The 128,192-nt window shown below is 40.1% G+C and overlaps 1 protein-coding gene across 1 annotated transcript; it reads right to left on the bottom strand.

Annotated features, from left to right (window-relative positions):
• Positions 1 to 20,844: 20,844 nt before the first annotated feature.
• On the bottom strand, positions 20,845 to 101,960 carry LOC102104242 (potassium voltage-gated channel subfamily KQT member 1-like). The gene is given in 12 exon segments (XM_014262499.2): positions 20,845 to 20,963; positions 50,614 to 50,776; positions 53,265 to 53,393; positions 54,193 to 54,288; positions 54,590 to 54,697; positions 58,062 to 58,202; positions 64,379 to 64,475; positions 66,289 to 66,367; positions 69,882 to 69,932; positions 69,935 to 70,004; positions 82,302 to 82,394; positions 101,216 to 101,960. Coding segments are annotated over 12 exon segments (1,527 nt in total). The 5' UTR covers positions 101,597 to 101,960.
• Between the last annotated feature and the right edge of the window lie 26,232 nt (positions 101,961 to 128,192).

The following is a 128,192-nucleotide window of genomic DNA, read 5'->3' as shown; positions in this document are numbered from 1 at the left end:
GCATAGGTTCTGACAGGCTGGAGTATCTGCATTTAAAAATATTTTTTTCCTACTTTGAAAGATTTTAACTGTCTAAAATAGTCATTAAATTTAGAGTGTCATCACAACCAATAATGACACTCAGAGTGAAAAGAGCATTTGGTCTGGGCTTGTAGGAACATTTATTTCTGTGACCTCCTGGTGTTTTCCTCCAGTATTTGTCAGATTCTGCCCCATCTTATGGGAACTTGGTGGTTAAAGTGAAAATAACAAATGAGTTTACAATATCAACAATTCCTGTAAAAGGGAAAGAAAGCATCATCATGACAGGGGTTTTTTTTAAGTGTTGATTTTTAAGTATATTTGGCAAATGCTCTAGAAAGATATAACATTAAGGTAATGGTGGTCCACTTAAAATGACAGTCTAATTTTCTTTTTTAAAGCTTAACAACATTGCTGATTTTGACATACATGGTCACTTGTCAGGAGAAAACAGTTAAACTCTATGGAGTCCACCAAGAAAGACAGATTGCCTCTCACCAAAATGGTACAGAAATAAGAGATACATTTTAGGAGTCAGTGAAAGGTGGCATTTATAAAAAGGAATGCCGTGTTGAAGATTATACCACAATTATGATACTACTGAAAATTGTCCGATTTCTTTTCCCTCTATTTTCAGATCTTTAAAAAAATCCAGGCAGAAAACCACAGGCAATGGAGGGCAGCAAATCAAGAATACCAAGTGAGACCTCAGGAAAATGTCCCAGGGTGGGAGGACTTGGAGTTCTTCAAATGAAATCCCCAGAGCTCTCTGAAAACATCTAAAGGGTATGTCATGATGTGTGAAGGGATTTCTGCAAACAAGATTCACCAAACAGAAAGTTACTTCTGTTAGTCACTTGGCAGAACTGCCCATATTATTACCACATTCCAGGCTCCTTAGGCTGACCGAGCTGGAAGCATTTGAGTTCATGAACTCCCATCTCCCAGAGCCACTCCCAGCACACTTATCCGGATGGCGCCATGTTGAGCTTTTCCAAGTGTTCCAAACCTCATCTAGAAGTGCTTGTGGGCTTCTCCCTGTTCTTCCTGCTGCCCCAGGCACCAGACTGCTCTGACCTATCTGTTACAAAATAGGAAGCAGTAGCTTTTCCAGAGTTTAATTAAACGTGGATACAGTGGATATGCAGTGACTGCAGCTTCACCAAGGTGTGACTGACCAGCTGCAAGCCACTGTGTATTACCAGGTGAAAATTAATAGCAGAAGAGGAGGAAGAGGAAAGTGTTACTTTGGAGGGGCAACGGTAGCAAAATGTTGATGGAATGTATAATTTTATGAATGTGTCCAGGTCACTTTTACTGAGATTTAAAGTGTACTTGTTTAGCAGAGGGGTGGAAAAAAAAAGTAAATATGCAGTTTTCCATACCATTTCTTCAGACATGTTTGTTTTAGGTGAAGAAAATAATTTGCTGTTGCATCACTGAATAGAACGAGGCAAAAACACTAATTTTGACTACCAAAGGCCTAGATAAATTATAAAGGCTGGTACTCAGAAGTTTTCTTTCCAAATAATCATACCCATTCTGCAAGTTCTTTGTGTTTAGTGTGGTGCTATTTTCCTGCCATTTTTCAGCATGCACCATATTTTAGCTGGAAACTTGCACAGAAGGTCTGTGGAGGAGTTGTAGAGCAACCCATCCAGAGCTTGGAACAAACACACCAAGTTCTGCCACAGTCATCACATCAGAAGCACAACTGTCCCATACAAACACTGCATTCAGTTTTCAAAATTAAAAAAAACTTCTTCATGCCAACAACTCTGCAGATCTGGGAAGTGCACAACGAAATCAGTAAATACAGGATTTTCCCCTGCAGAATTGTCCTCTTTTTTACTGGTCCTAGTCAGTGCAACATGATGTCATTAAAAAATCCCAAATTTCCTTTTTCATCCATGAAGATGAAAAGATAGGACTGGAGCATTAACTGTTGCTGGGGTATAGTAGGAAGTACAGGAGGAAAATAAGAGTTTTTATTTCTATCTGACCCCTAAAAATACCTATTTACTGTAATGGGTTCTTCTTCCACTCCTGAAGTCACCATCATACCAAAAATTAGTGCTTTTCATCCCGCAGCCTCTGTCCTGGTGGGAAAAGCTGGCACAAAGAAAGCAGTAACAGGGCCAGGTGGCAAGTCCAAGTGGGCTGTGAAAGAGTGGGGAGTTGCCCAGACCTTTTAAGATCCAGAAAAAATGTGGCAGTGCAAAACTCCATCTTAAAGCTGTGTAGACAATCAAAAGGAATTCAAGAAGAAAGTTAATACTTTCTGAGGCAGGACTGAAGTCACCGTGGAAGAAACATCTCTGCCTCTACTGCTTGAAAGGAGATGTGTGGGGAAAGAGGAATATTTTAAGTCTAATAATTATGTGGATTACTTCTTGTCACTCAGTGGATTGGTGACAGATGTCCTCCCTAACACCTGCCCCTCCTACTGCACAAATTCTGCTCCTTAGCTTGGCTCCTTGTCCAGTCAATCCTGGCACATCCCTGTTTCTTCACTCTGCCTTTGAAGTGTATTTCCATTTTGGCCAAATGTCTGATTTAACACTGTGCAACGGGACTTTATAATTCTGATTCTTTCTCTTTGAAAGAGCCCGGCTGGTGAATTTTTAAAATGGTCTTGTTCTCTGGTAGAGATAAATCTGACACAGGACACTGTAGCTGAAGGTATTATTTTGCTCCTTCTCTTCCTGCCACTCCCTAGGTTGATATAAAGGTATTTTCCTTGAATTCTGTGCTGTACATAAGCATCTTCTGATGCTGGAGTGAAAACACATCAAGATGCTTTGGGATACATGCTTCAAAGACAACTTCTTATTTTCACACTACTATCCTGAAACAGAACTTTATAAATAAGGAATAGGAGAATCACTCAGACTGAAGTTTACCTTAGTGTGCCATCTCAGTAGCATCCCTTAATCAGTGTATTGTGACGCAGCTATGAAAAAAATGAAATTAACAGACTCCTTTTGATTGTTCATTCTCAGGGGAGTTCTGCAAGAAACCTGTGTTAGCTCATATAAACCCAACAAACATCCCCCACCAAAAGAAAATAGCCACATCTCTGGCTTTTTATTATTCTTTTTCCAAAAAGGCCTAACTTTTGATTGTCTTTATTATAATTCACCAGTAATTGCATTCTCTACTCCTTTTGTTTATTGAGACTCAATAGAATTTTCCAAAAATCCTCTTTTGTTACCACTATTAACTAGCAGATTTTTAATAGCTCGTTTTTCTCCCTTCTCTATTCCCATTTTAGTCCTTATACATCACGTTTCTTAATTCAATTATAAAAAAAAAAAAAAATAAAACAAAGCAGTAATATTAAGAAGTATTTGGAAGTTACATTGTCCTGTTTTATTTCAATGGTTATCATTGTTAAATAAAAATTCCATATGAAGAGGAAGCTTCTGCTCCAAAGGCAGTGTGTTATTGTTGTACTTCTGAAAGCCTTTGACGTGACCATAGAATGAGCACAGTAAGTTTGGGCATAGGTAGAGAAGAAACATCAACCCCTTGTCACCCTAAGTGACAGACTTGTAAGAATTGACATTCTCCCTTTAGCATGTTCATAGTAAAGCTAAAAATGTCACTAATTAGCTCAGTTTTTTCTTTCTTTGAGGAACTTAAAGAACTAAGCAAAGATACAGAAGATAAAAAAGATGAAAAAACATTAAAAATATAAAAATAAATATAAAAAAGTCCATGAAGGCAGGGAGAAATTTGAGGAACTCTATGACTTTGAACATTAGGCCAGCTCATTCTCCAAGTGCAGTGGATTAACTTTCTCCATGGGCTCTCTGAACCCAGATTATTAAATGGGCTGCAAAAAGATAAAAAGATAAAAGATAAAAAAGAAGATAAAAAAAAATACAGAATGCCTACAAGAGCATTTCTTGGTATAGGAAAAGGAAAACAGCACAACCCCTGCCCAGAGTCAAATTTTAAGTCAGGTGGCCATATGCTCCTTTAGTTCACAGAGTTCGCATCTCATTTTTACTGGGATATCAAGAACAAACTTCTGCCCTTCTATGGCCATTCACTTGAATTTTTGCCAGTGAGTCAAAGCATTTTTCCCCCAGAAGAAAACACCTCACTGACATAATTTACTACTCTCCCTAAAAATACTTCTAGTACAACTTCTATCACAGGCATACTTTTGAGAACAGTGCTTTTGGAAAGCAGTATTCTCTGGAGAAGTCAGACAATAAAAGGTTTACTGTTCTAAAGACATGGCTACTGACTAAGAATAGACAGGCATCAACAAGAACTTGAAGATAAATGTTCATTTATTGTCTTTATAATCATAAAACGTTTTACTGTCTATAGGTACAGAGTCATTTAGCCTTGTAACTCCCAGCACCACAATGTTTTTTAATACATCAGCATTTCAAAGTTCTCTTGACTTTGACCTACAAAGTGAAAACCAGAAAAATTTTGTAACATTTTTTCATGCTAGACTTCTTGTCTTCTTGCCTCAAACTAAAAATTCCTTTAGAAAGCACAGTTAAATTCTGCCTACATCAAACATTCTTGCAGATGATTTACATCAACAAGAAATAAGAGCCATGTTATTGTTAAAAAATAAAATTATAACAGCCCTATAGCTATGGTTAATACCAGAATAATTTTTACCATCCTTTGCTGTTAAAAACACTTTGTTGCACAGATACTTGGCAAAATGGCATGTGCAAAACAGGAATGAAGATATGATTTTGTAGAAAATGCAGTTTGTCAGAACATTACAACTGTTCCCAGTCCCACATGAACCTCAGATCCTGCCAAGCAGTGACTGCTACGAGACAGCTCCTGGGCTGCAGCTCAGCCCCTCAGCACAAGCTCGTGAGTAAACACCAGGGTTTACAGCTCATTTAATAATTTGGGTTCAGAAGTCCATGGAAAAAGTTAATCCACTGCACTTGGAGAATGAGCTGGCCTAATGTCCCATGTCACAGAGTTCCTCAGATTTCTCCCTGCCTCCATGAACTTCCACTGCTTGCTTCAGCAGCACAACTGCAGATTTTACCTGCCAGAACACAGCTGGGTGTTAGCCCAAGACAGGCCAGCTGTGTTTAAACAAAAGAACTCAAATGAGAGCTAACAGTGTAAACCAAAAGACCCTGGACTTAAATTGCTTCCTTCACTTTCCTATCCCCCCAATAAACTAAGCCAGTTTTAAACAGGTTGATAAGGAAGCCATGGCCACAAGTGGGAATAATATTTCTTTAATAAAGATGGGGGTCACCCACCTGAATTGTCAGACAATTCTACACTCTCTCTTTGCTGCCCAAACAAGAATACTGAAACCAAATAACAGGCTGAAACCCATTGCCCAGGAGAAGTACATCTGTTGTCACACTTTGATACTGATATTTGCCTTGCTCAGACAGAAGAAAAAAGACACATAGAGGAGAAACAGTGAGGGGAATGGTGATGTCATGAATAACAAATTCTATAATGAGCTCATGCCCCTTCTATTTGTGAAAGAGATAAGCATTTTCTGAACAAGGAATGGGCAAAGGTAAGATTAAATAACCTCTAGCCCTTCAATAGCTCATGCATTAAAGCATCACAATGCTGCAACTGATATTTTGGAAATGTGCATTATTAGTGCCCAGCTGATACAACTGAAAAGAGAGGATGACTTTGTAATACTATGAGGTTTTGGGGCTTTTTTCTCAGTTGCTATAATTTTCTTGTATAATATTTTTCTGAGATAAATACTGAGTGGATAAAGTAAGGGCATATATTTAGGGTTTGTATTTCAAATTTAGTTGCAGAGGCCTGAGATATGGGCTGTGGCAAAGTCTTTAATCCAAACATCTGAATTAAGGGTCATGTTTTGAGCACTAGAGGACTCCAAAAGCTTTACAATATTTTTGAAAATACCAAAATAATTTTTAAAAAGTTCTACATTCATCTGTGAGATATTTGTTTCTTGCATCAATTAAACCAGCTGGTAAGGTCTACTAAACTGTGGCTAGGTGTTTATCTGTTGAAGGGGAAGAAATCTGCCCTTGCGATCAAACACTGAAATTTTATTTTACCCTAGGCCACCCACAGTATGTTTACTCATCACACACAGAGATTTGCTGTAAAATAAGCAGGAGGATAATTCTAACTTAATTTTCAGAGTTTAATACTATGCATTATTATAGATGTAGAAAACACGCTCACGGTAAGAGACTTCTCCAGGGTCAGGCTGTTCAGGTATAAGCAGTTTATTATTTAGGCAGAGGGAGGAAGGGATCCATTTACCCTGCCAGTCACAGCATAAACGCGATCAGAGAGGGAGAGAGAGAGTCAGGGAGCATGAGGGAAGAAGGTAAGAGCAAGAATAAGAGTAAGAGTAAGAGTAAGAGTAAGAGAGCATGAAAGTAAGAGCCAGTAAGTTAAGAGAGGGTAAGGAGTTAGAGAGTAAGAGTAAGAGAGGGGAAGAGAACTAAGCAAAGAGATTAAGAGAGTAAGAGGTTAAGACAGGTGCAGAAGAGAGGGTAAAAGTAAGAGCGGAGCTTAAGAGAAGGTATGAAGTTAAGAGAGCATGAGTTAAGAGCAAGTGAGGGCAGGTAAGAGAGTGAAGTTCTTGTTGCAGTACATTACATCTTTTTCTATAGTCAATATTCTAATTTCCAGTAACCAACCACTACATGACACACATTCTATAGAATACATATAGCCTATAAGAACTACTACATTACCATACAGTGTTACATTTTAAACTCTAAAAGCTACCTTTCAAATTCTTCTCTTGCTGCTTGACCTTTGGATTCTCTATCAGCAGAAGGGTATTGTTCAATCAACAGGGATTCTCCTTCATCTGGCTAGATGTTATTGTTCTTTGGTTATATAGTAACTAGAACTCAGTTTCCTATAGCTCAAAGCTAGTTTTCATTTCTATTTCAATTCTAGGTTTCATATTTTCAGAATCTTTTGCTAAACAATCATATTCATAAGGTTTCCCTGTTTCATCTTCCCCAACAATGCATGAGTAATAAAATTAAATTTAGACTCTGAGTAAATATGCAGGGGTTCAACCACACCAGTTGGTTTGCTCTCACAACCAGGGAAATGAACAACAAAAGAAATCTAACAAGGTGTAATACAACATCACAGGAAAGAGAGACCTCTGTAAGCCAGAGTACAGACACATTTCACAGAAATCCAATAGCTACCTATGTGGTTATGGCTCTAAACCCATATGGTTCTATCTCTAAACCTCTGTTTAATCAAGTACATATAGGGCTGACTGTAAATTGGAAGTGAATGGGATACCCCCTTTATCCTGTTTATTTATTACATCCAGCAGGGAGCTGCTGTTGGGTCACTGGGCAAATGTACTGATAACAAAATATAAAGATTTCTCTCTAGGTGCTGCAGATGTTAGACATTCTTCCTGGGAAAATTCTAAGGCCATCTGAGGACACAAACTCAGATTTTTGACCAGTTAGAGGCAAAACTCAGATGCTTGAGCATTGAACTAGAAGTCAGAGCTCCGTCAAAGCTCCTCAGTATAGTGAGCAAAGTCAAATTTTGTTGTCCAGGACTTTTGTCAGACACACACACACACACACACATGCTTCTCCCACGCCATAAAGAGAAGGAGAAACTGCAGAGATTGATGGCAGGATGAGGTGGTTATGGACGATGAAAGGAGCTGAGAGGAGTGCAGGTTAGCTCTGAAGTCACCAGCAAGATGTTTGAGGGAGCTCTGAGTGAGAGGCCCTCAAATTTCCCTGCTTACATTCCCCCATCTTTTCAGCCAGAAGCTCCCCAGCCCCTATCCACTTCTCTACCACATGCAACAGACCCTGCCCTCCCCCCTTCACACTGCACTAGTCAATCCCCCATCCTAAGGAATCGACTTTATTCCTGTGCCTCACGAGCTGCAGGGGGAAAAGGGACAAGCAGGAGAAGACAGAACAGGCCCAAACCATTTGTGCTGCTGAGACAAAGTTTGGCACAAAACAGTTCTCCCTCACTGACAGAGCAGTGCTGTATAGAATGAGCAGAGGTAATCAGCATAACAAATTGTACCTTATTTTACTTAGAGCTGACCTTGGGTTTCCCTGCAAGATGGGGCAGACAAAGGTTTTGCAGTCAAAACCCTCAAGGTACCACAACCTCTCCTTGGCTAGCAAGTTCTCCTCGCCCAGTGCTTGTTAAACACCAATGGGCTTGTTTTCTAAATTAAAATTTAATCGGAGCTTGGCAGGAGGATAACGTGAGACTAACAGAAGCCTTTCACTCAAGGTTACACAGAAATTATTATGTGTAGAAATCAAACCACAGTCTTGACGGAATAAGAAAAGAACTAAACACAGAAAGAGCCATGCTTTGTTTATCTGAAATGCCTGGTAAATGCTGCAAGTTCCACACATTTCAGATTAGAAGCAATTCTTATTTTTTTTTAATAACAAAGTACCTAAGTAAGCACAGGAACATGTGGTAACTAGTTTACATTGTATTATTGGATTTGGATTACAGCAGGGACAATCACAGAACCCACTGGAGGGGATCCTTCAGTGGCAACTGCTGGAGTAAGAGAAATCAGCATAAGAACAGCTTCAACAGCTCTTGGAGCTTTGTTTTCAAGCATATTTTTATACTAATGAGCACCACACATATTGTAGACAGCTGACTAAATAAAAAAAGAAAGACCATCAAGATTATCTATTCTTGCCAGTGCCTGGGTGTGGGCAGCCTGACTGACTAAAGCAGGGAGATAAGTATCAGTGAGTTATGAAAAATGCCATTACAGCAGGCCTGGAGCAAACAGGCAGAGCACTGGGAGGAACAGAGCTCAATACAGCGTGCAATGACTGTAAGCTTCAGTGCCCACATACTAAGCTTTCTGTACTGTAATGGTCTGATAAATTAATTTTGACCCAGAGACCAGAGATAAATTGTCTTAGCAATACAAACAAACAGCTAAGCAATTAGGGCAAAGTTTTTCGAGAATGTGGTGATAACATCTAGAAGCATTGTTGGGCAAGGGGGAAAAGCAGCCCTGGAGATAGAGGGTTTAATCTGGAGGAAAAGAGAGAGTATAATGGCTTCTCCAAATCGCAGAGCACTGAAAGAAAAAGCAGACAAGCAACTGCCACTGGTATTTGTCTGGCATGTATTTCAGTGTATCCAACCTGAAAAGCAACTTTCATTGTCCCATTTGGAGTTCATCAAGTTTGGCCTATAAAAGGATTTTACATGTGCAGCTGGGAAAGTGTCGGAGCTGAGAAATCCATGAGGAACCATCAGGTTTTATAGAATTGCCATCATTTAAATTACCTGAAAGTAACTTACTAAAATCAATTTTTCAAGCACATAGATTAATGCAGTGGTCAAATGACCAAAGAAGCAATTATATCTATCAGTTTTCACATATCAGCCCTATTTTTCAGAGACATGTTAGTTGCAAAACAAAACATTAGCTGCAATAATTCCATTACCTCCCATACAGAAAAATAGGAGTAATTAATATTTAACCTAAACTGTGTTGATTTTTCAATGAGTATTTCACCACTACTTTAAATTTACACAGATATGGTATTATATATTTATATGTATATATAAATGAGTGAAATTTCAGGTCTAGAATAAATTCCTTCAGTTTTGGTTGGGCTACCCAAGAAAATAGCCATGAGAAGATATAAGATGATATCTCAAATTAATACTAACTTCTGTTGTGAACATACTATACACAGTAAGAGATTTTTAATAGACTATCTGCTCATTGCAAAGCACCTACATTTTATTTAAGGCAAAAAGAAATATGGAGGAGATACATTCACAGTGTACTTTTACTGCAGCTGAGTTGTCATGGTTTAGATTCTTCAACTTGAGTTTTCCAGCCAATGCATCAAATAATGTGGTGGGTTTTAGCACTGGATAAAATCACCAGGGCACTTACTCATTTTTTGCTGTGAGATATGGATTAGGACAAGGGTAAAACAGGCTTAAAACTTAAAAGGTATAAAGAAACTTTATTAACAGGAATAAGAATACATCAGAAATAAAACAAGAATAAGAAACATCAGAATAAAACAAGAATACCCTTCCTCCCCCTACCCAACTCTTATCCCAGCTGACAACATGAAGACAAAACCTGGGATGTTAAAGCAGTACCAACTATACAATAGTCTTTCACCAATTCTTATAGGGAGAGTAATTTTCTCTTGCCATGTCTTGGACACTCCACAAGAAACAGTTTTCTCATGGCTTTTCATTTCCACGAATAGCCACTGCCTGGGCAAAAAGTTCTGCATTGTGACATTCCTCCCATTTTCACAGCCCTCTTAGGGGTGCATCCATGGACCATGAACTCATGGGGTATTATTTTGAGGATAAGTTGTGCAAAGGTAAAGATTCTCTTCATCTGTCTCTGTGATCATCTCTGGGAACAGAGGTTTTCTTCTCTCTCTGGTGCAAAGGGTCTTCATCACCCTCATCTCCCTCTCTGTTCAAGCTTCTCATGGGACCACAGCTACTCCAACATCTGCTTGGCTTCATCAATGGATGTCTCTGCTCACATCTACAGTTTGAATATTTCATCTCCCCATACTCTCTCACGAATTAAAGGAGATATTTTAGTATATCACTGTCCATCTCCATGGCCCTACCAAAAGAATACTTCAGCCCCATTCAGCATCTCCCCATCCTTCTTCCACCTGAGGCTTGACTCCTTCTTAACTGACCTTGGTGTCTTCACGTTGTCTTCCTACGTGTTGTCACTCCTTTTCTCTCCCTGGAGAGAGGAACAAGGCCTGCAGGTCTCATCTGTGTAGTGAAAGGGTTAGCATCTCGCCCAGTGGCTGCAGCAGTCACGGTGTTGGATTTCAGCCCGCGCTGGTGCCTCCCTCGGCCCGGCAGCCGCTGGAGGGGCGGGTAGTTCTGGCGGGGCCTGGAGCAGTCTGTGCGGGCCGGGGGCAGGGGTTTGGTGTCGGTGAGATGTCAGCAGCCGCGGCCTGGAGCAGGGGTTTGGTGTCGGTGAGATGTCAGCAGCCGCCAGGAGCCGTGGCCTGGAGCAAGGGTTTGATGTCGGTGAAATGTCAGCAGCCGTGGCCCGGCCCAGCCTGGGGCCAGGGCCCCACAGCCTTCATCCCTGTGATGAACGGGCCAGGAGACCAGCTCCTTTCTAAAACGGCCTTTATTGAACGGGACAGCTCTGGGGTGGGAGCCCAAGGGGTCGCGCACACCGCCACTGCTCCCACTTGGACACTGCAGCAGAAAAAGATCCGTGGAGCTTTTCCAGTTGGGCAGAGCTGGGCCTTCCTTCCTCACGGGAGCCCCCGGGAAGACTCGCTCTCTTGGCCTCGTAGTCTAGGGTGTCATCCCAGTCGAGTCCCCTCGAGGTTATGTCGGCCTCTGGAGGGAAGTCAGGGGACTCCTCTGGGTCTTCCTTGTTCGACGGTGCTGCTTTTATTCCTTTCCTTTTGTGTGGCTCGTTGTTTCGGGGTTTTTTCCAGTCTGGGTGCGTCCCATGAGTCTCTGGTCTCTCTCGTTTGCATAAAAGTCTTTATGTCATCCTCCTCCTCAGGGCCCAACTGAACAAGGTACAGCAACTTGGGGCAGGGATACAATGTTGCCATGTGGGAGTCTAGGAGCAGTGGGGGTAGGGCCTGGCTGAACACGAACGAGAAGCACAGGGTACAGCAACTCGGGAGAGGGGGCAGGGCCTGGCTGAACAAGGAACAAGAAACACGGGGTACAGTAATTTGGGACAGGGGTACAAGGTAAGTAAACCTGGGACAGGGGTACAAGGTAAGGGGTTTACAAACAGTAACAGTAACATGTTATTCTTAACAATCCCCACCCGGGAGCCGCTGGAGTCCGGCCCGGCCTCCCCCAGGACGCACAGGGGGAGCAGGGCCGGCCCCACCAGAGCTCCGTTCCCTTCTGAGGCCGGAAGCCAAGAGAAAAAAGTTCCCGGGTTTGTGGTTTTTAAAATGTGGAATTCACAGAAGTGGACCTAATTTTTAAATGGTTCAAAATGTTGTCAGTTCTCAGAACCAGGCAGCCATTGGCCTGTCCTAGGCACAGAGGAAGCTCCCAGCAGCTTCCCTCAAAGAAATCACTTCCATGGGTGTTTCTTACTTCTTTCCCCAAATATCAATCAATGTCAAACCACCATACCAGTGGTCTCAGTGTTCACTGAAAAATGAGAATTGGTATTGTTCTTAAACACACAATGAAGATGCAAATGGAATTTGCTTTACTAAAGAACTTCTTTTTCCTTTGTAAGATTTTTCTTTAAAGTGCACTTTAGGAAAGAAAATTTTAAAAAAATCAGTAAGACATAAATATTCATGAGAGTATTTTTGGAGCTGCAATAAACAATCTATAGCCTTAAGTCCATCCCATAGAACAGAAGCAGCTCCAGTAATTCAGCCATGTCATGTGAATTCCAATATGCTTTAATGCACTGAAGGCAAGCATATCTTGCGTCATGGGGTACTGTGTTGCACTATACAAGTCTATAAAAGTCACCTGAATGAAATGAACAATTATTTATATTTTATTAAGGAAAGGCACTTGACCAGAAAATACAGAATAAGACTGTATAGAGATTGGCAACTCTATACTGCAGGCAAGACTGCAGCACCCCTTGATAAATACCAAATTGACACTTAAAAATGCTTTAAAAAGTCTTCCTTCTTTTATCTTAGGCTAGGTGGATAGTTTACCTGCTTCCTGGGTAGAAATATAGTAATAACTCCAAATTGTTTGTTTAAACTCCACTGTGAAACATCATAACCAAATGATGCCATTTCAATTTATGATCAATGTATTGTTCAGGTTATTTTGAAAATTTCAAAGAAGATTTTCATAATATTGGTAATGATGAAATACTGAAGAAATCACCCATAAATTGCATTTTTTAACTACAGAACTGTTGCTGACATCTGTAATTGAATTTTATTTCCTATCATCTTTGTCCTATAATCACCCATCACAACTTGTGACTTAACCACACTGAGCCTTCTTAACTTTCACTTACAGTTTTTGTTCCTTTTTTTCATGGTTGATGCTGGCTCAGAAATTAATGTCTGTAGGAGCAGCATGTTAGGCATGTCACCTCTTCAGAAAGTAGGCTGTAAGGATTAAAAGTGAGTCTCCCAAGTGGAAGGCAGGATTCTGGCTTGCAGGGCTGCTGTCCATGCTCAGAAGGACAGCAGAATAACACTCAGCTATTATTAAGGTAAAATTAAAGCTTCCTGCCTTAGAAAGAATGATAGGATTTTATCTCAGCTATCTCTTCCAAAAGTTCTAACCAAAAAAATGGTGTCTTCATGCCTTCAAGCTTTTCTCCATCCTTTTTTGACCCTAATTGCTTCTACAGACCCTGTTATGCAGGGAGGGGCTTTTGGTTGGTATGAGAGGGGCTGCCTCGGTCACAGGAGCAGCCACAGAAGGAAAAAGGAAGGACAACTGGTGTAAAAAATCTCTAAAGTACTTTTTGTGTTGAATGCTGCCAATATGAAACACACCCTGTGGTTTATGGATGGAGCTTGCCACCTCACCAATGACCTGAATGTTTAAGCGGCAAACACCATGTATTCCTATCCCTGCTTCTCCTTTACATTAGTACATTTTACACAAAAACAATGAACACAACCAAGTGCCTATGACCAGAACAGGCACAGGCTGAGTTCAGCCACATCCAGTTTAATCTCACAGAAATGCTAAAACACAAAGTACTGCAAAACCACCAGATCAGGGGTAACAGCAAATACATGCTTGCTTATTTCTATGTAAGGGATAGAGTCACACTTCTCTGTGCAGTGCAACCACCATGCTTTCCCCAGCAAGGTTTTTTATCTTCCCCTCCCCAAAACACAAGTGCTGCATGTGGAACACTTTTCTTTGGCCTGGTGTTGACAGGCTGGAGTGGTCTGATAGAAGGGTTGCACTGTCACCTTCAGCAAACAACACCCTTTCATGTAATGTTTTTCCAAACTTCCATCACAGCTTCACATAGAGGCTCTTATGACATTGTCACCTGTCAAGGAGCTTGGAAATTACAGTTGAGTTATAATAATATTTAACTAAAACCTTGACAAATTCTGACATCCAAATAGAGCCTTGCTGATGTGATTCCCCTTTTCCTGGCTTTCTCCTCACACTACAGACAAGAGGTGCCAGTACTGGAGACCAGGAATCCAATCCAGCTCCTTGCAATAACAAATGTTAAAGTTGCCTTTTTTTCTGTTTTCTGACTACTGAGATAAATAATTTCTGTGTAAAGCAAAGCCATGCATGTGAGTCTTTAATTTTATCTGGAAACAGATGGATTTTTGTAAACTATTTCTTACCCAAGACAGATATTCACAGCCATATATCACAGGCTCACTTCACACCCCTGCCATGAAAAAGTCTATTCACATTTTAAAATTCTGTGAAATTATTAGAAAACTTATTAAGAAAAAAAAAATCAATTATAGAAAATGTTTTGTAGAAGCTTCTGTTTCCAAAGCAACTTTTTATGTCACACTTTTCCATCAGATCTGGAAATTTTGTTGCATGGACGTTTACATGATAATACGTATTCAGTTATATTTTGACAGCCTTCAGTGGGCTGTTACAATAGTTTTTTTTCCAGAAAAGAAAGTCTAACGACCACATCAAGCTGAGCCTTTGGGGGTTGGTTAAATTTCTCATTAAACTGATGTTTTAGTATAGTAGGGACTTTTCTTAGTGTGGCAACTTGCCAATTAAACATTGGGGAAATTCAGATGCAGATAAATTAAGTTTATAAGTAAGCTTGCTGAAATGACAAATGGGATTTGCAAAGTTGAAACGGGAGTTTTTGTTTCTCCTGTGTTATAGGGCAGTGCCCTCCACTGGCCAAATGTTCTCATTTTTTGAATGAAAGAGCAAAAAATTACCATGACTCAAGAATAAAACCTCAAAAACACCTCCAAACCCCCTCAGAACCAGTGTCAAATTCTTATAAAAGGTTATTACATAATGGCACCAATTTATACTAATGCCAGCCTTGCTTTCATTTTACATGGTAATAAAAATAATTTGGGTGCTGGAAAAAATCCCAAGGCAGCCCTTTTAAAGAGTTCCAAATTAGAAGTGAGAAGACAAAAATGGGTAGTGCTAAAAAGTGTAATTTAACATGAGACCATATAGTAAAAAAAGCATAGAACCAGATTAGCAATTACTACTGTCTGTTAAATTTTCACTATTTTCATTCATTTTTTTCTGTTCAGAAATGACAAATACTTGTGAAAATCCCTCTTTGAAGCAACTGATAAATGTTTTTGAGTGCCATGCTGAGGACAGAACTAGTTGCATCAGCAATACCTGTGTTCAATGTACTTTAGAATGGGAATCAATAATTGTCAAAAGCCAACAGACAATGAGAAACCTGGAAACAAGATGGATATAGATGTATGCCATCCACTCATAGTACTGTGGGTTACCCCAGGGACACTATTTTAGTAATAAAATTGTTATTAATGAGTTTATAGTTGATTCAATTATCCTACACAAGATCACTATCCAATTACTAGATTATATATTCTATATTCTATCGAATATAAAATATAGAATATAGAATATATTATACAGAATATATTATATAGAATATAGAAAATATTTATTGTATACTTATTATATATTATATTCAGTGGGATAGAATTGCTGGTGAGAAGGTGACCTGTTTCTTTAATAAAATTAAAAACAATAAGCTATAGGAGGAAGTTATGATAAAAATACAAAGATAAATGGAGCTGGCAGAGATAGACCAAAACCACAGAAAGACTGAAAATATGCTTGGTGTTACAAATTGCACACTTAGATCTTCAAGCAGAGATAAAGGACAAAAAATATTAAGATCTGGATAAAACCTTGACTACCAGCTACAGATAGTGGGAGGCTGAAAGTCAGAAGATGAGTTTAACATCCCCTTTTTCAAGGGCTTAACAATGATCATTTTCTTTGATAACACCTAATGCAAGTTTTAAGGCCTAGAGTAAGTTTTACCATTTGTCCCATTCACTTTGTATAAAATTCCTGTGTTAGTGGGCAATGAAGAAAATTAGTAATATTTCATATCTGCCAATCATATAACCTATTTCTTCTAGGAAAAAAAAAAAAAACTAAAAAAAAACCCACCACCAAAAAACCCTAAACCAACACTGTTCCTAAACTTGTTTTTAAAGAGAAAAACCTGATTCCAAGACTAACCAGGAAGCATCCTCCTTTGAATACAAATTTGATTTTCCACCCCAGTACACAGCAATCAGGGTATCCCCCAATCTCTGCAGAACCCAGCTCTGGTGACATGGGGAACAGCTTTGGTCTGTTCTTCCAGGCAGCCTGAAACAAGCACAAGCACCAAGAGACAAAGATAACCAAACCCTCTGGCCTCATTAAGCCTCAATCCTCACAAAAGGTCCTGCTCACCACTGGAGACTAATTTGGGATGCTCTTTTTCTATCAAGATTCACCAGTGACACAGAGCAAGGCATTCAGTCACCTTCACCCTCGGCGTCTCAGTTTCCCCTCTTAAAAGTGGTTTGTTTTTCATCCATTGCCTCACCTCAGATCTGTCTTTCCCCCCTTCATCAGGGTTCCCTTGATTGTTTAATAATCACATTTAAATCCTGGGTTTTTCTGCTAATCATTTTGTAGGTGAAAATTCCCTTGAACAATCTAAGAGCCAGTTTTGTACTATGAGCTTGAAATAAAAAAAACTGGAGGAGGTGGGAACAGTGGATATCAGGTTGCTTCCACATTCAGGTCTGTGCTTCTGTTACATTACTTAAAGACCTTAAACAGAAGCAGTGAGCCATTTTCACAGCCACAGCACCCACACTCCTACACAAGCACCTTCAAGCTTTCTAAACCTCTGCACAGAACTGTTTTAGCCGGATTGGATCAAACCCATGTCTCCTAAGCACAGCTTGACTCTGCTGTGGACACAGCCTCAGAAAGAAGAGCACCTGCTGGTCTCGCTCTCAGCCCATGAAAAGTACTTAAGCCCCACTTTCCCTGTGGGGAACAGGTGGAGTTCTCAGCTCCCTGGCAGCCTGTTCCAGTTGAGGAGTCACTGCTCAGCTGTCCCCTGAGGGCAGCCAGCGCTGACCATGGGCACTGGGTGTGCATCTCACCTGCCAGAGGCTGAGCTGCAGCACTGCCCTGCTCCCTGCCAGCTGGCATTCACCTTCATGTGACCTCAGGGAGCCACAAAATGTATGCCCAACCACAGCTGCTTAACCATGCTGACATATAGAATTTCTAACTTTTGCTTTTCCTTACAGTTGAAAGTGCTTTAGACACCACAGCTTTAAACCACAGAGCTCTGAAAAACAAAAACAGGATGTCTGCCTCTGAAGCTGCTGCTCTGTGTATTTTTCCTGAGACTGTGCTATCTGGGACCAGGTTGGTGTAGTCTTTCAGTGCAGTCTATTGGCCAAATTCTCTCCTGATGGAAGATGAAGTGTGGTGTGTACAACAGAAAATGTTGTCATGGCCAAGGGTTCATGTCATCACAAAAATAGAACCAGCTGAAGATAAAAAAATAAATAAAATAGTAAGTCTTAAAGTTATTGGGTTCTCTTTTACTCTTGCAAAACTCCAGTGATGAACTGATGGAGTCCCCTTCTGACTGTTCATCAGAGAATTTGAAATATTAGGTGAGTAATTACATCAGGCAGTGAGGCAGTCCAAATTTTTCTTGCTACAAATAGAACTACTCATCAACTGATTGAAACTAATATATTTATTTAATCTGTCAGAACTGATTAGTCTTTAACAACATCATTTTTATTCAGCTTTGGACACCTCAGAAGCAGCCATTATAAACCAACAGAGCTCTATTCAGGTCAGAAGCACATGGGATTTTTGGCCCCTGAGGAAATGGGCAAGAGATACCCAACAAGAATGTTAGGCAGTCACAGAGTTATAAACTGAAGGTGATGCTTTTGTCCCCTGGCTCAGGAGTTGTTCACATTTGTGCAGAGATCACCAGAAACAAACATCATCCCAGCTGTTGAAGAGATCCAAAGCAGCTGTGCTTCTACAGAATGGTCTCTCAAGCTCCATTTTCCAGCTTGCTGCTGGAGTTTACTGACACCTTCTACTAGGGCAGCTTAGCTTCTCCAGGCTTGCCTGGACCACTCACATCAGAATTCCAATGGTGGATGCATCCGCCACTGAGACCTGGGCAGTGCTGCAACACATTGAACTGGTTTGCTATCAGTCAAATATCACCTTAAACAATAATATCAGCAGTTTTCAAGCAACCTGATTGTCATGGGGTGGCTTTACCTTTAAGGTGGTTTTGAGAGCTAATGAAGCTGAAGCTGCTGGTGGCTGATGGGAGTCCTTCCTCCTGACCAATTATCAGTCATTTCTAAGAACTGACAGCAGTTTTGACCATTAAAAAGTGGATTCAACTTGTGAAGACCCCCTTAAGATGTACAGTCAAAGCTCTCTTGTCCTTTCTGGTTTTCAGCTTCTGAGAAGGTAACAAGGCTCTGTCTTGGCCTCCTCTCCCCCCCCTCCAGGCCAGACAAGGCCACAGAGGACGAAAGGTGGGGGGAGGGGGGGGGGGGGGAGGGAGGAGGAGGAAAGGAAACTGAGTCAGCCAGCTTAGCTTGGTTTGTAGTTTCTGCTGCTGGACTGAAACCTGACACCATGAACTCTTGCAGCTTTTCTAAGACTTTAATTCTTTCACTGCCTGGATAAAATATACAGATTACTCCTTTTTCCCAGAGAGACAGAGAGAGAAAGGGACAATCAACATAAAGAAGACATCATAAAACCACCAAAAACAGTGAAAAAAGAGTTAAGTTTTAGATGGGGAGAGAATAAGGAGATGCTTTATAAGCTGAAAATATCTTTCTGTTAAAGCTATGGAGATGGACAATTGTGGTTTAAAAAGACTCCTTTAATTTATGACAGAGTATATTGGGAGGAATGGAGTGTTCAAAGTGTGGATTTTGAGCAAAAGAGAGAATAATTTGATACAGTGAGTTGCTGGAACAGAGTGAAGCGAAGATTTGAAGCCTTGGAGGCAATGAGAAAACTTTCCAGGGAATCTCACAGAGACAGATGAAAAAAAGACTTTTGCCTTTGAATAACTCATCCTTAAAATAACATCCCTAGACTCATGGCCCATACACACCTCAGAGTGATGTGAAATGGGAGGAGTGAAATCTGATGACAGGATTTCCGGGCAGCTGACATCAGAAAAATAGAAAACTATAACAGAAATAGTTTTCTCATGAGAAACTCCATAGATTATCAGAAGAAGACTTCTGTTTCTCTACAAAGACTGATGAAAAGACGGTAGCAGAAATTGAGACTGTTTTAACCATTATCTTTCTGCTACTTCTTATTTTCCCCACAAGGGATAAGTGCATTTAAACACCAATAGGAGCTAAAAATTCAGGTACAGTTCACACAAGTCACTTAAGTTGCAATACCACCATGTTTCATGCACTAAACAGTAGAAATAAGATTAGAACTGAGGGGTTTTTTATCTCAAATGCAAAACTCTTTGCTTGCACTGTGCTGAATAAACAGAAGAAAAAAGACCAATTTGATAGAACAATTTAGAATTCTGTCATTTGAAAGCAAGGCCAATATTACATGTGGGGAAATACAAGGACCAGGATATCTGGTATGAAAACACAGTACAGTTTCTTTAGATGCTGCAGACACATCATCTATATGAGTTCCCTGGACAGAAAGCAAATATAGGATGTGAAAGAAAACCTCTTAAAGTCAGTCACACCATAGAATGCAATCACGTGGCTTTCAAATTCATCCTGAACACCGCACAGTGGATATTTTTCCCTACCTGAAGGCAAGCAATTTTTTTTTCTTTTTTATTTTTTTTTAATCTCAGATATTTATTAAAGTGTTTTTTCCAGTGACAAGCCTGTATTTCCTCTTGCAAGGGTATCTCAGTTGATTTTTTACCAACATTACCATAACATCCAAACATCAGCTAGACCTTCATGAGCCTGCTAACTCAGAGGATCTCCTCACCAGCATTATTTGTATCAGTTTCTGATGGGAGATAAAGCATTGCTATAGCACCTGGATGCTCTTGTCCATCCAGGCCTTCCTCTGTGTTTTAATGCTTCGCTATACATTTAAAGTTTCCTCCAGAGTACCCATGCCCAAAACTGGACATGTATATTACAGGACAAAAGCATGAAGGTTACTAAAGCACAATATAGAGTTGTCCTATATAATTATTTTGTTTATTTCTAGAAATATTTGCTAAGCCAAGTAAAAGCAAAAATTCAACAATGGCAGTGAACTCCCTGATGGGGGTTTTCTGTCCTGGATAGTAATTTCACTTTCATATTTGTGTTTCATCATTTTCTTAAAATTGTGCCTGCTTTATAAAAATATTACATGAGATAGCCTTTCTATTTTCAGGCTGTATTTATAAATTACTATTTCATTTAAATGTCCAATCAATTCATATTAAGACTTCTTTAGAGCTTAATCTGATGGAGATATCTACTAGTTTAAAACTGTCTGTAAAGCTCACAGCTCTCAGGAACTGTGTCAGCTGCATTTAAAAGTGGGTAAACAAAGACACCAATACTGTTATCCACCCACAACAGAGCAGTGCTGCTTTTCCAAGCATCTGGCTACTTCCACCAAACTTAGGGCTAAACTTGCATTTGGTAGGAAATGTTCACATTTAGTTAAACAAGATCAAACTCACAATCACTTCATGTGAAGCTAGACAGCAAAATAATAACTCTTACTAGGTGATAGGTGTCCCTCATAGTTAATGAGCATTAATGTGATCAGTTGAGAGCTGCTGCTCCCTCACTGTGCCATGTCGGATGCCGCTGGCAGCGGGGACTCCTTGGGTATCAGATCGATGTCATCAGTAAAGCTGTTGGCCCGTGACATGTCTGGGGTGTGCCCTTCCAAGTGTCTCCCCACTGCACAAATGATTCAAAGAGATCATAATATGTAAGAGACACAAATCTGAAAGCTCTTGCCATAGCACATACAAAGTTCAAACATAAGGAACTTCTCTCAAGAAAGGTTTGTCTTCTTGAGGGCTGTCTCCTGTGAACAGAAATTCACCATATCTGCAATATAAATGCGGGTATGACAATACAAACGATCAGATTTCCATTTCCTCACTCAACACGATTTGATATGTATGCTTTAATACCTTCAAAACTATTATTTAAAATTCTGTTATCATACAGACAGCATACTTGAAACCAAAGTACTATCTGCACACTATAACCACCAGTGTTCCAAGTTTCTCCAGGAAGCCTCAGGAGCAGCACTGATGTGGCTGCATCCTCTGCAGAATAACCTTGGTGGATACAAGCTGTGTTGGAGTTTAGCTCATGTTCCAAGTGTTACAATGGTACAAATTTCAGTACAGGTTTTGAAAACATATAATAGCCAACTAATGAAGGAGTTCACTAAGACACTACAAAAATCAGAGAAGTGCAGCTGGCCCTGTAAGTGCTAAAATCCAATGTTTTCTAAAGATCTACCCTCAAAACTCATTTACATCAAGAATAGGGCTGACTTCATCATAAATGTGCAGTGTACATGTACCTGTCTAAGTTCAGATACATGAATATTCAAAAGCTATTTCTGCTGCAAGTTCTCTTCAATATATTTTCCTACATTAACTTGGTTCAAAAGATATAAAGTATCTCTAGCTTAAGTTGCTGTGATCTAAAAGCAATTTAATTCATGATTCCTGGTGATCCTAACAGTTTCTAAGGAAGCTACCTATAAATTTTAATTCTGATAATCCTTGAAAGCACATGAGCTGACAGTCTAGCTTAGAAAATGGATAGGATGACACATATAAATTCAAGGGAGGAAAAAAAAGTGTGTAGGTGTATCATTAAAATTAAGCTGATGCTTATTTTGATGCTATGATAAACTAGTAAAGACTAAAAAATGTCACTGGCATATACTGTGGTAACAACCCAGGTGACAGAAATAAGAAACCTTGCCTTCTAGAAAATAAAATTATTGAAATCTCCAGTTAATTCCAGAACAACACTTTAGCTGGATTGCATTCAAGTTCAAGGTAAATACTAAAAAGCCAACAACACCAGAGCTTACTGTTGGAAGAGCCACAACCCAAACGGCAAGGAGTGAAAATGATGTCTATGGAATTGAATTATCAAATTATGTAACTGAACACTGACAAATGGCATAAAATAATGTCTTGATTTTGGAAGACAGGTGTCTGCTAGGGAGAGCAGAAGCCTCCCTCGGAATGAAAAATGTAAACCCCCTCCCTCCGAATTACGATAATTCTGAAATCAAGGGGCTCTCAGGCAGAGCTCTGGGGATAGGAATAACAGGTCTTTACTAGTATGTATAACAAGGCACACAAACAACAATAACTACAGCGTTAGCAACAAAACAGAACCAGGGGTCCCGTGACAGCTTTCTCGGCCGAGACGGGAAGGGATGGAGGAGAGGCTTTGTTTCACAAACCCCTCGGGCAGTCAGTCCCGGTGCTCCTGCAGGGCTCTGAGGAACAGTCGGCTGGAACAGCAGGAATGAGAAGAGATCCTGGGCCGGTAGTTGAGGTGTATCAGCAGCTCCGCGGCGGTGCCTAGCACTGCCACACGTCCCGGCAGGACAGGGGGTGCGAAGCCACCAACGAAGAGGGAAGAAGAAGCAGCAGCTCCGTCTGGGTGATGGCGAAATTCCCTTCTCCCCACAGCAACAGCTCTGTGCCCAAAGTGTCCTTCTCCAAAGCTGAAGAAGCCCGCAAAACTGTCCTCACCCTCCCCTTTTCCTGCCCCCTTCCCCCCTGGGCCTGGCCGAACTCTGTGTTCTTCAAGTATCCACCAAGTACCCGCAGTTAGGTTTTCCCTGCAACTAATGGGTAAAAATTCCACAGGCAAATAAAAGAAGGACACCTAACCCCCAACAAACAACAAAGCTATTTTATTTACCTCTGCTGCATTTAATCACAAATAAACTGTGTGTTTCCAGGGGAAACCCAAATCATCCTGGCACTGGGAGCATGAACTTCTGTCCTCTCCCAACACTACTGAAACACTTTGGCTCTTCTAGGGGAGCTTTATTTTGTAAGACCTGACAGTTCTGCATTTGTTCTGATAAGACATTTTTCCTGTGAGAGAACTATGTGACCTCATACTTTGCCAGACAAAGTCTTGAAACACACAGATTCAACATTTGAAGTATGGCTTTGGGAAGCACCAATCTCTGAACAAGTAAAATGGCACATGATCACATCTGCAAAATTCAGCTGGGGGAGTTTTGGCCTCAGCTACAGTAAGGTTTTCCCTGTAGGAACATAGCAAAACCTGGGAGTGGGCTAAGGCAGAGTTAAATCACTATGCCCATATTAGGCACATGAGATTAACGGGAAAACTCTGCATTGCTATCAGTTCCTACTTCCCAATGAACTGCTGAAAGGGTCAGAGCATAGCCTAGTTAACTAATGGCCGTTTGCCTCCTTCAGAGCACTGCATAGATACTAAAGTTACTGCAATGCATTTGCCACGAGAAGTCATAAGATTATACTTTAGTCCTGTCGTTTTAGGGGTTTGGTCTATTATTGCTTTATCAAACTCCTCTCTGACTCATCACACCGCTGCTTGCAATCTGCATCCAGGCACACCTAAAAACCCCATAACCCCCTAATTGTTTACTTTGGCTTGCTAACACCTTTTCTGAGAAGTGTTCCCTACTGCAATGTGCTCATCAGCACGGTGGTTTGAGCAAGGGTGAATGACAGCAGGACCCAGTCCCGAAACTTTCGCTTCCTCACAATTCACATGTGCTGAGCTGAGCAGCTCTGCTGCTTCTGCAGAATGCACCTGGAGCCTGCTCTCTGACCAGGGACCTTCTGCTGGGATGTGGGGAGCCTCATCCTGGGAATAAACAGCCTCTGCTTGGTTACCAACACAAGCAGGACAAGCTTCTGTTGTGTCTTTACATAAGGCAAAAGCACTCACATTTTCCCTTTGGTGAGGACTGCTGTGAGTATCTGTGGCACTCATTCCACAAGGAGGGCACATTTAATTCCTGCAAGCATTTGGAGAAAGGCAATGATGTGATTATGTATTCTACAGAAACAGGAATTGTGTAACACATACATAGTAAATTTTATCAGCTGAATGGAACTTGTGTACTTAACTTCATAAAATTAAGTATTTGGGTCACATCTCAGAGATTTCCTCTGAGACTGCTCTCCCATGCTTCCATGGTCAGATCCATGGACAGAACAATTTTAGCCGTTTTGATTGCAGACTAGATTTATCTCAAAAGTATTAAGAGAAAAAAGAGCTGCTCACAGAAGTGCTGCTCTAATATATCAAGTTAAAGCAAAAATTACATCTCTGAGGCTCATTATATTTGCATGGTGATATTATGAGACTCTGTACTACTCTCTGAGCCACTTAACTCAATTAAAGGTATTAGTTTTTGGAAGTATTAAAGCTATCACCAGAGAATACTTGTTTTATCCATGCAACCCTAATAAGTTGTTTAATATTGATTTCCCTCTATGCTTTTAAAACTCATTAATTCTACGTGTTTCTGCTTTAAAAGATTAACACATGAATAATGTGTTCTGGTCTGAAAATGAATGCTAATGGTAAATGCATGTAATACATGGTATTTTCTAAGTATTTTCTGTCCTTTAAGTGACTGTCAGAATTATGAGCTGTTATCTTCTTATTCAAAACACTCTTTCTGGGACAAACTCAGTTTTTTGAAGTTGACTCACTTTCCTTGAAATTCCAAAACTTATTTAGACAGCAATATTCAGTCATAAATCAAAATTCCCAAAAATCACACTAAAAGGGACAATTTCTGTTTTAATGTCAAGCTCCTGAGCAATAAAGTAATTAATAATAATCATTCATGATAGTGCTTTCACTTTGAGGAAATGTGGAGCATTATAATACATTCAACACATGGCAATGATGTTTTCCAGAAATAAAACTCAAAGTTGTAAGGCCCGGCTACTACAGATGGTAGTTTGTAGCAGCTGCAGCTCAAGACAGAACAAATCTGTCTTCCCTCTCTATACTTATTTTCACAAGATTTCTTTGTCCAAACTGACTTTATGGGAATTAATGCCCTACATTTGATGTTGCAGAGTACTAAGCAGGGGAGGCAAGGAGATATGAAAAGGGAAAAGAAGAGGAACCATCCCTCCCTTCCATGTGTAACTACTCAGAGTATGAAGAAGTTGTACTGGTTTCATCAAAAAATATCCAATACTTCATGAGCATGAAAAGATGGAAGCAGCAAATTGAAAATACAGAATAGTATCAACCACAGTATAACAAATTCCAGCAAATGCCACAGACCCAGGGACCCCAAAACAGAGCAACTGATTAAACAGTAAAAAGAAAGTTAAGTTTCATGTACCTTTACTTTAATTTCTAAAATGGTGAAGTCATAAAATAAACACATCAAAACATAATCCAGAGACATTTTTTTGTAATGCTGTTTGGCTTTATCTGACCTTAGAGTCCTTATCTATTTTACACTAACTGCTGTCTTTGCATTATGGGGAAAGGGTAAATTCCCAAATTACAAATGTGACAGGAAACTTGACTGCACTGTTGTGGCCATTTCCAAACAGCCAATGCCTATCAACAGCAGGACAAAATAACAAGGAAGATGTTGCACTATCATCTTCTCAGATAAAGATGGAAAAAAAAGAAAAAGCAGTTCTCTGCTCCTTCAGTGCCACCATCTCCTCATCACTTTCAGATCAGAAGCTGTTAAAACCCTCTCTCCCATCATAATGCCAGACTGCCTTACTCAATATCATCGATACATAGGACAAAAATATATGATTTAATTTCATATGTAAGGCTGCATTTCGACAGAAAATCCCTGGGATAATTATGCTTCCTTTATCTGCAGGGATGAACTGCCTGTGAGATCACACTACTGTCTTGTCTACTTTCCTGTGTCAGGAACTTGTATCACCTCACTTAAAAATACTGGATTTGTAAAGCTGCATAGGCAAACTGATTTGGGGCTGAGACTGGGACATCCAAAGCCTTACTTTTCTCAGATTAATAAAGTCAGCAGCTTATGAAAGCCCAGAGGCCTGAAGTGTCTGACATCTCAACACAAGTCTGCTTTTAAAAATCTCTTCAACTTGCTTTTAGTATCATTTAGTATCATTCAATACTATGCAAGTGAATGGCATTTGAGCTCCTCTGAGGAGTCATGTTAGAATAATAAGGTGAAACATAATTAGCATGGACTGAGTAATTTCTTTACCAAAATTATAAGACCTTTTCTTCATTACTGTGTGAAGCTAGAGTAGTGTCTGGAGTGTACCCAGTACTATTCCAAATAAGGTAAATATATTTTTACTTTAGTTTTATGTAAAACTGTTACAAATCTGAGTATCTGAAGCTGTGATTTTACATCCTAACTACACACTCAAATGTAAGCCATCTGCAAATGCCACATACATTGTCTCATACACAACTCTTAAACCTACAAGTACAGTTAAAAAAGCTCAGGCTACTTTCTGTACCTAATTTTAGGCAGCTAAATTTATCACCATATTCAAGATGTGTCTGATTTAAATTCGGGGCAATGTAAAAGAACTGCATTTTGCTCCCAAAATACCTGCAGAATTATGCCAAAATTAATTAAGCAGTGGTTTGCAAGCAGAACAGAAATAAAAGATCATCTGAAAAGATGAATTGGGGAATAAGAATAAGTTTGTATTTGCTACAGACACTTTGTGAACTCCATGCAAAAAGTACTGAGCACTCTTCCTACTGTAGTTACAGATTGAGCTGCAAGTGTTTTAGATAAACTTCAACATCTGGTTTCCTGTGTATCTGATTTGAAATAATCAGCACTCAAAATGCACTAATGCTGCCTTAATTTGTTGTACGTTATTTTGTTTAGATAAGCCTGCAGGCCAAATTACAGATGGTCTTACAGTCCCTAGAACTCAATCACTCATTACAGGCCTGATGGGACAGCATGGGGATGTAAATTAATACCAACACATTACTGAAAATCACAAGGGCATGTAACACTGGAAAACAGCACGTAGTGCTGAAAAATATGCAGAGAAACAATTAAACATACTATTGAATGCACATGCTCAGCTGTCTGAACATACATTTCAGACCTAGCAAAGAAGGATGTAACACTCATCAAAAGAAACCCAAACAAACAGACAAACAAACACAAAAAACCCAAACAAAACAAAAAAACCCCAGAAAAACCCCACAAACTACAAACCAAACAGCAACAAAAAAAAAAAACAAACACCCAAAAAAACCCTCCAAACATTTTTTACAGCATCATAAATACATCTATTTTACAAGACATATTTCAAAATTAACTTCTTTAAATGCAGCATATTGGCCTCAAACATTTAGCAGAATATTTTGCATGAATTATATTTTAGGGTGAGCAAGTGTCCATTCTTCTGAACCTGTGCAATGCTAGGCACTCTCTGACAAGCAGATTTGTTGACAGACTCAGAAAGCGGTCAGGGACCAACTGCACAGATTGCTGCAAGGATCTCCTCATGCATAGATTGGACCTGTCAGAAGGAAACTGGAGATTAGTGGAGTCCAGGAGAGAAGTCCTGTAGTGCTGGTGCCCTTCACTATCTGTTCAGATATCGAGCAGTGATCACTGAGTGTGCCCCAGCCCCTTTCAGACCCAGCAAGCACAGATTTTCCTTGCCAATTTAATCTAAAAAACATTTCCAAATGTCTATTGACTGTGCTGTGATAAAAGCATTCATAAAAACACGGAACAAAAGCTACCAATTTAGATACTTTAACTTTTATATTTCTGCTTGTATTATATCCATGATTGGTTTCCAGTTTTCTGCATGGGAATGGCTCAATAAAAGGGATGGGGCCTGGAGCACCCTGGGCTAGTCAAAGGTGTCCCAGGAAAAACACAGAAATTAGCTGCTTTTCATGATCATCTGAGGCTCAAATGCTGCCACAGCTCGTCCAGGAGGAATGTGGCCAGGACACCTTTGGGAATGCATCTAAAAAGACAATTTGTATTCAAATGATGCCAAGAGAGCAAAGCTTTTCAATATGCTACAGTGAACTATTTTGACAAGCATTTCTTTATTCTCTTAAGACTTAGTCCATTTCTATTTCTTATCTAACATGATCACTGTGCCCACAAGTGTTTTTAACATGTTTTTGAGCTGGAGATACCATCTACACCTTGTCAATATGTTCAGAGATCAGCTCTCCAAGACCCAATTCAAGTCGCCAATATTGATGCATTTAACTTTTTAAGGCCGGAAATACTTGACTGTTCATTCAGTTATTCTGAGGAACCAAATATACAGCAATAACAGTGAAGTAAAATAAGACAAAAATAGCTTTGAAAGTGATCCTTCTTCACTGATTACCTTATTTATCTTTTTTAAAAGGACAAGAAGAACTTGACCTTAAACTGAAACAATTAATAGTCAGTGAAATGTAATTTTGCAGCTTGTTAGCTCTGCAGGGAGAGCTCTTAACACATACAAACTCTTAGAATTACACATAGGGAATATATCATGTAATATAAATATATAGAGTTACATTCCATTATGGGATTCAGAACTGCCATTATAGTAAAAGGGTTTATTTTCACAAGGAAGTACAGTTTTAGTGTGGCTATTAAAGAAAATAAACCAGTCTGAAAACTTTTTTATTCTTCATGACTGTTAATAGTCTAAGCATACAAACTGCAGTGAAAATAAAAACAGAAACATCTTCTGAATTGTTGTCAATGTTTTGACTCACAAGAACACAAAACCCAATTACTGTAATTACAGTGAAATATGCCACAATTATTTGCTGGGCTTATGCAGCTCTTGCCCTCCCACAATTGAATACTTGTAGAACAATTTCCCTTATTCATGATTAACACTAGATTTACTAGTGTTAATCATGAATTCAATACTGACAATATTGTTACCAATATGCCAGTTCCACACTGAAAAAAAAATCTGTAAATTAAAGTAAATCTTAGTAGTAGAGGAAATAATTTCCATGTTTGTCCTTAAGCTCAAAACAACTTCAGCAAAATAATCTGTAGCTGTTGACTGCGCTAAATTAAAACTATACCTAACTAAAGCTTTAGCTGTTATTTCATACATTCCAGACATAAAGAAACAACATTTTGTGGGAGTATTCCCTACTTCAAATATATTTTCTCCGAATACTTATTTTTTAAATCCTGAATGTGTGGATATTTAGGTAGGGCAGTAATTTGAGTACGAATCCAAGTTACAATTGTTAAAAAGAGAATTCAAAGTAGCCATTATTATGTGTACCCAATGCTATAAAAATTTTGTCTTACAGATCTTCAGATCCTAGAATTCAAACTGAAACATTTTATAAGCACAAAACCCCCACATAATAAGTTATCATCCTAGAAATGCTGGAAATTACCTGATCACATTTTATTTAAAATTAAATTCATGGAGTCTTCAATTCTATACTTCAGGGCTCAATTGCAATTTGCATTCTTTATTATTGCCACATTCCAACTTCCTCATGCTGCTTATTCAGAACTTCCATTAGAAAATATTTATAATTAAAGTGCTTAAAAAATATTTTAAAGAAATTTTTAAGCTTTTCTTGCTACCACTAAAATTCAAAAGTCTTGAAATTCAGATTCTGAGAAGACCCAGGATAATTACATCTTCTACACTCCCAATAGTAACCAAGAGATTTATATGACAAGGGAGTGGTGATATTTAAAACTGAGACACAACCCTGAGGTGGAACACACCCTCAGTTAGAGACCTAATGTGGAAATACATTTGAATGTGCCCTGAAATTCTTGGGAATGAGGGTGACCTCTGGCAGCAGGCCCTGGCTTTTTCTGTGACAGTGAGAACCACAGAGATGTCATGAGACAAAGCTCTTCTCTCCGTCCACCAAGGGACCTGCATGAATAGGATGGAAACACTCACTCCCAAACACACCCTCCACTTGTCAGTGTGAGTGACCCTCTGTCCCCATCAAGTGCAGCTGCAGGGGACACAGAATGTTTCTCCTGAGGAGATGGGTAAGGAAGCCCTGAGAAGCAGAAAAGTGCTGCTACTGATGAGACTGCTGAATACAAGAGTCAGTGCAGCACAGACTGTAGATTCTGACAGTCCCAGGGAGAAATCTGGATGAATGCTGAATTTCAGGAGTGACTTGACTGAGATCATCATCTTCAGGGAAAGGAGGTATTGTAGAAATTACAACAGATGTGTGTTTTATCTCCCCATCAGCCCCATAACAAGGCTTTGGTTCCATCCATGTTTCTTTAAACCACATTACTGAGGACTGAGACACAAATTCATCTTTGCTATGTGTGAAAGTAACACAGCCCAATTCTCATTCTTAGTGCTATTAATCTTATTATTTATCACACTCATCATTCTTATTTTTATATAAATACACCATTACAGATGCTGAAGCCTAATAGAGCCATCAGGGGAAACTCCTACTTCATGATACCATCTTGATTTCCAACCAAACATTTTCATTTTCACAACAACAACAAAAAAGTTTCATTTGGTTTCTAATGCATCCATCCATCCTTTTGATTTCTAACCAATATCCAACAGCAATGTGTCTGAAACAATTAATAAGATGACAGAAACTGCAAATGCTTTTATGACACTCTGCCTTCTGTCACTGACCAACCAAAGATGCTCTATTTGTTGGCAAGCAAACCCTTGCAGAATATTCCCTTCCATTTTCTGTGGCATTAAAGATTCAGATACCACTCAGTGTCTTAATTCGGGTGGAGAATCCAAACAGTGATTTCCAAGCTCCATCTCGTCTGTACTACAATCATATGATAACTGGAATAAAAGTTTCTCTAGAATAACTTCATTAGAGCACTTGGATATTTTTCTTTTTAGATTGTAAAAACTCACAGAAAATTGTTGATTGTTTTAAGTAGAGCAACAAATCCATTTATATCTGAAATAAGAGATCATTCAAGATTGAGCTTCTTTTTGTCCAGCAAAATGAATATTTAAGACTTCTCAAGTGTTCATTCAGTAGTGGTTTGAAATAACCATTTCACTTCATCTATTAAATGTGAACAAAATTATAATTCATTACATATGCACATCTATATTTTTGGTAGGTATATTTATGGGATAGTAGGATTCCATGGCCACCCAGATGCAGAGTACAAGCCATCCCAGGATGGCATGTACCACTGCTGAGACAGAAAGAAAACCGGCTGGGTTGGCCTAATATCAGATAACAACATTCCTGTTGCTATATTTTATATATTAGTAAAGGCCTGTCTGCACAAACCAGTCTTTGAAATAAGTCGTGATATTAAAGGCTAAAGTCCTTGAAACCTTCCTGCAGAAGAGAGAGTAAAGCAAAACAATATCCTTGTGTGTAGGAGAAAAAATGTAAACTGTGTGTGTTAGCCAATAGTAACTTGCTCTGCCCGCAGACCCTGTAGAACCCTATAAAAGGTGTGCTAAAGATAGAAATAAACGGCGTTCACTTTTACTTCTGTGAAGACTGGTGAATAGCTGGCCGTCTCTCAATATTTGGCGCTTCGAACATGACACCCTGTGTGCAGGGGGGCTACAACAGGTCCACACACGGTGGGACGGAGCCTTGGACTGAGGTTGATGGAGCAGATCTGAGTGCAGATAGATGCTGCCTTGGATCGGTACCGGATAGGCAACCTGAGCGGGGTGAGACGTGGTGCGGTTAGACGTGGAAATTCAGATTGCTGGGGGAGACTGAGGTGCAGAGGCGTAGTAGAGGGGCTGCGACCTTCCCCCCTGCCGTTTGTCGCTAGCATGGAAGCAGAATGTGTGGCGGCGAAAAAACTGCTTCTTTGTATTCTCGTTAAACGAGGCGAAGCAGCCCGGGAAAAGGACCTGGATATGCTCATTATATGGGCTAATTATCACAGGCATTTGGCAGTGCCCTCACTGCTCTTTGCAGTGAAAGAACGGACTGATATAACGGCTCTGATATGGGAAACGGCAATTACGGAAAAGAGCAAGGACACTGTGTCTCTCGGTCAAACTTGGCAGATTGTAATTAATACCTTAGAAAACAGAAAAGCAAGATGTGCTGAGGCTGTGAGCCCCATAATTCTACCTGCATAACAGCAGCAGACGCCTTTACCTCCCACTGCTGGGCAAGCTATCTCCTATCTATGCTGCCCATGGAAAGAGGGAGGGAGAGTCAGAGAGAAGAAAATAATGAGAAAGAAATTCCACAGCAAATGCTGAAACAACAAACAGAATCTGTTCAGTTACAGCAGGATGTGATACATCCGGAACTATTTGCTTCACTTTTGGAGTCACTTTTAACACTACAATCTTACTTAAGTTCCAGCTTTACCACCCTGGAAGAAAAGAAGCCAAATTTAGATTGGTTTCCACCCAAACCAGGGGGACATGGGGGAGCACTGAGGTGTGCGCAGAGAGCGGGGGCACCCTTGGGGTAGAAGCAGTGCAAGAAAAGTTCCAAGGCCATGCTGAACAATTACAGAAGCAGTTGAGCAGAAACAGGTGGCTCAGACAGTTTCAAAGAGAGACAAAATAGCCAAAAAATTGCGAACTATATGGTATCTAGTTCAAAATTCATCACTGTAATTCGAAGTTGATAAGTTGCAATGGTCACCGTTGTTAGCACCTGGCCGTGAGAGACTTTTCGTGCAACATCACCTGCTTTTGTAAAATCGTGCCCTTTTTCCTCTATCTGCAAACAACGAGACAGAAATTGAGAGAAACAACTGCATTTGTCAAAGTTAACTTTGTCAGGTTTTTTTTCTTTCTCTCCGTTTTTCCTCTCCGCGAGAGTATGTGGAGAATGTGAAGAAAGATAACAGCAGATCTGCAGTAGCAGCAGAGTGGGCAGTCAACCCCCCCCCACTCCCTCGCTAAGAAAAAGCACCGGGATAATAGGATAATACCCAGTTTGTTAAAAAGTCATGATTTATTGGGTTTTCAAAATGTTTTTATATACCCTTTTAGAGTTAATTTTGTGTTTTAAGTAATTATGAGCTTATGCAGTTGCAGTTTTTAGAGTTTTACTAGAGAAATTATTGTGATTCTTTGAAAGTTTAAAAAAAAAAAGTGTTTAAGGTGAATATTAACAGACGTTGCCTTGCAATAATTGGTTTTAGAACCTAAGGTTAAAATATGGTGTGATTTACAGCTACTAGGAAAACATTCCAATTAGTGTTATCTACAGAAGAGATTTGTGGTTTAAAAAATAATTAGTTAAGAGAATTATACTGTACAAGACAAAGTTAAGTTAGTGCATGTATTATCCATTTGCTTGTTTTTTCCATAATTTTAATAAGGTAATTTCAATGTGAGTCCTTTTGTTATATAACACACATAAAACTGCACATATACCAATTTGGATTTTGGATTTTAGTTTAAGAATTGGACTTTATGTTTCTGAAAAGTGCTACAAAAGCTGAATGGCAACTTGCCAAATCCTGTGTTGTTGGGGTTTTTCTCTAGAAAAACTGCACTTTAAAATCCTAACCAATTTGAGCATATACTAGGCAAATTTCTATTATAAGTATTTTTAGTAACATTTGCAGTTATTGTTAGTTATTCTTAAAGCTAGATGACATAGAATTGTGATGTATTTGTTACATTTTTATACTCTTTATAGTGAATCCCTGTTATTGTTATATGGTGTTTAAAAGTTATGTTTTTATTTAATATAGATTGTTAATAGAATTAAGAATAGTCAAGTGTTATTATGTTTAGGCTTGAATGTTTTTAAGTTGTTTTATAACTTAGATATTCTTTTAAGTTTTGTTATTTCCTTTTGTCATAATTAATTTTTATTAGGTTTAAATATTGTTTAATTTAAATTGTTTTATGTTTTATTGGAGACACTTGTCTAAACTGCAAAGTATAGTTATTTTCCTAGAGAAATGAAGATAGCTACAACTGAAACAGCAGTGACAGAATGCTGATGAACACCTGTTTGTGGATAGAAGTGGATGCAGTCTTTGACACCCTTGACTTCATCGGGAGTTCTATTGTTTGTTGCAATTTCTGCAGTTTTGTTTGTTATAGGTTTCTTGTTTTTCAGTGTTTCCAGAATTTTAAGAAGATGTACCATTGCTGAGGGTCAGCTGCCATGGGAGAGGCTTCAGATTAAACCAACTGCTGCATGGTTTAATTGGTCTGGTACCTAAGGCTTCTGATCATTTGATTTGTACAAATGCATTTTAACAGTTTGCTGTGCTGTAAGCATCTCATAGCTGCTGCTATTGAGAACCTTGTTTTAGAAATATGTCAAAAGGCATCTTTCCAGTTTAAAGCCTAGGCCCTGGCCAAGCCTTGACTTTACCTGGATGGAATGTTTGCCAACAGATCCAGATGTTTTCTGTACCAAATCAGTATTTGAGTCAGTTTTTGACTCAGCAATTTGACCTTATTAATATGACAGCTGAATCAGTTTTGAAGTGGGCTTGGAGAATCATTTCCGGAGGTGATTATCCAATCCTTCACTGATGATTTTTTGTTTCTGTTTGTTTGCTAACTATGGGATGCTGGTGCAGTGTTTTAGTAATTAATAGTAGTTTTATATTACATACGTTATTAATAATGTTTATGATTTAATTGATTTTTAACTGCTATAGATTTTTATTCATTGTGTATATGGTTTTGTGTTAATGTTGATGTGTATAACAGAAGTACATCTCATTTTTATTTTTTTTTTAAGAAAATGGGGAAAATTGATGCTCTAAAAGCATTTGATTAGTGTAATTCATTAACTTCAAGGAGAGAAGTGCCTGTGTTTTGTTGGCAGGTTCAAAAAGGTCACCTGTCCATCTGACCAGACTGTCTGCCTCTGAACACACAAGATCCAGTGAACAGAGAAGTCATCACACAGCCTTGGTACTCCAGACATGAATCAGAAATGGACCTGTCAGGACACAGTTGTGTCTGAACACTATACAGACAGTTTACCAACAGAACTTTTATGTTGTTATTATGATGTTGTGTCTCTACCAATTTTTCAGTTATCCTTTGTTTTAAGATTTAGAAGGATGTGAAGAACAACTTGAATATCAAAGCCCTCAGTCACCAATCAGCCGCCAGCTGACATCACGGGAGCAGTGAACGTTCCAATCGTGTTAAATCATAGTCTGTTTGTGAGGGAAATTCTGTAGAAGATCTAAGAAAGGTGTAGAGACTCCATTTAACTGTATATAAAGCAAATTGTAGTTGTGTGTTTACCCTTTCAGCAAATTGCTTTCACGCTTAGACTACATATATACCAGAGCACGTGTGTTAAAAGTGGTTAGATAATAGTTTAAGACAAAGAGTTTAGCCTGTGTAGTAATTGTTATGTTAGTATAAAGTATAAGTATTCCCCCTTCAAGAAGTAGCGTAAGCATCTTTGAAAGTTCATTTAACGTTAAAGTTTTAGCTGTGAGTTTGCAAGTATGGTGTCATTTACATGGAACCAACTGCTTATGGTAATTGTGATGTGTATAGTCCTGACCAACTGTCTGCTAACCAACATCCAAAGGCGACAGAACATATGGGTCACTCTGGCACATTGAATTGGCCAAAGGTCAATGTGTCTAAGCCTAGCCACACCTGGAGATCCTTTCTCACCTGTCTCATAGGAGTCCCTGAATGGGATCCTCCAGCATTTAAAGGTTTAATTAGTAATGAGACTCGACTGAATCGATTGGCAATGTTGCAAGAGTGCAGTCGCACTGTTGGCTTCACATTAAGACAACTTGAAGCCTGTTGGCAAGCAAAAATTACCAAAGTTCTCAATGTTACCATACAGCCCTCAGAAGAATTAGATTTGTTAAGTTCCACCAATACCTCAGTGGATGGATAATGTTTGAACCCCCAACAAAAAGCCATTCCAACAAAGTAATGCAGCACTGGGCTGCAGTCAACCCTATAGTTGATCTCGTTACTACCATTGAAAGTAAAGCCTGTATTCGCGGTGCAGTCTCACAGGACAATTACCAAAGTGATTACCTAGTTCCATATTCCTAATCTGTGGAGATAGAGCATGGAATGAGATTCCTGCTAGTCCTCATAGAAGACCCTGTTATCTTGGGAAATTTACTTTGTTCCATCCAAGCTTACACCAATTGCTGAATGTAGCTAGCAAAGTGAAAAACATCAAACAGTCAAAGCGAAGCCTGAATGAATTAAAACTTAGCAACTCTAAAAAGGCTTGCTTGTTAGACTAAGAAAGAATTGAACTTAACATCAACAATGTTAAGTGAACTTCCAGCTGATGTGAGTAGTGTACGTCATGCAGTATTACAAAATTGAGCTGCAATTGATTTCTTGATCTTAGCACAAGGACGTGGTTGTGAGGAGTTTGAAGGCATGTGCTGTCTGAATCTTACTGATCATTCAGCTGCCATCCATGAGCAACTACAACAGCTACAGGATGGGTTACATGCCCTGAAAGAAGATAGTGACCCCATTGGAAGTTGGTTCGCCAGCTGGGGCATCACCGGATGGTTGAGGTCTCTTGTGCTAGAAGGGGCATGGACTATACTTATAGCATTAATTGGGATGACAGTCTAAGTTGTATGTTATCTTGTCTTCATAAAAGTATAGAATGAGTCACATCCAAAGCCTGGTTTGTGCAAAAAGAGAAAGGGGGAATTGTTGCTATATTTTATATATTAATAAAGGCCTGTCTGCACAAACCAGTCTTTGAAATAAGTCGTGATATTAAAGGCTAAAGTCCTTGAAACCTTCCTGCAGAAGAGAGAGTAAAGCAAAACAATATCCTTGTGTGTAGGAGAAAAAATGTAAACCTGTGTGTGTGTTAGCCAACAGTAACTTGCTCTGCCCGCGGACCCTGTAGAACCCTATAAAAGATAGAAATAAACAGCGTTCACTTTTACTTCTGTGAAGACTGGTGAATAGCTGGTGGTCTCTCAATACATTCCAGGACAAAGAACTGTTTTAATGCACTGCCTTGTCTCCAGCTGAGGTGAAGAGCAGATGCTCATGGACAGGACAAATATACAGGGCTGGCTTCAGACAGAACTTCCTACAGTCTACAGCTGGGGCACTTTCCAAGACTGAGGTGGTATCCAAGGATTCTTGATGTGGCTTCTGACACAACAAATTTGTTCACATGGCATTGAGAAAACGTCACATTTTGTTTACAATGATTTAGTGCAGATCTAAATATGCCCTTGCCCAGTGAATGGAATATTCATGCAATGGCCTCCAAAATTGTTAATATTGCTGCTGGGAGAAAAAATGCAACACCAGTGAAGCAGCATGTCACAGCCCTAGAAAGGTTAAAAGCAAAAATTAATTAAAAATTAAAAAGTTTACAAGCAAAATTAATTTCATTCAAATAAACTCTCAGAGAAAGGTGTTATCTAGAAATAGCAAAGACACAGTCCAAGAGGTAAATTACTGCTCTGGAGAGGATAAATGCAAATACTCCTATTAAAATCCCTAAGCATTGAGACCCAAAACTGCCATTTAGACCCTTGGTAGAACAAATGTTTTACCCAAGGATTTGAGAGATCTGGTTTCAGATCAATAGGGAGAAATTAATGTCTTGTTCCCCACCTCCCCCTTCCATTGATGCTCATGCGCAGTTATTTCCTTATTCTGAGCACTACGTTTTGCTATTGGAGACACTTCCCAAATGTCCCCCAAACTGGTGCCTTATGAGCTGCCGTTGCTGTAAAAGCTTTAGTGTTATCCACATTTGAATATGGCCCTTTCCCCCTCTGAGAGCCAGATTTAAATGGGTTGAAAGTTTCAAGGGAATGGAACACTAGGTGTGTGTAAAGCACTGACTGTTCCTGGTTTTGCAAAGGTTATGATGATGGGGTTTGCTTACATGGCACAGAATCTCCTCCTTGATGCCCAGCACAGTTTATTCCAACACCTGGCAGAGAAGTTAAGATAAACATTGGAAGAATCTCTGACAATTCCATCTCGTGTAGAGAAAAACTGCCTGGCCCAGGCACAGCAGCAGCTAAATGCAAGGAGGAAAAGGGAAGACTGTGGATGTGTAACTGCACCCTAGGAAATGGCAATACACTAAAACCCCATTGAATGAGGAGAGGGGAGATGTGGAAATCAAAGAGGCAGCGGAAGAGAGCAGCAGAAGCCTCCTTAAGAAGCCTTATTCTGAATTCAATTATTTCATATAGTAAGCAATAAACTTGTTCAAATTAACTTTTTATTAGAAATTATTACTGGAACAGCCTTTACTGACTCCAACTTAAATTACCTCATTCTCCAATTATAAGAGAAGTCCAGGAAGTATTTCAGCCCACACTATTTCCACTTCAGTCATTTCACATCCAAGACTGGCATACACTATGTAATGCAATAATTTATCTAGCAGAGAACATCCTTACCCCTTCAAGGAGACTTCAGAAGATGACAGAAAATAATATAAGTTGAAGGTATTTACCAGGCAGAAACCCCACAATAGCCAGAATGACCTTACCCAATGTCTAGCAGCTAAAAGTGACTTAGCTCATCAGACCTGTGAACAGACCTAACTATTATCACAAATTATTGTGATTTTTACTGCACTAGAAACAGTGCAATCACAGAACTTTCAGAGATCCCATTTTTCCAGGAGAAAAAAAAAAGCAAAACCAAAAAAGCAACAAAACCTTTTTTAACACACTTTATCATGGTCAGGCAGGCTTGAGCGTATTTTTTTGCATGCTTTCTGCTCAGGATTATTAAATTCACCCCTTTAAAGCCTTCAGCTGTTGGACCCCTGCATACACCAAAATCCAGTGCACACTATCTGTTCTCTCTCCTTTACAAGGTTATAGGAACAGGAGCCAACATGAGTCTTTCACATAAGCAGCAAGAGAAAGTTGTAGGCTTTATCTAGGGCTGCCCTTAGTCCAGGATAGCTCATTCAGCACTAGTTAATCTTGTATAGATCTGGGTCACCCTGACCGGATCTTAATTGGGTTAGTACAATCAGCTCTAGATATCCCGCTGGCATGGTCTGATTCACCCTATTATAAACACTATCCAAAAGCCACCAGTCATCAATGCAAGTGAACGCAATTTATATTTGAAAAAAAAAATATATATATTTGAGTTTTGCCAAATTCCCTGTTAAAGAGGGAATGCATTGTTGACACAAAACATTGTTTAAATGCATGTTTTTTTCTGTGTGTCTCCCTCTGAGTGGCTTTTTAACAATGGTTTCCATTTTATCCAAGTCAATCTTGAGTTTTATTTAACAGAAAATTCAGCCAAAAGCAGGTATCAGTAGCTATCTATAAAAGTCCAACACCCTAATTCTGCAGGAAAGAGTAAGACTTTTAACCAAAACCACTCCTAGGTAATCAGCAGAAACTTTTTACAGCTTAAAAATTTACCAATAATTTAACAGTGCATTCTGTTAAAAAGTAACAAGATCAAATTGCTTCATCAGTTGTAGCCAAGCAATGCTAAACGGCTCAGAATTTAGCCCAATTTTAATCAATACAAATAAACAGTATTACTCACTTGGAAATTTATTAACTCTGATCAATAGATTTCATACAACAGCTGCAGAAAATCAGCCAGCAATGCAACCTATACAGAAGACTGCAAATATTTGTTCATTGGGAAATTAGTGTTGTTTCCTCTTCTCTTTCCAAAAGATAAGGATATTGCAAAACATGGTTTAGCCAAGTATTCTAATGCTAAAAGTGTGCCAGTCGTATGTACACAGAAGATTACTGGACACTCCAAAATTGAAGGACAATCAGTTCCAAATGTTTTCTACTGATTAAATTCAGCCCATGCAAGGTTAAGCAAATGATGAGCAGCTGCTTTTCCTTTTAGCTATAGGGATGAAAAATCCCCTTAGAGTTCTGACTGACTCTAACTGGCAGACACTGGGTGCAGCATCTTTTTTCCCGAGTTTTCGTGATTAACAGAGACTGTGAACAGCCTCCATAGCAACTAAATCTTTCCACCTCCAGTCTGTCAGGTTTTATGCAGATAAAAGTTAAAAGGAAGAAGCTCAAAAATAAAAGCAAACAAATAAATATTCTTTTGAAATACTATCAATTTATGATTTACATCAGTGATGCAAATCCTAGACCACAGCCCCTCTCACTGCACATTTTGCTGTCTCCTGAAGTAAGTCAAAATGGAACAAAAGAAATTTTCAGGCGTCACTAAACCAGGCCATGACTCAGTGCAACACCAGCATCACCTTTATGACCCATCACTTCAAACAGGGCAGAAACACTTTTTATCATGTATAGAGGTTGACACAAAGCTTTACTTCTTAGGCTTGTATTAAACTGAAATAAAGAGATTGTGTGTGTTTTCCACCCCTGCTGAGAGGGAAAAGGAAGCATTTCCAAAGCACAGAACTTCCAAATTCTTTCCAAGGCAAATATTCCCATGGGAAGAACAGCACACGGGCCTGTATATCAAAATTATTTCCCAAGCACTGTCTGTGACTGCAGAGCTTGCTGTCTCAAGAGACACATCAAGCAAAGTAAATTGTTTCAAAGTGGCTATACCTGGCTACTTCAACGGGAAGCAAAACCAAAATAAAGGAAACACTCTTCTTCCCTATTTTTCAGCTGAGAGTTATTGTATATGGACTCAGTCCCCTCCAAAGAACCAGTGTTTCTTTTGCTTCTAATTACAGAATCGTTTCAGTATTCCCAGCTGACATACAACATAAATAAGCAAATTACATGCTTTTCAAGACATTAATTCACTTTGATGAAAACTATATTTTAAGGAGTAGTAAAACTGTATATACTACTCCACCATCCAAGTAAAACTAGTTTAAAAGGCCGTAATGTTTTAGAAATTATGCCCTCATCTCCCTCAATAATGTTTTGTTATTTCCATCAGAAAAAAAAACAAATTTTTGTGGCTAAAAAATTTTTAAATTTTTGTCACTGCCTTAGATTCTCACTTTTAACCTGTTTCTTTTGTGGAAAAAGGTTTGAGACAAAAGTTGATAATTCTGGGCTTTTTTACAAAATCAGCACAAACACACACACAAAGGAAAAAAAAAAAAGAGGAAATGCAGTAAGTTATCCTTATTCCCATTTATAACTACCTACTTCTCACCTTCAGTAAAAAAGCTCCATGTTAGCTCAAAAATTCACTTCCATGCAGCCCTCAGGGAGCTGCAATGAGCCTCACAGCCTACAGCACCATAGTTGTATGTGTGTCACCACTGGTGTAAATGCTGGTTGGGATTCCCCTCACTCCTTGTTTCCCTTTTCCACTGCATTGCATGGATATGTGCCTTGCAGTTTGAAATTAAATTACTGCAGTTTGAAGTTTGGGTTTTGGCACTTTAGGCCACAATGTTCCATTTTCTCACTAGAGTGAGACTGTTGCTACCTACCTGAAAAAGATGGAATTCTTAAGTGGCCATAGTGAGAAAAATCCAAACTGTGTAGGACATCCTTATCTGTGCTTTTAAGAACACATTCCAGAGACTGTTTTCCCAGACAACCTTAATTTATATATTAATTTCCCATTCCCTGCTGCATAAGCTGCAGGAAAATTTTTTATATTAAAGTTGACTAATTAAAAAAATCAAAGTCTTATCCAGGGTTCACACGCTTCATAAGAAGTGAAACCTCAAATCTCAATTTCCCTCTTTTCCTACTCTCTCCAAGATGCCCTTGCTTCCCCAGAATGGTTTGGGTCACCTGACCCCAGCCAGGGCAAGTGCAGCAAAGCTGTCCTGGCTCCCTGGAGCCCAACACATTCCTCAGGACCATGCAGGGAGTTATTTTTTCCATAACATGGGATCACATCCCGTAAGCAGCTGGTTAATAGACCGGAGATCAGGTCAAGCTGCTGGATATCAAAAGTGTGGGGACAGATCACTTCATGGAATTCAGGATCTAGGATTAAGGGGTAAACACAGCAGGAACATCACTGCCCTGGGGAAGGCTCCCAGGCTGCCTTCCAGAGTGCTCTCAGCCACTTGTAGGTCAGTCCCAACTGCATATCAAATAAAAATTCCACTCCAATCCACAGCCTGGACCACTGATGAGTTTATTTAATAGCACCCAAGGCAGAAATCTCTCTCAATGTATTTGTCATTTCAACAGCAAACCTCTGGTAAATGTTTTGTGAAGTATCATATTCCAGCAAGTTTTCATCCACTGTACAGAAGCCTTAACCAGCTTTCTAGGCTATAATCCAGGTCCTGTGTTTATGAACACACATGGATGATACAGGAAACGGTGACTAAAATCAGTATTAAAATTGTCTTCTGCTTATCTCCTATTTAAAATGTACATTGCCACATCAGAGAAAAAACAAAACCCACTTGATCTGACATGATTGCTCGTGACTAATTCATGTTCCCTGTTACTTATTTCCTCCTGCTAACTGGTTTGATTTGGGGTGGTGTTTCATGGGGTTTTTTCTTTGGCTGGTTTTTTAGATTTTATTTTTCCTTCTTAAACTCCTACTTCCCTTGGAGCCAAGTTCCACAATTGAATATATCTGGGACTGTTCTTACACAAACGGTGAAGGGAGAGGAAGCTGTTGATGGACAGGGGCTCAATGCTTTCTTCACAAGGGAAGGTACTACCATCCTCTCTCAGAGCCCACTCTTGAAATCCAGATTCAAAACTGAAAACACCTCGTGGCTGCTCCTGACAGAGGGAAGATTGTACCTCTACTTGTCCCAAGCACTTTTAGTGCTTATATCCCAGTTTACTTACTGCTTTACACATTCATATTCATTCATAGTCACCTCCTCCAGCGCCCTTCTCCCCTCTCCTGCCCGGCTCTTTGGCACTCTCTCTTCCTTCAGATATGCTGAAACCCCACATTCAGGTGCACACTAGCTGCTCCCCCAAGCTCCTGGGAGACAAGCTCCTGGGGAGACACCCTGGGACTGCCTCTGGCTCCCCTTCACCAGCTTCCTCCAGCAGCAGGGCCAGGAGCTCCCCAGTTGCCAAACCCTCTTCCCACAGCAGGACCTACCTCATCCTCACTGACTACACACACCTGGGGCTGGTCCATTCCCATCATCCTCATCTTCACTGGCCACACCTGGGGCTGCCCCAGCCCCAGCTCACCAGGAATGGGGTCAAAGCAATCACATTCCTCCTCCCCTACCCAAAGCCCCTGCCCTGCACCCGGGGTAAAGGGGAGGGACACAAAAGATGTATTTTGAGGGTGGTCCTTTCTAAAAACATCCTTTTCTCTTTTTTTTAACACCCTTGTTTAGCAAAGACACATTTTTACACACACAGCTACTTACACATAGGGAAGAGCCATATTTCATGTGTCTCACCTATTTTCACTTAGATCTATTTTCTCTTAAATCTATTTAGACACAGACACATTTACATATCCATGAATTTACAACTGCATCTCATATGTATTCAGCCTTATCTCAATTTACACTTCTGTGTTTACACTTGTGTATCTGAGTGTGTCAGCTTACACTTCTATTTGGATTATATATCAAAACTTATTGCACAGAAAATCGATTTAGACCAGATATCTCTTTAGAGTAAATATTTGCACTCCCATGTAATTACACATCAGCCTGTTTAGATTTAGGTATCTATACACCCTTATATATAACCTCTATTGCAATTACATACATCATCTACTTTTACATTGCAATGCAAAGCAAATGTAGGTGGTTCCAGCTGGACAGAGATTTTGTATTCTAAATCATCATCCTGCATCTCAGTAGCCTCTTGTCAGTGCTGTCAGTGGCTCTCAGGTTCCTTCTGATCACCCCCTGACTCCTCAGCTGTTTGCTTTACAAGCCCAGAGAGATACACTCACCTGACTAGTGCATATTTTCCAGTCCTTTCTTATGTTCTAACTTTGTTTGCTCCTCACTGAATCATTTTCCAAGTAATAGCAAGTGACAAAATTTGTAGTGTCAATTTTATCACATTCAGTGTTAATTTTCAGGGGACAGAAAAATTATTAACTGTTTCCTGACACCATTACTGTGCTTACTCTTCACAGTTGGTAACTGGGCCAAACTTCCATTCTGAAAAGGTTTTCATCTCATGTTTAGGTTGTTAAGGAGAAACTCACAATTTACTCAGATCATTCTTGTCCTTCCTAGTTTTGGAGAAGTTGTAGACTGGGATATTCATGTGTGAATTCACTAAACAGCTCCTATGTCTCCCCAGTTATTCTGTGCTGGATTAGCACAGTTGGTAAATTTTCAGGAGGGATGAAGCTTCTCTGCCTGCTCTGTCCAGACCTTGCCTGACCTGACCCTGATTTAGCTGTGACAGCAATTTCTCTAATTGAGCAGGTGTCCATATCTCATTTTACTTCTGTTTATCTTTGTGTTGCACAACCATGCCCTCATATCTGCAGCAGTTATTTCAGTAGGATGAGATATTTACAACCAAATAATGTCAGAGTTTACAGAAATACAGACTGGGCAGAATATCAGAGACCTTGAGAAGTGGAAACAAAGGATGCAGTGTGTGAGTACAGGCAGGAGATAAGAGATGGGCCACAGGCTCAACACTGGAGACCCCACAGCTATAAACAATTCACTAATGGTCGGTTAAAATAAAAAGCAGTCCTGAAGCAGGAAAAGACTGGTTGTAAGGGTAAGAGAGAACAAAGAAATTCTATTTCACACACATAAAAGGGAACATAATTCTGGTCAATTCTGATGAAACCTGGAGCTGCACAGCAATGAATAAATATGTCAAAGGGTGTTAGGAAACATTTTTAAGTGACCCCGAGTAGATCCCAGAAGAAAAAGGAGAAACTGTCACCACAAACATCATATTTCTCCCTGTTAAGGACATGACATTTCAACAAGTCATTGTGTTCTTCCCCTCTTCCTCCTGCAGCAAATTATACCCAGGAACTGAATGGGCATAAATACCAGCTGAACAGGCAGAATTTTGAGAACGAGTTTTACAGTTTTAATTTAATTTTTACTATATTTGCAGCTTTTTAATTATTAAAAAACAAACAAACAAACAAAAAAATCAAACCCACATTGCATTTGAGTCTCTTTTGTAACAATTAGATCTGGACTAATTAGGTCAAGATTTCAGTTATTCTAGCACAAAATTCTACTTCTTACTTTTATAATTAAAGTAAGGTGCTAACCCTTTTTGATACAGAACATTAAGTATAATACTTCTTAATCTACTTTCTACCATACCTTGTCTATTAACTCTGACTTTCCATTCTTGAAAGACCTTATTTCATTTCTCTCTTTTTCCCAAGGCTGGCTGACAATAGGTTCTTCCAATACAGATGTAAAGAAAACCCCACAAGGGTCTACATTCAGTGAGAAGATTCTGCTGATTCTTCAAACATATCAGAAGAGAAACCCAATTACTGACTTTGTCATCAAAAGTAGATTTATATGACAGGGTCTCAGATTTTCTTCCTCCTCTTGCCCTGAGCCTCACACAGCAAGACTTTGTATATTCTGGATCCCAGAGCAAAAATTATGAGGGCTGCATAATTTTTTTACCAAAAACTTTACCATTTATCAGGTCAATTTATAATCTCACTTCAAAAAGCTGCCTCTGTGTCATTATTAGTCAATATGCTGACTCAAATACAATTTATTTGCTTCTCTAATTTTCTACATTTTTGATATTTGAGCTGTTATCTAAAATACTCATTTTGGCAACAAAACATCTATGCTGAGGTATGCCCTCCTTTTCAACTCATAATTATGACTTTTTTCTCCCCCACTGCTGTACTGACAGGCAGAAAAAGCCTGAGCGAGCTGCAAGCACCTTCCCTTACTCTGCACTGCTGTGGTCTCTGGGAACATCTGGTCCAAAGTCCCTGCTCAAGTCTGGCATGACCAGTGATCCAAACCCTGGTCTTAAATCAGGCACAACAGGGAGTTGAATAAATACAGAACAAAAATTTTTAAACCTCCAAAGCTGCCAGATTTAATCAGGAGTGGCTTTGGTAGAGTTAGTTGTAATCTTCCTGCACCTCCCCTTGCCCCATCCCCATCCCCATCCCCATCCCCAGCCCTGTCATCCACTTTCACCATGAGAGATAAACCACAGAATTCACTTGAAGTTCTCCCTCAGGGCAGCCAGGGCTGAACCAGTAAAAACTAAAAACTTTCTGGTAAAGAGGTATTACCATAATTCTTACACATGGGCACATCCCATCAGTACAAGTCCTGAACTGACAGACAAATGGAGACGTTAAACAGCTTCACACTGACCACAAATTCTCACTGCAAAGCCACCACCATCTGCTAAACCCACATTCTTAAGAGCATGACATTTGTCAGAAGCCTGATATCTGGACACTTTCGCATGCTAATTTGGTACATACCTTTATATTTATGATTATCAGACTTAACTGACAGTTATGCAGACCCTCAAAAGCTTTGGTGTTTGCTTTATTATGTTAATTTTAGCCACATGTTTGTTCTCACCTTTCTCTCGGCTTGTCAGCACTGGAATCTCTGAATCCACTCCACTTAAAATGTCTGCTTCTTTATATGTACTGCAGACTGTAATCCATCTACACCAGTAAGGGAAAGCAGCCCTTTTTCCCAATGGGAAATGCAACCAGTCTCTGGCAAAAACCAGAGCATTTCCAGACAAGTGAATGCTGGAATGTCAGCATCCAAACTGGCATTACAGACAGAATAAATCAACATTAACACTACTGTTCACTTTATATGAGAGGGATGACAAAGGTAAGGATGTCAGAGAAAACTGCAGTACTCTTCCCTCTCCTGGTAAAAAGTTGCTCTTGTGCAGTTTTGCTTTAAATTGTGCCCACATCAGCATACAAGAAACTCCAAAAATCAAACAGTAAAGCACAGTGATAGGCAGGGAATTTTATTTTTAGCTCAGCAGAGATTTATCACTATGAGAGTCTTGTGACTTTGACAAATCTAACAATAATGAGTTGTGTATACGATGTACAACAGCTGACAGAGAGTAATATATTCCATCTGCTGGAGCTGTCCCAGGAGACTGACCTTCAAGGTCTAAAAACTTTCAAATTTCTATGATTTTTTCTCCTCTCTAATAAAATACCACTATGAAACAGCTATTTGGTTTATTTTGTGAAGGATGCATTGTGGTGAATAGCTGATATTTGAAGAGAAAACTCAAAATCCATCTAGAAAATTCCAGTTATGCCAAAATGCTGTTTCCTATCTGTATAGATCACTCTCTGTGACCTGCCACTCACTCTTGTTCTTCTAATGAACTACAATCTTCATACTTAAGTGCCTTCTTTAAACCTGACAGGAACATTAAAGATGTCAGAAGGCTTGCACATATGTGTCATCCTGAAAACAGTCCTGGCTGCAGAGGAGTAGGTGCAAGGACAAGCAAAAGTACAGGTAAAGATTAATTTCAGGAATACAGAGAATACTTATGGATATAATCTCAGGTAAGGATGAAGTGACTGAGGACTTTAAATCACTACATGCAAATATTAAATCAGATGACATAGTTCCTTAGTTGAAGCAACAGACACCCATGAAGAAAAAAAAAACCAAATGCACTTGGAAGGTCACAAAGATGCTCCAAAGGCTGGAGCACCTCTCACGTACAGACAGGCTGAGAGAGATGGGGTTGTTCAGCCTGGAGAAGAGAAGGTTGTGAAGAGATCTCATTACAGCCTTCCATCATCTAAATGGACTTTGTAAAAACATTGCAGAGGGACTTTTTACATGGGCAAACAGTGATAGGACAAAGGGACTGGCTTTAAACTAAAAGAGGAGTTATCTAGATTAGATATCCAGAAGAAATTCTTCCCTGTGAGGGTGGTGAGGCCCTGGCACAGAGTGTCCAGGGAAGCTGTGGCTGCCCCATCCCTGGAAGTGTCCAAGGCCAGGTTGGATAGGGCTCAAGGCAACCTGTAATAGTGAGAAGTGTCCCTGCCCATGCCAGGGGGTAGTACTGGATGATCTTCAAGATTCTTTCCAACCCAAATAATTCCAGGATTCTTTGATTCTTAAGGTACTTCCAACCCAACCTATTCTATGCAATGCCATTCTATGATTCGGCACCACAGTTATTTTCTAGAACTGTCTAAATCTCTAAAACAATCTTCAAAACAATTCTAAATATTCTAAAATAATCAATGATTGCTTTAGTTTTTTCTTATTAATTTCTTTCTAAATAGCTTCATTTTGGGAGGTTTGAGTTCCACGAAGGAAATTATTATTGTGGAAGACTTGGCCTTTCCCTTTCTGTAAGGATGGACATGTTCTGAGTGCTACAGATCACTTTTCATCAGTCACACTCAGAATCCATACACAGTGCAGAGGAGTAATTTTTCTTTTAGGTTATCAAGTCTTTGTTTCAAAACTCTACCATTTTTGGTGAATAGAAGTCTTGTTTCTATATTATGCACTATCCAATACATGGGGTTTTTATTCCACATACAAAGAAACCTCTCAGAAACCTTAATGTTGATCATCTCTGTTTTGTAAGGTTTCCCTTTTCTCCAACCTTCCTCACAGAAATAAAGGAAAGCACTTTTGCCCAGCTTGGGAAGATCTGCTTCCTAAGCAAGGTTTGAGCAAGAATAAGATGGGTGCATGTGGATACATGAATAAGATGTCATTAGAAAAATGCTATTTGCATGAGGAAAGGTTTGTTCACATAATGTCATTGCTGAATTAAGGCAAATGTCTCCTTTTCCCAGGATACTTGAACAACATTTCTATCTATTTCTGCCCAGAACAAGGAATTTTATCAGTGGGAATGTTACTGTGTTGCCTGTTCTTGACAAGCATTTATTTCAGGACTTCCTACAATCCCCATGTTACACCAGACCAGAGCAGCAAAGAGCTGGTTTAAAGCAGCAGCTCTGCTCACCTAAGTCAGGCCTAGAAAAGTGATCTGATTCAACCTTGCAGTTTGCCATCACCTGCAAAACATCCAGCCCCCACCAGCAATGAATAAAATACTCCACTACAGCAACACTCAAATAGAAGCTGGCATGGCTCCTTTCAATTACCTTTTTTGAATTATGATCCTCTTTGCCTTTTCTACTTTCAGCTTTTTTGACAGGAAAAAAATGCCCCCATTTAGAGGCTTGAAGCCTAGTACTTCCAATTCCCAGGAATAGAAGGCTATTAATTCTGGCAAGGAGAATTTCACTGAGAGAAATTAGGTTTAAACTTCTGAGAGGTGTCAAGTATGTTCAGTCAATTGAACAATTGAGTTTGCCAGCTACATTCCTGGAAGCTTTGCAACAGAAGGAATGAATCAGGAAAATCAAACTGAGTGTGGTTTAACCCTGACAGTGGCTAAGGCAAAATATGAAAGAAAATTAAAAATAGATCAAATTTAATTGGTGAGGGAATAATATGCATGGCTGTCCTTCAGAAGAAGAATAAATTTGACCAGCTATAATGAAAGTACAAGAAGAAAACATTTTCAGAAAAAGTGGGAAAAGTTCTTTCATTTTATTGTCAGGCAGAAGAAAAAGATACAGGCTTTCTTCATCACTCTCTTTCCTATGACAGAGGAAAGAGTTGCTCAGTGTAATTATGATCATTGAAATAACACAGCTTTAGTGAGCCAACATACACTGGCAGAGTCCTGAGTACAGCCAGCAGAGTCCCCAACATCGTAGTGGCCTCCAGGATTGTTACCAGTTGCTCAACACATTGCTTCTTCTATCCATCACATCACAATACCAAAATACACTCAGCAAAATCTGCTGTCACATGGTCAGCAAGGGAAGCTGCTCCAGCCCAATAAATATGCTGAGAATGAAGACAATATTTTGTTACGAGATGTGTAGCTAAAGCAGAAACTTTGTTTATAGATTGCCTTCTTGCCCTCTCCCAGAACCCCAAAAGCACTGGAAATGCCTCTGAGTATGGAACAGAACTCAGACTATGAGCTCAGGATATAGCAGATTCAGAACAAAGCCCTAACCCTATCAGACAAAGAAACTCAATGCAAAAGGGGAAAAATAAGCATTTCAGAAAACCATTATTAAACAATACCATTTTATATGGACATTTCTATTACAAACTTAAGTAAAATAAAAAAAGGACTTTACAAACAAAGCAAGTATGTTAACACAGCAGTGAAATTTAGACAGTTTCCATGTTGAAATACAACTATCACTTATATAATTACACAAATATTTTAAATGAAGCAAGAGAAAAAACCCACTCATCAAAACCTCTTAGTTGATATGGGCATAAAAACAGTCGGTTTTTCTTATCACAATTTAATTGCATGATGTTTAAGAGGGTTCTGTAAAAAAGTAGAAATATTTTTCCTGGTTTACTTTTCTTTCCTTCAGAGGTAAAAGGAGGTAAAGTTAAAAAGTGGGGTAGACCTGAGAAAGCTTTCCATTTCCAAAATTAAAAAAAGAAGAATGAACAGTATATCCAACATCTTACTTTATGGTGAACAAAGAAAGCTCTTTTGATAATCACACCATATGAATTAAAGTCTTCCTTTAATTTGTGTCCCCTTATTTTTGTTATCTAACCATCCTTGGTTGGAGACATCTTGATTTACTGATTAGCTTAGAATTGTTTCTTCATAGAACTTTTCATCACGTAAGCTCTTTGTAAGTTTGTCTCTTGAAAAATGATAAACTGAGCAGAAGTAAATTACCTTTGGGTTCATCTATGTAGAAAGACACATCTTTTTTGTCCTCTTGTTCATCAGTGTGATCATAAGTGATCTGGGGAACAGACAAGGAATTTTCTCCTGGTTTTATTACAGGTGCAGAACCATTCCCACAGCCCAGCTTTCCTTTTCTTCTGTATCTTCTGGCCTGTGAGAGTAGGAACAGAATGATCTCAGAAGATGTTGTCAAACATAGACAAGTGCACATGTGAGCTTCACTGTACAGGGAATTCACTTGAGGTCATATGTTTTTATTTAAAGAATGAAACTGAAATTCAGTGAAAGGGCTGCAGCCTTTGTTTATGGTTTTAAAGTGTCTGATTCTGAATTATCAACTAAAATCTGTTAAGAATTTGATTCTCAGAAAGCAACTAGGACATTCTGAAAAATCAGGTCGTTAGTAAAATTTCTCAAATTGGGACCAAAACTCTAGGCACTCAAAATTCTAATGACTTCAGCATATATCACGTTGTCTGGAATATTTTTCTAAAGCTTTAATTAACATAACCATAGACTTTCAACTATGAACTAGGCCCTAGTGCGGCTTCATCAACTGAAGAAAATTTCACCTTTTACCAAAAAGGCTAAATTAGGCACAACAGGAGAAGAGAAATCCTTCCTCCTGCCTCCAAACAGTTCTCCTGATTTTAGAAGCCTAAAGACAGTCCAATAAACACAATATAATTGGTACTTAAAAATTAAAAATGAAGGTTTGGAGTCACACAAAGAGCTGCAGGGCCAATATATTCACATATGGAACAAGGCTATTTGATCTAAAGTTAAGCCCATTCTTACTGATGTTGCAGTGTTATGTGATGTGTGATGTGCAGTCTTGTTAATGGTATGTTCTGTTATTATCTAAGTTGATGGTTTGGTCCAAATGAGACCCTCTCACCCCTCGTTGTCAATCTACCCTGAGTCTCCTGTCCATGTCTTAGGCCCATCGCATGCTTGGAATTCCTCTTTGGAAATCCCCTGAACTTCAATGCTTGATTAGTCCATGTGACCCAACTTATCCCCCCCTACCTCCCTCATTGGATGATGATTTTGTGAACCTGTCTTTTACCCTCCCCAGGATATATCTGATTAGCTGATGCTTTCTACCCTCCCTTTGAACTGGCTCCCTATTTCAGCTGTTGCACGCTCGCATTTTCTGTCTTTTGCCCCCAAGATTCCCCAGAGCAATAAATCCTCTATTACCCCATGCAAAAGACCTCCCTCTCATCCTTGTCTCCTCAGAGCGCAGACTGACAGCCAAAAAGCCATAGAGCAAGTGCTCTAGTTGCACCTCGAGTCACCCTGCTCCTGGGATGTGACCCTCTCCTGTCACAGGTTGAAGTGATAGAGCTAGATAAGCTCTGGCAAGATGCGATATACTTTATTATGGTCTACATTCAGATTTTGAAATTCCTTCTTCTGTTCAGCTCAGCAGCAGTTCAACAAATGCATGTTCAGAATTAAATGGGGGTGAAATGGTAGAAATAGATATTTATTGTGGACAGTGGATGCACTGACATGCATCAAAATACTTCTAAGAGCAAAGACTACAGGCTCTTATAGCAGGAAAAGAAAATAGGAGTCCTCTGGAGAAAAAAAATCCTACAACATGCACAAAATGATCAATATATATCTGAGACCTTAAAATAAGAAGTTACAGACAAAGAAAGAACAAGAGAAGAGGATCCTTTGGTAAGATGTGAAAGAACCATTACTATGTTCTTAAATGAGGGTTCCCAGGGCACAAGGAGGTTCAGACAAATAATACATTATGGAAGTCCCCCTCACTAAAGAAGACAGAGTGAAAATACTTTTTTTCCCCATCTCTCCAACCATGGATTGCTTGCTGTTCAGCAACATGCATACAGAAGCCTTACTTCAGCTTTACCCCTTTCCTCCCATGTTTTCTGTCTCCAGCTGTGACAAATCATGGTCACACTAGCACCAAAACACAGGCTGTTTCATGTGGCACGGGGAATTTTACAGCCCTTTTCCCCTAGGAAACAGGCTCCAGTGGGATGTCACTGCCTAAAGGCAGGCCTTGACCATCATTTGGGGAAAAGCAGGGTGCCTGAGCTCGACTTGCTGCAGACCTCTGCCCTTCTGGCAAGCTTGGCAATGACACCACAGAACAGTGTTTGGGCAATTCCACCTTTGTAGACAAACACTGTTCCAGTTTCCTGCACCCATGGCCCAGGAATTTGCCCTAATTTCTGAAGAGATGAAAACAGCATGGAGTACTTCAGATAAAAGTATCTGCTGTCAACCACATGTTAAATGTGAACATAAATTTTTAAACTGGCTTTTTCCTTCTTCCTGTATGAACTACACTAAAAAATCAATGCAGAATGGGAAAGTGGCACCATTGCCCTGTGCTTTGAGAAAGTAGGAGATTCCAAAGGAGGTAAAACAATGAAGAGTTGGTACCTGTCTGACCAACAAGGCAAATTTAGCTAGAAGATGTTTTTCCCTAAGACTATTTTAAGGAAAACAAAACTAATTGGGCTGTGGCAGGAGGAAAATGAACATATTTAATTTCAGGTGCCCAAACTTCTCAGGCACTTCACGAGGCTTTTGGCAAGTTAATTATAATTTAAAGTGAAAAGCAAGCAGAGAGCCAGCCCTGCCAGTTCTGTCACCTGTTTTCTCAGACCGGGACTAGACGGCGCTGGAGACTTTTTGGGATTTTGCACGGGAGCTGTCACATAGATCTTCCAGGTGGCTGTGGAGGTGCAGGATTTCTCTGCTGCATAGCAGCGCCACAGGGTCTGTAAAGAAACCCAAAGAGCCTCAGTGCAGGAGCCGTCACTAGGTTCCTGCACGGCAAATTTTGCAGCAAATCCAACTGACAACAAACCCCTCAGTCCAGGTAAACACCATTCCTAGTAAAATACAGCCATGGTGGATGCAATTTGCACCAGGAGATGCACATGCATCACACAGAGATATTCAGTGTGCTCTTGGAGTGCTCCCCCCATGAACTGGAATCACACTCTGCCCACAGCAAAAGAAAAAAAGCCCCAAATAAATCAAACTCAACCATCATAAAAGTGAATCCCCCACTGAATGCTGTGTTTTCTTTTTTCTGCACTGTGACACATTGAATGTTTGTGCACTGTGCTATTTAATTCTTTATATCATCACATGGAATGTTATGCTAGGAGATTTTTCTAAAAACAGGTGTGTGTTTTTATTTATTTGTACACACATCCATCTCAGGATTTGGCAGATGTGCAGGACCTATAGAATATGAAAAGGAAGTTATGAATTAAATATTATAAGGAAGATTTTTATTTCATTGGGTATTTCACTACATATACTCACTGCATCCAGTTAGTGTCATTATGCCTGTGAATATCAGGTATAGTGCAGCTTCCAGAAAGGGAGAGGCAATTATCTCATTTTCTCTGCTTACTGATGTGGATCAAAATGACAAAGTGGTTAAGCACAAGTTATAGATCTATAATAAATTTAAGAACGGTGATTCTCAATACTTGAACTTCCTGGCCACACTCCCTCTCCCAATAAACTCTGAGGTATTTTAGTATTCTACTGTTATGGCCTTACCTGAATTAGGGAAGCTGCAGCTGGAATTTGTCTATTGAAATGCTTCTGATGTTGTTTCTGCTGTACTTTCAGGGCAAAACCAGACCCCAGAATGCCCTAAACATAACAAAATTACTAGTCAGACGTGTATGTAGCTTCACATACCTAAATAAAATACTTCACACCTGGAATAAACAGACATTTAATAAAAGACTTTATAAAATAAATTTTCAAATGTCTAAACTGTTAGAGTTCTACTTATTCCAACAGATAAATCTGAAATTGAGCAGATCAACAGAAGAATTGTGTAACTTCAATAAACAACATGTGTTTCTTGCTGTGATCCACAGGTTACAGGAGCCAGAGGCATTCACAGAGGTGGACACGCCTTTAATGAAGATATTCAAGTTCTACTTACAGCTGGCAGGGCAAAGGAGATGGCAAATACTGAGAAGCAGGAAGCTATTGTCTTCCCAATCCATGTCTGGGGGACTTTGTCTCCATAGCCAATTGTTGTGACTGTTACCTACACCAGGAACAAACACCTAATTTAGTGCTTTTTTCTCCAAAAAAGCATGAGAAAAAAGAATAAAAGGGAAAAGTAATTAGTGAAGTATCAGGAGACAGGCATGAATCAACAGTATGGATTTAGGGATAAGGAAACCTGTGCTGACAGGAGTAAAAAGAGACAGAACTAACCCATCCCAGATGAATCCTCATGGCAAGAAGAGGAAACACAGAACCATTCCAGGATGCATTATCTCCCAAAGTCAACCTGCCAGTAGAGGTAGACCTGTGCTTAGCTTTCTTCCTCCCCTCCAAACACAGGATCTGGCCACTCAGAATTGTGTTTAAGCCATAAGTTGCTTAAACTTGGATCTGATCATTGCTTATCAGGGCCAGGTACTCCCTCAGGGAGAAGGGGCCCACAGTTAAGGGAGACAACAGAGCCAGCAGGGCAGCATCTCTTCAGTCAGGACTCAATACCTTTCAAGCAAAACAGAAGCAGAAAGTGCAGACAGGTACACCTGAGAGTCTGGATTACAGTGCAGCAGCACAGGGCAGGATCAGGATCAAATGGTCAGCATGTAAGTCCACAGGGAGGAGACAACAGCAGGGCATCATCCCATGGCTAGAAATCAGGATTAAGGGAGTCAATAACTAGACACAGCTGCAGCTGAGCTACAGACAATCTCTCCTGTGCTGAAATGTTGGCCCTTGGTGTGTCTGGAGCATCACCAGTGGGGTCATGCTGGTTGGAGTCATTAGGCCAATTACTGTCCTCAGGTCTGGGATCTGTAGGGACTTGGCTCTACACAGACTTGCTGTGGAGGTGGCAGGCCAGCCCTGAAAAGCCCAGAGGCAGGAGGACCTGAGTGAGGTGCAGCAGGATGAAAGAGATATCATTATGACCCAGAGGTCAGGATGGACCTGGTGCAGGGGGAAAGAGGGTCCAGGTGAAGGCTGGTCCATCAGAAAGCTTTGTGATGTAATAAGAAGCCCTTGCTGCTCAATGGAAGGGGATAATTAGCTGATTCCAAAGCAGGAAACCACATCAAGCCACAGGAATCACACCTGACAGGGGCCTCAGCACCATGGTCACAGCAGGATAAGACTCAGACCATGGGCTAAAACAGAGACCCTGGGCCATGGGGATGTTGGGTTTTTGGCATCCTCAGAGCTCTGATGCTCCCATAAAATGGTGTGGGAAACATGGCTTGGAGCACTGAGAAGTGAAAAGGTTCTGGTGAGGAACAGAAGAGCTCTGTCATCAATACTAACCACTGGGGAGAACTTTAAATAGAAAAAATGCACTTTTATTTGGATGTACTAGCCCCAAACCTAGTCCCCCTCCCTTCCCTTTGCCTTGAATGGTAGCAGAAACACAGCCAAAACAGACTTAAAAGAATATGTAAATTTACACTGACTACAAAGAGGCTGCCTTTTATGGAAAAATTTGCTGACAAATGCTTAGATGTTATGCAAAAACAGTCTTCTCAGAAGAAACTATCAAGCAATAAGGGCATGGGAAAAATATGTTTCCTGCTACTGTCAGAGCTGGAAGAAAGATTTGCAGGGAAAAATTACCAACTACTACCAAACTTAGTTTTTCCAAGTTCCAAAAATATAGTTATATTTGTTGTATTTATTCATCATGAATTTTCCACTTGATGAAGACCGCTTTGTAGTAGCTGTATCCTGGAACGAATATCGTTCCTTTGAACTGCAAACTTCTCTCAGCAGGACCTCTGCCTTGCCAGGTGTTTGTCCAGATTTAATGTGGCTGGTCAAGTGACTCAGGTGCTGTGTACTACCAGCAGGACAAACACGTGTTTGCCAGTCCCCAAAATTAAATCAGACCACCCAAAAATCAACTTTGAAATGCAGTATGTGTGTCTGGGCAGTGGAGGAAGATAAAGCTCTGTTTCTTTAACAGCACTTCAGCTCCTCAGTGTACCCAGATGACCCTTCAAAGTCTGATTTTTCCTTCCTTTTCCTCTTTTTTCTTATGAAATGCTTCTTGGTTTTTTGGGTGTGGTTTGGTGTTTTTCCCCAAGTTCTCTAGCACCCAGGACTTAAAACCAAACTGCAGTAATGCTGAGCTGCCTTAGTGTTACTATGGAAGGCAGCATGAGAGCTGTTAACACAGAAGAGATGAATATTCCATCTCCACAGCAGGCACTTCGGTAGACTCCTGCAGGTGCCTGAACATGTCTCAGAAAGTTTTTTGTTGGCTACTTTAAGAGGGTTCCTTGTTGGTGATCTAATTAGCACATTGAATATATGGAAAGGATTATAAATAAAGTAATTCTCTGGCGTTCTTAATCACAGCAGAATTTTTTTTTCTACTTGTATTTCCCTAAGTTATCAGTATTTCTGAGCAGAGAATGTTGGAAAATGTTAGTTGTATCTATATCATTGATATTGATATTGAAATTGATAGTTGTATCAATTATACCCTGATTTTCTTTTAAAATGCAGCACAATCTGTACTTCCAAGACACTCATTATTTTCTTCCACTAGCTACAGGTTACTTCACATCTATAACCATGAGGTTTCATATTCCTAAAATTTTATCCCATGCCCAATGAGGACTTTAACAAGTTGTAGCTCTATGGGTTGGTTTCATTGCTTCCCAGCACCTTAGATCATCAGGTCCACCTGGCCATTGAGTGGATTTTTCTTTTTTCACTAGATTCTTCTGGGTTTGTACTGTTTGGCACAGTCATAGGTGATACTCTGCATATTAAATGACTACTTGACAACCTAGTGATAGGAATTTAATGTTTAAAATATTTTTATAGTGAACTACTTACACAGTGGTGACTCAGGCTACGTGTAATATAGTCTATAATTCTGTATACTTCATTGAAGTAGAGACTTATGCAGCATCTAAGTTAAAGATAAAAACCAAAAAACAGGAACCTATAACCTGATCTGACCTGATCAAGATCTGGATTATTACTGAAAAAGTGAGTTTTACTCAAAAAAGATAAAAAAAATATAAAGTCATTAACTCAACTTTCACATATAGAACATGTTTTTGAGTTATGCACTTTTCACAGACAACTATGTAGAGTTTGAAGGAAGTGATATAGGTATTGAAGGGGATTTTTAATCTTTTTGAGATGCAGACTTTTCATATATGTAAGCATGCAGTGTTCTTTGCTAAGAACTTTCTAACTTGCTTTCGCAATAAAATTTAATACCCCAATAACTTAATTGTATTTCTTATATTCTTTCTTGTATCCATCTGAAGAGGTTGTCAGCTTCCCTATAGAAATACATTCTGCAAAGAAAGAAATGCCAAATTTTTCTGAAAAGATCACAACTTGAGCAGAAAACCTTGGGCCCTGTTTGCACACACATTTTGTTGGTGAGGACTTACCACACCCCACCAAGGGACATCAGCATAGCTGGAGAAACTTGTCTTTCCATCTTCATCAACTGCATCCTTCTCAGCAAGATAAACAAAGTAGGATGAAAAAATTAATCCCAAGAATCCAATGTACAATGTGGTTATGAGTTCCTGTTAAAAGATAAAGCAAATAAGCATATGAAGTTTTCATCCTATACATATATATGTATTATATATATTCTATCATTGTAAAACATTCCAAATATCTGTGGGGTTTTTTGCATCACAATAGAAAAATTAATATGTTATATTTCAAGTATGAAAATTGCCTCCAGTAAAACAGCTAAAATATTAGCTTGGATTTTATTCCTACCAGACTAAATGGTTCAAAAAGCCATAATTTTGGGCTTGGTCCTTGGGGTAGCTGAATGTAGAGTGGGACATCTCTCCTAATTATGGAATAGGAATCATTCCACTTGACTGTCTACTCAAAATACTAATTGTCTAAACATTTTTAAAGTAGCAAAGCAGCTTTAGAAATACCCTTTCTGAACAGTACACTGAGAAACAACATCCATGTCTTGTGATTATGGCCATATCTGAACAGTGAACCTGAGTATCTGATGTTTAGACTGCTTAAGACTGAAGAGTGATACCTCAACAGTTTCATGTTAAGATAAAATCTTAAGATAAAATATGCTAGATAGATGTCAGGTTTTCAGTTCTAAAGAACAAGACTAGGGCACACTTCTGTCAGGGCATGATACAGTCCTTGTGAATATACCATTTTCTCTAAATATTTTTGGGCAGGAAAGTTGTGTCAGACATGCTGTGAATTAAGATACATAATTCTCACAGTCTGCAGGAAAAGAAAGAAGTGCTTGTTCATTTAAACAAGCCAAAATGTGTGGTGTCATGGATGCAAAACCATGTAAAGCTTTTAAAAGCAGTGCTGAATGAGATATCCAGCTACCCCTCAGGGAAATCCAATACCTAGTTATGAGGGAAAACGGCTCATTCTAATTAATTAAAGCTTAAATGCATTATTCCTTTATTTTCTTTGCACAAATGTGGCCATCTTTATCATGAAACAATGTTGTGTTACATCTTCAGTGATGTCTTCCTTAAGTTCTTGATAGTCATTTCTATCTCCTTGGATCCCAGACAATCAGGGAATTATAACACTGCCATATGATACATTTAAAATTAAAACCTGATTAGGAAGAATCGCCCCTACTTTTAAAGTATGTCAGGTTTTCACAGATTTTCTGTAATACTCTACCCATGTTTCTTAAACTGTTTGTAAGGGAAGATCAATTTTATTATCAAATGTCCCTCATTCCTTGTAAGGGCTTTCTGGGGAAAGGTAGACCTCGTATCAAGTACCGACATTCAGCAGCAGGAAATATAAATATTCTTCCTTCTCCTAAAGCACTAATTAAAATCTGGACTCAGGAAACCTTTAAGTATTCTTGGCACAAAGAAAAATGGGTGTTTTTCCTCTAATCATTAATGATGACATAAATAATGAATTCTGGTAGTATTTCATCTTGCCCATGGCCAAATCTTTTAATTTAAGCCTTTACTTTTTGCAGGCCTGTTTGCTAAACGAGGCAGATGAAAAAGGAAATAAACCCTGGGGTTTCAGTAGTTTCTCTGCTGGTCACTTTTATTTTCTCACCTTTATCTCATCTTAGTGGAGCACTGTGTACTTATAGATATGACTTGCTTTGAAAAGCTTCTTATGTTAATATACAGAATTGACTGGATGATAATTGGAATAATTCTGGTTTAAGTGCTGGCTTTTTGGGAAGCCGGCAGGAAAATAGCAGTCTTATGAAATTCTTTTAAAGTGGCTGAAATATCAATAGAACTACTGAGTTTTTTTCACCACTGATACCTCTCAGCTCCAGCACTATTCATGTAAAGACAGAATTATTTTTAAGTAAAGGCCAGGTGAAAATGCAACTGCTTTGGACTTACTCTAAATGTCACCAACCCATGTTTCATGTGTATAGGAACTGGCAATAGTCAAATAAGAGATTTTTAGGCTTCAGGCATGTCATGGAGTTACTTTACCTTTAAGAAAGTTTAAGTTGCTGGGATCTGCCTGGCGTCTTTTCTCCTGACCAATTATCGGTCATTGCTGAGAATTGACAGCAGTTTAGGCCATTGAAAAGTGGGATCAACTTGTGAACCCTACCTTAAAGTGTAAAACCAGAGCTCTGTTGGCTCTCTTTGTTTCCTGGCTGGGAAGGGCGGTAGAGCTTCAGGCCTCCCGTTCCCTGCCCGGGCCATGCGGCCGGGCGGGGACTGGGCTGGGCCCAGTGTCTCGCGGCCGGGGGATGCGGGCCCTGTGGAGGGGGTTTTCTCCGGGCTCCGGCCGGGCCGGGCCGAGCCGATCTCTGGCTCGGCTGCAGGTTTTTTGCTGTGGCTGGATTCACTGGAGACTGCTGAGTGAAGAAGGAGAAGGGCTCTGGGCCTGCAGCGGGCTGGGCGCGGCGCCTACACTCTCCAGAGCAGCCATGAGGCACTTTCCATCGCAGACGGCTCCAGCTCCTGCACCGGCCGGGGCCACAGAACTACCTACAACAGCCTGGGCAAGATTTTAACTCTTTCATTTCCCAGATGAGACTTGCGGATTAATCTTTTTATCCAGACAGAGAAAAGTGATCAACATGAAAAGAGACTTTATAAACTACTAGTGACAGGAAAGAAAAGAAAAGGTAGAGAATTAAGAAGATGCTTTAATTAAGCTGAAATATCTTTCTGTTAAAACTATGGAAATGGACAATAAGGTCTTGAAAACGCTCCTTTAATTCATGACAGTATATAGGGAGGAATAGAGTGTTCAAAGTGTAAATTTTGAGTAAAAAGTAGAGTAATTATGGTACAGTGAAGTGCTGGAAGATTTGAAGCCTTGAGAGGCAATGAGAAAACTGTTTTCTGGTGAAGCTCACGGAAACAGATGAAGAAGACTTTTTGCCTTTGAATAACTTATCCTTAAAAATCCCATCCCTAGACTCATGGCCCATACACACTTGGGATGTGAAAATGGGAGGAGTGGGCTCTAATAACAGCAGCTCTGGGCAGCTAACATTAGAGCAATGGAAAACTATAAGAAAAATAGTTTTTCTTGTGAGAAACTCCATAAATTAACAGGAAGAAACTTCTGTTTCTCTATAAAGACTGGTGAAAAGACTGTAGCAAGAATTGGGACTGTTTTAACCATCAAAGTTCCAAAGGTTTTGTCTCTTTCGTCATGTGAACAAGGGAATAGTGGGTAGACAGAGGATGAAAAGGTTTTTCTGGAAGTTTATTCTGGTGTTCTTATTGTAGTTTGTCAATAAACTTTCTTTTTTTTTTCCCTTTTAAGTTTTATGCCTGTTTTGCTCTTGTTCTAATCCATATCTCACAGCAAGAAATAAGTAATTTTCTTAGTTATTGGTTTAAAACCACGACAAGGCATTAGCTTGAGGCTGTGTGAAACTAAGTCACACAAGGTTCTCACTCTGGCCTAGGAAATCATAAGGAGGAATCCAAACAGTCCTTAGAAAAAGAAAGCAACCTTTGCAGGTGTTGTTTGTCGCCTTGTTGTTTTCTTGCAAGAAATGGTCAAGGGGTGGTGTTCCTAAATGTCCAATGATGATGATGTGTTAGTTTAATGACCAATGAAAGTTTCACCTTCTTTCACCTTCTATCACCTTCTCGGAACTGTCTATAAAAGAATACCTGGAAGAATAAAACTGGCTCTCTTGTGCAACCAAGCCAGAGAGTCTGTGTCGTTACTTTCGCTGTTCCTAATATAGTGCAACACATGTGTATAGAGAGACTATATTTAATTATTAAGAACAATGGCAGCAATCTCATGCACACTTTAAGGGAGAGACAGAAGCTTTTTAAATAATACATACTTCATGAGACTTGATCACAACACAAGGAGTATTCTGGAGGCATAAGGCCTTAAACTACATATTTATGTGGGTTTTATTAGATAAGAGCTTAAGAATAGAGAGTGCTGCCTAAAACAAATGGCTCTTTGCAGCAGGGACTTTCAAATACACGCAGGGGAAACAGCAAGAACAAGAAACACACCAAAGTAAATTTGAATATTGAGAGAGTTGAGCCAGTACATTTTTTAGACTCAGCTCTATCTCCATTTTCAGTTAAAATAAAGACCACACAATACAAAGTTCACAACTTGGAAAAAATATGAGAATCCCTCCTCTCCTAGGAGCAGTGGAAGAGCAAGGTGAGGAAGGAGTAAAACCAACCTAGAGGCTCACAAACTGGAGTTTCAGTGGCTAACTTGGTTTTTCAGCAATCTGCAGGATTTCTCCATGGCTTTCCACCACCACATATGATATTGACTCATGTTTTGTTGCCTTTGGCAAGAAATGCTGGTATATAAGCTCAACCTGATGAAAATAGAAGAGCATCCCAGCCAAACAGGGCCTGAGTGAGCTAATTGAGCTATATGTAAAATTCTAAAACACATGGAAATTGTTGGTGGCAGCTTTACTAAGCTCTTCTGGGCACGGGGAGGTACAAGGGCTTGCTATTTTCACAGGGCACAAAGATGTGAATTTATTTTCTCACATTGCTAAAAGGTTTAGGGACCCATTTTTTCTGTAAGAGTATCAAACACAAAGAAAACCAAAAATAGATGAAGACTTTGTACTCTGCCTGTGAAGAAAAAGCAGATGAGGTGTTTTTGTTTTGGTTTTTTATTTTTAAACAAAAATTTCTTTCAGAGGCTGGACAAGAATAAAGGTTCCATTTTTCCTTCTGTTTGGTACCTTGTTAGGGTTTCAGCTACACTTGTCCAATGTCAATACAGGACTGTGTGCTTGGTATTTTTTTCTAAATGTGTGAGTGGGTGATCTGCTGGGGTAAGTACTACAGATGTGTGGAGTTTTATTTATTACCATAATCACTTCTTTGGATAAACACAACTTCAGGTGCATCTGCTCATAAATTCACTTTTCCAAGGATTTTTTTTTCCTTTTAAGCCATTGAACTTTCTTATGTTTGTGATACATAAGATTGAAGTGTTGTATTTTGGAGGTAGTATTTCCTGATTCTTGACTAAAACTCTGAACACCCACAGGAAAAAATGTTCTCAAACAGCTCTGCCAGTAAGGGTAGCAAATGTTGAAAAAGTTATTTGGATATTAGCTCTGTCCTAGCAAGATACCCAGGAAATGTAAGCATAATAAATGAAGACCACACAGACTGGGAGCATTAAAAGTTATCCTGTTGTACAGTATGAAAGGAGGCTTTATCCCACAGCACTTTGGTGTGCATCACTTCTGCACAGCCATCATGACGTAGAAGTTCCCACTGTACTAGGGGAAAAATAAAAGGAAGAAAATTAACTTTTAGTATTAAATTGCTTGGATTAAGTGCAGCACATTCTCTGTCCCAGAAAAAAACAGTTTTCTAAATAGAAAATTTTAACATATCTGTGTGGAAATCTGTAATTAAAAAAAAATAATAAAAAATCTCCACATATTTGTCAATATGTGGAGAACAAATCTACACTCATAAGAACAGGTTAACCACCACAAGTGGGACGTGGAGACTAATAGCAGAGTATTAGCCCTCCACAATGTGGCATGAGATGCAAAACTTAAAGGCTATTAACTTTCTATTATATTGATAAAGCTAATAATAAAGAGATTCCATGAAAGCTCAAAAAGAAGCCTTCAATTAGAAATATATTAAAGTCTGCAAAAAAACTTTTAAACTCTTCCTGCTTAATGAGCATTCATACTGAAAATTGTTTCAAAGTTTTAGCAGACATGCACCTATTTATAGCCAGGTTTGCCCCTATGACCACACCCTTAATGTAATTTTTCTTACACCGCATCTTAACATAGTTTATATTTTTTTATTTAGAGAATGAATTTGAAAGCTCTGTATTCAAGAAGAACAAAACAGAAATATTTAAATAATTGACTTCTAGCATGATTTTTCCACTATTGTTTGGTTTTCTACAGGAAAACCAAGCTAGGAGCGCATCCTCTGCAGAGATAGTGGGGAGAACTTGCAATATGAAAGGCAGTCCACAAAACTGCATTTAAGAAATCGCATTGAGGGATAACATCAAAGAGTACAACAGTTAACTAATAAACCCAAACACTGGTGTTTATACCCTATTAGCCACTGCCCTGAATAGAAAAGAATAGCTTCCCTTTTTAAAAGGTGAAAGAAACACATGATGGACTTTTAAAGTACTTTTTTTCTTGCAATGTAACTGTCCATTTAAACCAGACCATGATTTGAAGCCCACAGGAGAATTTACTGAAATAAAAAGATGAAGGGCATGTTTAAAGGCTGGGTACCTGTAGATGGATGAAAACCACTGACCCCAGGAGTCTCCAGGTGCCTCCCTGGTGGTCAACATGAAGCATCCGAAGGATCTGGAGGAAATGGATCCCCCTGTAAAGAAAGCAAAGTATCAAAACAAATACAATAAATACATAAAAATGCTTGAGGACAATACTGCCTTATCCACGTACAACTGATTACGTCCACTAACACGCTGCCATGTTCAAGAACTGTGATATCACTGCCCCTGCCTGGGGTGGTATCTCAGGCTTGAGGCATCTCTGTATTTAGATCACATTTCATTATAGTCAAGTTTATTCAGAAATACTGACTATGAAAACAATTATTTAATGGGAAAACAAACAAAATCAGAGGAAACCTGTATAGTTTATATGATTCCAATCTTTAAATGTCTCCTTTCCAAGGAAAACCAATGCTTCAGGCTATGCTAACATAAATATGAGCAAACTTTTTTCTCTATTTGCCAAATGCAGAATATGAATCAAACATAGCATTACTGAAATCCTTGTTGTGTGAGTTATTGAAATCTATCTGATATAACTGGAAAAAGATAGAGTCCTATGTGTTTTTAGGAGAATAACTAAATCAATCATAAGCTCCAAACATTTTCAACTAAATAAAAATAATTATCAATATGATTCTTCAGCATCATTTTATTCCATAAAAATATTTAATTGAGTCACTCTTTTGACAATGGATTTTGTTTGCCTATAGTCATCTTACTGTCTTATCCCTGAAACAAACCAGTGAAGAGCAAGAAAAGATGAACGCTGAATTCATCAACCTGAAAAATTTGTCACTAGAGGTGTTTTTGACTCTTGTTAGCAATCTTCAAGATTTTTTGTGGGTGTAGGTTTTGATTTTTAATTCAGACTTGCCTGATCCTGCTGGCTTTTCAGTGGAGCAATGATAACACTGCAGGGATGTGGGTTAAGGTTCTGTGTCAGACAGCATTCTGAGGTATAAGACAGTGACTCTGGACTTAGTACTGGGAAAGGCTGGACTGAGCCCGAAACCCATTGGGCTCACATATAAACACACAGGGCCTTTTCATTGAAGTCCTTCCTATGCTTCTAGTTAAATTTAAAAAAAGCACAACCCCTGGAATTTTCACATGCACCTTCCTCTTTTCCTATGGGAGCCGATATTCCTTCTGCCTGATGATGGTCTTTACCAGGTAAGGATGAATGTTCCACATTAAGAGTTACCTTAAAACATTCTGTACATGTAGTCCCCCCAGTGTTCACCTACAGAGCTAGACAGTTTAGACAGCCTGGACATTCACACTTCCCAGTGATTCCACTCCACTGGGCTTGTGACAGAACATGCAGCACATCTTGGAATGGGTTAGGAGTGGGAAATACACCTACTGCTTATCATTCTTTTCTTCTGTTTACCCACTTCACCTCCCAAAACAAGCCTGCAGTACTGGATGCAAGCTGAACAAACACTGTGGACATCAAATGTTTCTGGTTGATGTACAGTGTGAGTTACTTGTGCCAAACAAATCCACCAAAGCATAATTACTCTTTAAACAAAATAATTACCCATACTCAAAAAGCACTGAGTTAAGTGCTGTGTGGATTACTTCTTAAATAAACCCATACTCTGTAATTCCCTCTTGTCTCAGAGACATTTGTTTGATGTTTTAAATAGGACACATTTTGTTTTTTCTACTTGGCTTCGGCATTCCCACCATTTTTCACTTGCTCTGTTCCTGCATTTCGTTTCCCAACCAGTCACCAAGCAGAGAAGCATCCATCCTTTACTGCCCAGTGCTTCAATAGAGAACTTTCCCTGTGGTAGGAAAATCAGACATGCAGCTAAACTGGGAATTAGGCAATCAGATACACATCTAATAACATCTGTGGTAGTGAAGAGCTGCAGTGACAGGAGAACATACCTTATTGCAGAGGTGGCAAACACCTGTCCATTAGATCCTATGCTCAGAACAATAACTGAGGCTACTACCACAATCAGATCTGTTAAAAAACAAACAAATAAATAAACAAACAATCAAAAGAAGAAAGAATGTATTGGGGTTTTTTGTTTTCTTTTTTAATCTCAGCACTGAGAAACACAACAAATACAGACTAAGGAAAACACTTAAAAAAAAATAGTTAGCTGAATTTGGTGGGCATGTTAAGTCTATGTAATAGTTTCACATCAAAACCCCAGTGGCTACAGTTTCTTCCAGGATGAATTCAGTGACAGAAGTTTCAAAGAGCCCAATGGATCAGGCAGTTTGCCACAAAAAAATGCAAAGATGTTGTGATGTGCCTCGGGGAGGCAAAGAGTAACTTTCAGATAAGCATTGTTCCACCCCAAACCCCTTGTGAAGGGCAGCCCAGGGGTTCTGATTGGGTTTGAGTCCCTTGGGGGTTTCTCCCTTGTTGTGTTTCTAGTGGTCCCTGACCCTGAACTCCACCCTCAAAGGTGGAGACCCTCAAGAGTTCTGTCCCTTAAAAACCCCTGCTTGGCCTCTTTTCAGGGCTCTCTGTTCTGGATCTGAGTTTGTTCCCATGCTGAATAAATGGTTTCATGAACAAAAGCCTGTCTCGTTGCTGTTCCATGCTGGTCCCCAGAACCCTGCAACTTCACTGGACGTGACCCTGAGGTTGTGGACTACAACACAAAGGCATTTGTGCACCCTAGAAATGAATCCATATTTTGGCTCAAGGCTTCTAATCCAAGAGGAAATGCAAGGGTTTGCATCATGCAATAATGAAATCCATTAAGTATCATGCATCATACACACATACACTTAGTTTGAAAGTTGTATCAAAGCTGTAAAGCCAAGCTTTCAAAGCTAAGGGAACTGTCAGAACAAAGGCTGGCTAAAAAAAAATCTGAATTGTTAGTTTACTTTGTGATACTGTCTTTATTTGTATGAAAATATAATTGTTTCCAGAGTTCCTTTTTTTTTTGTTTGCTTCCACAACTCTGCAATTTACAGAGTTCCAGCTTTATACAATGCAAATGATAGATTGAGTTCACAGTGCCAGCATCCCTTACTGCCCCTCATCCCAGTTCATTTCTTTTTATTATTGAACTTTGCTGTAACATTATCCTGAGAAGACATTCTTTTAATTTCCTCACAGGCATTTCTCTGGAAAACCTCTTTAGAGCATCTAAATGCTTCCCTTTCAAATTCTAGCCAAAAAATAAAGGGTAGTATTATAAATGAGTAGCAAATGGAGGCAGAATCAGGAAAAGTTTTGGTAAACTTTCCTTTGCCATTTTGAAACAGGCAGTACTTTATTCTTCAGAGCATTTAACATTATATAGCACTTCAAAATACCAACCCTGATGGCTTCACTTGCAGCTGTGAGGGCTCAGAACCTCTGCAACCCAACTTCAAAGTCTTCCCTTGGACATTCAGAAAATGAGGCCCACTTACGAAAACTGATTTAACCAACTTTCCATGGGATGCCTGGGCAAGAGGCAGGATGGGATCCAACCTGAGCAGCAACAACAGTTTCCTTCAGCAAAGTTAACTTGTTTTTTCCTCTCCCTTTTAATGTTCTCCTGCCTCACTCACAACCATGTAGTTGCTGCAACAAATATTGCAAAAGTTCTACAAGCAACAGCATCCTTCACTCTCTGAGTTAAATTAATTTCTAGTATCAATCTGATTTTTGCTGTAAAAGCTGGATTACTCCTCAAGGGAAAGCACACAGTCAGTTTAAAGACTGTACTACAGTAACTGTTCGTGAATGACAATGACAATGACAATGAAAATGACAATGACAATGAAAATGAAAATGAAAATGAAAATGAAAATTAAAATTAAAATTAAAATTAAAATTAATAAAGGGAGGGATGAGGCTACAGAAAGAGCTTCCATTTGAAATTCCATTTGAATGCCTGACTACAAAGTTTTTACGCTGTTCCTTTATCATGTATGTGTGTGAACATATATCTGTAAACTTTGAAATTTAGGGTGGGTTTTCTTCCCATCACAGCACAAATCTTTGCCCTTAGCAAATGATGCATCATGTCTTTACTTAATTATTAGACATACACATATCCATCTGATGACAAGCACTAAAGGTGGAAAAAACTGATGCTTAGAAAATGAGTTCAACCAAGTAGTGAAAGAGATTTCTTCATTTGTACTTTCTACTTTTCTGAAAGTGTTCTTCATGGTAGAGATATTTCTTTTTCTTTTTTTCTCTCCAAACCTGTTTTTCTATCTCTGCTTCTCTTCTGTTCCTAGTTTTCATCTGTTTCCAGTCCTTAGACTTCCTTTATTAATCCCAGTTTACTGATCCAAACAGCCTTATTTTACAGCCTAGGTCTCCAGCAGGTCCTGCCCTTTCACTGCCACCTTTCAATCCCATGTATTTCCAGCCCCTGCTGATTTCCCTTCAAGCTCCTGAAGCTTGTCAGTCTTTTTAAGCGTTCCTCTCCCAGACCTTTGTATCAGAATCCAGCTCCTGTCTTTTTACTGAGCCTGTGTGTCCCAGAACATTTCTTACACCTCAGCCTGGAATTTTCCATGTTGAACTTTCTAAGAACTAATTCAAATTATAGAGGGAATGAAAACCCATAGAACAAATCTCACTGCTGTCAATGAAATTTTAGGGGATTTTTTTTCTGATTTTAAAATAGACCTTTGTATTAATGAAGAAATAAAATAATTGCATGTTTTACTTTCTGTTCTAATCCTTTAATTTCTTTTTCCAGTGTTTTTTATTCATGTTGATTTGAAAATGACAGGATGAGTCAGCAGGACTTGATCATTCACAGCAAAGGTATTTTCCAAGTTTATCTTGTTCCATCAGTGCAGACACTGTTCCATCTGCATTTGATGGGGAAAAGCAAACCTTGACTTCCAATGTATTGTATTCCTAGGGGAATTTCAAAGGTTAAAATAAAGTACTGATACCTGTGATTGCACAACCAGCTGTAGCCATTCTTAGCTTTTCTTAACAAAAGCCACAGTATCTTCCTTAAGGGCTCCAATACAAACATGAATATTTGCAGTGGCAAAGCACCATACCAGCATAGAGAACCCCTTGAAACCACATTTCAATGAGCCTATCAATCTAATATACCCACCTAAGAAGCACTTATTAATTGAGAAAAAAATCAAGAACACAATTAGGAGTAATAATGATCCCTTACAGGCCTCATAGTCACATAACAAAACTAGACCAGCTCTAGAAGCAGACAAAGAATTTGTTTGTACCCAAGGAAGGATTTTGTGTTCAAAATCTTGTCAATTTCCTGCAGTTACCCAAGATTTAGTCATTTCTTCACTTTACAGTCCTGCCTTTCTAAGCCTGATGTCTGCCTTAGCCATATTTTAATGGCTTTAATAATTTAATATTTTAATATTTTGTCAGTTCTAGCAACGCAAAAAAAGAGAAATAACAAAGCTGATAAATGCTTGAGGGATAGACATAGCTCAGAACTGCAATAAGGCCCCTGCAGAAGTTGACATTTTTATTTACAACAAGCAGGAGGGTTGCAAAAGAGTTTAAGACTTACCAGTGATGGATATTGGCTTCCTGGCAAACCGGATCCTTCCCTGGAAGCCAATTTACTCCTGCAGCCTGCAGACCACAGCCAGACCAGATACTCAGCACCAAAAAACACCACCAGAACTATTTCCTAGCATAGTGAAAAGAAGAAGAGATCAGAGTTGAGTTTTTTCATTAAAAGCACAGTTTGTACATCTAATTTATTCATAGGACTAATACAAATGAGTAGAGAAGCATTAAAATGATTTTGCCTAATCTGTCCACTTTTTGTACGAATATGCCAGGCAGAAAATAAAAGGGAGAGATAATCAGTTCCTGAATGTGATTTGAATGAATAAACAGATGGTTTAAGCTCCATTCCATCAGTATATCATAGGGAAAAACACAATATTATTCTTCGTTTATTTTGACACTTCTTGGTCTCCAGGCCTTTCCCCACCTTAGTTGCCCTCCTCTGGACACATTCTCACATTCTGATGTCCTTCCTCTATTGAAACACCCAAAACTACCCCGAGGACTCAAGGTGGGGCTGCACCGGTGCAGAGCAGGGTGGGGCAATGCCCTCCCTCCATCCCTGTGCACCCCAGGACACAGGTGACCCCTCTGACTGCCAGGGCACTCTGGTGACTGATGTTGAAATTGCATCAAAACTCTCATATCTCTCTGTGCAGGGCTGCTCTCCAGCCTCTTGTTCCACAGTTTGTATGTATAACCAGGACAGGCTCATCTTAGGGGGAGAGTAAAGTTCTTGCTTTTGCACATTTTTATATAGTTGGTGATTGCCAGTTCTCTGGTCTATCCAGATCTCTCAGTGAGTCCTCTGTACCCTGGGGGAGTTCACAGCTCTCCCCAGTCTAGTATAGCTATCAAACTATCTTGATGTGCATTTGATTTCTGAGTAGCTCACTTAAAAAACATATTGGAGAGCATGGGCTGTAAAGTTGAGCCCTAGGGTCCCCCCCAGTGACTGAATGCCAGGCTGGCATAACCATGGGCTTCTTGAGCTGTGTGGTGGAGCATTTAACCAGAAGGATTCAGTGACAGACAGGACCAAAAGCTTTGATGAAACCAAAAAAACCCCACATTTTCTGACTTTCCTTAGTCAACTACGGATAAATTTGAGTTGTTTAATCAGCACTTTCCCCCATGAACTTGTGCTGGCTGTAACCAATGACTGTGTTTTCTCTTGAGTGTTTTTCAGTAACTCCCAAAACAAATTTCTCAATAATTTTACCAGGCACTGCAATGAGATAGACAGGTCTGAAATCACCAGGGATTTCCTTCTTGTCCTTGAAAACTGGGGTAATATTTGCCAGCTTTCAGTTTAGTGGAACCTCTCCAGACTCCCAAGACTACTGAAAAATAAATGTAGTGAGGTCCCAAAATGACATCTGCCAGGTCTTTCAGTATCCCACCAAGCCCCATGATTTATGCACATCCAGCTGTAGCAACAAGTCTCAAACAAACTCAGGGTGGACTGAGATTTTATCATCCCCCCCACAGTCATGGTTTCCCAACAGAAGTCCAGACTTCCCAGGGCCAATATTTGTTGAAGGCAGAGGTGAAGAGGACATCAAATGTCTCTGCTTTGTCTACATGGCTATTTTTGATATGATCAATCTCATCAGGCCAAGGCCCAATGCTATTTCTGATCTCCCTTTTGCTATGAACATATTTGTAAAAGTCTCTTTTATTGTCATTCCCAGTCCTGGCCTGCTTGAACTCAAATTGAGCTTTGACTGCACTGATTTTCTCCCTACCATGGGGACAGAATCTCCCCCCATGTCACCTGGCCTCTCACACACTCCCCTTTCCTCCTCAAGTTCTACAAGATCCCTGCTCAGCCAAGCTGCTCTTCTGGCCAGCCTTGCTTGACTTCCAGCCCTTTGGAATTGCCTGTTCCTGTGCTCTCAGAGGATGGCCCTGAGAAGGTGATCAGAATTCAGAGCTCCCAATACACCCAGAAGCAGATTCCCAAGAGACTACTAACCAGCCTCTACTGCTCTCCACATATCCAGGATCAAAATTTTGCTGACAGTTCGTCTTCTATCACCAGCTTTTGAAACTCAGCTCCTTCAAGTTCACCGCAACCAAGACACAACCACCAGCCATCACTTTTCCCACAATTCCCTCCTAAACAACAAATCTAGAAAGACAACTTTCCTAGTCGACCACCTATGCCAAGGAGTTATCTTCAACATGTTGGGAATTCTCTTGGACCTGTTGGAGTCTTCTGTATGACATTCCTACTTGATATCTGGGAAGATAAAATCATCATAAGGATTGGTGACAGAGGTGAGCATATCCAGCATGTAAATAAATTAATTATCAATATTTTAATATTGCTCCCCTCTTCAGAGCTGCATTGTGAAGCACTTGTGCATGACCAAGGATAGGTGTACTTTAAATACTTCTAAAGAAAGCAGATTAGTAAAGATCACAACGTGGACAGATGCATTGAGATCTCTGTTCCCCTCTTCCTCGTTTTTTTCTCTGTTGCAGTGTGGTAGCAGAACCCAAACACGGCTTCTAGGCTTTGTTCCAACCCAAACTGTACCCAGTAATTCAGTCACCAAACACCTACTACACAAGTTACAGCTTTGGAAAATGTTTGCATTTTAACTTGAACATGCTTGCAATCTGCACCTGGGGAATTCTAAAGCACCCAAAAAGCAAAACACACTTAAATCAAAATTTTCACTGAATGACAATACCAACTCAATTTTAAAACTGACATTCTGAATGGCACAAGAGAGACCAAAACATTCCAAAGGTGAAAAAAAAATAAGAAAAAACTCTACAATAATATGCAAAAATTCATGTTAATTCTGATTTTTAACAATGTTAGGTTAACATTTCTGTGTTCACTTCTGCCTCTTGTTTTGCCTGGAATGAGAACCAAGAAAATATGCACAGTCCTCCTCTTTTTTGCATGGCACTTTCTGCCTGAATTAACCAAGGATTAGTATAAAACTAAGAAAGCTTACAGCCATCCTCAAGGCAGAAGCACAAGAAAATACCCAGCAAATTAAAATTAACTCCCCAAGTTTCATTTTTTAGTATATTTATTATATAGAGCATCTACAACCAATTCTAAGTTTGCATTCGGTCTACAGTCTCCATAGAAATATTTATCCAAGTATAATAGTCAAATCAAATCCTAAGAACAATGTGCAAAGTTAAAGAATTCCTGCATTTTTGGAATCTTGCAAAATATTCTATCACTTATTAAATTGTCTATGTTTTTAGAAGATTCCTGGTATTATCACTCTAGCATTTTCTTGCTCTTCTTAGGAATCTCTAAGTTCCACTAAAAGAAGCAGAGCACTGTTTATAGCAGTGGAAAAATCATTTTAATGGACCTGCATATTACAATTGCTTTAGGTGAAAAGCTCTGTAGAAAGGAGACAAGCAGAGAAGTGCCAAGGAAGCAAAAACTTCCTGGATTTTCCTTGATTATTCTCTGAGGGTACTTTTAAAAGCTGAAATTAAAACTACATCTAGTCTGAGGTTATTTTATTCTCAGAACCCATCTTGGTTATGTCCAGAAAAACCTGATGAAGTCAGTAAGGTTACACAGTCTATGGAAAGGAAAGATAAATTGTTGACAGGAAGGAGGAAAAGAAGGAACTTACATCTTCGACAAATTTGACATAAATTATTAATCACAGTTCATTTTGCCCTAGACAGGTGTCCACGTTACCAAAACCACAACCATTAACACATTAGTTGGCAGACTCAGACAGGCCAAAGACCAAAAAAGCATGGAAACTGGACAAACATCACAGCTCTGCAGGTGGTCCCTCAAAAAACCAAGGAAGATTATGACATTTACACTATTGTGTGTACCCTTAATGCAAGATAGGAGACACCCATATCCAGAGCTACCAAGGTTGATCAAGCTTCACCTCACTAAATTCACCTTCAAAAAAAAGCCCTAACCTCCCTCCTTTTTCTCTTCTACACATAAATACTTTTCAGAGCCTTAAATGCATTGCCTCTCATTTACATTCTGGTAAAAGGAAAAAAAAAAAAAAAACAACCCAGAAATTTTCTGGGAAGCCAGAAAAAAGTAATAATTATCACTGAAATGGTAACAACTGATGGTGAGAACTTGTGGACAAAATATGGACCAGAACAAAATCAGCAAAAACAATCTGCAAATTAAATTTACATCCATGTGTCAGTTTGAGATCATTCTCCAGCCTTCTGCAATTTTCCAGAACCCTTGCTTTCAAAATGGGATTACACCCACAAACCCTTTTGATTTAGACTCCCAGCATTATTTTTCCCCTTCTCCTGGAAGTTGTCAAGGAAGAAATGGATGATGAAGGATTCTGAGCAGATTTAATAAACCTGGAAAGCAGTTTATCATCAACAGAAAGCCAGGGATGAACTCTTCTAATGAAACTGTAACCAAAATTAATGAGTGGAAACAAACTGTTGCTTCATAAAAATAAGAACCATATCAGACTTGATTCTTCTCACTCACATGTCACAGTCTCTTCCTGTTATGATCCTGGTAACTCAAATTGCCACCAGAAATACCAACAAAATAATTTAATTACAGATTTTAAACTGGGTCTGTGCTGTCTAACACCTCTGCTAAAGTCAGTAGTAACATTCCATTACTCTTTGCTTCTTCCTCTCATCTGGGAAAAAGACCCAAGGCAAATAAGGACTGTAATAGTCCTTGTCCTTAAATTAATTTCATCTTTGAATTGTTTTTTACTTTTCTGAAGCCTGGGCACTTCATAAATCTTCCCTCCCCCCACCAAATTAATAATAAAATAATACATATTTATGCTATTTTTAGTGTAATTTCATTAATGTAATAAAAAATATGCAAAAATAAGCTTAAAGGGAAATATGTATACAAATAACTTTCATCCATATCTAATTCAATCAGTCAAATAAAAAACGTTTGTGAAAAAGCCATCAACTTTTTATCCAAGAATGTCATTGATAACCATATAAAAAAATGCTCACATTAACACAGAAACCCAACACTTTTACATAGGCATGTGTGTGTGTGTGTAAATTAAATATATAGCCTGGAATTTATAATTTATCCCAGTTTTGTTATGGATAACTGCACTGGGGAAGCAGGAGAGGGAAGTTCACTGGAGAGATTAAAGTGCACACATGAAAAAGAGGGGTATTTTCTCAGCTGCAGCTGTGTTTTAGGTGGAGAGCATACACAAGGCTCTCTTCACTTTTTTATTGGAATAGTTAGGTGCTGGGGTAAAAGGAGGAAGTGGGTTGGCTAAATGAATAGTGTGTGCTCATGGAGATTCAATCAAGGAATGGCAGCTTCAGACAATGAAGCCTCAGAAAGAGGCATAAAGGTTTAATAGTCCAAATGTTTGCACACGTGTACTTATGTCCCAAATTTAATCTGATAACCTGTCTTCAAGGTTTTCCAGTCCTTACAGTTGAAAATGTCCATTTAGTGACCTGTGTAGTTTAATAACTACTCAAATGCCATGAAAACCTACTGATACTGAAAATGTGTCTTTTTTACCATCATGCTGGCTCTCGCAAAGATGACAGATGTTCTGTGTGAAAACAGAATAGCCAATATACAGAAGAAAAAATGCCAAATGCTGCTAAGTGTCCTATAGTACCATTAGCTTACTTACACTTCCAACTTTTAGGTGAAACCAATGCACTCAAATTCTGTTGTTTGGATACAAGTGGATTTAATAATTCATAAAAAATACATTTCCATGCACACCTGATAAATATGCTGAATGTTCTGACTTCCTACCAGAAGTATGCTTGTCTTTCATTTTATTGCTATTTGCTGTTTCCTGCATGGAATGAAGCTGTAGACTCATGACAAAAGTACCTGGTACTCCCCCTGTGACAGCCACATTCAAGTGAGATGTGTAAGTCAGAGAGGAAGAGTTCTTTTTTTAATTCTATTTAAGCAGGTAACAATTTTTCTCCAAAGAAAATCAACTACAGCCTCAACTATTTTGGCCAGGACTTTTTTCTCAAGTGCTTCATTCTTAAAGATACCACTAAGGTAAATATAATCAAATAGAGAATTAATAAGATTCAGTAAGTTAGTGCCTGAAATTCTAATTTCTCTGTAGATCCACAGAAGCCTTCCAGCTCCCCCCAGCATGTCCCTGAAGGGACCACCTCTGGTAGGAGGTGAAGGGTTTAGCTTTGCTCCTAGAGTGGAATCAATCCAATGTGAATATACACTTCAGAATTTTAAATAATTACTTCCATGTGTCTTAACATTTTGCTTTGGTAGGGTATCAGTATTTTGAGGAGAGGAACTGAAAAAATCCTGCATGTGTCTCTCTACCTTCCCCTCAGTACCAAGAAATGTTTCTCAAGTCCCTTGGCTACATTCTCAAACCCCTTTGCACAGCGAACTCCACTGAGCCCTAGTCAGTCAAATTTGACTAAGGGAATTATGAGTTGTCTCTTTCTTAGTCTCAGCCTTACTTACCGCAAAAGTACTTCTATTTCAGACATTTGAAAAGCACACAACCATCATTCCGTATGTTCTGTGGTGCATCAGGCACAAGGTAATATAACCCACAGGAATAACTAAATTATAATTCACACTGAGAAGCCTGAGAGTCACATTTGATTCCAGAAAAACAATGACAAATCAGCAAGATTACTCAGCAAACAACTTGAGATTATGCAATGTGTTGAAAGACTTGCAGACTCAATTATTTCCTAATATGTTTAATGTATGAAACCATATTCCATCTCTATTTTAATAATGCTTTGTATTGTAATAATATAATATTCACAATCTATCTTCCCACAGACCAACAAGAAGCTCAGAAAGAAACAAGGATTCTCCTTTTTGCTTTCTCTCTCAGAAGTTTACAGGAGTAAAAGAATACAGCAAATGCTTATGAGCCGTAAGTTTATTTTTATTCATGTGTATTCTGCACTCGTAGGGTCTGGGTCTTACACAGTAAACAGGAATTAATTTATTTTCTCCTGAGGCAGTTTGTGTCTCAGTGCCTGTATGGGACTGGACACCTCATGAACACCTGCAGTCACCCAGGCAATATACACTGCACAAGTATCACAAAATGCCACAAATTATTATGGGATACCCTGTAAGAAATCCATTATCAGTTGTAAGAAATAGTGTGGTGAGGCCAGCAGGAAGAGCACCTGTGAACTTCAGGTATTGCACTATCAAATGATCACTTCATCAAACAGACCTGGGGAAGGCCCCAAGTGTTCATGCTACATGGCAAAAACCAGATTTAGAATTATAATCTGGCACAAAGGCAGGAAACAGATAAAAATCACACCTTTTTTTACCTTCTAACACTGACTGTTTTGATGGGATGGAGAAAACGCTTTCAAGCCCATTAGAATACATTCACTTCACCATAAATCAGAGATCACTCAATTAAGCTTTTTGCAGGCTTGTTTCTCCTCTGCTACAGGTTGGAGGTGACCCAACACTTGATGACCTGGCTACACAGTTTAAATAGGAGACATTTGTCTGCAAAAGCAGAGACAAACAAAAAGCAACAGGAGAGCTCCTCCACTGCAGACAGAAGAGTGTAGCCTCCTTTCAAAACCCTCACTTTGAAAATAGAGGTATTCCAAAGAGAAAGGCCACCCAGATTCTGAGTTCAGAACCAGAGCTGTTAAATAGTGACATGCCTTACCTAGCTTAAGGAAGCTAACTATCACTTGGCACTCTGAAGTTTGAGTACTTTGGGCAGCCTTACTTATATTTTAGAGCACAAGGATGTGTGTGTTCATGGCACATGATGCAGAAAAAATCATATAAACCCAAAACTGAGCAGTGACTTTGGGAAAGCCATGTAACAACAAGGACCCATCTGCAGCCAAAAATTCTTCCATAAGATCCTCCTCCTAAATACCACAATGTGAGTGTCTGGCCTGAAAAACTTGAGCACCATCTGGTGTGGGAACTTCTCATTTCACATCTCAGCTTTTTCTCCAACAGAATTTGCAAACATGGGAGTGGTAAATCCATGCTAAATGTAGTCATTATATGAGAATGTCCAGCAACCAAGAGGGCAGTAAGGACTGACAACAGAAGCAACAAGTGAGGACTGAAAATACAGTTTCTGAGGGAATTGTGTACGCTCTGGTGCTGCAGCACTGTGAACTACAGGTGCTTTTGTTTGAGAGAGATGATGGTGCTTTTTCCAGCTAGAAATCCATCAGAGGAAAGCAGATGCATAAAGTCTCATAAAGGAAGAGGTACCACAGGGCCTGAACTCATCAGTTGAATCAATATGATTTATAGCAAAACCTATCTATTTTCTCCAAGTCAAGAATACCCTTGGTATTCATAAATTTAAAACATAATTAACATCAAGATACTAAATGTTTCCCTTGCTCCTGTAACACTGTCATTATACAAATGGTATGTTTATTGTGCAGTTATTCACAGTGTGTAAAAACGTCATGTGTATGATGAAAATAATATTTTGTTCTTGTTTTTAGACTGGCACAGTTATAGTTGTCACACAACTTTTTGCAAGGTCTTTTGCAATTAAATAAAAATAAAAATTTACAAACTACCGTGGTGACCTCTCCTGGCAGGGAAATGTACAACCTCTAATTATGAAAACAGATTAATCCTCAAAGGAGGAAGTACACCTGGCCCACTTTATAGTTTATTTTTTCATTCCATATCCTGAAACATCTAGATGCCATTTCCAAATCAAAACTGACACATAAACTAAGAGATCATCAAGTAAACATTACAGCCTCTTGTAGAGACAAAAGCCTAATCAAGATGCTTTGCAAATTTTAAAAATACTTTTTCAACAGAATAACGATAGAACCAGATAAACTTATAACTGTATTATTAGAAAATTAGAACTTGAGACTAAATGGGAGGATAAAATGTTACCTAAACCTGGGGCAACTGGGAATGAAACTGAGCTGTAACTCAGTATCATCTTGAGTGTTGCAAACACTATTCACAACTGTGCCTTGCTCCACTGCACTTGTTTCCCTACACACTGTATAAGATTTTTTTCATACATCAGACCCTAAATATGTCTGCATAGACCAGTGAGAAATCTTCCACTGGTAGAGATAAAGGACCAAGCAAGGTTGGGGAAGCTACAGATTCATTTTCATACTACACTACAGGCACAGTCTGAAAAAAAAAACCAATGGTACATGCATTTAAGATTTGTACATTGTTAAACAGCATGCACAGTGTCATTGTGACACTTTTTTAACAGTATTAGAAACTCCAGACTTCTCTCTGCAAGCATAAAAGGTTCAGAAAGAGCTAAGTTCTTCATCACCCATTCTGCTGTTATTTACCAATACAAGTCATTGTGTCAATGCCACTGTCACTCCCCTCAAATGCAGGCTACTAAACACTCAGAGGAGGGAAAGAAACCCAGTCAGGAATTAACAAAGCTCATACAATGTGTATATATGAAAAAATTAAATTAGAGTATGTCAGGCAGAGCTGGGAAGAACTCTCCTAAGAGTGATAGGGAAAACACAAAATGCTTGGTAGCTTGAGAACAAAAACATCCTTCAAACAACACATTTCAAGTTCAAGAAAAGCAATTTCACCAGTTCTGCTATCATGGAAGTAAATGGATTTTACCACAGTGAGGATCAGATGGAGATTTAGATGTTGTAAGTGCAAAAAACAGACGTTTCCTTTGAGCCCAAGCAAGACCATCAAATAAAACAATTGTGGCAGAGGGTAGGCCCAGCATCAGCCTGTACCTGAACCTGTGGCTATGCAATATTTTCAGTCATCTCAAAGACAACAGATTGACCTTCACACTGAAACACAGGCCTAAAAGGCACATTACTTCCCTCCAGAATTCACTTGAATTGTAAGAGACTTGAGAGCATATGCTTAGGGAATGGGAGGAAGAGAGTAAACGTTTTGGGGCTTTTTTTGCTCTTAGTTCCAGCAACTGCTTCTTCAATCCCTTTTTCTATTCTAGCTACAAACACTATGATATTCTCTCCTTTATATTCACAGAGCTTGTCTGAATCAGTCTTACATCTGACAAGAAATTTCTGTAAGACCATCCAGATATCATAAGAATGTAATATAATTAACATAATGACATCTTTGAAACACAAAGCTTTGATATCTTAGGACACATCCATAGCAACATCTATTACCAGTGTCACATCTCTACTCCAGTGACTCATATTATCCAGAATTGTACTTGGCACACTATCACACCCTCCCTAAGAAAATACAAAAACATTTCCATGTCTGCTAGTACCAAATACTATCCCTCTTGTCAGGCCTTAGCAACTTTCAAGAGGACATTTTTGAAATTGATCCTTCCCAAGTGTTAATATACCTGAATATAAAGAGAAGCAGTTTTCTCACAAGTGGGAAAACACCACAAGCATCACATGCCAGTATTTATTTGCTGCTGAGGGCTATACAAAGAATTACAGGGACCTTCACTCAGGAGTGAAACAAACCAATTTAATTTTTAACTTGATCCAGTAGTTGCTTTGTCCCAGTTTTGATTCTTTTGAATCTTTTTGAATATAAAAGCTTTGATATCTGTGGAGCCCTTCAGCTTTCCTTTTTCTCTTTTTAGAGTGCCTCAGAGTTTTAGACTGCCTTGGGATCCCCAGGAACACTGAACAGGTGAAAATGAACACTGGAAACATTTTTTGGTATGTTTGCTCTGATCATTCACACACTGCAAGTAAATTGCAAGTTATATGCAAACTTTTTATTTTGATTCTTTTGATTCTTTTTGAATCTGCCACACTGGCAATGTCCTCTGTTCCCAGTTTCAAGAGAGCAGGCAGAATGTACAGACACAGGTTTCCATATTTTGGAGAGATTAAACTCTGGTTTCATGAACAGTCAGCTGTGGTATGAAGTAGATCAGAGTAATAATCCTCCTAGGAGTAAAGAGAGCAGCAATCTCTACACTTCTGTAGGGTGAACACCTCCCTGGCTCAAATGGGAGACCCAGTTGGAAATTCCTTCAGGCAAAGGTGGGAAGATGTGCTCTAAGCAGGAGTCCAACCATTTAACTCCTGGCAACAAGTCTCCCAACTCTATGAAAAATAACTGTTTTAATTTGATCTAAAACCAATCTTTTATAATTGAAGTGAATTTATTTCAGACCAAAGAAAGACAAATGTGTTCTATGCAAGTGACTCTACAGTAGCTAGAAGGATAGTGACCCTCTGTACTGGCCATTTCTAGAAATGAAACTAAGGAAACAACAGGAGGAAAAACTCCAGAGAGTCATCCTCCAGGGTAAGGCTGTGACACAAGGAGGCTAAGAAATTGTTTCATTGACTGTGCATGATTCATTTGTTAGATGATAACATCACCCAAAAATAGCTGGCAGTGGCTGTGTGGTCACTCTGAGAGCCACACATCTGTCTCCATCTCATTACTCTTTGTTCCACAATGTGTCTGCACATGCACATTCCATCTGCACAGAAACAATCAGCTGAGCCAGGATCACTGTTTCCGTATGCTGTGCCTGTGCTGACCTGCAATCACCACATCTCAGGCAGCAGGAGAGGACCACACATGATTGGCTGAACACTGCACTTTGCTTGACACTGAGTTGTGGCTTAAAGGCCAAGCAACATTTGTTACAGGATTAATTTTAATCAAGATCTAAAATTAACTCCGGGATCTAATGATGCCTCAGTCAACTGCATGCAAAAGTTGTACACTTTAATATAGCCTAAGCCATAGGAAGTCACTATTTAGCAAAAGGAAAGTACAATAAGAATACTGAGAACATCACATACTGAGATCAGAGGATTTGAGTGGCTAAAATACAGATATTACAAGGAACTGTTTGAAAGTTATTTACTCCAGTTTTATCAAGTATATTTAATTTCCATTTTTCACTCCCTAAAGGTGAATGGAGGCAGGGGGGAACAAAGGAGGAACAGTGTCTAGTGTCCTTATGCAAGTTATTTATACTTTTGATTCCCACCAAGCAAGCATCACTGGTGATGGCAGTGTGACAGGAGCTCTTCCTTCCTGTTCTGTAGAGTAGCAAACTAGGCTGACAGAAATCATCTACCTCTGAAAAGCAACGTTTTGGCTAACCTTTTACTATAAGACTTAGAAAATACACATTCTAAAAATTCATTCCTATAGCGTATCTTGTTCCATGCTACCTAAGACTGATGAACACCAGTTGTCCACTATAAGTGATACGCTTTGGGAAATGCAAGTTCATAAAAACTGGCAGTCTAACAAGTGTCCTCATAGTTAAAGGATCTAGAAAATTATTATCCCCATTAAACCATGACCTTTCTTTAATGAAAGCAGGCACTCTTTTAAATGTCCTGGTAGCATGCTTTGCATGAAGATTTTTAACAGTTATCACCCTTGCTCACCAAAAGCAATTCAGGTTTAGTCAAACTGATCAGCTCTTTTCCAGAAAAGTTCACTTACCATCCAGAAAAGAGTTCCAATGGCAAACTCAGAACAGTGCTCTATAGTAGACAGTACACTGAATATTAAACAAATCAGCACCAGGAGAAATATGTAAAAAAAAACAGTGTTTCATGAATTGTCAAGTTGAACTGTAAATCTGTATTTAGTTTTTTGTCTCTTTCATTCACATAACTTTTTTTTCACAAATACTTTGTATTTAATCAGTCAATTTTTCCTAGTCAAATGAGTATCATCATTTTGCATTCATTCAGCTTTCAGAAACATGGAATAAAAATGACAGGAAGGCTGAACACAGTAAATCAATAAGTAAATGTCACATTATCAAATATATTTCTCAGGGAAGGTTGTCATAGTGAATGTTTTACATTTCACTGATTGCTGTACAACTTCAGCAATTCTCGTTCTGGTAGCTTTTACTTGAAAATTACAGGTTGAAAAGCTTACCAGGAAGGGGAAAAACTCTTGTACAACCTAGAGACCGGTAACAAAATTAATTCCTTTGGAGTTCAATCCATGATCTCACCCCAGTGGACACTTTTATCAGTGTTCTAGAAGAAGAGATGTAATGCACCTCACCAAGTCCACAGCCCAGGAGTTTGGTCACTAAGCTTGAGGGCAGAGCCCCTGGTTAGTGGTGCCTGCACAGGCTACAGAACAGATGTACAGGAATCTCATAAAACTTGACAGAAGCAAACCTCAAGTCCTACACAAAGTGTGGGGAAGAAGACTAAAACATGTCCCCCTGACCTCCCTTTCCCAGGCTCAATTCATGTCCCTAATTCCCTGCTCCTGTGCCTGCCTCACTCAGGCATGCCCAAGTAGCGAAGAGGGATGGGGAATGCAGGGTTGTGGTCAGACTACAACACTTTGTCTCTGCCCCTCCACCCTCCTCCTCCTCCTCCTCACACTGCTCCCCTGCTCCATTGTGAGCCCTTCCATGAGCCACAGGCCTTCAGGATAAACCTTCTCCAGGGGCTGCAGGGAATTTCTGCTCTGGAACCTGCAGCACCTCATCCCCTTTCTTCTGCTTCTCTCACCCCGGTGCTCAGAGGTTGTTTCACTCTTGCTTTTCCCTCTCTTCTCACAGCCCACACTGTGCTTTTGACCTTTTCCTAGGAACTTTTCCATCTAACACTGGGGGCTCAGCAGTACATGTATACACAAAGATATAAAAGAGCACACAATACAGAATCCCAGAATCATTTAGCTTGGAAAAGGCCTCATTGAGTAAAACAAATCAATCCAGCATTTCCAGGTCCACCACAAAACCCTAAGAGCCCCATCTACACATTTTCCAAGTACTCCAAGCATGGTGATTCCACCACTTCCTGAGCAGCCTGTTCCATGTATTTACTCACAGATGCACTTCATATGTATATATCTATATATCTAGAGAGACAGAGTTCTCAGAATACAAATATGGGACAAAAAATAACTAGTGCAGAGAATTACTTGGATATGAAAACTCCCAAAATGTGTTTGCCTCAGACGGAGGGTAGGCTGAGCCAATATTCTTTATGCAGCACGTTCAAACCACGACAAGAACCAGGGAAAATGAGACAGCTTTGATATCTGTGGAGCCCTTCAGCTTTCCTTTTTCTCTTTTTAGAGTGCCTCAGAGTTTTAGACTGCCTTGGGATCCCCAGGAACACTGAACAGGTGAAAATGAACACTGGAAACATTTTTTGGTATGTTTGCTCTGATCATTCACACACTGCAAGTAAATTGCAAGTTATATGCAAACACAGGAGAGACAGTTGTTTCTCAGCTACCACACAGACAACAGCTGACCTCTTAAAGCCAAAAACTGGATTTGAAATCACGAAAAACAAAAGGTCCTGCTTCCTTTCATCTGGCTCTGGAAGGACACTGACATTATTTAACCACAAGTGGAGATTTGAGTAAATCAGGGCCACCATAAATAAACAGATATCGTAAGTAGCGTTTAGAGCTCTACATGTACAACTGTCTCTGAATCAAGTTTGAATTTCTTCAATATTTACCTATCCTGTTCCACAATATAAGGGCAAAGGGACCCAGATAACGCATCTTAGTCAAGGGTAAGAGTATCTTTAGCTTGGGATAGATCTTTGTCACACTCTCGTGGTTTATGAGTTCCCACAACACTTCACTCAGCCCTGCTACTCATTTTGCTTCAACATGCACAAGTTGTATTATTCTCCAGTTTTACTCCCATCCCCAAATGTTTATCTCTAAAAACAGTGCTGTGTTATAGGGGGTACCAAGATCTGTCCAAGGCATAACAAAATGGATTTATTGCTTCAATGAGCTGGTGCACTGCCCAAAAGATAAACCAGCAGAGGGAACAGAACACAGCATTCCTGGAGAGTGATGCTCCAAAAATGAAATCAGAGCAAAGCCTCAAGGACAGATAATGAAGCACAAACCAGCCTTTGGCAAATGGAAAAGAACAGGTTGATAAGGGGTTCAATGCATAAGGGTATTGCTAGTCTCCAACTATCAATAGAAGAAGGGTGTAGAAGGGTCTAGGCTTGGAAAACTGCAGAACTTTAGCCTTTTCTTCAGGTGTAAAAGTAAGGTAAGTAGGGTCCTAAGAACCTCTTTTTCTTATACATTTAATATGAGATCAGTACTGAGTACCTCACTTTGTTGGTTGCTGTGCTCCACCAGGGAGTTTCTTTATCCAGACAACTTTTACTTCCAATCAGCAATCCCAGTGATGGGTACATGGAGAAAGACACAAAAAGGTGAACAGACTTATCCATACATCAGGACAGTGTTAAAGGCCCACAGAATTCTCCTGCAGTTCAGACTATTCTTCAGTCAATGGTCAAGGGAACATTTCAACTTGGCTTGTCCCTGAAACCAGCATATCAAACAACTCCAGCAGAGATGTACAAAGAAACAGTCACTTCCTCTGAGTACAGACTCTTAATTTCTTCCAGATCCCTGCCATTTCAATTATATCCCCTCAAAAAACCTTTGTTTTCTTTTACTGCACTCACTAGTAACACATAAAAATCCACAGAGAATTCACATTCTAAATACTTTCTACCAAGACCTTGGGGATGATAGTGTACTTTACCCCTTTTCCACTCTGAGAGAAGCAGAGAGGAAAACCAGTACTGTTACATAGATATTATCACTACATCTTCAACCATATCTCCTTTTAGGCTTCAGAAAAAGCAATTAAAAAGATGTTTACCAGAAAAATTGAATAAAAATTATAGAGAGACAAGCTGTAGGTGCATAAGGATGTAAAAAGGAGAACAATTGGTGCCTCTTTTTTACTAAGGGACCCCCAAACACAGCCTGTGGGTCTTGTAACTTTGAGCTGATTGTTGCTTCTCTCCTGGTTTTATGTATTGAGATTAATTTATTTTTTTTTCTATTGCCAAATCACACACACTAGAACTGTTCCAAGGACCCTTTAAATTCACTTAAATTATGGCAGTATATCCTCTGGCCAGTGAGTGTCACTCCTTCCTAATGAATAGTAAGGGCAGCTCACATGGACTGAGTACAGATTCAGTTCCAGTGGGGACAAAGTCAAAGACCAGCACAGATTAATGAGTGAGCGAGGGCATCTAGAACAACAACAACCACAAAAGAACAAAACAAAACAAACAACACAAAACTCCCAATCAACCAAAAAAAAAGACCCTAAACATTAGGGTCCAATGGGGGACAAACCCTCAAAACAAAAAGAAAGCAAGCTCATTCACCTAGTCAACCAGTAAACCATGAATTTACAGTGAAGACATTGTCCCAGTAATCTCTAATCCCAGCAAAGAGGCACAGAAACAATAGGTGTAGAAAAGAGGACTGCAATTTGTATAGAATTAGAGACAGATACTGCAGATCCTGTTCTGCACAGCACAGCAGCAAATTGTGGTGGAAGGTACTTTGCTGCAAGGAGTTTGTCACTAGAGAAAGATGTGTTTCATTAAACAAAAAAATTCACTTTTTGAGTTCGCCATGGCTGAAAGATGCAGCCCTTACGTGCTTTAGGTTGTAAATCCTAAACCAATCTCAGCAATTTTCCCCTTTTATGTGATGAAAAGACCATACTTATTTTCCAGCCAGGCAATTTATATGGAGATAAAAAGAAGTGTTAAAAGACATTAAAAGTGCTAATAGTTTCCCAGACAGTTGTGCATCAAGGCCCTGTGGACACAGATCTCAGCATGTCCCAGGCCCTCAGGGTTTGATCTGGCCAGATTAAAGTGAGTGCTTATAGGCTGCCTTGTCTTGGAGCAACACATCTCCAGGGAGCAGCTGAGGAGATCTCTAGTACAAGAGCTATGTAATCTTGACAGATTTTAAACAGGATTATCTCCATTTTATTCTCTCCATGAGTAAAGGGAAGTAAAAAGAAAATTGTTCAGCTAGCACATACAGCATTACCTATTACTCAGAAGATCCAGAACACAGAAACAAATATGCTTTCCTAGTGTGTACAAGTACAGTAAAAAGCTATCTGTTCAGTACTACAAAACAACCAATACTCTCAGTTCTACTGCTCAGAAATGCACTTAATGTGATAATCTTCTGCTGGCTTCCCCCAGGCTCTCTGACAGTCTTTACCATCCAATTTTGAGTTATAGAAGATAATGCACAAGGTGCTTAGAACCAAGACCTTCCCAATACCAAGAGCTCCTTTTCTGATATCAACTCCCAGAAATGCTGGAAACCTCCTACTCTAGTGGTGCTTTACATTTCAAACAAGTCTTCCTTTTCCTATGTAATCCCAAACAGATGTGAGACACACTAATAACCCTGCTGGGGGCAGGCTGTCACCTCCATGGGGACACAGAAAGCTGCTGAAGTGAGGGGGAGTGGAAGAACATAATTACTACTCTGCACAACCATCATGGAAGTAGATTTGCCTATCCTTTACTGGAATTGCTGAGAAACTGAATATTAGACAGATGAGGGAAAGTTCCTGGTATTCTCAGCCTGAGTCAGATAGACTTGAGGAGGTAAAAATAACAAAAGTGTGTCAAGGTAGATACAAAACCAAATACAAGCCCAAAATGGTTCTCATCCAGGCAGTGATCTCACAGTCCATGATCACCCATGCCAGGCAGCAGCTCATGGATGGACGCACCCTCAGGGTGAAAGAAGCTGGGACTGTTTTCCTCTTGGATTTGTATGTCTGGAAGGGGAGGCAGGACAGGAGTGGAGCCGAGAGCCTTGAGGCGCCATTTAGAAGCCCTGGTTTACACGGCAGCCCCACAGCCAAGGTTTAGCCACAGCTGCTGATCTCCCTGTGTGCACTTGCAACAGTTTATGCTGAGTGCTCACCACAGGCTGTTGGAAAGAAGCCACAGGTGGAGTTTGGTGGGTAGGTGGTATCTGAGTCATGGCAAAAGTGCTGCACTCAAGTAGTGGAAACAAACATCAAGTTTGCACCCTCCCTGCACACCAAGTAAATCCACTCCCAGAGAAACCAACAATCCTTTTGCAAATTTTCTCTAGCACAGTGGAGCAGTATCTGTTACTGTCACTGTCACTGGGCCACACACCACAATGCAGGTTAGCTTTGACAAGTCCACCCTTAAAGATAAACAGCTCAATTAATTGCCAGCTGATCTGCAGAATCCAAAAAGCTACAGCTCTCTTGCCTCTCAGGCAATCAGAAAAGCTCCTCATGGACTGCTCCTAACAGCCTCTGGAATGCCAAACACAGCTCTAACCAATGACCTTTCTAAACACACTGGAGGAAAAAAAACTTGGTTGAGCACCAAATTCCCTGTAAACAGCTGGATGCATGGTGCCACATGCAAGCCTTCAGCAAAGTTCCTCACTGAATACCTCTGGGTTTGTCTCAAGGTCTCACTGCAGTCCCTCTCACTGAGGGACCTCTAAAGGCAAAGTCTACCAGTCTCATCTGCAAGTACAAAACTGATCCTGTGTCGCTGTATTGGGAACGGCAAGAAGAATGACACAGACTCTCTTAGGAGTTGAACAGGAGAGTTTCTCCCTGATTTATTGCCGCCAATCTTTTTTATAGACCGATATGTGAAAGCACAGAAAAGTAAAACTTTATTGGTTAGTGAACTAACACATCACCATCATTGGTCAGTGGGGTACACCACCCCTCAACCTTCTCTTGCAAGAAAACAAAGAACTGACAAACAGCACCTACAAGGCTGTCTTCTATCTGAGTATTGTTTTAGTTCTTCCTTATGATTTCCCAGGCCACTTTCTCAGGCGAGACTGAGAAAGTTATGCGGCCTGCTATTCCACAGGCACTGTGCTCCCTGCTTCACAGTTAGCATCCATAATCCTGGGAGATTTAGGTCTCCCTAAATATTTCTGTTTATATTTTTGGGATACCTACAGGTGAGGCAAGTGGATGGATGTGTGTTTCATATTGCTGATTTAGGGTGAAGCTATTTAAAGCTTGTCATATAGCAATTCCCCCTTCCCCACTGTTGGAGGTTTTTTCACAAATGGGACAGGACTGCCGGGTGACGTGTCACAAGCTTTTATTTCAGGCACCAGTCTCAGCTACAGATGCAGGAGATGGCACAAACCTACATCTGCCACAAGCAGCACAAGATCTCTTTGTTACAGAACATTTTATAACTTTTTCAGCCAATAGCATATTGCTAAAGCTTACAGAAAATTGTTCTATCCAATCACTAGAAACACATGTACACCTTCTTCAAACAATGTTTGCTTTCTATTAACAATAGACAATACTCTATTATTAAGCTTAAAACTTTCTGCTATCATGGTAAGCATATTTTTCTGCAGTCTTAGGGTCTATCTTGGCCAAGCCTAAAAACTCAACTATTGTTTCATGTCGTTGCATATCGTATTATTGTATCTTTACTTTCAGGCCTTGAAGCTTCAGCTAGCTCTAAGTTCTCTGCTTTTTCTTTTCTGAGGCTTATTTTCACAGCTTCCGAAAGTCTTCTTACCTTTACTGTTATGCTTGAATGTTGCCCCTGTAACCAATACTCTCTCCTGCAAAGGACACTTCTCTGTGCTGTAAGGGTGAGAAAACAGGGTGTGATTGTTTACTTGCTTGCAGGGAGTTATTTATATCCACAGAAAACAGCTCCTAAAGGGAAGAAGTTAATATGGCAGAGATATAAATAATTACCTGCTAGTACCAACTAGTAGTGTTGGTCTTCTCTTTCCTATCCTAAAGGAACTGAGGTTCCCCTTCCTAGTACTTTGTTCTCTTTCATTCTTTCTGTGATTCTTGAGGATGTTGAACAATTTGAGCTGTTACTTCTTCAAATACTTTTTTCTTTTTCTGCCATAGAGCTACTAAATATAGTGAAGTATTTCCTCTCAAAACACCTGGCATTCTTTCCCTTCAACATTTTTTTTTCTGAAAATGGAAATTTATTCCAAATCACCTATTTGCAGACACTTCCTCATTCTCTCTTTGAGCAGAAAAAAAATATTTTACTTATCAGAGGAAAGAGGAGTATCTGAGAACCTCCCCTTTGGTTTCAGATTCTCATGTAATACCATTCACACAGAAGAAGTGTCATGCTTTCTCAAGAACCATATTGTTAATCTAAGCTAAATTTTAGTATTTCTTGACTTCTCAGTTCCTCAAGCCTCAGGTATACACAAAAACACAATTACTTTCTCATCAATGCTTTTAGACTATCATCCTTAAATTCATCCCGTGTCTTAACCAGATTAAAGAGGCAGTCCTGTTAAAGGCAAATTCATGCTTCTTTATGTCCTGGTCCTCTTAAACATTACTTCGTTTTGGAGAGAAGCTGGTGGGACCAGAAACATGTTTCTCTTGCTGCTGTAGCCAGGGACAAGTTCTGTTTAATAGATTTATTTAGCATGAGCACACTTCACTGTAGCCTATGAACACTGGGAACAAGGAAGTTAACACTGAGAGCAAAATGATCTCAAGCATATTCTCCAGAGTGAAACTTTTCAAGGTCATGCTGTAAGAAACTTAATTTCCATAGAAGACAAGCCTAATGGAAGTTCTTAAAGGAGGAGTAGTCATAATTCCTCCCTGTCATGGGGTGACTTTACCTTTAAGATAGTTTTGAGAGCTAAGGAAGTGAAGCTGCTGGTCACTGATGGGAGTCTTTTCTCCTGACCAATTATCAGTCATTTCTAAGAACTGACAGCAGTTTTGACCATTAGAAAGTTAAGTCAACCTGTGAACACCTCCTTAAGATGTAAAGTCAGAGCACTCTTGTTCTCTTTGTTTCCTGGCTGTGAAAGGTAACCGAGCTCCGGCCTGCTCCTGTCCCCTGCCCAGGCCATGCGGGCCGGGCGGGGGCTGGGCTGGGCCCAGCGGCTCCCAGCCGGGAGATGGGGCCTGCGGGGCTTGCCCCAGGCTCAGGCCGGTCCCTGGCTCACCTGCAGGTTTTGCTGTGACTGAATTCACCAGAGACTGCTGAGTAAAGAAAGGAAAAAAAAGCTCTTGACCTGCTGTGGGCTGAGACAGTGACCACACTCTCTAGAGCAGCCATGAAGAATCTTCCATCGCAGACAGCTCCAGCTGCTGCTCTGGCAGAGATCACAGAACCATCTACAAAGCCTGGGCAAGATTTTAACTCTTTCATTATCCAGATGAGACTTGCAGATTAATCCTTTTATCCAGAGAGAGAAAAAGAGAGTAATCAACATGTAAAGAGACTTTATAAATTATCAGAGACAGTAAAGAAAAGAATTAAGTTTCAGAAAAGGTAGAAAATAAGGAGATGCTTTATAAGCTGAAATATTTTTCTGTTAAAGCTATGGAGATGGACAATAAGGTCTTGAAAAAACTCCTTTAATTCATGACAGAGTATATAGGGAGGAATAGAGGGTTCAAAGTGTGGATTTTGAGTAAAAAGTAGAGTAATTGTGATACAGTGAAGTGCCGGAACAGAGTGAAGCAAAAATTTGAAGCCTTGGGGGGCAATGAGAAAACTGTTTTCCAGTGAAGCTCACAAAGACAGATTAAGACTTTTGCCTTTGCATAACTCATCCTTAAAATAACATCCCTAGACTCATGGCCCATACACACCTCAGAGTGATGTGAAATGGGAGGAGTGAATTCTGATGACAAGAGTTCTGGGCAGCTGGCGTCAGAAAAATAGAAATCTATAACAGAAATAGCTTTCTTGTAGAAAACTACATAGATTAGTAGAAGAAAACTTCTGTTTCTCTACAAAGACTGATGAAAAGACTCTAGCAGGAATTGGGACTGTTTTAAACACCAAAGTTCCAAAGTTTTTTGTCTCTATGTTGTCATGTGAACAGAGGAATGGTGGGTAGTGGGAGATAAAAAGGGTTTTCTGGAAGTTTATTCTGGTGTTCTTATTCTTGTAGTTTGTTAATAAACTTTCTTTATTCTTTTTTAAGTTTTAAGCCTGTTTTGCCCTTGCTCTAATCCATATCTCACAGCAAGAAATAAGTAATTTTTTTAGTTACTGTTTTAAAACCACAACACTCCCTTTAAGTTTTGCAGCAAATAATTCCATTTCTAGCAAAAACTGTGCATATGGGGCTTTGCGTTTCTCTCTTGCAGTTAAGTGTACTTGAAGTGCTGATATATGATATGCTTGTGGGAATGCTATCTCTTGGACAACAAAAAAGGGGTGGGTGGGGAAGGAACAAACTTGTAAATTCACCGACAGAAACATACTCCTTGTCAACCAAGCACAAAACAGTAGCTTTGTGGCCTTCTGGGCTTTACCAAACTTTGTTGACTCTGCAGTTTTGTTTAGAGGAAAAAACACTTTTAGAAAAAGATGAGCTCTATAATGAAAGCAAACCTACTTTTTTTTTTTATGGAGAAGCTAGTGGAACCTATGCTCTGTAGTATTGAGAGGCCTGAGCCGTGGGCTGCTGATGATTTTAGCACAGCCAGCTGTGTCCTGTTCCTTCCTCAAAACTGAGCTTCTGTGCCTCTCTTCACTCTGTGAAAGCCCTCTAGGTAGATAACTACAAATGGCTTCTACATGTCTCCAGTTGAAAGTACATGGAAACCCTGCCTTTCAGATTCCTTAAATAATCCTTTATTCTATCTGCTAGTTTCTCCAGAAGATTGGAGCAACCTAGTTTATTGGAAGGTGTCCCTGCCCATGGCAGGGGGTGGAACTCAATGATCTGTAAGGTCTCTTCCAACCCAAACTGTTCCACGAGTGTAAGATAAGAAGCCAAAATGTTCTGGCCTATGATCAAAATGGGGGAAGAAATGCAGTTGCTTCAGCTGGACTTAAAAGAAAAATGGACTGAATTGAGGCTAATACGTACAAGTAAATCTATGTGCAGCTACACCCATGGAGCTTCAGCTTTTTTCTGGATGACAGACTAGAAAGTTGTCTAAAGGAGACCAAAAGCCTTAAGTCAGCCTGTTGTTAGGGACAATAAATGAGTTTAGCAGAAAGTTCTTTGAGGGACTCCAGCAGCATGGGCTGCTTTCTATTTTAACTGGTCATTTTGTGGCAGGAAAACTAAGAAAAGCATTTTTCTTTTTCATACTCTAAAAGTGCATGTTCTCATTCTTGAGTGAATGAAGCACTTTCTTCTATATGGGACTCTACTGTCTGATGTTGACTAGCCATGTGCTTCTGTAAAACATTCCTGCTGGTCTGAATAAAACTTCACTCCTGGTCCTTACATAATTTTGTTATCCAAAGGAGTTTCTAAGTCAGGAAGAGAAGGTTTGTCCATGTGCCTTTGTTGGCAAGTTTTGATGTCCCTCAGTTCTCTCATAAAACTATTTCCAGGCTCCTGAGGTTTGATGTGTCTTTGAAAGGTCTTGTGCTTATCTATATGTGATCGTACACAAATTAGAGTTGGTTGAAAATTTTGGTAAAAGGACAATTTTTCTGCTGAAAACACCAATCTGTTAAAATTAGAAATAGTCCTGGAATGTGTTGGTTTCAGCAGAAGTGGGGAAGGAGACCAGACAGGTTTTAATGGAAACCTGCCTAGCTTTGGACTCTGCTAACAGGGAGCATGCCTAGAAGAGAATTTGGCCATATCTGATTTTCTTTTTTCTACCCCAGAATTAAACATTTTCAGAACTTTGATGCCCTCAACCAAAGAAAAATTCCACCTATCCCATGGATATACTGAGGATATCTTTTTTCAGCTGTCTCTTCTGGGCTGCACACAGAAATGCCCAATAGCCCTATCACACATAACATGAAGTTGTCCTCCTGGGTCCTATCAGAAATAACAAGTCAATATTTCTAGAACACCAATTGTATTTTAATTTAAAATTTCAGTTACAAATAGACTCACCTTCATATACAGAATTCATCACAAATAGAACTGAATCAACAGCTAAAACCAATGCTGTTCAAACCACAGCATGAGCCACACAGCCTACAAAAAAATCTCCCACTTGAAACCAACTTTTTGGATCTAGTGACCCAAGCTGTTGTATGTTATTTATAAAACATTCACAGCTCCCGTTAGTAAGGAGCACTTCACATTTCCAAACATTTGACAGCCTAACTTAATTGCTATTCTTTGAAGAGCACTAAGATCTGAATTTTACTTTTTCTAGGAGTTTATCTGTCAGTACTTCAGAACTGACAATTTTCATTCATGCACCCCTTAAAATCCCCTGCAGCACTGATCTCACTGAAACCTTTTATTCAATGCCCTGCTTTTCCTGGGATTTAAGCTCCTTCATTCCATTGAGTGCCTATATCTTCAACTCACATCTGTGCTTCTGTGTTTCTCTTGTTTTTGTCTCTGTATATCTTGCAATCTTCCATTCTGATTCTATAGCTAAGAATTTCTAGAAGAGACATAATCAGTTCTTTAAACAGTGAAAAAAACAGTCCATCATCATGACATCAATGTTGAGGATTCTGATATTTTTATCACCAACCTTGACTGTAACACAAAAGTCAGTAGGTTTTGGCATGTGATTTAGGACATGCCTCCAAGGGAACAGAAAATTCCAACCACCATTCAAAATGCAAAGAAACATTATTTAATGTGAGTACTATGAGTTCCCTCATTAAATAATGTTTCTTGGGCTCAGTAACAGAAAAAGGAAAGAACAAATGCATATAATGATGCTGTGCGAATACATCCACTAAGTTAATGCCAACTTAATCATCAGAGAGACATGTGAAACACTTTTCTTCTTGAATTTACTACCATGTGGAGTCCACAAGTCAATGAGCAATTGTAACATTAACACCAGGGAATAACTTTTTATTTTGCTGGTTTCTGTAAGAACAGGAGTTTTTTCCACAAAATCATAACCAAATTCCTTCAATAGCACCATAGCAATGTCAGGCTACAGTATTTGTTTTCAAATTGAAACAATATTAGCCTGTGGAGACAGATGTTAATGTATATTAATTACTCAGATTATTACAAAATTGAGCTTCTGGAATAAGATGTATTGAATTTCTTACAGAAATAATGGAGAAAATTATCAATAATTCAACAAATGAAAATAAAACTTACTCATGCTGTGGCTTTGTGCCCTGTGGTTAGGTGACTGTACCTAACACAAAGTACTCCCAGATCCAAGTTCTTCCTTAGGAGCTTTCCTAACATTTCTCTCCTGAAAAGACTCCTTGGTGCTAAACAATCTAAAGGACCTCCAAGTGAAATGTTTTCATCTTGGGGATATTAATTTCTCTCAACAAATGTCTGTTTTAACCAAATGAGAAGAAGCACAATATCTCTGACATGTCACATCCCCTGTCCATGTTAGCTGGAAATCACCAACTGGTAAGGCCCTTTCACACAGACATGCTCAGAGAGTGTGGTTGCAGAAACCTCATTTTCTTAGGAAGAGAGATTAAAATTTAATAACTACCCCCATATATTTTCAGAACAGCCAAGTCCTGGAACTTTACAGAACCCTAATGACAATTTTCTTTAATATCAGTGTGCCTTCATTAGCAACTTCAGCCATCCCACCATCTCATCCAGGTGAACGTCCAACCGTAAGCAGTAAGAGGAACATCCCACTTCAATGAACAAAGAGCTCTTGAGTTTCTTCCCTTCAATACTGCTCATTTTTTGGTACCTGAAATTTGTCATCAGAGACATCTGCTTAGTAACTCTCAGTAGTACACAGATGAAAAGTAGCCACTGTAGTTCTAAATTGAAAACTTTGTCAGTGACATTTCTATATAAAATTCCAAATAATGTTATGCTGGCAAGAAACAACCATAATAATAATAATAATAATAATAATAATAATAATAATAATAATAATAATAATAATAATAATAATAATAATAATAAGCTTTACTCTTATAAAGCACACCATGTCCAGAACTAAGCTGTGACATCAAGGTCAAAGCCAGAATCTCAAAAGCAGTCATGTGCTTATAATTACTCTGAACTTTAGTTGTTGCTTGTGTTGGTCATGTTACAATCACATCATTGGAAAAAGCAAAATATCTGCTTGCATTCTAGAGATAATTGTGGAAAGGACAGAAACAGGAATTTTACAGTCCCTTTGAGATAAATAGTTATAAATAATGGGTTATACGCTCCATTTCCAGATAAAAACAGGAGCTGGAGAACACTGTGCTAACTTACTTCAGTTCGCTGAAGAGCTGCTACACTCAGAGAATCAAAATATATGCAGACAAGTGCCCCATTAAAAAGAACCACTAGATCCTTACATTTTTTGCCTTTTACAGCTCTCTACATCAGCAACAGTTGTACACCAAATAAAAATGGAATATCAGCCAGAATGGTGGCTCTGATTTTCTGCAATTTCATTAATGGAACACAATTAGCATTTCTTACACGGAGCTGATGAAAGTAAAAAAACCTGAGAAAGCAAAGTCTGGGGAGGAACAATAATAGGAAAAAACTGCAACTTTTAATTTGTCCAAATAATTTGAATTCACATGTTTATGTATTACTCACAGTGACACAGACATTGGCGCACAGAATCTTTTCTAAAGGAAAAAATCCTCTGCTGGCTAGCTCCCCCCCTTTTATAAACATATTTTTTATCTTTTGTACTTTCCTCCCAAAGTTTTAAGTCTGTGATGTTATTGATGTTGTTCATATTTTTGCAAGGATCATGCACTTTTAATTATTCAGCAGTAATTGTTCACTTGAGTTATTTTGAGCAAGCTGCCAGGAACAGGTACATGTGCACGTGCATGCACACGTGCTTCTCTTTGAGGGAGCTGTGGGAGTCAGTCTGGAGGAGGAGAGGGGTAACAAAGTAAAGCTAGGGCATATTTTCATATGAAACTGAGCCCACACTGCAGATCTCTGGTGGGAAAAAAAAAAAAAAGAAAAAAAGAAAACTTTGCCTCATTCCATTCCAGTCTTGGCCAACAGTGTTAGCACTAGTTGCAGCCCCATTAGACCATTTGCTGACATGCTGCAACTCCTTAAGGTCCCAAAAGTTTCTCATTTCCTGTTGATCTAGATTCCTGCCACTACAGGGAGCTGATGAAACATAGGAGGACTCCAGCAAGTGCCAGAAGCAACACGAATTGTGCAGCAGAAATGTGTGTCCAGAAGAGAAGGGAAGGTGACACAGGGGACCCAAAACCTTTTGGCACTGGTAAACCAGTATGCCAGTTCTTGGGAAACCATACTCTAGGGAAGATGTTTTCCTTATCTGTACCACACAATTCCCAGAGACAAGCAGCATCCCATAGGAATAATTCAGAACCACAACCATTACCCTCTCTGAATCACCATTTGGAGGAGTTGTTTCCCAGAAATCTCAAGGCAGTTTATGTCTACCCAAACTCTGCATTTATGAAATGTTTTGCAGTCAAACCAGGTGGTCTGCAGTACTTGCCAGATGATTTGCAATGTTACTTTGCAATTATTGTGCATAATTTCACATGAAGTTTAACAAGTGATTTTGATCCACTGAGAAAACAACAGTGGGACAGTGTTTCAAGGTGCTTAATGTGCAGTACTAACCCATCTGAAGACCATCCACTCTTTTTCCACTGGGGTAGGTTTCTGCTGGTGTCAAAAATTGAACTGGTTATCCAAGTGTAACTTCAAGTTTAACTATCCAAGGACACCTACAGCTGGCAGGAGCAAGCTGAGTGCTGGAGGTGCACAAGGGGAGCAGAACTGGTGCTGGCTTGTTAGCAGTGAGCTACCTGGTGGATCAACTCACATCATCCCATAGGAGATTATGGGATACAAATACTGGTCTAACTTTTGAACAAGAGCAAGGTCTAACAACTCATTTATCAAGTGGCCAAACCAACACAAAGTGACCTGCAACAGCTCAAGTTCTCACTTAAGCTTTTGCAGTGTTACACAGCAAGAAAATGGCAGGCCTGAGAACATAATTAAGAGTCCCTATCCTGGGCCTCCCTCTTGCCTTGGACTTGCCTCCATTCCCAGCCAGCCTGCGGTCTCTCCAGTGTCTGAGAGCAGCCACTCCAGCTGTGCTGATTCCAGGGGTGATGTGTAAGAGCTAGATTGGGACCAACATCTCCTTTTGTATCTCCCCACAGCCATCACTGCTTCTTCTTCACTATTGACTTGGACAAGATTCAAATTAGTTGCCTATGGGTGAAAGGTTCCTTGTCCCATCATGAATTCTACACTCCTGCTTTTCTCTAGTTCCCAGCTGTCATGTCCTACCCTCTTCCTCCAAGTGGCTCTCTGAGCTTCTTGACCATTTTCAGCTGTCCCCTTTGTGCTGTGTATCCAGCTTTCTGATCTCCACAACCTGTTTTTCTTCTTTCCTTTATGCCTCCTGCTTAAATCAGATTCTCTTTGTTCTTGAACTACACTGCTCTTGTATTGCTTTTCTCCATTTCAGCATCACTGGCACCAGTCTCAGCTTCCACCACAAACCAACCTGGACTTCAGTGTCTCAATCCCAAGTTCTCCTCTCTCCTTCTTTCACCATATTCACTGTTTGCCTGTTGTCATGCTCCCTCACTTCTCAGTCCAAGAGAACTCAGGTCCCCCCTAAGCTGCTGGCTTTTTTAGCTGAAAAATTAATCCAACCAGGCAACAGCAGATGAAAAGACAAAAACTAGCAGTCCCTGCATGAGAAATGGAAAAGACAGGAAAAGGGGGTTGGACTGCAGTGAGCAGGGTGTAACTAAGGGGGAAAATACTATGGATCCGGGACACACTCAGGGGTTTCCTGCCTGCAACCCACACTGCGACATCGCCTCGGGCTGACACCAGGTGGCCTCTGTGGCTCACATAATAGTGACAAATGATAGCCAGCCAGGTGGACACAGCATTCCAGCCTACAGTGGAGCCATTCCAGTAGTCACTATATGGATGTAGGCTTCAGAAATATATCAATCACATAAGTGAGACTCCACCTGCAATTAAATTATTTAAATGTGTAGGTTTGCCGAGTAACCTCACTGCCATAAGTAACTCATCAGCAATACAGGTTGTATCTTTCTTTCAAAAGGCAAAACATGAGAGTTATACCCTAATACGTGACATTTGGATGTGATTTAAGCAAGCGCATAGCTGAGTTTAGAAATTAACCCAAGCCAGGCACATGCTGCTTTTTCTGGACTGAGGACCACACAGCAAATAGCTGGGCTCTAACATAGATGATCTCCAACAGCCCAAGGCTCTTACATAGCCACAGGAATTGCTTGGTTAGGTTGTCAGTTCATGGAGAAGCTGCTTCTCAAGCCCTCAGCTCTTGCTAAGTGAGATTCTCTGTTCTGTTGGGCATTTTAGAAGTGAAATATTTCACAGTCCTAAACTGGAAAACTATCCAAGTGAGAAGGTTTCCAAGACCAGCATTGATTCTCAAGTAAACTCCCTCGCCCCTTCACTCACTTTGTTTTGAAACCCTAATTTCAACCTCCACTAAAACTCCAATAACTCCACTAAAATAATACAAATTCTAGATTTAATTAGGCAAAAATAATTCTCTTTTCTAACACAATTATAAAGTTCCATAAGATCCTTGAACTTATTCCCTTAAAAGAAACTTTCTACAAGTGTTATTGGTGATTATTTGGTAATTTTAGGAAGAGACAAGGTCACCTCCCGGAGCACCTGCTGTTCCCTCACCTTGTATGGTTTTGGAAAGTCAGGTTCTTTCTAGCAGAACTGACTCCAGGAGGAGTCAGGACTGGAGAAGAGACTCCAGTCTCTCTTGGACAGAAAGCTCCCCCAAGTTTGTACATGAGTTGTGTGATCTTTGTGGCAGGGGAAGGACAGAAGGGACAGAGAACATCCAGCTCCTCCAGGCTACACAAATACCAGCCATTTCCTTGAAAGTTTGGATTTATTAGGAAAATAATCATAATCATCAGCATCAGAGCAGCTGCACTTAAGTTACCTCCAAACCCACAGATAAAACATGGGAAGCTTTTTAGAAATAAATTACAGGTTGTTCTAATTATAAAATTAAGTGTATTTTAGATTAGTAGCATATTTTTTTAACAATGTTTCACTGTAATGATATATAATCTTATAAGGCATGTTCTTTCCAAAACAGAAACTTGTTATTTAAATGAATACATCATGAAGTTACTGGGATAATTATTAGCAAAAATATTCTTGAGACAAAATGCTTGCCAAGAGCTGCAAGCTGTTCAAATGTTTCCTTTCTAGCAGCCGCAAAGACAAATAACTTTTAAGAGCACTCAATTTATGTATTCTTTCATGTAAGTTAGGAATCCTTAGAAAAACTGTTGCTGTTGGTATTACCAATATTTCCTCAAATTTTATAATACTGAAGGAGTGTACAGATTTTTAATTTTATCTTAATGCTCATTTCAGAATAAAAAAGTGCACATAAAGGTCCTTTGGTGGGGATAAAAGCAACACAGATGATGAAACAAATGCATTTTAGCAAGATTAATAGTCTCCAATAGGCTTAAATCATGACTATTCATATATTTAAATCTACACAAATCACATCTGTTTAGTCCTTAGGAATAAAGCATGCTATAAGCATAGTCCTTGAAAGAGGCCCTATCTTTTTGCTTGGAGAAATTTTATGAATCAAAAAATCCTTTCAAAAATAAGTATATGATGTTGGGGGGGAAGGAAGCAAGTATTAATGAGACTATCTATTTTATGCTAAATAGAAGCATTAGGGTTCATTCCTAGAATTACCATGTATTTCTCTGGGCAGTTCCTTACTGCAGCCACTGATAATGGGTTTATTCCTAAAATGCAGTCAGGTCATAGTTTATCTCAAACAAACAGAGTAATTCCAACACTCTTCATTTCTTTAGGAAATATGCTAATTTTATAATAAAAGTAAGGACTTCTGGCTCAGCTGGCCAGTAAAACTTGCTCTGGTCTCAGTGAGAGAAAAACTGGACCTTTTCTACAGCTAAGATGACAAATTATCTTTCTGTTATGCAGCATTCAGAACAGTAATTGAGGTCTTGCTAAGCTTGACAGATACCATAAGCAGCTCAAAGGAAACAGTAACAGCTGGATTAATACATTAACCACTGCTTTACCAGGGTAAATGGAAGCCTTAATTGCCTCCTTGCATGTAATGAAAAACATTTTACTAAGTTTGTACTCATTTCACATTGATGGCTATAAATCAATTAAAATTAGCAATGTTATATGTTAATCTAACAAATGACTTGTTTTGGCTCTTTACACAAGCAAAACAAATTTACAAGAGCAAATTGCATCTGATCACAGCAGGACATCTGGTAAAAACTACAGTGTCTGAAGCTGGAACAGTGTAAAGCAGATCAATCAGCAATCAGAAATGCCAGGAGCATGGAGGACTTGCCCTCAGAAATACCAAATATACATGTACATCCTTGAAAACAAAGATCATTTGGAGAACAAAAAGGCTTCTTTGGGAACTATAGTGGATATAGTGGGTGATTCTTTGAGGAACTGGCTTTTCCATTGCCTTCAGGAGATAACTTATGGAACAGGTTTTGAGTCCAGGAGCTCAGGTACTGATTCCAGGCTGATTCAGTGGGCAGTTTCAGATTTTTCTTACACCAAAGATCATGTGAAAATGTAGGTACTTACATAGCAAAATGATAGATAAAACACTTCCACCCACTGGCCCTCTCCAGGAAGTTGTAGACCTGTCCCTGTGTGCTGGTTTTGGTCAGATACTGGCTCTGGAAGCACTTCGTGGTTCGGGCCCTGCCAGCTCCACTGTCTGAGCAGGCTGCAGGCTTTGTGCCTTCCCCAGAGCTCTGGGGAATCCTGGATCCTTTATCCATGGGGGGGTCTGGATTCAGTGCCACAGGAGAATACTGCATGGTGCTGAGGTTCTCCCTGACTTCCAACAATGCTGCAGATTTGCTATTTCCACTCAGAGTGCTCAGCTGCAGAGTGGAGCCTTGATCCTCCCCATGGTGGTTACACACTGGGTACGCAGCAGTTTCTCCACCACCATAGGACATCCCACAACAACACACAGGTATTGCTGCCTCAGATCAATATTAAAATCATGAAGGAGGGATTAGATGTCTTCCCTGCATAGGGTTCTCCAGCAGCTGATAAGATGACTTCGTGCTCCTATCATGGAGCTTCTCTGTGACACAAGTGTGAGCTGCCAGCCTGTCACCTGTTGTCACTTACAGCCTCTGAAATTATATCAGAAAAAACTATGAGACAGTGACACCAGAAGGAACAGGAGTCTGGGAAAAGAAAGAGATTGAGACTTCTGGAGGAAGGAAAGAAAATTAAGTTTCAAAATTACACTTTTAAGAAGGAAGCCTAGAACTATTTAAATGGTGCAACACTTGTGCAGCAGCAGAGACTTGAGAGCTGATCCTACCAGATTACTTTAAACTGAGCAGTTCTTGAAGTGCCCTGATTAGAGATGAAGTGTTTCCCAAAACACACCTGAATGAGGCTTTGAACTTCAACACCTACACTTCAGGAGAACTTATCTAGAACATTACAGGAAGATTTTAAGACTTAAATAAATTACTTCAGTTACCTCACGGGACCCGATCTTGCAGTCCACAGTACTGTGGAACAATTTTTCTCAGGTATAAAAAGGAGGATGCTATTAATGATAACTGATACTGGGAGGTTAATATTGCTACAAGGGAAAAGATCAAAAATTCCTGGCCTGAACCTCAATTTTCTACAAGGCCTTCTATGTTTGCAGCTAATTTTGCTACTCTCAAATAAGTACCTAGACAAAACAGAAAAGACAATAGGATTGTTCTAGATCAATACATATTTCATGGAGCAGAATTAAATTGTTGCTAATATAGAGCAGCAATTTCTTAGCAGCAATATTAAGAGTTTTGTAAGACTAAGAGTGGATGTCTTTTTTTCTACTGCCTTATTTCTTACATATCACATTCAGTAACTTTAGCCTCAGCAGAATATTTTAGAGAGACCATTTCAGCCTTCATCCCCTGCTTTCTAAAATTAAGCCTATTTTTGCTGTTGCTTAAAGCTCCTCATGTGTAGTGAATGAACTTCTATTGCAGTACATTGAACAAAGTCCTCCAAGTTATTTCACAAAATATTTATATATATACATTTTAACATGACTTTTTACACTGAACTCATTTCTTAACACTCATCATGGAAAGGTCTTGAAAGACCCCCGAGCTATTCACCAGTCTTCACAGAAGTAATTGTGAACGCTGTTTATTTCTAGCTTTAGCACACCTTTTATAGGGTTCTACAGGGTCTGCGGACAGAGCAAGCTACTATTGGCTAACACACACACTTTACATTTTTTCTCCTACACACAAGAATATTGTTTTGCTTTACTCTCTCTTCTGCAGGCAAGTTTCAAGGATTTTAGCCCTTAATATCATGACTTATTTCAAAGGCTGGTTTGTGCATACAGGCCTTTACTAATATATAAAATATATCAACAATTCCCCCTTTCTCTTTTTGCACAAACCAGGCTTTGGATAAGATAACACACAGCTTAGACTGTCATCTCAATTAACATTATAAGTAAAGTCCGTCCCCCTTCTAGCACAAGAGACCTCAACCATCCGGTGATGCCCCAGCTGGCGAACCAACTTCCAATGGGGTCACTATCTTCTTTCAGGGCATGTAACCCATCCTGTAGCTGTTGCAGTTGCTTATGGATGGAAGCTGAATGATCAGTAAGATCCAAGCAGCACATGCTTTCAAACTCCTCACAACCATGTCCTTGTGCTAAAAGCAAAAAGTCAATTGCAGCTCGATTTCATAATACTGCATGACATACACTACTCGCATCGGCTGAAAGCTCACTTAACATTGTGGATATTAAATTTAATTCTTTCTTAGTCTAGCAAGCAAGCCTTTTTAGAGTGGCTAGGCTTTAATTCATTCAGGCTTTGCTTTGACTGTTTGATGTTTTTCATTTTGCTAGCTACTTCAGCAATTGATGTAGGCTTGGGTGGAACAAAGTTAAGCTTCCCAAGATAACAGGGTCTTCTGTGGACTAGCAGGAATCTAATTCCATGCTCTATCTCCACAGATTAGGAATATGGAACTAGGTAATCACTTTGGTAATTGTCCTATGAGATTGCACCACAAATAAAGGCTTTACTTTTAATGGTAGTAACGAGATCAGCTATAGGGTTGACTGCAGCTCAGTGCTACATTACTTTGTTAGAATGACTTTTTGTCGGGGGTTCAGACATTATCCATCCACCTGAGGTATTGGTGGAACTTAACAAATCTAATTCTTCTGAGGGTTGTAACATTGAGAACTTTGGTAATTTTTGCTTGCCAACAGGCTTCAAGTTGTCTTAATGTGAAGCCAACAGTGCGACTGCACTCTTGCAACATTGCCAATTGATTCAGTTGAGTCTCATTACTAATTAAACCTTTAAATGCTGGAGGATCCAATTCAGGGACTCCTATGAGACAGGTGCGAAAGGATCTCCAGGGGTGGCTAGGCTCAAACACATTGACCTTTGGCCAGTTCAATGTACCAGAGTGACCCATATGTTCTGTCGCCTTTGGATGTTGGTTAGCAGACAGTTGGTCATGACTATAAACATCACAATTACCATAAGCAGTTTGTTCCATGTAAATGACACCATACTTACAAAATCACAGCTAAAACTTCAATCGTTAAATGAACTTTCAAAGATGCTTACGCTACCTCTTGAAGGGGGAATACTTATACTTTATACTAACATAACAATTACTACACAGGCTAAATTCTTTATCTTAAACTATTATCTAACTACCTTTAACACACGTGCTCTGGTATATATGTAGTCTAAGCGTGAAAGCAATTTGCTGAAAGGGTAAACACACAACTACAATTTGCTTTATATACAGTTAAATTGAGTCTCTACACCTTTCTTAGATCTTCTACAGAATTTCTCTAACACGATTCAGTCCTGGAACGTTCACTGCTCCCGTGATGTCAGCTGGCAGTTGATTGGTGACTGAGGGCTTTGATGTTCAGGTTGTTCTTCAGATTCTTCTAAATTTTAAAACAAAGGATAACTGAAAAATTGGTAGAGACACAACATCATAATAACAACATAAAAGTTCTGTTGGTAAACTGTCTGTATAGTGTTCAGACACAACTGTGTCCTGACAGGTCCACTTCTGATCCATGTCTGGAGTACCAAGGCTGTGTGATGACATCTCTGTTCACTGGATCTTGTGTGTTCAGAGGCAGACAGTCTGGTCAGATGGACAGGTGACCTTTTTGAACCTGCCAACAAAACACAGGCACTTCTCTCCTTGAAGTTAATGAATTACACTAATCAAATGCTTTTAGGGCATCCATTTCCCCCCTTTTCTTAAAAAAATTAAAATGAGATGTACTTCTGTTATAAACATCAACATCAACACAAAACCATATACACAATGAATAAAAATCTATAGCAGTTAAAAATCAATTAAATCATAAACATTATTAATAAGATATGTAATATGAAACTACTATTAATTACTAAAACACTGCACCAGCATCCCATAGTTAGCAAACAAACAGAAACAAAAAAAATCAGTGAAGGATTGGGTAATCATCTCAGGAAATGATTCTCCAAGCCCACTTCAAAATTGATCCAGCTGTCGTATTAATAAGGTCAAATTGCTGAGTCAAAAACTGACTCAAATACTGATTTGGTACAGAAAACATCTGGATCTGTTGGCAAACATTCCATCCAGGTAAAGTCAAGGCTTGGCCAGGGCCTGGCTTTAAACTGGAAAGATGCCTCTTAACTCATTTCTAAAACAAGGTTCTCAATAGTAGCAGCTATGAGATGCTTACAGCACAGCAAACTGTTAAAATGCATTTGTACAAATCAAATGATCAGAAGCCTTAGGTACCAGACCAATTAAACCATGCAGCAGTTGGTTTAATCTGAAGCCTCTCCCATGGCAGCTGATCTTCAACAATGGTACATCTTCTTAAAATTCTGGAAACACTGAAAAATAAGAAAGCTATAACAAACAAAAACTGCAGAGATTGCAAAAACCAATAGAACTCCCGGTGAAGTCAAGGGTGTCACAGATTTCATTCACCTCCATCCACAAGCAGGTGTTCACCAGTGTTCCATCACTGCTGTTTCAGTTGTGGCTGTCTTCATCTCTCTAGGAAAATAACTATATTTTGCAGTTTAGACAGGTGTCTCCAATAAAACATAAAACAATTTAAATTAAACAATATTTAAACCTAACAATAATTATTTATAACAAAAGGAAATAACAAACTTAACCTTAAAAGAATATCTAAGTTATAAAACTTAACTTAAAAACATTCAAGCCTAAACATTATAAAACTTGACTATCCTTAATTCTATTAACACTTAATCTATATTAAATAAAAATATAACTTAATCTTATTCTGTTACTACAAAAAAGCAGCTAAAAGTTTGATATATACCTTTCAAACACAATATAACAATAACATGGATTCACTATAAAGATTATAAAAATGTAACAAATACATCACAATTCTATGTCATCTAGCTTTAAGAATAACACACATTAACTGCAAATGTTACTAAAAATACTTATTTATAACAGGAATTTGCCTAGTGTATGTTTAAATTGGTTAGGATTTTAAAGTGTAGTTTTTCTGGAGAAAAACCACAACAACACAGGATTTGGCAGGTTGCCATTTAGCTTTTGTAGCACTTTTCAAAAGTACTACATTTACATTTTTTCAGAAACATCAAGTCCAATTCTTAAACTAAAACCCAAAATCCAAATTGGTGTATATGCAGTTATATGTGTTTTATATAACAAAAGGACTCACATTAAAATTACCTTCTTAAAATTGTGGAAAAAACCAAGCAAATAGATAATATATACTTTAACTTAACTTTGTCTTGTACAGTAAAGTTCTCTTAACTAATTATTTTTTAAACCATAAATCTCTTCTGTAGATAACATTAATTGGAAGGTTTTCCTAGAAGCTGTAAATCACACCATATTTTAACCTTGGGTTCTAAAACCAATTATTGCAAGGCAACTTCTGTTAAACACTTTTTCTCTCTCTTTCTTTTTTTTTTTTTTTTTTCTCACTTTCAAAGAATCACAATAACTTCTCAGTAAAATCCTAAAAACTGCAACTGCATAAACTCATAATTACTTAAAATTATGAGTTTATGCAGTTGCATAACTGCATAACTCTAAAAGGGTATATAAAAACATTTTGAAAACCCAATAAATCATGACTTTTTAACAAACTAGGTACAATCCCAGCGCTTCTTCTTAGCGAGGGAGCGGGGGGGGTTTGACTGCCCGCCCTGCTGCTGCTCTCTGCTGCTGTTATCTTTCTTCACATTCTCTACATACTCTCGCAGAGAGGAAAAACGGAGAGAAAGAAAGAAAAAAACCTCACAAAGTTAACCTTAACAAATGCAGTTTTTTCTCTCAATCTCTCTTGTTGTTCGCCGATAGAGGAAAAAAGGGCACGATTTTACAAAAGCAGGTGATGTTACACGAAAAGTCTCTCACAGCCAGGTGCTAACAGTGGCAATCATTGCAGCTTATCAGCATGGCCTTGGAACTTTTCTTGCGCTGCTTCTACCCCAAGGGTGCCTTTGTTCTCTGCTCACACCTCGCTCCCCCATGTCCCCCTGGTTCGGGTGGAAACCAATCTAAATTTGGCTTCTTTTCTTCCAGGGTGGTAAAGATGGAACTTAAATAAGATTGTAATGTTAAAAGCAACTCCAAAAATGAAGCAAATATTTCTGGATGTATCACATCCCGCCATAACTGAACAGATTCTGTTTGTTGTTTCAGCTGTGGAATTTCTTTCTCATTATTTTCTTCTCTTTGACTCTCCCTCCCTCTCTCCAAGGGCAGCATAGATAGGAGTGCTTGCCCAGCAGTGGGAGGTAAAGGTATCTGCCGCTGTGACGCAGGTAGAATTACAGGTCTCACAGCCTCAGCATATCTTGCTTTTCTGTCTTTTAAGGTATTAATTACAATCTGCCAAGTTCAACCGAGAGACACAGTGTCCTTGCTCTTTTCCGTAATTGCCGTTTCCCATATCAGAGCCGATATATCAGTCCGTTCTTGCACTGCAAAAAGCAGTGTGAGCACTGAAAATGCCCATGACAATTAGCCCATATAATGAGCATATCCAGGTCCTTTTCCTGGGCTGCTTTGCCTCGTTTAACGAGGATGCAGAGAAGCAGTTTATCTGCCGCCGCAAATTCCACATCCATGCTGATGGCAACCCGCAAGGGGGAAGGTTACGACCCTTCTACTACGCTCTTGCCTGCCTGGGCCCCCCTCAGCAGCCCGACTTCCATGTCCAACCACTCCGCGTCTCACTGCGCTCAGGCTGCCTATCCGGTGCCGATCCAAGCCCGTGACGTCTAACTCCCAGATCCACTCTGCTGACTCCAAAGCCCCTCTGCCCGCAGGGGTGTCTCTGGTCGGAGCGCTAAATCTTGAAAGACCCCCGAGCTATTCACCAGTCTTCACAGAAGTAATTGTGAACGCTGTTTATTTCTAGCTTTAGCATACCTTTTATAGGGTTCTACAGGGTCTGCGGACAGAGCAAGCTACTATTGGCTAACACACACACTTTACATTTTTTCTCCTACACACAAAAATATTGTTTTGCTTTACTCTCTCTTCTGCAGGCAAGTTTCAAGGATTTTAGCCCTTAATATCACGACTTATTTCAAAGGCTGGTTTGTGCATACAGGCCTTTACTAATATATAAAATAAATCAACAGAAAGGTGAGCATCAGTTCACATTTCCACATCAGTCCTAGAGCAAAGAGAGAAATACATCCCTTCCCTCGGCAGTTCTCTTAATGAACAGCTGGAGAGTGCAAACATTAAAGCACAAAGCCCTTCATCCAAGCTAGCCTGCAGCAGATCCCTGAGAAGCACCTCTAAGAGCATTCTTTCACTTTGGGGTGCTGAGGCTGCCTGGACAAGGCTGGCTATGCAGAGCTGCAAGCACAGCTCCCTAGAACACCTTTCCTGTTGCTGCTCCATCCACACACGGCATCCCACAGACACAGCACACAAAAACCTGAAACCAGCTGGCAAACGGCACCTACTTTCTCCAGGTGTATCCCTCTCCTGGCGGCTGCTGCACACCATAGAGTCCCTGGAGAGATGCAGGAGAGGAGCTGCTGCCTGGCTCTGCCCACAGCCCCCCAAGTCCCACCCTGAGGAAGGTAGGGTCCCTCCCTTTGGGCTACCTTATATGGCTGCCCTTGCAAAAGGCACTGCGAGAATCGGGAACAGTTTGGATGATTTCAGAGAGAAGTTACGCCTGTCTCTTCCTGCTGTCAAAACCAGCAATTACAAGCAACAGCTTAACTTCCCTCACAGTCTTTTTCTTATCTGCAGACACTTCATTGTTGCAATGCCTTAAAAGCACCCTTTCCTTACTGCACATCTTTAAACACTGAATTAGGTGATGCCTGTGGCAAGATGGAGGCTCTGCATCCTCCTTTCATACTGGGGAAGTCTAAACAGCAGCTTCAGTTGCTCAGGGGGTTTTCCACCAGTTTTGACAAAGCCAAAAGCAGTGCTTCATTGTTCCATCAAGTAATGGAAAATCAGGGTACTTTAATGTTGTTGCCTTTCTGAGGTCCAGGTCATTTTTTGTATTAATTTGGGAGGAAGAGAATCCCAAACATAACCATTCCAGCATCAAACTCCCCATTTTATTGTTGACCTCTCTAATCAGGAAGAAGAAAGCGAATACTGCTCTTTCTCTCGTTTCCTCCCTCTTGTAACAGAAAGCAGACTGTTGTCTGCAACACCAGCATTCCAAACTTAAGCTTCCCACTTTTCCAGAGCCAGGAGTTTGAGAATGGAACAAAGGTACCCCTTTCACCCTATGGTTATTGTCAGAGGGGAAATGCTGCCATTGGACATAGTCTTCACTTTTTACCATAATTGCTCATAGGCAAAGGCATCTCTTTCCTTGGAAAGATTATTCCAGAAAGTTATTTTTTAGTTTGCCAGTTATATTTCCATACCACTGCAAAAACTCCAAAACAAAACAAAAACCCAAACCATTTTAGTTTCTTTCTTTTTCCCTGATACATGATACATGTAGTCTGATCTAAAAGCCAATCCATCCAGAACATTTTCCTTGGATGCTGTGTTGCTCAGTTTACCCTGTGCACATAATTGAATACATTATTCCACACACTATGGCAGGTCATTGAGAACTGATACCTGACTGGAGCCACAAAAATCCTTCTCCAGGTTTTTGCTTCTTCCTGAAATGCTTGCTGCATCAATTAATACTTTTATACTCTACTCTATTAACTTTTCCAGACAGTAATTTGCTAAATGAAAAAATTATTGTGTGTCCTCACCTCTAACCTCTCCTGAATGTAATTACTCAAGCTCTATGGAGGGAAAAAAGCATTAAAAAACCCCAACAAATTAAACAGAAACCCCCAACCAACCAAACAATAAAGATGTAATTTTCGTGGATATTTTAAAGTTAAAAATAAGTTTCCTTTGAGGGAATAGTCATACCCAGCTTTACTGCAAAAGCAAAAACTCAACATAATAGCAGTGGGTTTGAAACAACAGCAGAAAGAGAAACCAGAGCACCTATTTCTTGATTGAGCAAAAGATGATTTAGTGATAAGATTTTAAAATGCTGAGGTGTGAAAGACTTGAACTCATTCCTTCACACACCCCCAAAAGCAGTATATCGCATTTTTGAGTCAAAATCTCAAAAGGCAATTGGTCACCTCACTAATTTATGACTTACATCAAATGCATGACTTCAGGAATGTCTAAATGCTGAAGTGTTCACTGTTAACTACAGATGCACACAGCATCCTGCAACTGTGTGTATACAGAAGCATGACTTCTGTGGCTGAGCTTGCTTCATGTCTTTAATTTTGGTGGGCCTGGTGCCAACCGTGCACATCTTCCTCACCCTGACAGCACTGCATTTAGCACTAAACTTGGGAATTCATAACCAAAAGGCCAGGGTGGGAAGGCACAGAGAAATGTCTGTCTCTGAGATGCATTTTTGAGCCCCTTCTTGAGGAGGAGGCACTTCTTAGAGAAAAACTTAAACACATCACCACTGGCACCACCCATCACTGTCTCCTCCAGGGGCTGTTTTAGAAGGAAGTGTTAATGAGTCATGCAAGATACAGATAATATGGAACCCTTAAAGCTAGAAAATATCTTGAAGGGTAAATAATAGATGATACTTGCAAAACATTCCTGTGTCCCTCTGTTCCTCCCAGATTCCATTCTCCAGACATAAGCTTCCTGCATCAGTGCTCTTGAAGATCTGCTCTGGATCTGTGAGCTGCAGCACTGCCAGCACTGATACCCAGGAGCTGGACACTGCTGAGTGCCACACAGCTCTCTGGGTCAGCTGTGGGATCTTAACAGTGATCGCATTGGGGCACAATCCAGTGAGTTGTGTGGCTCCAGCTGGTGATGACCAGAACTCCTTTAAGGGGGCAAAATTCCAGCCCTTGCTCTCTGATTCCACTTCCAGCCTAGTGGGCTCTTACAAGAGACTGTAAACAAAGGTAATTAAGAATCATGAAATGGGGCTTCAGCTCTGAGTTCACTTAACACTACTTGAAAAACTACAATTTTTTAACTGTAGGCTGAAAAATGGGCAATATTTGTCTTGCCAATCTGTTACACAGTTCAGATGTCTGTGGAGCACCTGGTAGTCAATTTAATGTGCACATGAACACCATTATTCTCCTTCACAAGAATATGCTGCGTGTAAACTAAGATTATCATGACTTGTACATTGTGGTATTGGAAAGATGGTGCATGTCCAGATTGAGACACTGGGCTTCCATTCTCTCCAAAAGTTTGCCAAGTGAAATGTATTTGTAGCTATTTACCGCACAAGGAAAGATAGGATGTGATAAATTGCCTTTTATGAGTGCTGGTAGTGCTTCATCATTTTTGTATTAAAATAGATAGTCTACAAGGCTCACTGCTTGACCCAGAGTAGTGTCTAAGAATTCCATAAATCTCTTATTTCCACTTCATGATGGTAAAAATGCCTGTAAGAAACTAACTTCACTCCTGCACTTACAAAGGTTTTTTTCTCTCTGTTCAAACTAAAACTAAAATATTTTATTGAAAAAATGAACAGAAGATGCAAGTTCTTCAAGAAATGCTTGAACTTCTTAACAGCTATGATGTGAAGAAAGTGTAAATCTCATAGTATGATGCTGTCATGGGGTAGCTTTACCTTTAAGGTGGTTTTGAGAGCTAAGGAAGTTGAAACTGCTGGTGGCTGATGGGAGTTTTTTCTCCTGACCAATTATCAGTCATTTCTAAAATTGACAGCAGGCCTGACCATTAAAAAGTGAATTCAACCTGTGAACACCTCCTTAAGAAGTACAGTCAGAGTTCTCTTGTCCTCTTTTGTTTCCGGCTTTTGAGAAGGTAACAAGGCTCTGTGGTAGCCTCCTCCATCTTCCCCCCACCCTCTCCCTCAGCCAGATAAGGCCGCAGAGGATGAAAGGGAGGGGGAGGGGGAGGAAAGGAAAGCAAAGCTGGCAGCCTGGTTTAGTTTTCAGTTCTTGCTGCCGGACTGAAACCTGACACTATGAACTCTTGCAGCTTTTCTAAAGCTTTTAATTCTTTTACTACCCGGATAAATGTACAGATTACTCCTTTTCTCAGAAAGATAAAGAAAGAGAGAGACAATCAACATGAAAACATCATAGAACTACCAAAAACAGTGGGGAAAAGAGTTAAGTTTTAAATAAGAGAGAGAGAGAATAAGATGCTTTACAGCTGAAATATCTTTCTGTTAAAGCTATGGAGATGGACAATAGTAGTTTAAAAAGACTCCTTTAATTCATAACAGAGTATTGGGAGGAATAGAGTGTTCAAAGTGTGGACTTTTGAGAAAAAGAGAGAGTACTTGTGATACTGTGAGTTGCTGGAACTGAGTAGAGTGAAGATTTTGAAGCCTTGGAGGCAAAGAGAAAACTGCTTTCCAGGAAAGCTCACAGAGACTAATGAAGAAGACTTTTGCCTTTGAATAACTCATCCTTAAAATGACATCCCTAAACTCATGGCCCATACACACCTCAGAGTGATGTGAAATGGGAGGAGAAGATCTGATAACAGATTTCTGGGCAGCTGACATCAGAACCATAGAAACTATAACAGAAATAGTTTCCTTGTGAAAAACTCTATAAGTTAGCAGAAAGAGACTTCTGTTTCTCTACAAAGACTGATAAAAAGACTGTAGCAAGAATTTGAGACTGTTTTTTGACCACCAAAGTTCTAAAGTTTTTTATCTCTACGTTGTCATGTGTACAAAGAAATGGTCAAGTGATGGGAGATAAAAGGGTTTTCTGGAAGTTTGTTCTGGTATTCTTATTCTTGTAGTTTGTTAATAAACTGTCTTTATTCCTTTTAAGTTTTAAGCCTGTTTTGCTCTTGTTCTAATCCATATCTCACAGGAAGAAATAAGTAGTTTTTTTAGTTATTAGTTTAAAACCATGACATTTCTTCACGTGGAGAATGCAGGCCTCAGTTTACCTTCACGTGGAGGGGAGTGCAGTACACCTGGAACCAACTGCCCCAGGGGTGGAAGCACAGCCCCACCATCTGCCATAGACTGATCCAGGCTGCCCTAGAAAAAAGTGAGGCTCCAGAACATCTGCAGTACATTGATGACATCATTGTTTGGGGAAAGACGGCTGAAGAAGTCTTTGAGAAAGGAGAAAAAATCATCCAGGTTCTCCTGAAAGCCGGTTTTGGCATCAAGAAGAGCAAAGTTAAAGGACCTGCTTGAGAAATCCAGTTCCTGGGAGTAAAGTGGCAAGATAGACAGCGTCAGATTCCTACTGACGTCATCAACAAGATCACAGCAATGTCTCCACCAGCCAACAAGAAAGAAACACAAGCTTTCCTAGGTGCCATAGGTTTTTAGAGAATGCACATTCCTGAGTACAGTCAGATTGTGAGCCCTCTTTACCTGGTCACCCGCAAAAAGAACACTTTCCAGTGAGGCCCTGAACAACAACAAGCCTTTGCTCAGATCAAGCAGGAGATCGCTCATGCAGTAGCCCTTGGCCCAGTCAAGACAGGACCAGATGTGAAGAACGTGCTCTACTCTGCAGCCGGGAGCCATAGTCTGTCCTGGAGCCTTTGACAGAAAGTACCTGGGGAGACTCGAGGCCGACCACTGGGATTCTGGAGCCGAAGTTACAGAGGGTCCGAAGCCAACTACACTCCCACAGAGAAAAAAATCTTAGCTGCCTATGAAAGAGTCCAAGCTGCCTCAGAAATGATTAGCACAGAAGCACAACTCCTCCTGGCACCCCGACTACCAGTGCTGGGGTGGATGTTTAAAAGAAAGGTTCCCTCTATCCACCATGCCACCAATGCCACATGGAGCAAGTGGATCGCCCTCATCACGCAGCGCGCCCGTATTAGAAAGCCAAATCGCCCTGCGATTTTGGAGATAATTACAAACTGGCCAGAAAGTGAAAACTTTGGTCTCACTGATAAAGAAGAGCAAGAACAAGTGACACGAGCTGAAGAAGCTCCACCGTACAACCAACTGCCAGCAGAAGAAACACGCAATGCTCTGTTCACTGATAGTTCCTGTCGCATCGTAAAGATGAACTGGAAGTGGAAAGCAGCCGTATGGAGCCCCACACGACAAGTCGCAGAAGCCACTGAAAGAGAAAGTAGATCTAGTCAACTTGCTGAACTCAAAGCTGTTCAACTGGCCCTGGACATTGCTGAAAAAGAGAAGTGGTCAAAACTCTACACTGATTCATAGATGGTAGCCAATGCTCTGTGGGGATGGCTGGAAAGGTGGAAAAAGGCCAACTAGCAACGCAGAAGAAAACCAATCTGGGCTGCTGATGAGTGGAGAGACATCGCCACCAGAGTAGAGAAACTGTCTGTGAGGGTCCGTCATGTAGATGCCCATGTCCCCAAGAGTAGGGCTAATGAAGAGCACCGAAACAATGAGCAGGTGGATCAGGCTGCAAAGATAGAGGTGTCAAAGATAGACTTAGATTGGCAACACAAGGGAGAGTTGTTCCTAGCTCGATGGGCCCATGACGCCTCAGGTCATCAAGGTAAAGATACCACCTATAAGTGGGCACGAGACCGAGGGGTGGACCTATCCATGGACAGTATTTCTCAGGTTATCCATGACTGTGAGAAGTGTGCCACGATCAAGCAGGCCAAGTGGTTGAAGCCGCTATAGTACGGTGAGCGTTAGTCCAAATATAAGTATGGAGAAGCCTGGCAGATTGACTACATCACACTGCCCCAAACCCGCCAAGGCAAGCGCTATGTGCTCACAATAGTAAAAGCCACCACTGGATAGTTAGAAACCTACCCTGTGCCTCATGCCACTGCCTGGAACACCATCCTGGGACTTGAAAAGCAGGTCCTTTAGAGGCATGGTACCCCTGAGAGGATTGAGTCAGACAATAGGACTCATTTCAAGAATAACCTTATAAACACCTGGGCTAAGGAACATGGCATCGAGTGAGTGTATCATATCCCCTACCATGCACCTGCTGCGGGGAAAATGGAGAGGTACAATGGACTGTTAAAGACTACCTTGAAAGCGTTAGGTAGAAGATCTTTCAAAAATTGAGAGCAACATCTAGCAAAGGCCACCTGGATAGTTAACACCCGAGGTTCCACCAACCGAGCAGGCCCAGCCCAATCTGAGCCCCTGCATAAAGTAGACAGAGACAAAGTCCCAGCGGTACATCTCAGAAGTTTGTTAGGAAAGACAGTTTAAACCAATTCTACTTCAAATGCAGACAAACCCATTCATGAAGTTGTTTTTGCTCAGAGACCGAGTTGCACATAGTAGATAATGCGGAAAGATGAAACAACACAATGTGTACCTCAGAGAGATCTGATTGTTGGGTGAAGATCATGAATGAATGCCCTTGTCTGCATATAATGTATGTGTTGTAGAGTTAAAATACATATATTAATTGTGATAATAAGTTGACGATATGAAGATAAGGGGTGGAATGTCCTGGAATGACTTTATGATACTGGTATCCCCAGTCATCTGGTTTATGTTATATATTAAGTCCTGCACCTTTAAGACTGACTTTGAGCGCAAGAGAGGAAAAAGAAGAAGCACGCAGTTTGTGTTAAAGAAAAGCATGACTCCCCCACATCCCGTTCCTGGACTGTAGTGTCTGCAGCACGGACAAACAGCAAGACAGAGCTTCTCTCTGACTTTTAATTAGTTTTAGCGAGCTGAGGCAGAAGAGTTCCCTAGACCTTTGTTTTTTTCTTTTTTCCCTTTTTTTCTTAGATCTGTGCAAGCCTGCTCTGGACTGAACACCCAGCCAAACCCCAGGAGCTCACGCCTTTGGCCCTCCGGGGCCTGGGTGTCATGGTTTTAAACCAATAACTAAGAAAATTACTTATTTCTTGCTGTGAGATATGGATTAGAACAAGAGCAAAACAGGCATAAAACTTAAAAGGAAAAAAAAAGAAAGTTTATTGACAAACTACAATAAGAACACCAGAATAAACTTCCAGAAAAACCTTTTCATCCCCTGTCTACCCACTATTCCCTTGTTCACATGACAAAAGAGACAAAACCTTTGGAACTTTGATGGTTAAAACAGTCCCAATTCTTGCTACAGTCTTTTCACCAGTCTTTATAGAGAAACAGAAGTTTCTTCCTGTTAATTTATGGAGTTTCTCACAAGAAAAACTATTTTTGTTATAGTTTTCCATTGCTCTAATGTTAGCTGCCCAGAGCTGCTGTTATTAGAGCACACTCCTCCCATTTTCACATCACTCTCAAGTGTGTATGGGCCATGAGTCTAGGGATGGGATTTTTAAGGATAAGTTATTCAAAGGCAAAAAGTCTTCTTCATCTGTTTCTGTGAGCTTCACCAGAAAACAGTTTTCTCATTGCCTCTCAAGGCTTCAAATCTTCCAGCACTTCACTGTACCATAATTACTCTACTTTTTTACTCAAAATTTACACTTTGAACACTCTATTCCTCCCTATTTACTGTCTTGAATTAAAGGAGTGTTTTCAAGACCTTATTGTCCATTTCCATAGTTTTAACAGAAAGATATTTCAGCTTAATTAAAGCATCTTCTTAATTCTCTACCTTTTCTGAAGCTTCTTTTCTTTCCTGTCACTGGTAGTTTATAAAGTCTCTTTTCATGTTGATCACTCTCTTTTTCTCTCTCTGGATAAAAAGATTAATCTGCAAGTCTCATCTGGGAAATGAAAGAGTTAAAATCTTGCCCAGGCTGTTGTAGGTAGTTCTGTGGCCCCGGCCGGTGCAGGAGCTGGAGCCATCTGCGATGGAAAGTGCCTCATGGCTGCTCTGGAGAGTGTAGGCGCCGCGCCCAGCCCGCTGCAGGTCCAGAGCCTCTCTCCTTCTTCACTCAGCAGTTTCTAGTGAATTTAGTTACAGCAAAAAACCTGCAGCCGAGCCAGAGATCGGCTCGGCCCGGCCCAGCCAGAGCCCGGAGAAAACTTTTTCCGCCGGGCCCGCATCTCCCGGCCGGGAGACGCTGGGCCCAGCCCAGTCCCCGCCCGGCCGCATGGCCTGGGCAGGGAACGGGAGGCCTGGAGCTCCGCCACCCTTCCCAGCCAGGAAACAAAGAGAACCAAGAGAGCTCTGGTTTTACACTTTAAGGTAGGGTTCACAAGTTGATCCCACTTTTCAATGGCCTAAACTGCTGTCAATTCTCAGCAATGACCGATAATTGGTCAGGAGAAAAGACGCCAGGCAGTTCCCAGCAACTTAAACTTTCTTAAAGGTAAAGTAACTCCATGACACTGGGCCTCGGCCCTTTCCAGCGCCGAAAAGACTAATAAGAACCTGAGTGAGCTGAGCTACACCACATAAAAAAGACTTTTCTTCCTAGACTTGCCATCCCATCGAACAGCAAGAGGTTTTATTATTTAATATTATTCAATTTCTGTTAAATAAACAGCTTTTTCCACTTCTCTCCAAAGAATCTTTTTTTTCCTTTCCCAGACCAGTTGGTGGGGAGGGGGCATTTCCCTAGAGAAATCCCATTTAGAGTTTTCCTCCCTAATTTGCCCTAAACTAAAACAGATGCATATAATGAATGTATAGATATTAGAATTATCATAAATATATAAAACTTATACTAAACCATACTTTAAGATCAAAATTATTGTTGATATGCTGAGTCTAATAAACTCTATCTGCCTGATGGAAATTTAAAAAAAAAAATCAATTAATTCACATGATTATTAGAGGGGGAACTAGTAGCAACTTTCAGATCAGGTTGTCTGCCTGTTCCTACAAAACCTGTCCCTTTCATTTCTGGAAGATTCATCAACATTGTAAGCACCTGGGCATAAATTTTATTCTTAAAATCTCTAGTTCTGCTTTTGACTGGTTGGTTAAAAAGCTATTCAGCCACTTTTGACCACGCAGACAGAGGAAAATGGGCAGCACTTTCAAAATAAGCCCCACTGATAACCAACATCCACAACCATCCCAAAATGAAACCAACAAAACACAACAGCTTGTGTACTGAAACCATACCTGAGGATGTATCCCTTTCCAAAGTATGTTCAGTGGTACCCATGAGATTCAGCACCCTGGAGAGAGCAAAGAGACCCTTCTCAACAACCCCCTGCTCTGCCCCAGACCCCCACCCTAAAATCACATCTCACCACCATTATGTAAATTAGGGACTCCAAGTCCTGTTTTTCTCTCACTTCATGAGTCCTGATGAGTCCACAGCCATCCAACACGTATGTCCTAAAAAAACCCCTGCGTTTTTAATGTCAGCAAGGATGTCATGTATTCAGTTTATCTTTGTGTGTTTGTGTGCATGCGCGTAGGTCTCTGGGTTATACCATAATTCTCCATACACTGCAGCACCTGTGTACGTGAAAAATCTCAGATAAGCAAATCACTTGTGTGGCTTAACTATTATTCCAAAGCCATTCAGGGTACATTTCAGTTTTCCATGAAGAATACGCATATTCTGTGCCTCAGTCTCTTCGCTCAGTATCCTGTCACTATTTTATGTTGTCTCCCAGTACAAGGAGCAGGGAGATGCAAGCTGAAAAACCAGGTGAAAGAGATGACAAAGAAGTGTGTTTTGCTCTGCTGGAACTGGGAAAGGTTTTGATTCCATTACTTTTGCACCATAGTTCAGCAAAGTTTCAAGAGCACTAATTTCATTTAGACAAATGCCGGCATCACAGGGTCCTTGTAGGAAAACTTTTTAACAGAACAAAGGCATAATATTTTACTAAAAGCCTGTCTGCACAACCCAGCTTTGAATCCAGGCAACAATTCGAAGGGTAGTGTCCTTGAAACTCTCCTGGAACAGTGAGAATGAAGAAAAACAATGGCATTGTATATAAGGAAAAGAATGTTAAACAATATCTATTAACCAATAGTAGCTTGTTAAGTCGCGCAAACCCTGTAGGATCCTATAAATGTGTACTAAAGATAGAAATAAAATACGTTCGCTATACCTCTGTGAGGACTCAGTGAATAGTCTGAGTGGTTTTCCATTAGGTCTTCATCCTGTTTCCCATTTGAGGCACTATGGGAAATCAAACAATACTTATACTCGCATTCCATGAGAGTCATTTTAAGAGTAATGCAGACAAATTCCACTGTTTTCATGTTATTCCACCTGGAAAATCTTGGTGTGCAGTTTAAGTGCTCTTCACTAGGCCAGCAGAATTCTGTAATTATAAATCATAGTACAGCTTTATATAAAGCCAAAGCATTTTCAATATCGGATATTAAAAAAGCAGATGAACTTAAATAAATTGCTACCATGTAACGTGAAGTATCTGTTGTTATGCTTATGTTGCATTAAAGGAAGACAAAACTACTGCATGAAATAGGTTCACTGCTGAAGAGGTAACCAGATAGGAGCCACAGAGAACCTTCAAATAATAAGAGGCAATATAAATTCTTGCATAGCAAACCTTAGCTGTTACTTGATTCCTTTCTTCAATTATACTAAGTGTTCCAGCATTGTTTGATTTGGTTTGTTTAAACCATTAGTGATGCAGTGGAGAAAAAGGATACTGTTACTGATTCTAGAGTTGTGACAGAATACCATGAAAAGTAGGTGTTTATATCAAGTGTATCTGAAAAGATTGACCAAAATAGAGCTTTATGAGAGACTCTTTACATAGGAGCTGTGCGTTAGAACTAAAGAGGCAGTTTGGAAAGATGACAATAATCTGTGTCAGTGTGCCTCAGGGACGACAAAGGGTTACATTGTCCCACCCCAAACCCCTTGTGAAGGGCAGCCCAGGAGTTCTGATTGGGTTTGAGTCCCTGGGGGGGGGGGGGGGGGGGTTTCTCCCTTGGTGTGTTTCTACTGGTCCCTGATCCTGAAGTCCACCCTCAAAGGTGGAGACACTTGGGAGTTCTGTCTCTCAAAAGCCTCTGCTGTGCCTCTGTTCGGGACTTTCTGTTCTGGACCTGAGTTTGTTTCCATGCTGAATAAATGGTTTCATGAACGGGAGCCCGTCTCGTTGGTGTTCCATGCTGGTCCCCAGAATCCTGCTGCTTCCCTGGACGAGATCCTGAGGTTGCTGACTGCAACATATGGTGAGAGAATGCGTGGCATCCAGTGAAGCACCAGAACAGCAGCACCCGGCTCCACGGACACCTTGTAAGTCACCAGCTGATGGCTTGAGAGCCAGCAAGACCCCCGCCTAAGAAAGGAGGACTTGAGAGTACCTGGCAGGAAGGCTGGGTTGGGAGTGCCTCAGAGGCATGGGGAAGAAAAGGGTTTACCGAGGTTGGGGAGCCGAGACCAGACGCCGGGACAAACACCTTACATCACCCAATGAGTCGTATTATGGACGATATTAACATTATGGATGATTATATTAACATTATGGACGATTATGGACTATTATGGATGGTATGGCTCTTCCGGTGGACTGTTTTTTGTCTTCTGTGAAGTGCTTTTTTTTTTGGTGTATACCTCCCTGTACCTTCCCCTTTCCGCTCTTCCTAAGGGCAGGACAAAGGGTGAGAAAAGCCAAGATGGCTCGGGGCTGCTGCCGTCTCCCTGTCACCCCCTGTGTCTTTCTGCCATCCCATCCCCTGTTTTCCTGAAGGTAGGCAAGGGACGGAGAACACGCAGAGTGATGGGGGTCTGCTGCCGTCTGCCTGCCGTTCCGTGTCCTCCTTCACCCCCTGTCTTTCCATATTCCCCGTTCCCAGTCCGGGAAAGTCCGTCCCGGACCACCCCCCCTTCCCAAGATGGCTCCGGCCACGCGGTCTGGGATCCCTTGTTTCCCGCCTTGCTCCTTCTTTTCCGGCCCCGAACCTTCCCTTCCCCCAGTAACTCCTGCTTCGGTCCCACCCCTTTGTCCGGTGCTCCACCCCGGGGGCTGTGCCTTTTCCATCACGGCAACAGGGGCAACACCTCCTCCGGGGAGATTGAAACTGTAACCTGAGCTCGAAAGCCAGTGTTTCACCAAGAGCATCTAAAGGGGTGACGCCCACATGGGAACCAGAGCCGAAACTGGAGATCGAAGAACTCTGCCCCTCGTGAGAGAAGATCTAAGAGCTGCACCCTTCCTAAAAGAGAATCCTAAACTGGAAGAGACTGAACTAAAAAACCATTATGTTTGTATTAAGTACCATCACCGTTTAATTTGCCCAGCGTGGTCCGAGATTTAAGTGTTTTTAATTTTGTTTTTTCTGTTTGCTTAATGTGTTTTGTTACTGAGTTATTGGTGTCCCACAAAGCAAAGCGGGTGCTCTGTGGAGGAGGTTAGATTTTAAGGTGTATGTTTGGAAACATTTTAAGCTCCTAATTAAAATTTGAAAAATATATATATATATATAAAATAAAAAAGGAGCAGATGTGGCAGTGTGCCTCAGGGACAACAAAGGGTTACATTGTCCCACCCCAAACCCCTTGTGATGGGTGGCCCAGGAGTTCTGATTGGGTTTGAGTCCCTGGGGGGTTCTCCCTTGGTGTGTTTCTACTGGTCCCTGATCCTGAAGTCCACCCTCAAAGGTGGAGACCCTAGGGAGTTCTGTCTCTCAAAAGCCCCTGCTGTGCCTCTGTTCGGGGCTCTCTGTTCTGGACCTGACTTTGTTCCCATGCTGAATAAATGGTTTCATGAACCAGGAGCCCGTCTCGGTTGGTGTTCCATGATGGTCCCCAGAATCCTGCGGCTTCCTGGATGAGATCCTGAGGTTGCTGACTGCAACAATAATCCTTTCAGGGTAAGTGGAGCTGGGCATTTTTTACGTTCACATATATGAGTTTAAAAGTCAACTAAGACATTTTATTAATTTTATTCATTTTCCACAAAACTTCTTTTCTGTGAGCCATGGACTCTTTTATACAACCTTCAATTGATTACCAAGCTGATAGTAAAGTGCAGTAAACTGAACTTGAAATTCTTAATGTCCCAGGTCCACATTACCTTATTTCTGTGCTAAGCTGGAGCCTCAGACAGTAACTCTTGTGACATTTCGCCTCATACTCAAAGTGGGTGTCGTGGTTTTAAACCAATAACTAAGAAAATTACTTATTTCTTGCTGTGAGATATGGATTAGAACAAGAGCAAAACAGGCATAAAACTTAAAAGGGAAAAAAAAAGAAAGTTTATTGACAAACTACAATAAGAACACCAGAATAAACTTCCAGAAAAACTTTTTCATCCCCTGTCTACCCACTATTCCCTTGTTCACATGACAAAAGAGACAAAACCTTTGGAACTTTGATGGTTAAAACAGTCCCAATTCTTGCTACAGTCTTTTCACCAGTCTTTATAGAGAAACAGAAGTTTCTTCCTGTTAATTTATGGAGTTTCTCACAAGAAAAACTATTTTTGTTATAGTTTTCCATTGCTCTAATGTTAGCTGCCCAGAGCTGCTGTTATTAGAGCCCACTCCTCCCATTTTTCACATCACTCTCAAGTGTGTATGGGCCATGAGTCTAGGGATGGGATTTTTAAGGATAAGTTATTCAAAGGCAAAAAGTCTTCTTCATCTGTTTCTGTGAGCTTCACCAGAAAACAGTTTTCTCATTGCCTCTCAAGGCTTCAAATCTTCCAGCACTTCACTGTACCATAATTACTCTACTTTTTACTCAAAATTTACACTTTGAACACTCTATTCCTCCCTATATACTGTCATGAATTAAAGGAGCGTTTTCAAGACCTTATTGTCCATTTCCATAGTTTTAACAGAAAGATATTTCAGCTTAATTAAAGCATCTTCTTAATTCTCTACCTTTTCTTTTCTTTCCTGTCACTAGTAGTTTATAAAGTCTTTTCATGTGGATCACTCTCTTTTTCTCTGTCTGGATAAAAAGATCAATCCGCACGTCTCATCTGGGAAATGAAAGAGTTAAAATCTTGCCCAGGCTGTTGTAGGTAGTTCTGTGGCTTCGGCCGGTGCAGGAGCTGGAGCCATCTGCGATGGAAAGTGCCTCATGGCTGCTCTGGAGAGTGCAGTCACCGCGCCCAGCCCGCTGCAGGCCCAGAGCCCTCTCTCCTTCTTCACTCAGCAGTCTCCAGTGAATCCAGCCACAGCAAAAAACTTGCAGCCGAGCCAGAGATCGGCTCGGCCCGGCCCGGCCGGAGCCCGGAGAAAACCCCCTCCACAGGGCCCGCATCCCCCGGCCGGGAGACGCTGGGCCCAGCCCAGTCCCTGCCCGGCCGCATGGCCTGGGCAGGGAGCGGGAAGCCTGGGGCTCTGCCGCTCTTCCCAGCCAGGAAAACAAAGAGAACCAAGAGAGCTCTGGTTTTACACTTTAAGGTAGGGTTCACAAGTTGATCCCACTTTTCAATGGCCTAAACTGCTGTCAATTCTCAGCAATGACCGATAATTGGTCAGGAGAAAAGACGCCAGGCAGATCCCAGCAACTTAAACTTTCTTAAAGGTAAAGTAACTCCATGACAGTGGGGCATATTTTCTTATTTCTTACCTCCATCTCCTGTAATTTTTTTGAGAGATCTGTCTATTGCTTTCTCTGGCAGTTCTAAACTCACTGGTTCCATAGCACTTAACATTTAGTGCATACGTGCAGCATGACCAGAAAGTCAGGCTGTTCTGCAGCAATTTAAAAAGCACAAGCTGGCCAAGGTTCTTCCCCACTGCATTCTAAGTAATCCCGGTAAGCCAGGCTGACCTAGCTCTCCTACACACAGAATGGTGGAGAGCTCCCTGGTGAGTACTACCACTCTGGGTGCTCAGAATGTCACCCAGGACATTTCCAGCAGAGGAGCAGATCCTACATTCTTCCCAGAATTAATACATTCAGCTGGATATGATGAGCTCAGCAAAGACACCTGGCATCTGAGACACCTGGCACTTCAGTTTTGTCCACCTTTTGGAAATCTGGGACTGTATTTGACTTGGCGGAATCCAGGATATCTAAACAAAGGTATCTGTGATAAGATCTGTTCAAAATTTGCTGTAGAAAAGAAGCTGCCTTGACAGTAAGGATTGTGGAAGAAGTGAGTGAGCCTGAGTGCTATGTGTTCTAGCAACTAGAACATCCCATAAACGTTTCTTTAAAAGTACCCTCCTGAAGCAGGAGGGTGTTCATTTGATGTTCATCTGGAGTAAAATTTACCAAAAGCAGCAGTGTGCTGAACATGGATCACTCTACTGAAAGCTGACTTGTAAAAAATAATTGTGACATACTGGTTTCTTTTTAGGAAAACCAGGAAAATTTGGAGAGGGTTTTAAAATAAATCAATAACTTTTGATACTGCAACCCAAGATGTGCAAGTGACCCACACTGAAATACTGAAACAGGGACTCCAAGCTAACATATAACACCTACAGCTGATCTTGTTCTGGGAATAGCATGCTTTCAACAACAAAAGGTCTCTTCTTCTGTTACCCTAATGTGGAAAATAAGATAAAATTCAGAGTGGCTTCTAAGTAAGAATGTTCTAGTGAGAAAATAGAGCAAACACCTCTGAAGGTCAGTAAGACCACTTTAAGACATTGTTGAGTATTTGTAAAATGCACTAATAAGTGCCACTGTAAACCAAAGGGTTCTCCAACTTTGAGCATTAACACCACTCTCCACCTGGCATTCAGGCACACAAACTGACTTGCAAAGTGTCTGTCCTGAGGACATACAGGAGCAGAAGAGTGTGGAAATACACAGCATTTCTCTTGGACTTGACAATGACTCATCATGGTAAGGGCAGTGAGGTACATCTGACACATCTGCTTAAAAATGAAGATGCAAAGACGTAGTGTTTTTTAATTGGAAAAGGTCTTATTATTTGTAAGAGATATTTGTGAATGCATTATATGATATTCAGTGCCATTATATATCCCATTTGTACAGCATGAGGAATGTATATCCTCTAGAGGTGTGTCCATGCACCTTACTACTGCTAACAATTCATTTTTTAGTTCAGGATATAAAACCTTCAATTTTCAGGTTCAGGATAGATTCAACCATTTTTGGGTGCTCAAGCCCAAACGTTCACTCAGATGCCTTGCTGTCTTTGATCTCTGGACATGTTCACTTAGAATTAACTTTGAAAATACAAAGATTTACATAATTCAAATAATTAATCTTAGCTTTGAACGTTTATCAGGCACTGCTACTAAAAATTCTATCATCTCTTTCTTTGTCCTTTTTCCATCAGCTGTTAACAATGGATGGACATTCCATACCTCAAAATTTGTAAAATTACCAAAAATCTTGTGAAAATCTGTAATTGCAAAGTTTATACTTTAATTAGCAGTAGTAATTACTCACTGTCCATCATTCACAATGCATTCTGACCAGTAATTGTGCTAAAGTGGATAAAGTAATTGTGAGATCCTATTTTAGTAATGAAAGGGTAAAATACATAACAGCTCTGTTGTAATATGAAACAAACACATTAAAACCAGAACTCCTAGGCACAGCCAGGGGCACAAGCATATTGCTACCAAAAAGGCCAATTAACATCTGCACAAAAATGTCAGGAGGCACAGGAAAAAAAAGCTGAAATTTAAGAAAAGCAGCACTACCTAGTCCAGATTTACACAACACCATCACCATCTTGTTCCTATGGGGAAAATGTTCCCAGGGATGATCCATTTGCAATTTCCTGAAAAAATCTACAGAGCTTTGCTTATAGAGGTTGTTGAAAGAGCTTGTCCCTTTTTTTGGGTAGACAAACAGCATCCAGTGGCTGAAAAGTTGCATTTTAAGTTGTGAGGGGAGAAAACTGACTTGGAGGAGACTGAGGGGAGCCCTCAGTGGGGTCTGCAGCTTCCTCCCAAGGGACAGCAGAAGGGCTGATCTGATCTCTGCGCTCTGTGACCAGGGACAGGACCCCAAGGAACGGCAGGAGCTGTGTCAGGGGAGGTTTAGGCTGGTGTCATGGAGTTACTTTACCTTTAAGAAAGTTTAAGTTGCTGGGAACTGCCTGGAGTCTTTTCTCCTGACCAATTATCGGTCATTGCTGAGAATTGACAGCAGTTTAGGCCATTGAAAAGTGGGATCAACTTGTGAACCCTACCTTAAAGTGTAAAACCAGAGCTCTCTTGGCTCTCTTTGTTTTTCCTGGCTGGGAAGGGTGGCGGAGCTCCAGGCCTCCCGTTCCCTGCCCAGGCCATGCGGCCGGGCGGGGACTGGGCTGGGCCCAGCGTCTCCCGGCCGGGAGATGCGGGCCCTGCGGAAAAAGTTTTCTCCGGGCTCTGGCCGGGCCGGGCCGAGCCGATCTCTGGCTCGGCTGCAGGTTTTTTGCTGTAACTAAATTCACTAGAAACTGCTGAGTGAAGAAGGAGAGAGGCTCTGGACCTGCAGCGGGCTGGGCGCGGCGCCTACACTCTCCAGAGCAGCCAGAGGAACTTTCCATCGCAGACGGCTCCAGCTCCTGCACTGGCCGGGGCCAAAGAACTACCTACAACAGCCTGGGCAAGATTTTAACTCTTTCATTACTCAGATGAGACTTGCGGATTAATCTTTTTTATCCAGAGAGAGAAAAAGAGAGTGATCAACATGAAAAGAGACTTTATAAACTACCAGTGACAGGAAAGAAAAGAAGCTTCAGAAAAGGTAGAGAATTAAGAAGATGCTTTAATTAAGCTGAAATATCTTTCTGTTAAAACTATGGAAATGGACAATAAGGTCTTGAAAACACTCCTTTAATTCATGACAGTAAATAGGGAGGAATAGAGTGTTCAAAGTGTAAATTTTGAGTAAAAAAGTAGAGTAATTATGGTACAGTGAAGTGCTGGAAGATTTGAAGCCTTGAGAGGCAATGAGAAAACTGTTTTTTGGTGAAGCTCACAGAAACAGATGAAGAAGACTTTTTGCCTTTGAATAACTTATCCTTAAAAATCCCATCCCTAGACTCATGGCCCATACACACTTGAGAGTGATGTGAAAAATGGGAGGAGTGGGCTCTAATAACAGCAGCTCTGGGCAGCTAACATTAGAGCAATGGAAAACTATAACAAAAATAGTTTTTCTTGTGAGAAACTCCATAAATTAACAGGAAGAAACTTCTGTTTCTCTATAAAGACTGGTGAAAAGACTGTAGCAAGAATTGGGACTGTTTTAACCATCAAAGTTCCAAAGGTTTTGTCACTTTTGTCATGTGAACAAGGGAATAGTGGGTAGACAGGGGATGAAAAGGTTTTTCTGGAAGTTTATTCTGGTGTTCTTATTGTAGTTTGTCAATAAACTTTCTTTTTTTTTCCTTTTAAGTTTTATGCCTGTTTTGCTCTTGTTCTAATCCATATCTCACAGAAAGAAATAAGTAATTTTCTTAGTTATTGGTTTAAAACCACGACAGCTGGATATCAGGAAAAGGCTCCCCAGGAATTTGCCTCAGCCCCAGGGCTACCAGAGGTCCAGGGGTGTTTGGACAGCACTTTCAGGCACAAGCTGGGATTGTTGGGGTGTCTGTGCAGGGCCAGGGCTCCCTTCCACTTCCAACCCAGGACATTCTATGACTGCATGCAATGGAATCATGGCTCTGTGGCTCCACAGCCACACACTACAACAGGCCCCAGGATGGCAGAGCCTGAGGCTCTTCCATTGGGGCCTGCATGGAGGAGGATTACTAAGTTGTAAGTTGAAAATTTGTTCAGGAACCCCTTCCGCAGTCAAACCTTGGTAAAACAATCTGCAGCGACATTTCCAGAAGGAGGTTATTCCCAAAGGTAAATGGAGGTAGAGGAAGACGGGAAGGAGACAGAATCCTAGAATTGTTTAGGTTGGAAAAGACCGTTCAGATCATCCGGTCAAGCCATTAACCCAAAACCAACCTATCCACCAGACCATGGGGTCTCAAAAAGAGGGACAAGCCCAGTGCAGGAATTTCCCCAAAGACATATTGGAAGTAAGCCTAGATGGCTTTGGGTGGATTTAGGCATTTATACAACATGGCCTCTACCTTACAGGCATTGTAACAAGCAATCCTTCCTTCCTTCCTTCCTTCCTTCCTTCCTTCCTTCCTTCCTTCCTTCCTTCCTTCCTTCCTTCCTTCCTTCCGCCACTTCCTTCCTTCCTTCCTTCCTTCCTTCCTTCCTTCCTTCCTTCCTTCCTTCCTTCCTTCCTTCCTTCCTTCCTTCCTTCCTACTTCCTTCCTTCCTTCCTTCCTCCTTCCCTTTCCCTTCC

The sequence above is a fragment of the Pseudopodoces humilis genome, chromosome 5 (assembly GCF_049639895.1).
Source record: "Pseudopodoces humilis isolate 2021_Gansu_Grassland_sample_001 chromosome 5, ASM4963989v1, whole genome shotgun sequence".
NCBI classification, from domain to species: domain Eukaryota; kingdom Metazoa; phylum Chordata; class Aves; order Passeriformes; family Paridae; genus Pseudopodoces; species Pseudopodoces humilis.
The sequence above is the reverse complement of the archived record's forward strand: the minus strand, read 5'-3'. Positions and strand labels throughout refer to the sequence as shown.